General features: G+C 46.7%; 1 protein-coding gene across 2 annotated transcripts; it reads right to left on the reverse strand.

The window, feature by feature from the left end:
• Positions 1-14,121: 14,121 nt before the first annotated feature.
• Positions 14,122-118,538, reverse strand: CHST15 (carbohydrate sulfotransferase 15). Of its 2 annotated transcripts, none has more exons than XM_040361346.1 (8): positions 118,391-118,538; positions 57,388-58,005; positions 54,315-54,654; positions 53,017-53,163; positions 52,785-52,941; positions 26,951-27,107; positions 21,221-21,368; positions 14,122-14,693 (listed from the first exon to the last, which is right to left on the reverse strand). In XM_040361346.1, the coding sequence occupies exons 2-8, from the start codon at positions 57,760-57,762 to the stop codon at positions 14,506-14,508; spliced, it is 1,512 nt and encodes a 503-aa protein (XP_040217280.1). In that variant the 5' UTR covers positions 57,763-58,005; positions 118,391-118,538; the 3' UTR covers positions 14,122-14,505. The 2 variants fall into 2 exon arrangements, with proteins under 2 accessions (XP_040217280.1, XP_040217281.1); XM_040361347.1 differs by lacking the exon at positions 118,391-118,538 and adding an exon at positions 96,521-96,655.
• Positions 118,539-144,179: the final 25,641 nt, after the last annotated feature.

Raw genomic sequence — 144,179 nt, forward strand, 5'->3', positions numbered from 1 at the left:
CATGCAAACGGAGGTGTGCCAGAGTCACAGGGTCTAAGGAGCCACCTGGTCTTCCCCAGAGCCACTGGAGGTGTGGATGTTGCGCTGCAAGGCAGCTGCCAGGTTGCGGCTCTCTAGCACACCCATGCATCTAAAATAGGCGTAATATTATCTAGGTTCAGGTATTATTGTGTCCACTGACACCAATGCTTGGGGGTTAATATTGTCTCTACTGACAACAATGCTGGGGATTTTTGCACCCACAGGGCCGGATTCAGAAAGAAGATATGACGGCGTATCTCCTGATCTTAGGCTGCAATTCCAGGCCGGCCGCTAGGTGGCGCTTCCATGTCTTTTACGCATCGAATATGCAAATGAGCATTTACGCCGATTCAGAAACAAACGACCGCCCGGCGCTTTTTTTTTACGTCGTTTGCATTCGGCTTTTTCCGGCGGAAAGTTACCCCTGCTATAGGAGGGGTAAGTTCGGCGTATCCTATGTTAAGTATGGCCGTCGTTCCCGCGCCGAGTTTTGAATTTTTTACGCCGTTTGCGTAAGTCGTTCGCGAATACGGCCGGACGTAGTTTACGTTAACGTCGAAAAACCAATGACGTCCTTGCGACGTCATTTGGAGCAATGCACGCTGGGAAAATTTGCGGACGGCGCATGCGCTGTTCGATCGGCGCGGGGACGCGCCTGATTTAAATTGTACACGCCCCCTAGCCGCGGAATTTGAATTCCGCCGGGGGATTTACGATACGCCGCCGCAACTTTAGAGGCAAGTGCTTTCTGAATAAAGCACTTGCCTCAAAAAATTGCGGGGGCGTAACGTAAATCAGATAGGTTACGCGGATCTAAAGATCCGCTAACCCAGTGGTCATCAACCCTGTCCTGCAGGGCCCACTAACAGGCCAGGTTTTATGTATTACCTTGGGGAGATGCAGGCTAGAATACTGCAATCACTGAGCAGCAAATGATATCAGCTGTGATGTATTTCAGTTATCTTGCAAACCTGGCCTGTTAGTGGGCCCTGCAGGACAAGGTTGATGACCACTGCGCTAACCTATCTGAATCTAGCCCACTGACACCATTGTTGGTGGATATTATTGCATCCACTGACTTCTTATCCTTTACAAGCAAGGAAGCTTCCATCTTAATTTCTGTTTGATCTGTAGTTCTCATGGCGTGCTATAGGTGATCAGCCATGACACCAGCCATATGATGTTTTTATAGTTTGGTTGAAAGCAACCTGTTCTGCTTTAAAAGTGTCCTATAATATGATAAAAAGTACATTTGAAAATTGATAGTCCTTCAGTCTGTTAGATACCCTGCTGCCAGGTTTTGGTAACTGGCTAGGTGCCCTGCGTGGCCGAGTGCCCTGTTGCTGGGGTCTGGAAGCTGGCTGAGTTCCCCGCAGATCAGATCCTTTAAGAAGTACAACACTTGGATGTTGTAGCTCCACAAGGCAGAAAATATCCCAATGCTGGGATCCCATGGACTATCTGCAGGCTTACCATGGAGTCCTTAACTATATACTGCTTTTCATTTTAACAGTCACCCAGGTCTTTCCAAGACATTGGTTCCCCAGCATAGGTCCCCTAACGCACTTGGAATCGCAGAGGCACACATTACAACTGGATCAGGACAAACATCATATGGAAATCTGCCCTCACCCAGAACACCTCTACTACTGAAGCTGTATGTGTAAGTGTATTCTAACAGTCACTCAGGTCTTACCAAGACATTGGTTCCCCGTAAAAGGTCCCCTAATGCCCTTGGAATCGCAGAGGCACACATTACAACTGGATGAGGACAAACGTCATATGGAAATCTGCCCTCCCCCAGAACACCACTACTACTGAAGCTGTATGTGTAAGTGTATTTTAACAGTCACTCAGGTCTTACCAAGACATTGGTTCCCCAGCAAAGGTCCCCTAATACCCTTGGAATCGCAGAGGCACACATTACAACTGGATCAGGACAAAAATCAGATGGAAATCTGCCCTCCCCCAGAACACCACTACTACTGGAGCTGTATGTGTAAGTGTATTCTAACAGTCACTCAGGTCTTACCAAGACATTGGTTCCCCAGCATAGGTCCCCTAACGCACTTGGAATCGCAGAGGCACACATTACAACTGGATTAGGACAAACGTCATATGGAAATCTGCCCTCACCCAGAACACCTCTACTACTGGAGCTGAAAATAAAAAGCAGAAATCTGGACCACCAGGCTTTGGCTCAACATAAGCAAATGGCTCATGAAATTTGTCTATAGGAATCTTGGACCAAACGGGTAACTCATGCCAGGCATGCAACAAGCATGGAGATGCAGAGGTATTAGACCTCTGGAACTAGTAATATCTTGACCCTAGAAACAGAGACTGGCTGGGCAGCAGGCACAAAACTAGCAGAGGCAGGCTGGGCAGCAGGTGGTATATAAGCGACATCAGGCTTGTCAGCAGAACAATTATCAGTGGCATATGGCTGGGCAACAGGTGAAATACCAATGGATTAAAGCTGGATAGCAGGTAAAGGATTAGTAGAGTCAGAGTGGACAGTAGGTAGAGGATCAGTGGCATCAGACTGGATAGCTGGTGGCGTATCAGCAACATCAGGATTGTCAGCGGGTAAACGAATAGTAGTGTCAGCCTGAACAGTAGGTAGAAGATCAGTGGCATCAGATTTGCTTTTGGCGTATCCATGAAGTCAGGCTGGTCAGCGGGTAAGGATCAGTCCCATATGGCTGGGCAGCAGATCCACAGAGCTAGTACGCCGGCGTATCTACTGATACGCCGGCGTACTTTCAAATTACCCGCGTCGTATCTTTGGTTTGAATCCTCAAACCAAGATACGATGGCATCTGGGTTAGATCCGACAGGTGTACGTCCTCGTACGCCTTCGGATCTAAGATGCAATACTTCGTCGTCCGCTGGGTGGCGTTCACCTCGTTTTCCACGTCGGGTATGCAAATTAGCTATTTCCGACGATCCACGAACGTACGAGCGGCCGGCGCATTTTTTTACGGCTTCTCTAGTCTGCTTTTTCCGGCGTATAGTTAAAGCTGGTATTTCGTCGCGTATAGTTAGACCTGCCATGTTAAGTATGGCCATCGTTCCCGCGTTTATTTTGAATTTTTTTATTTTTTTTGCGTAAGTCGTCCGTGAATCGGGATGGACGTAATTCACATCTAAGTTAAAAAAAATGACGTCGTTGCGACGTCATTTAGCCCAATGCGCGGCGGGAAATTTATAAAAGAATGCGTAGTTCATTCGGCACGGGGACACGCTTCATTTAAATGAAACACGCCCCCTAATCGCCAATTTGAATTCCGCCGCCAGAGATAGACTACGCCGCCATAACTTACGGCGTGAATTCTTCCAGGATTCTAACTAAAGCCAGGTAAGATACGGCGGCGTAGCGTATGTCTGATACGCTGCGCGGGTGCAGATCTCTGTGGATCTGCCCCAATGGATTCAAGCTAGATAGCAGGTAAAGGATTAGTAGAGTACGCAGAATGGCCACATACAGAGGCCCAACATTAAAGTAGCAACTTCAGGCGTTCTAGGAGCATAAATTACACATCTAATCTCACAACCACCTATTACACTTTTGAAGGCCCTGGAGCAACAAACAGGACAATGGAAACGCCCACAAAGTGACCCCATTTTGGAAAGCAAACAACATTGTAAGGAAATTAAATGCGTAATCTATCACATTTTTGAAGGCCCTTCATATATCTAGCACATAGCATGTACATACCAAGAATTACACCCTAAAATACATTCTGCTGAGTAAAGGGGAAACAAAAGATTACCTGTGGTTTTAGTAGTGCAATTGTCCACAGGAGGAGAGTCCTGATCCAGGCAGGGACATGGTCAGTGACAGGGAAAGAAAAGCCCGGAGTAAAAGACAAAGAAGAAATAACGCAGGGCTGGCATGACCAGGTGTTTGGGGACACAATGGGTTAAGTGAGCTGGCTCAGTGAAAGGGGTGGTGCTGCTGGGAAGTTTTTCCCGGGCTGGGAGTGGCTATTTAAGGGATGGGCGGAGCTTAAGGTCACAGCACAAGAGCGAGATCAGGAGAAGGAGGCCGTTTTTCCCACCCACCCTCCCGTTTTGTTTGTGTTTGTTCGTTTGTTTTCTTATTTTTCAGGTCACGGATTCGGGTCGTCATAGCAGTGGTAGCGGCGGTGTCATGTGGTCTTGTATGGTCAAGTGAACAGTGATGACGAAAGGGTGGGGGGTCCAGCGGTGTTATGGACCCTCTTTGTATTCCAGCGGAACGGTGTCCGCTGGAGTACTGGTATTGGTTACACTGCGGGAAAGGGGGTGTCTCCAAGCCTTTAAGGTTGGAGGCCTGTGTATGGTAAATGTCCCGCGGTGTAGAGGTGGTGATCGAAATATTGGGGGTATACCGTCTTTGACCACATGGCTGTAATTATGTTTGCCGTTTTAAAAATGGCTGTTTGTAATAATTGGTTTATATTTGAAGTTATTAAAAATGTATGTGAATTTCGAATAAATATTAGTCTATGTTAATTTGTTAATAAAGTGGCCACGTTTTTTATTCCAACATCAGGTGTCGCCTCGTTTACTAAGGTATGGTCAGGGGGTGGTAACATGGTGGGGCATTATTACGGTATATAGAATGGGTTATCCAGACTACATGGGTCATGGAATTGTCCAGGCAGCAGGCAGGGACGTGGTCAGTGACAGTGAATGGAATTGTCCAGGCAGCAGGCAGGAATATATTCCATAGTCAGTACCCGGAAGGGATACTGTCCATATACAGTCCAGGGTCAGTGTAAGAAGAGACATTGCCAGCAGTGCCAAAATATTGGTCCTGGTAGTAAGCAGGAACATGGTCCAAGTAGCAGGCCAGGAAAAAATGGGGACAGGGGTAGAGGCTTCTCCCACCCAAATCTCTTCGAAGCCTCCAAGTCTCCAGACCCTAATCCGGGAATGTGAAAACTAAAAAATTTGTTTTCATGATCCAGAAAAACAATTCTGGAGCCCCTCACATATGTGAGACCCCTGTGTTATGAATCCCACTACTTCAGTAGCAGAGTAAAAGATCAGTCCAAGAGGCAGGCAAAAAACATGGTCAAACAGTCCAGGGTCAGTTCCAGAGCAGGCAGAGGTAGGTACAGTTTAGCGTTAGGCAGAAGCGTGGTCATATAACAGGCCAAGGTCAGTTCCAGAGAAGGCAGAGTTAAGTACAGTTTAGCGTTAGGCAGAAGCGTGGTCATATAACAGGCCAGGGTCAGTTCCGGAGAAGGATCTTCTGTGACATTTTGAATACTCAGAATTATCTGGAGTTTTGCCGGAAGGAATGTAAAGTCATCCCTGGGAGGGCAGATCAAACAAGTGTGCCCGTTTTAGTCTGAACCTGGGACTTTTTGTGGCAGCCGCCACTGGCGCAGGGATCTGACTCAAAGCCACACCTGGTCCCTGGGAGGACTGGCCAGACATGTCTACGACTGTTGTGGTGGAAGTCTGAGTGGCAGTTACCACTGGTGTGGGAGAGCAACTTGCAGCCGCCACTGGCGCGGGGATCTGAATAGAAGCTGTACCTGGTCCCTGGGAGGACAGAGCAAACAAGTGTGCCCGTTTTAGTCTGAACCTGGGACTTTTGGTGGCAGCCGCCACTGGCGCAGGGATCTGACTTGAAGCCGCAACTGGTCCCTGGGAGGACTGGCCAGACATGTCTACGATTGTTGTGGTGGAAGTCTGAGTGGCAGCCGCCAATGGCGCAGGGATCTGACTTGAAATCACACCCTGGGAGGACTGGCCAGACATGTCTACGACTGTTGTGGTGGAAGTCTGAGTTGCAGCCGGCGTATCACCCCCCATCTGTCGTGGTGCAGCTAGACCTCTCTTCTGGAGGAGGAGTTGTGATCTAGCTCTTGATTGATAACCGTATAGAGTGGTTCTCGATCTCATCTTGATACGCTTACTGCAAGTCACTTTTGAATTGATTGGCACTGGATGTGAAGTCCTTCCGGTCACTGGAGAGGTGTTGGGACCTGCGATGGTATGACAGGGTCCCGCAGAGGGCTGATGGAAAGTCCCTCCGGTTACTGGAGTGGTGTCAGGACCTGTGATGGTATGGCAGGGTCCCTCAGAGGGCAGATGGAAAGTCCCTCCGGTTACTGGAGTGGTGTCGGGACCTGCGATGGTATGGCAGGGTCCCTCGGAGGGCTGATGGAAAGCCCCTCCATCAGGGGTGGTGTCGGGACCTGCGGTGATATGGCAGGGTCCCTCAGAGGGCTGATGGAAAGTCCCTCCGGTCACTGGAGCAGAGTCAGGACCTGCGGTGTTATGGCAGGGTCCCTCAGAGGGCTGATGGAAAGTCCCTCCGGTCACTGGAGCAGAGTCAGGACCTGCGGTGTTATGGCAGGGTCCCTCAGAGGGCTGATAGAAAGTCCCTCCGGTTACTGGAATGGTGTTGGGACCTGCGGTGATATGGCAGGATCCCTCAGAGGGCTGATGGAAAGTCCCTTGGATCACTGGAGCAGTGTCAGGAACTGCGATGGTATGGCAGGGTCCGTCAGAGGGCTGATGGAAAGTCCCTCCGGTCACTGGAGCAGTGTCAGGACCTGCGATGGTATAGCAGAGTCCCTCAGAGGGCTGATGGAAAGTCCCTCCGGTTACTGGAGTGGTGTCAGGACCTGCGATGGTATGGCAGGGTCCCTCGGAGGGCTGATGGAAAATCCCTCCATCAGGGGTGGTGTCGGGACCTGCAGTGGTATAGTATAGGCCTCTCCTCTGGAAGAGGAGTTGTGATCTAGCTCTTGATTGATAAGCATATAGAGTGGTTCTCGATCTCATCTTGATACGCTTACTGCAAGTCACTTTTGAATTGATTGACACTGGATGTGAAGTCCTTCCGGTCACTGGAGAGGTGTTGGGACCTGCGATGGTATGACAGGGTCCCGCAGAGGGCTGATGGAAAGTCCCTCCAGTTACTGGGGTGGTGTCAGGACCTGCGATGGTATGGCAGGGTCCCTCGGAGGGCAGATGGAAAGTCCCTCCGGTTACTGGAGTGGTGTCGGGACCTGCGATGGTATGGCAGGGTCCCTCGGAGGGCAGATGGAAAGTCCCTCCATCAGGGGTGGTGTCGGGACCTGCGGTGATATGGCAGGGTCCCTCAGAGGGCTGATGGAAAGTCCCTCCGTACACTGGAGCAGAGTCAGGACCTGCAGTGTTATGGCAGGGTCCCTCAGAGGGCTTATAGAAAGTCCCTCCGGTTACTGGAATGGTGTTGGGACCTGCGGTGATATGGCAGGGTCCCTCAGAGGGCTGATGGAAAGTCCCTTGGATCACTGGAGCAGTGTCAGGACCTGCGATGGTATGGCAGGGTCCCTCAGAGGGCTGATGGAAAGTCCCTCCGGTCACTGGAGCAGTGTCAGGACCTGCGATGGTATAGCAGAGTCCCTCAGAGGGCTGATGGAAAGTCCCTCTGGTTACTAGAGTGGTGTTGGGACCTGCGATGGTATAGCAGAGTCCCTCAGAGGGCTGATGGAAAGTCCCTCCGGTTACTAGAGTGGTGTTGGGACCTGCGATGGTATAGCAGGGTCCCTCAGAGGGCTGGTGGAAAGTCCCTCCGGTTATGGAAGTGTTGTAGGGACCTGCGATGGTATAGCAGGGTCCCTGGGAGGACTGATAAAAAGTCTCTCCATTTACAACACTGGTATAGGGACCTGCGGTGGCATAGCAGGGTCCCTGGGAGGGCTGATGGAAAGTCCCTCCAGTTATGGGAATGGTGTAAAGACCATCGGAGGAAGGATAGAAAGTCTCTCCGTTTACGATAGTGGTATAGGGACCTGCGGTGGTATAGCAAGGTCCCTGGGGGGGCTGATAAGAAGTCCCTCCAGTTACTGGAAAAGAGTAGGGACCTGCGGTGGTATAGCAGGGTCCCTGGGAGGGCTGATGGGAAGTCCCTCCAGTTACTGAAGTGGTGTAACTATTCATTTTGCAGTAACAACCAATCGTCGTGATTATCACCAAATCGCTAATATTGTTGTAATTGTAGTCAAATCCGTCACGGAAGCTCAAGAATCTGCAGGAAAGAAAAAGAGAAAATGATGATTAATATGGAGGGAGATACGGGGAGGGAAACACAAATTCTTTATAAATCATATTGAAAATCCAACAGACAGACAATCCAACTTTATTCAACATATGTTATGTAATGAAGATGTCATTTTATGTAATGGGTGCTTATGTTATGCGATGATGAGCGCTTGGTAAATAGGTGGATATCAGAATCATTTATAACGCACAGCCACGTCCTTGCTAATACCCATCGCCCCATGTAGTGTAATGACTTCTCTATGTACATATTCTCTATGGCTGCCTCCACTTCATTGGCTCATATTGTCTTTGTACTGCAGGACTCTAAATAATGGCTTTATCATTTAAAAAAAAATTAATCATCAGTTTTTTTTTTTAAATGGCAGTTGAGATTTAAAAATAATGGTCACATGGCAACCAGCAGAGGGCAGCACTGCCTTATATGGACTCTGTCCAACTGACAAGTGATGTCATAAAAAACCTCATGCAGTGTATGTTCAGTAATAACCAACCTATAATGTTATGTAATGGGAGCTTATGTTATATATTAGTGGTAATGGGGAGGGTGTCCACTTTCGCCGCCTGTAGGAACGATCAAGCGATGGAACAGCCGCTATGATCGTTCCTATGGTGTAGGGAATCGCCGGCTGAAAATGGCGATATCTGAATGATGCCTGTAGCTTCAGGCATCATTCAGATATAGCCCCACAAAGTCCCACAAAGCCCAGGACATCATATGAAGTCCTCTGGGCATCAAGTTAGAATATTCCAGCATGAGAATCCTCTTCTTCTTTTTTAATGGCAGTTATTTTTAGCCGACCTTTGAAAATAACTGTCAGATGTTTGAAAACTGACCAGTACATAACATAAGCATCCATTACATAACATTGCTGATTGCTACATGCTGCAGAATTCTGCTTGTTTTTATAAAAATTATATATATTTTATATCCTTAGATTTGTCTAGATTTGATAAATCTTATGTTAATGTGCAGAATTCTGTAATCTCAGATGGTGATGTGAATGTTGAGTGTAAATCTGTCCCCAGAATCCAGGAGAGAAGAAGAAATGAACTTACCGCTACGAGAGTCACCAACAAATGACACCGAGCCTCATGCAGCGCTGCCTTATATTGAGTCTGACCTGCTGTGATGTCACAGCAGGAGACCAACAACTGTTTTTTTTTTTTTTTTTTTCAAAAACTTTATGCAGTGTATGTTCAGTGACAAACAACCTATAATGTTATGTAATGGGAGCTTATGTTATATATTAGAGGTAAAATATAAAAATACAAATATTGAAAATATAAAATACATATTTTTTTTAAATCAGACAGATATGGGAATATGCTTGTTTTTATAAAAATTATATATTTATAGCAAGATTACTTACTGCTATCTCACATATATATGATTCTTATTATAGCCAAATTTCCCGCCCTAACTCCTCCCACAGCTTTTACACTACATGGACAAGTAATATACCGAAACGTGCAGATTGTTCCTGATTGGTGTGCTTTTACTTTGTGGAACGTTTCGCTTAATGGTTCACGAAATATCGTAGTTTTTTAGGCAAAATTGGTCCCATGTCTGTTTCAGTGGGGGGAGATGTCTGTTTCAGTGGGGAAGATTGCGGATATTACAGTGGGGGAAGATTGCGGATATTACAGTGGGGGAGATTGCGGATATTACAGTGGGGGAGATGTCTGTTACAGTGGGGAGAGATGTCAGTTACAGTGGGGGGAGATGTCAGTTACAGTGGGGGGAGATGTCAGTTACAGTGGGGGAGATGTCTGTTACAGTGGGGGAGATGTCTGTTACAGTGGGGGGAGATGTCTGTTACAGTGGGGGGAGATGTCAGTTACAGTGGGGGGAGATGTCAGTTACAGTGGGGGAGATGTCTGTTACAGTGGGGGGAGATGTCTGTTACAGTGGGGGGAGATGTCAGTTACAGTGGGGGAGATGTCTGTTACAGTGGGGGGAGATGTCTGTTACAGTGGGGGAGATGTCTGTTACAGTGGGGGAGATGTCTGTTACAGTGGGGGAGATGTCTGTTACAGTGGGGGAGATGTCTGTTACAGTGGGGGGAGATGTCAGTTACAGTGGGGGAGATGTCTGTTACAGTGGGGGGAGATGTCTGTTACAGTGGGGGAGATGTCTGTTACAGTGGGGGGAGATGTCTGTTACAGTGGGGGAGATGTCTGTTACAGTGGGGGAGATGTCTGTTACAGTGGGGGAGATGACGTGGATATATTACAGTGGAGGAAGATGGTCGGATATTACAGTGGGGGAGATGTCTGTTACAGTGGGGGGAGATGTCTGTTACAGTGGGGGAGATGTCTGTTACAGTGGGGGAGATGTCTGTTACAGTGGGGGAGATGACGTGGATATATTACAGTGGAGGAAGATGGTCGGATATTACAGTGGAGGAGATGTCTGTTACAGTGGAGGAGATGTCTGTTACAGTGGGGGGAGATGTCTGTTACAGTGGGGGAGATGTCTGTTACAGTGGGGGAGATGTCTGTTACAGTGGGGGGAGATGTCTGTTACAGTGGGGGGAGATGTCTGTTACAGTGGGGGAGATGACGTGGATATATTACAGTGGGGGAGATGACGTGGATATATTACAGCCTTCTTTTATGATTAATCGAAATTAATAGATTAATAGATCGGTGTCCTGTCACTAGGAAGACTGGGGAAATGCTTGTTTACATCAGCATTTCCCCGTTCTTCCTCTCCGTGATACGATCGCGGGTATCCCTGCGGACATCGAGTCCGCGGGACCCACGATCGGAGGCACTGAGCTCACAATGCCGCATCTTAAAGGCGACGTATATATACACACACACACATCGATCTGCCCAGCCATGCCATTCTGCCGACATATATCGGCGTGAGCTGGTCGTCAAGCAGTTAACAAAAATAAATATGTTGTGGGAAAATAACATGACATAACCGTAGGCTCCAGGAGATCAGTACCAAACGGATACAACAAATACCAAACGGATACTTTTGAATCACCCTGGGAGCCCCTGAAACGGAAATGAGAAGACTAATATGCCACCGGTGAAGGACGGGCATTACCCAACTGCCCTCAAATGATGCTGCCATGTGACTGGCAAAAGGAACATCTCTGTACATGTTTACCAGCAATAGAGCTGTATAAACCACAGAAGAAATAGATGTACCAAGTCTAATAAAAGTTTTCTAAAAACTAGCCCTTTCCTTGCTACTGTATATTGGATTGACTGCCTGTCAGGATCACTTAGAGCTCCTGTTCTTCATTCCAGCATCCGGGGTTTTGGCTATGGCACTCTCCTTGTCTGTCTGTCCGCCTGCAAGGTGATTAATGTGGTCAGTCTCTGGGTGGAAACCAAGCCTTTTATAAGCCAGCTCAAACCTGATTTGGGTGCTTGTGATAGAGAGTGATACGTATGTTGTTCCTGATCAAGCTCCCTGTCTGCCCTGCTTTGGATTTCCCTGTGCATGACCTTGGACCGGATTATTGGACTATTCCTTGAACTCAGCCTGCCTTTTCCTGGACTGTCCTATAGGGTTGTCCCGATACCACTTTAAGACCAAGTACAAGTACCGATACTTTTTTTCAAGTACTCGCCGATACCGATTACCGATACTTTTTTTAATGTCATGTGACAGCGACACATTGATGCCTGGCACTTATAGATGGCACTGACTGGTGGGCACTAAATGGTGGCACTGGCTGATGGCTGGGACTGATGGCTGGCAGTGGCACTGATGGCTGGGCACTGATAGGTGGCACACACTGATGCCTGGCACTAATGGCTGGCACTGACTGATGAGCACTGATTCAGCATTGGTGAGCAATGCACTGATAGGTGGCACTGATGAGCATTTATAGGTGGCATTCACTGATGGCTGGTACTGACACATGGCCGGCAGTGGCACTGATGGATGGGCACTAACGGATGACACTGACTGATGACCACTGACTGTTGAGCACTGATTGATGGCTGGCACTGACAGATGGGCACTGATTGATGGCTGGGCACAGACAGACAGCACTGACAGCTGGGCACTGACGGATGGCACTGATTGATGGCTGGACACTGACGGATAGCACTTACAGGTGGTTGGTACTGATATCTGGCACATAAATAAATTACATGAGAGGAAAAGGAGAACTAAAATATTTTACTATGCTGTCTACGGCACCCATCTTGGTACACCCTGCACTCGGCCGCATAAAAGCAGCAGCGGGCATCTTGTTACACCCAGCCCAAACGATATGAGCTGGGTGTAACAAGATGTCTGCTGCTGGCTTAATGTGGCCGAGTTCAGGGTGTACCTAAATGGGCGTCGGGGTGTTTAAGCCCTGAAGGCAACACATAGCGTCACTTTAGTTGCCAAATGTGACGGCTCTGGTCAATGATCCCAATGGATGATGCAGCTGCGCGCTGCACCCCTGCCAGCTTACTTGCATGAGGACTCGCTCTATGCTCCGTGCGCTCACTCCGCCCGCTGACTTCCTGTTACACGCTGCCTCTCTCTCTCATCCCATGATCCCAGATATCGGGTGAAGCATCAGAAGCATTTGTGCGAGTACAAGTACTCATGCAAATGCTCGGTATCGGTTTCCCGATACTAGTATCAGGACAACCCTACTGTCTTAGAATCACGTTATCTGTCTGCTAACCGCAAGTATCTATTTGCTTTGCTCAATTTGCATCTGCCCTAGTGTGGTGGCCAGGCACTATAGCATGGGTGCTCAACCTGTGGCTCTCCAGCTGTTGCGGAACTACAAGTCCCATCATGCCTCTGCCTTCGAGAGTCATGCTTGTAACTGTCAGCGGCTTCCAATGCCTCATGGGAATTGTAGTTCTGCAACAGCTGGAGAGCCACAGGTTGAGCACCCATGCACTATAGCATTGTGTATAAGTCCTGGGGGCAACCAAGTAACGGTAGGCCTTCTTGCCTTATGGGAAAAGGGGCTGCTAGACACGCCCTCATAAATCTCATGGAATTACACTTAAATGTTTTATGTAGAATTAAGTTATAAAAATAAATATTAACAACAACTTTATCTGTGCCCAAAAATGCAGCCTGCCCATGTCTACCAATGCAGCAAAATGTCCCCATTTTCCAACCAGAGTCCCCCCACAAGTGTAGCCAGAGTCCCCCCACCCAAGTTGCAGCCAGAGTCCCCCCACCCAAGTTGCAGCCAGAGTCCCCCCACCCACGTTGCAGCCAGAGTCCCCTCACCCACGTTGCAGCCAGAGTCCCCCCACCCACATTGCAGCCAGAGTCCCCTCACCCACATTGCAGCCAGAGTCCCCCCCCCCACATTGCAGCCAGAGTCCCCCCACACACATTGCAGCCAGAGTCCCCCCCCCCCCCACACACACACACACATGGTTCAAACCGCGGCGTTCAAACCGCAGGGAACATTATAGCTTTCAATTCAATAGCTGTGTTCCCCGCAGCGCGCGTCTTATACAGCCCCTCCCCTCTTGTCCAGGAAACTTTGATAGACAGATCACCCATCCAATCCTGGGATGGGTGATCTGTCTATCAAAGTTTCCCGGACAAGAGGGGAGGGGCTGTATAAGGCGCGCTGCGGGGAACACAGCTATTGAATTGAAAACTGTAATGTTCCCCGCGGTTTGAACACCGCGGTGGCGGCGGCTCTGCTCTGCTCTCCTTGCTCGCCCCCCCTGCTCCCAAGCAGCCAGCCAGACACTCGCCAGCCCTCAAAATTTACCTCGCAAAATGCGAGCAGGCGAGTGTAAATTTTGAGGGCTGAGGTGAAGCACACAGTTGCCAGCTATAGTGTCTGACCACCTGCGTTGGAGTAGATGTGACACTGCCATGGGCCATCATCAAACCAGTGAATAAGAGAACATCTTGATTTTTCAAGGTCCTTTCTATACAAGCCCATCCATCTGCATTCAGGCTATGAGTAAATACCAACACACACACACAACACACACACAACACACACACACACACAACACACACACAACACACACACACACACAACACACCTAACTTCAGGCTACTGTGGTCCTTTATAAACAAACACAACGCCCATTTAAATATTAATTTAATCATTTTTGAGGCATGAAAAAATAATTCTCTTTGATTTAGGAATTTCCCGTTTCTCTCACCATGGGGTTAAACAGTTTTTTTGGGGGGGAAATGATTTCCTTCATGTTCAGTTCCTGTGCTGTATTATCTGACATCCAGAGGAATCCTGGTGATACAGACTACCATTATAATCCGTCCACATCTAGTAAACTGGCATTCTTCATTGTAGTTCCACAATTTGGACTCCAGGGGGCTGCCAAGCATCGCTTTTCCCTAAAGCATGCAGTTCCCAAATAAGACCACTAGATGTCAGAGCAACCCCTTAAGTGCAGCTGATCATGCAGAAATGAAAATATAAAGGGATCCCAATGTCCTTCTCCTTGCTACCTCTCCCAGAGGAAAGCGTTGTTTGAAAGCAACTGCGCCAGTTTTTGGTTATAGGGCCGATAGTAGTCCATAAGAAGCTGTCTGGTAATGGGGAGCATGGGTCCCAGGCTACAGTCCTCTGGGCGGCGGCTGTTTGATGCTTGTTTCTGGCTTATAGAAGCCTCCTGTTCATTATTCAAAGGTCCTGCAAACATTAAGAACAATGCTATTAGCCAGAGCAATTGAAACCGATACATGTTCAGATACATTACATTGTCAAAAGTATTGGGACGCCTGCCTTTACACGCACATGAAATTTAATGGCATCCCAGTCCTAGTCTGTAGGGTTCAATATTGAGTTGGCCCCGCCTTTGCAGCTATAACAGCTTAAACTCTCCTGGGAAGGCCGTCCACAAGGTTTAGGAGTCTGTCTATGGGAATGTTGGACCATTCTTCCAGAAGCGCATTTGTGAGGTTCAGGCACCAATGTTTGATGAGAAGGCACTGGTCCAAATTATTTGGTGGAGGTGCCATGATGCTGCTCGTGTGATCAGTTACGACACTAGCCATTTGATGGATTGACAGTTCAGTTGAGAGCACAAGCAACTGTAAAACTTATCATTCATGTAATTCCTTAACCACTTAAGGACCGGACCAATATGCTGCCAAATGACCCAAGGGGTTTTTACAATTCGGCACTGCGTCGCTTTAACAGACAATTGCGCGGTCGTGCGACGTGGCTCCCAAACAAAATTCGTGTCCTTTTCTTCCCCCAAATAGAGCTTTCTTTTGGTGGTATTTGATCGCCTCTGCGATTTTTATTTTTTGCGCTATATAAAAAAATAGAGCGACATTTTTGAAAAAAAAACAATATTTTTTACTTTTTGTTATAAGAAAAATCAAATAAACTAAATTTTAGGCCAAAATGTATTCAGCCACATTACTTTAGTAAAAAAAAAAAATCGCAATAAAAAAAAAAATAGCTACCTAGCGGCAACGGCGACACTAATACAGCGATCAGAAAAATGATCGCTTAGTGACACTGGCAATAGGGAGTGAAAGGGTTAACTAGGGCGGTGATCAAGGGGTTAAAACTTTATTAGGGGGGGGGTACGGGGGCTACCCTGGACCTAACACTAACTGCCTGTCACACTGACACTAAATGCAGTGATCAGTACATATATGATCACTGCATTCAGTGACACTGTGACAGGGGGGTGGGGGAGGGGGTGATCGCAAGGGGTTAATGTGCCTGTGTGTCCTGGTGTCAGTGTAGTGTTGTGCAGACTCACTGTGTGATGTGATCTCTCCTCAGCGGCGGTTGAAAATACCGCCGAGAGGAGAGATCACATCACTTCCCTCTTCCTGTGTTTACACAGGAGGAGGAAGTGATACGCAGGGGGAGCGTGCGGATTGGCTGAGAGCGATCCGGAGGGGGCGGACAAAAACAAACAGCCGCCCCCTCATCCCGGATCACTCGGACAGCTACAGGGACCACCGCAAGTACCGGGGGGGTCCCGATCGGACCCCCGACACACGTCTAGGCAGGGACGTACAGGTACGCCAATGTGCCTGTCCGTGCCATTCTGCCGACGTAAATGTACATGCGGCGGTCCGGAAGTGGTTAAATGCTAATGTTTTTGGGAAACCGCAAGTCTGAACTCCAGGGCCCAGATCCACGCCGCGTAATTTCTACGATCCCCCGTCGTATCTTTGTTTTGTATCCACAAAACAAGATATGACTGAGCATGCGACATTTTTTAAAATTGTCGCTCTTTTTTGTTTATAGCGCAAACAATAAAAACCGCAGAGGTGATCAAATACAACCAAAATAAATCTCTATTTGTGTGAAAAAAAAGGACGTCCATTTTGTTTGGGTACAATGCCGCACGACCGCGCAATTGTCATTTAAAGCGACGCAGTGCCGAATCGCAAAAAACCCTCTGGTCAGGAAGGGGGTAAATTCTTCCGGGGGTAAAGTGGTTAAATTGTATATATATATTTTTTTATATATTTTCTTGGGGCCAGATTCAGATAGGAGATACAACGGCGCATCTCCTGATACGCCGTCGTATCTCTAAGGCCGGCCGGTCGTATCTATGCGACTGATTCATAGAATCAGGTTACGCATAGATATGCCTAAGATCCGACAGGTGTAAGTGACTTACACCGTCGGATCTTAGGCTGCAATTCCAGGCCGGCCGCTAGGTGGCGCTTCCGTATCTTTTACGCGTCGGATATGCAAATGAGCATTTACGCCGATTCAGAAACGAACGACCGCCCGGCGCTTTTTTTTTACGTCGTTTGCGTTCGGCTTTTTCCGGTGGAAAGTAACCCCTGCTATAGCAGGGGTAAGTGCGGCGTGTCCTATGTTAAGAATGGCCGTCGTTCCCACGCCGAGTTTTGAATTGTTTACGTCGTTTGCGTATACGGCCGTACGTAATTTACGTTAATGTCGAAACCAATGACGTCCTTGCTGACCAGATTAGACAGGAAAATAGACAGAGAGACAAATATAAAGTGACATCAGCTAACGTCTGAATTCAGGAGTCATGTCTGTCTGATGGGAGGATTCCTCCATTGCTCTGTTTTCATTAGCTGTTGTCATAGCAACGAAGGAGGAAGTCAATCCCATGAAGAGAACACAGGCTCACCGCATGGCGCTAATAATGGACTCCTCAGTAGATTTACATCTGGACAGATCATCAATACCTTTCAGTCTATATCTAGTACAGGTCATTTGGAATCAAATATCTAAACTGTTTTCAAGCAAAGTCTTCCTATTTCCATGGCAACCAGATCCTTCCTGACAGCGCTCAAGGCTACACCAAGAAAATGACAACGAGGAACAAGAAAATATTCCTTCCTCATTACGTCCTAAAAACAATGCTCTCCGGGGTCATTCACACTATGGGGGGAATTTAATAACCGCTTAACCACTTAACCCCCGGACCATATTGCTGCCCAAAGACCAGAGGACTTTTTGCGATTCGTGACTGCACCGCTTTAACTGACAATTGCGCGGTCGTGCGACGTGGCTCCCAAACAAAATTGGCGTCCTTTTTTTCCCACAAATAGAGCTTTCTTTTGGTGGTATTTGATCACCTCTGCGGTTTTTATTTTTTGCGCTATAAACAAAAATAGAGCTACAATTTTGAAAAGAATGAATATTTTTTACTTTTTGCCATAATAAATATCCCCCAAAAATATATAAAAAAACGATTTTTTTTCCTCAGTTTAGGCCGATACGTTTTCTTCTACATATTTTTCGTAAAAAAAAAATCGCAATAAGCGTTTATTGATTGGTTTGCGCAAAAGTTATAGCGTTTACAAAATAGGGGGTATTTTTATGGCATTTTTATTAATATATTTTTTTTACTAGTAATGACGGCGATCAGCGATTTGTTTTCGGTACTGCGACATTATGGCGGACACTTTGGACAATTTTGACACATTTTTGGGACCATTGGCATTTTTATAGCGATCAGTGCTATAAAAATGCATTGGATTACTATAAAAATGCCACTGGCAGTGAAGGGGTTAACACTAGGGGGCGGGGAAGGGGTTAAGTATATTCCCTGGGTGTGTTCTTACTGTAGGGGGGGTGGCCTCACTAGGGGAAACACTGATCCTCTGTTCATACATTGTATGAACAGAAGATCAGCATTTCCCCTGCTGACAGGACCGAGAGCTGTGTGTTTACACACACAGCTCCCGTTCCCCGCTCTGTAACGAGCAATCGCGGGTGCCCGGCGGCGATCAAGCCCGCCGGGCACATGCACGGGAGTCGGGGGCGAGCGGGGGGCGCACGCCTCCGGCGGCGCGCACGCGCCCCTAGTGGCGGCTCAAAGAGCAGACGTTATACTACGTGCTCTCGCCCAGGAGAGTCGACCTGCCGCCGTAGAATGACGGTGCGCGGTCGGCTAGTGGTTAAAAGGGTTGTAAAGGTACAATTTTTTTTCCTAAATAGCTTCCTTTACCTCAGTGCAGTCCTCCTTCACTTACCTCATCCTTCCATTTTGCTTTTAAATGTCTTTATTTCTTCTGAGAAATCCTCACTTCCTGTTCTTCTGTCTGTAACTCCACACAGAAATGCGAGGCTTTCTCCCTGGTGTGGAGTGTCGTGCTCGCCCCCTCCCTTGGACTACAGGACGCTCTCTACGTTTCAGATAGAGAAACAAGCTGTGTGTTAGTGGGCGTCCTGACTCTCCTGTATTCCAGGGGAGGGGGCGAGCACGACACTCCACACCAGGGAGAAAGCCTCGCATTACTGTGTGGAGTTACAGACAGAAGAACAGGAAGTGAGGATTTCTCAGAAGAAATAAAGACATTTAAAAGCAAAATGGAAGGATGAGGTAAGTGAAGGAGGACTGCACTAAGGTAAAGGAAGCTATTTTGGGAAAAAAAATTATACCTTTACAACCCCTTTAACCACTTAACCCCCGGACCCAGGGCCGTCTTTTTTTTTTTTTTTTTTTTAGGGGCCCGGAGGACCCCAGGGCCCCAGATGGCAACCCCCCCTTTTTTTTATTTATTTTTAAATAAAAAAAAATTATATATTTTTATTAAAGGGACAATTTTTTTTAGAGGTCTGGGGGTCCCCAGGGGCCCATAGTTCCCCAGGGCCCCGGATGACAACCCCCCTTTTTTTATAAAAAAAAAAATCTGTTTAATTATATATATATATATATATATATATATATATATATATAAAAATGTTTATTATTATTATTATTATAGGACCCAGAGGTCCCCGGATGGCAACCCCCCTTTTTTTTATAAAAAACATTTTTTTTATATATTTTATTTCTTTTTTTTCTTTTTATATATATATATATATATATATATATATATATATATATATATATATATATATATATATATATATATATATTATATATATATATATATATATATATTTATTTCTTTTTTATTAAAGGGCTCAGAGGTCCCCATGTGGCAAACACCCTTTATCTTTTTTTATAAATGTTTATTTTTTTATTTTTGTTTATATATATTTTTTATTTATTTTTTATTTAGGGGCCCAGAGGTCCCCAGGGCCCTGGATGGCAACCCCCCCCCCCTTTTTTTTTTATAAATGTTTCTTTATATATATTTTTTATTAAAGGGCCCAGAGGTCCCGGATGGCAACCCCCTTTTTTTTTTTTTTTTATAAAAAAAAAAATATTAAAGGGCCCATAGGTCTCCAGGGCCCCAGATGGCAACCCCCTTTTTAAAATATATTTTTTATATATATTTTTTATTTCTTTTTTTCTTTTTATTAAAGGGCCCAGGGGTCCCCAGGGCCCCGGATGGCTACACCCCTTTTTTATATATATTTTTCTTTATTTCTTTCTTTATTTTTTTTTTTGTGAAGTGCCCCCGCTTCTAAATTTGCGGCAGCCCCCCCCCCCTGCTTCTCAATTTCAGGCGGCAGCACCCCCCATCCAGGTTCTCTGCTCCAGGGGGCCCATGCCTGAAGCTGTGTAAGTGGCCCCATAATTCCTGATGGCGGCCCTGCCGCCCGTTAAGCCCCTGTGCTGCCCACAAATCAGGCTGAAAATCATCAGCGGCACGCAGCCAGTGACAGTACTGCTTCCCTTCCCAGTGTTTTAAAATGTACAGCACCCCTGGCTTCCCTTTAGACGCGCACTTCTCCCTTCCTGCCACTGGGTGCTGCTTGTATATAAAAGTGAATTAGAATGTGATTTTATAACATCCCCAGTTTGCTCTTCCTGAGGCTGACTTCTTCATGTCCTGCTCCTCAAGGTATGTCACTGTTTGCTAATCTATATTGTAAATTGAAGTTTTCTGTAGAGTGTGCCCAAAGTCTTTATAATATTTGATGATTCACTGCAGGTCTGGTCAGTGTTTTAAAAAGTTCCTCTATTTTACACATGACATGGCATGGGGGTCACAGCACCGTCTGTCCATTCTGCTTTAGCACCATGGGACCCCATGCCATGCCATGTGAAAAATAGAGGAACTCTTTAAATCACAGACCAGACCTGCAGTCCAGGCTGAGTAAGGCCTCAGAGCACATGACATTACTGTCTGTATTTAACTGCTTGATGGGCTTATTTTGGGTCTGGCTGGTTCACATGTATGTGTTTTGGCGGCCCACATTTGCGCAGGCACAGCAGCCCATTCATTTGAATGGGCCGCCATGCCTGCGTTTCCTGCAAAGAAAAGCGCATGCCTCATGTAATAGGCTGCGCACACGGCACGCCTATGCCCATCAAGCACTGAAATACAGCACTGTCTGTCCATTCTGCTGTCTGCTGTGACTTATCTGCAGTTCCCGCACTGTCAAACTTGCTGCATTTTTAGATGTTTAGGTCACGCTTTTAAAAACACAGTGCGTTTGTGTGTGCAAGAACTGCAGGTAAGTAGCATGGTGCAAAAGCAGAATAGATTTCAAGGCAACTGTATTTTTAAAATGCTGAATGCACCTTTTTTCTGCAGGAAACAAAGGCATGGCAGCCCATTCAAATCAATGGGCTGCTGTGCCTGCACAAATGAGGACCGCCAAAACATACATGTGAACCAGCCAGGCCCAAAATAAGCTGGAGGGGGGCCCAAAAAAAATGTTTGCCCTGGGCCCAAACCATATTAAAGACGGCCCTGCCCGGACCATATTGCTGCCCAAAGACCAGAGCACTTTTTGCGATTCGTGTATGAGGCTTAAGAATAAGAAAGCAGACCGTTATGTGAGCGGATCTCTGTACCTACCAAGACCAAGGAACTGGTACACAAGCCTCATGCTCTGTGTGGTGTTGGCTGCGTGATCTTCCAATCGGAGAATGAGAAACTGATCGAGGTTAAAGACGGACAGCCAGTCCCACAGATATACGGCATACAGTCCAACATGGAGCCGCACCTGGGAGAAGGGATACAAGATGGTCCATTACAATAAATGCATTAAAGTGGACTGTATTGTGTTGAAGTGAGCAGAACTATTTATTTTATTTTTACTGTCCATAGTTTCTTCCCATCCTGATGATGTGGATCACGGGTACCAAAGCAAACGTACATCTCCCTTAACCACTTAAGACCCGGACCTTTAGGCAGCTAAAGGACCCAGCCAGGTTTTGCGATTCGGCACTGCGTCACTTTAACAGACAATTGCGCGGTCGTATGACGTGGCTCCCAAACAAAATTGACATTCTTTTTTCCCCCACAAATAGAGCTTTCTTTTGGTGGTAATTAATCACCTCTGCGGTTTTTATTTTTTGCGCTATAAACAAAAATAGAGCGACAATTTTGAAAAAAAATCAATATTTACTTTTTGCTATAATAAATATCCCCCAAAAATATATAAAAAAAAACATTTTGTTTCCTCAGTTTAGGCCGATACGTATTCTTCTACCTATTTTTGGTAAAAAAAAATCGCAATAAGCGTTTATCGGTTGGTTTGCGCAAAATTTATAGCGTTTACAAAATAGGGGATAGTTTTATTGCATTTTTATAATTTATAATTTTTTTTTTTTACTACTAATGGCGGCGAGGCCGCTGACGGATGCCGGACAAGGCCGCTGATGGACAAAAAAGTTTTTTTTTCCTTAAACTACTTTTTTTCCTTAAACTACCTTCCTAAGTTTGGGGTGCGCGTTATACGGCGGCGCGCGGTATACCCCGATAAATACGGTATATATGTATATATTTTTTTTCAATAGCGCAAAAAATAAAAACCGCAGAGGTGATCAAATACCACCAAAAGAAATCTCTATTTGTGGGGAAAAAAGGATGTCAATCTTGTTTGTGTACAGCGTCACACACGACCGCGTAATTGTCAGTTAAAATGACGCAGTGATGTATAGAAAAAAGTGGTAAGTGGTTAATAAACAGAGTTGAAAAAAAAAAAAACTGTTCCCATTTGTCCTATGCGGCGCAAAAGCTGGGCATTCCGAATAACAATATGCTATTCGGAGAGGATCTTTTGAAATTGCCATTCGTTTCTGAGATCCTATTAAGACAATAAAGAACAAGCATCAAAATTAAAAGAAACTATCGCCCTTCCCCTGACAGATGGAAGGCTGCCAATTAGTTTAAATTAAAGAGAACAAAAAAAAGATTGATGATAAACGGCATTAAAAATATAACGGATGTCAGGAAACGCCGTCAAGCAATAGATCTGCTGTGACAATCCAGTTGCCATGGAACTACAATTCTTATAGCAACTGGAGGGTTACTGCCCGTGCGATGCCAAGGCCCAGCCTTTCCTTCCTTCCTTGAATATTAAGCTAACTGGCAGTTCTCAGTTGGACAAATGATGTGACATGCTTTAACCACTTGCTTACTGGGCACTTTTACCCCTTTCCTGACCAGGCCAATTTTCAGCTTTCAGCGTTGTCACACTTTGAATGATAATTGTGCGGTTATGCAACGCTGTACCCAAATTAAATTTTTATATATTTTTACATACAAATAGAGCTTTCTTTTGGTGGTATTTATTCACCACTGAGTTTTATTTTATTTTTTTGCTAAACAAACAAACAAAAACAAAAAGACTGAAAATGTTTGGGTGGCACTAATGGGCACTGATGGGTGGCACTAATGGGCACTGATGGGTGGCACTAATGGGCACTAATGTGGCAGAACTGGTGGGCCCTGATAGGTGACATTGATGGGAACCAGGGGCGGACTGACAACTCATGGGGCCCCCGGGCAATAGAAGATTATGGGGCCCCTGGGCTTACAGATGACCACCAAGCCAGGTGGCATTACAGAGGCAGGGCAGCTAAAATCTCAGGATTTTCACATCAAAAGCATGTCGGTTTTGGACATAATAGGGACAGATGTAAAAAAAACACAGATCTTTACATACTGTCCCTGGTTTTAATGAGCTTGGCAACCCTGATGGGGCCCCCTAGTGGCATGGGGCCCTCGGGCAGTGCCCGAGAGCCCAAATGGTCAGTCCGCCCCTGATGGGCACTAATAGGCAGCACTGATAAGTGACACAGATGAGGAGGTACTGATGGGCAGCACTGAGGCCTCGTACACACGATAGGTTAAACAGAGGACAACGGTCTGATGGACCGTTTTCATCGGTCAAAACCGATCGTGTGTGGGCCCCATAGATTATTTAACCATCGGTTAAAAAAAAGCCAACTTGCTTTATATTTAACCGATGGATTCTTAACCGATAGGTCAAAACCGATCGTTCGTAGGCACAACCATCGGTTAAAAATCCACGCATGCTCAGAATCAAGTCGACGCATGCTTGGAAGCATTGAACTTTGTTTTTTTCAGCACGCCGTCGTGTTTCACGTCACCGCGTTCTGATACGATCGTTTTTTTAACCGATGGTGTGTAGGCGCGACGGACCATCAGTCAGCTTCATCGGTTAACCGATGACAACGGTCCATCAGACCGTTCTCATCGGATGGACTGATCGTGTGTACGAGGCTTAATAGATGGCACTGGTGGGCACTGATTAGCAGTACTAATGAGCACTGAAAGATGGTGCTTATGGGCACGGATTAGCAACACTGGTGGTCACTGAGGGGGGATTAATGTCCCTGTAACAGACGCCAGTTAACGGCTTTCTTCTTTGTTTCTCGCGGTGTTAGCGGCGCTCCTAAACAGCCCTTGCCCATTGAAATGAATAGGCAGCGCTGGCGAAGCGCCTGCAAAGCTCTTCGGCAGCCCCGCAAAGCGGGCGCTTTTAACCCTTTATTCGTTGGACAACCCTCTGTCCAGGGTTTTACTTACCTCTTCTTCATAAAAATAAATCAGGTTTGTCTGACAACTTCTGTCTTTCATGAATCCATGCTGTCTGTTGCTTAAAATATTTTTTTCCAGCAAGAACTCATCCTTTTATTACTCTCTCCAGTATCTTCCCAGCTATAGAAGTTAAACTAACAGGTCTATAGTTACTTGGTAAAAAGTTTGATCCCGTTTTAAATATGGGCACCACATCCAGTGGTACCATTCCAGTCATTAATGAGTCCTGAAATATTAGAAACAATGGCAAAGAAAGCTCAATTCTTTTAGGGTCTGTGGATGGATGCCATCAGGTCCAGGTGCTTTATCCACCTTTATTCAGTCTAAATATTTCTGGACCATATCACTTTTAAAACATTGTGGATTATTTGGGGCTGTGTCACTCCCACTCCCATTATGGACAATCACCCACTCTATAATATTTAGAATCATTCACTCTAGATTATTTTGTAAAGGGCCTACATGCTCAGACCTGACCTTTTTACTATTAATATATTTGAGGATTTTTTGGGGGTTTGTCCTATTTTTTGCAATCTGTTGTCCGTGTTGAATTTTTACGTCCTTGATTTCCCTTTTACATATTCTGTTATATTCTTTGTAACATTTAAATGAGGATATCGTTCCTTCATTTTTCATTTTTTTTAAAAGCTCTTTTTTTTCTTATTTATAGCCTTTTTAACTTTGTATAAAGTAGAGTAGCCCATAACAACCTGACCAATTTCAGCTTACTGTAATTAGACCAATGAAAGGCAAATTGCTGTTTGTCTTGTTAAAGCGGTTCTCCACCCTAAAGTGGAGTCCCGCTGAACGGAACCCTCCCCTCCTCCGGTGTCACATTTGACACCTTTCAGGGGGAGGGGGGTGCAGATACCTGTCTAAAGACAGGTATTTGCACCCACTTCCGGCCCGGCATTCACGGGCAAAAGACGGGCATTCCGTCACATCCCGTCGCCCCCCCCCCGTTGTGTGCTGGGAACACTCGGCTCCCAGCACACAGCGGGAGCCAATCGGCGGGCGCGACTCGCGCATGCGCCGTAGGGAACCGGGCAGTGAAGCCGCAGCGATTCACTTCATGGTTCCCTCAGCGTGGATGGCGGGGGGAGCAGCAGAGAGACGAGCGATCGCTCGTCCTCTGCTGCGATCGGCGCTGGACTCCAGGACAGGTAAGTGTCCTAATATTAAAAGTCAGCAGCTGCAGTATTTGTAGCTGCTGGCTTTTAATATTATTTTCCCATGGCACATCCGCTTTAAAGGGTATTGTTGGCAGATACAAAATGCACTAATTTGACTTGGTTATGTATTCATTAAAAATTCTTAAAGCCCAACTCTAGGCACAAACTGCAAAGGTTATGTGCATGTTATGTATAGCATGCCAAAATAAGAAGGGAATCTTACCTTCAGGGACGTACGTATAGGGGTCGCCATTGTGACTAGGCCTGTGCAGCCCCCTGTATTTCTGGATAGGAGGGCGGCAACATGTAGCGGAACCAACCCCTCCATGTAGCCGCTGAATGCCTGCTTCTCCTCCTCTTCTTCCCGCAGGCATTTAGCGGTGCAGGAGGGAAATGGATGGTATTGGCCATTTCTTATGCCACTCTCGCCACCTCCCTATTGCTGGCCGGCCCCTATGTGCTTCCCCCCCCCCCCCCAGGCCCTTCAGGTCTAGTGTAGATTTTAAAGCCGCGTACACACGGTCGTTCCAAACTGATGAGAATGGTCCGACGGGCCATTTCCATCGGTTCACCGCTGAAGTGGCCTGATGGTCTGATGTGCGTACACACCATCGTTCCAAAAACCGATCGGGTCAGAACGCGGTGACGTCAAACACACAACGTGCTGAATAAAACGAAGTTCAATGCTTCCAAGCATGCGTCGACTTGATTCTGAGCATGCGCGGGTTTTGAACCGATGCTTTTCTGTACTAACCATCGGTTTGGACCGATCGGGCAGCAGTCCATCGGTTCGATTTTAAAGCATGTTTTAAAATTTTGGACCGAAGGAAAACAGACCGATGGGCTATACACACCGTCGGTTTGGACCGATGAAACTGAACCTCGGTTCATTCTTATCGGTTTTGTCCGACCGTGTGTACGGGGCCTAAGAGGTACCCCACGCCAATATTTTTTTTTTAAATGGCGTGGGGGCCCCCCCAAAATGCAGCCTGGCAGGTCAGAAAAGTGGGGGGCAAGCCATACCAGGCCATATGCCCTCAAGGGGGGTGCTTTGGGGTAAAGCTTTGCCCATTCAGGGCGCAAAATGCGAATAGCCAATGTTTTGCCTGAACTCATACTTAGGCCGAACCATTCATGCTGTACTTATGGGGGTGTCTGGATCAGAAAAATTAATGGAGAAAAATACACATTTTTGGAAGACAAGTTGGCTTACACATCAATATATCACCAGTGCCACTTGATATAAACCTGTATGAATAATGGAACGCCAGATAAGCGGTTCTCCTTCAGTGGGGTGCTTGCGTTGTGAAAGTCACAATAAAAATGACTTTCAGGTAAGTAAATGTTTCAATAACAAGCCACAATGTGCACTTGTAGAGATTATACTAGAGTTCTATTAAAGCATTCTGCGGCGTGCAGGGAATACACAAGCCGGGGCTAATGACACACAGCTCTCCAAATCCCTGTTGTAACAGCATGTGTCATTTTCCTTAGCTCGGGATTAGAACAGATGTAAGAGGCTCTGGCTGTGCACCGTGATTTCCCAGGAGAGACGTCTACATACCGGCAGGATGTTACTGAAGGTGGTGTTGTAAGCGCAAGCTCGGAGCGAAGACCCTTGCAAGCAGCTGTCAAACATCTGCAGAGACTCATTCACTTTGTCATTGAAGTCCTCGGCAGACTTGTTTGCGATAGCAAAGTACAGATAGTCGGAATACAACCTGTGGAGAGGGATGAAATACAACAGATGATAAGCAAACAAGGAACACAAATATTCTGTAAGGGTTATTTACAGTAGGCCACATACCGTGTTTCCCCGAAAATAAGCCCGGGTCTTATATTAATTTTGGCAACAAAAGACACAGTGGGGCTTATTTTCGGGGTAGGTCTTACCATGTAATGTGTTGTCTTCTCCCCCCCCCTCTCCCTCCCTGCCTGACAGGAATACCCAGTGTGAACCGAATTGAAATATTTGTAAAATCCTATAATCCACTCTATTACAGTATTATATAATGTACAATGTGTGTTTCTGTAATATAATTGGGCCAAATACCTTTGTTATAGCGCCGCTGTGCGCTTCTGTGACCCGCCGGATCTCTTTCCCACAATTATATTACAGAAACACACACATTGTACATTATATACTCCTGTAATACCGTAGAGTGGATTATAGGATTCAACAAGCATTTTAAACTAGGGCTTATTTTCGGGGGTAGGTCCTATTTTCGGGGGAAACACGGTATAACAATCTGTAGCAGAAGGACTGTTGGCCATTGCCAGTTGACGATCATTAAGTTTAATCATCAATATACCGTCATCAAGCTATTTAATAGAAACACCGGTACACCAGCTTATTTGTGCAATTATCTAATTAGCCCATCAAGTGGCAACAGCCTAATGCATACATTATGTAGGTACAGGCAGTGCCGATCCTGACCTCCCTGGGGCCCTAAGCAAAATGACATGTCGCATTAAAGTTGAGAAGAAGCGGGGGGGGGGGGGGGTTGTTCTGCTGTCGTAAATGACATCTTACATTAAAGTGAGAAGCGGGGGGTGCTGACTTCTTACCTCTTCTATCATGCAACCAGCGAGTTTAGAAGCGGGGTGAGCCAAAAATGACTTCTCACCAGGCGGGGCCTCTAGTAATTTGGGGGGCCCTTCACAGCTTTGCAGGGCCCTAAGCGGCTTGCATAGTGAGCCTATAGGGCGGATCGGCCATGGGTACAGGTCAGGAGGTTCAGGTAATCAAAAACACCAGAATGGGGAAAATGTGTTCTGACCATACAATTGGAGATATTGGACCTTGGCACTTAACTATGTCTGCCTTCCCCCCCCCCCCCCCCTCCACCGTTCATAGTGTCAGGACTGGGATCTGAACCCACAACCCCTGCTTGTCTGGCAATAGCTCTCCATCAGTGGTGGCTGGTGGGTTCTTCTTTTGGAGGGGCGGCAAATAAGGAAAACCCCCCTTCCCAGCAGCGTGGCATGGCAGTGATCTAGCACCCCCCCGCCCCCGCGCCCACCGGGCGGTCTGGCACTTACCCACGGGGCTGCGGTGTCCTCCTGTCCTGGAGTGTGGGCAGTGGCTGCGGTCTATTCAGGTGGCCGGACATTGAGCGCCGACCACCTGAATAACGGCAGCTAGTTGGTTGTGCGGAAGTGCCTATCAGAGCCAGCGGCTCTGATAGGCTTTCCGAGTACATACCTCGTCTCCTGGATGTCTTATCCAGGGAACGTACGGGGGGCGTTCCTTGGATAAGACATCCATCCACGGATCCTAGGTGAGTTGAGCTCTGTCATTTCAAAGCCACTGTATCTAATATTTAGGGACTCATTAAAGACAGGAATAGTACCACTGGATTGGCGCAGGGCCAATGTGGTGCCCATATTTAAAAAGGGAACAAAGTCTTTACCAAGTAACTATAGACCTGTTAGTCTAACTTCTATAGTTGGGAAGATACTGGAACGTTTAATAAAAGACCACATGGATGAGTTCTTGCAGGAAAAAAACTATTTAAGCAGCAGACAACATGGATTCATGAAAGACAGAAGTTGTCAGACAAACCTGATTTCCTTTTATGAAGAGGTAAGTAAAACCCTGGAAAGAGGCGTGGCTGTGGACGTGATATATTTGGATTTTGCAAAAGCGTTCGATACAGTTCCGCACACACGGCTCATGTGTAAGGTAAGGTCTACAGGATTGGATATATCAGTTTGTAAATGGATAGAAAACTGGCTGAAAGACAGAATTCAGAGAGTCGTGGTTAATGATTCTTACTCTGAATGGTCCAATGTTATCAGTGGTGTACCCCAAGGTTCAGTGATGGGACCCTTACTTTTCAATATATTTATAAATGATATTGGGTCTGAGATCAAAAGTAACATTTCTGTCTTTGCAGATGACACCAAGCTATGCAGTGGAATAACGTCCTTGCAGGATGTCTCCAATTTACAAGCCGACCTCAATGCTCTGTCCAATTGGGCGACTGAGTGGCAGATGAGGTTTAATGTTGATAAATGTAAAGTTATGCACTTGGGGGCTAAGAATATGCATCATACATACTAGGGGGAGTACAACTGGGGGGATCTGTAGTGGAGAAGGATCTGGGGGTTTTAGTTGATCATAAGCTCAATAATAACATGCAATGCCAAGCTGCGGTTTCCAAAGCAAGCAAAGTCCTTTCTTGTATTAAGAGAGGTATGGACTCCAGAGAGAGAGATATAATTTTGCCCCCCTTGTACAAATCATTAGTAAGACCTCATCTGGAATATGCAGTTCAGTTTTGGGCTCCAGTTCTCAAAAAGGATATCGGAGAACTGGAGAAAGTGCAGAGAAGAGCAACCAAACTGATAAGAGGAATGGAGGAGCTCAGCTATGAGGAAAGATTAGAGGAACTGAATTTATTCACTCTTGAGAAGAGGAGAATAAGGGGGGATATGATCAACATGTACAAATATATAAGAGGTCCATACAGTGAACTTGGTGTTGAGTTATTCACTTTACGGTCAACACTGAGGACAAGGGGGCACTCTTTACGTCTAGAGGAAAAGAGATTTCACCTCCAAATACGGAAAGGTTTTTTCACAGTAAGAGCTGTGAAAATGTGGAACAGACTCCCTCCAGAGGTGGTTCTGGCCAGCTCAGTAGATTGCTTTAAGAAAGGCCTGGATTCTTTCCTAAATGTACAGAATATAACTTGAGTATTAAGATTTGTAGGTAAAGTTGATCCAGGGTAAATCCGATTGCCTCTCGGGGGATCAGGAAGGAATTTTTTCCCCTGCTGTAGCAAATTGGATCATGCTCTGCTGGGGTTTTTTGCCTTCCTCTGGATCAACTGTGGGAATGGAGTTGGGTGTATAGGATTTTACTGTGTTTTTTATTTTTGTTTTTTTATTTTTTGTGGTTGAACTGGATGGACTTGTGTCTTTTTTCAACCTGACTAACTATGTAACTATGTAACTATGTAAGACCGATGGCCGTCTCAGCCAATCAGGTTCGCCGATTCTGGTTATCGGTAACCTGATTGGCTGAAGCGTCACCAAGGCGGGAGAAGACATTGAGGGATGTCGAAGGATTAGGTAAGTGCATTTTACAGGGCACAGCGGCGACAATGGGCACAGAGGCGACAAAGGGCACAGTGGCATCAATGGGCACAGTAGTGACAATGGGCACAGTGGCATCAATGGGCACAGTGGCATCAATGGGCACAGTAGTGACAATGGGCACAGTGGCGACAATTAAAGGGCACAGTGGTGACAACTGGCACAGTGGCGACAATTGAGGGGCATAGTAGTGACAATTGGCAGAGTGGCGACAATTGAGGGGCACAGTGGCTGCGTTTAATGGCATGGCACAGTGGTGACAATTGATGGCACAGTGGCTGTGTTTGATGGCATGGCACAGTGACTGCGTTTGATGGCATGGCACAGCGGCTGCGTTTGATGGCATGGCACAGCGGCTGAGTTTGATGGCATGGCACAGTGACTGCGTTTGATGGCATGGCACAGTGACTGCGTTTGATGGCATAGTGACTGCATTTGATGGCATGGCACAGTGGTGATAATTGATGGCACAGTGGCTGCGTTTGATGGCATGGCACAGTGGTGACAATTGATGGCACAGTGACTGCATTTGATGGCATGGCACAGTGGTGACAATTGATGGCACAGTGGCTGCATTTGATGGGCACAGTGAGGCTGCAATTTTTTTTTACGTTTGCGCGCCCCCCCCCCCCCAAATTGTGAGCACCAGCCGCCACTGGACCCTAACACCACCATCCCTACAGTCACACACAGAGGTGGAAACTTTATGCTTTGGGGCTGTTTCTCTACTAAAGGTACAGACTGACTTTGCCGCATTGAGGGGACAATGGACGGGGCCATGTATTTTGCAATCAAATGCTTGACTCCAAAGTGCTTGTTGACAATTGCACAAGGTCCTTTCCAATGAATCATGCCATGGTTCCCACAGACATAAAGGAAGAAAGAAGGAAGCTCCGATAGTGAAATAATATGTATTACACTTCTTACTTCCCTTATGTTGGTGGGAACCATGGCATGATTCATTGGAGAGGACCTTGTGCAATTGTCAACAAGCACTTTGGAGTCAAGCATTTGATTGCAAAAAGGCGCAATTGCTGGTTTACAGTTACGCAGTTACTGACGTACCAATCTGGTGAGCCAGTTTGGTACGTCTGGTGGAGGCAGTAGTGTATTTAGGTTTTGTGCTGCCCTTGTTCTGATTAAACTTGTGCACCCCCTAATTGAAATATGACCCACCCCTTCCTGTCAAGGCCACACCCCTTTCTGTTTAAGACCCACCCTGAAATTTTCGAGTGGGGACACTAGTTCTTAGGGCCTGGGGGGCATTGGATTCCCTTAATTTGCATAATTTCCTCTCACTTCCTGTTTGGCTATGGGGCAGGAAGTGAAGGGAAATCTCTGCAATAAGACAGGGATGGTAAAAAATAAGCTGTCAGGGGCTCTAACCCTCCCTTACTCTATCCAAAATGAAAAAAAAAGTGTTGCCTATAGTTCTACTTTAAGCACACATTCCTGATAATTTTATGGAGAGGACTAAGAAGATATAACTACGCCAATGGTGCAGCAGAAAACATATAGCAAAGTGAGGAAGGTTTGCGGTCCAGGATGATAGAAGCAGCTTGCGTTACACTAACAGTGTAGCGCAAGCCGGTGGGGACTCTTATCGTGCTGCCCCCCTGCAAAGTGCTGCCCTAGGCCTGGGCCAGTATACAGCGTTGGGTGGAGGATCACATTGGGTGTCATTGTCACATTGAACGGGCACACAAGATATCACCATTACATATCGATTATTGATGAACTGTTTTTCACTTATATGAATTTCTGTATAAATATATTTAATTGGTTTTTCATTTTTTTTGCTCACATCTTTTTTGGAGCACTTCTATTATGTATTTTCAGTGTTAAAGGGGATGTAAAGGTACAATTTATTTTTCCTAAATAGCTTCCTTTACCTTAGTGCAGTCCTCCTTCACTTACCTCATCCTTCCATTTTGCTTTTAAATGTCCTTATTTCTTCTGAGAAATCCTCACTTCCTGTTCTTCTGTCTGTAACTCCACACAGTAATGCAAGGCTTTCTCCCTGGTGTGGAGTGTCGTGCTCACCCCCTCCCTTGGACTACAGGAGAGTCAGGACGCCCGCTAACACACAGCTCCTTTCTCTATCTGCAACGTAGAGAGCCTCCTGACTCTCCTGTAGTCCTAGGGACTGATGGGTACAATATGTAAAGCACTGAATTAACTGTTGGTGCTACCGTGTTTCCCCCAAAAATAAGACCTAGCGCTATTTTCCAGGAGGGCTGCAATATAAGCCCTACCCCCCCAAAATAAGCCCCCAGTTTAAAATGCTTGTAAAATCCTATAATCCACTCTATTACAGTAGTATATAATGTACAATGTGGGGGCGTGGCCTGGAGCAGCATGTGAGCGGACGTCTTTCCTAGCAGCTCCGAGATCCCTCTGAACAATCCTGCGCCATCCTGTGATCCTGCCCTTCTAAACCGGCTATAAACTTTGCTATTCCCTTGGGGAAGCCCCTGGGATATTTCTGAGAGGAATCTGGTGGATGGGAAGGCGAAAGAAACAGCCCGCGGTCAGGATGAATGTCACCACGCGTTCCGGCCATGATGGCCGCCGCAGCGTCGCGCCACTCTCCTCCTTGGCATCCACGCCGGAGCTCTTTGCTGAGGACCCTGAGACATCTCCCCCACCTTCTCCTGGGACCTCCACTACACCAGCGCTGCCTCCCCCTGGGTCGCCCAGCGAGGACGGTCTGGAGGAAGGCCCGGAACCGGAGCCCACGCTATTGGCGGTCCTCAAACTGATGAAGGTAAACCATTCTGATACTATGGGGAAGATGGAGGAGCTTAAGCTGGACATTACTATAATGCGCCAGGACATGCACAAAATGCGGGACCGGGTCACCGAGACGGAACGCCGCATCAGTGATCTGGAGGACACTGTAGGCCCAATCCATCCTACTGTGAAGGCCCAGGGCACAAAAATTCGATCACTGGAAGATAAAATGGACGATTTGGAGAACCGCTTACGCAGGAATAATCTGCGCCTGGTGGGCCTTCCTGAACGGGTCGAGGGATCTGACCCGGTGGCTTTCCTGGAGAGCTGGTTCGTCCAGGAGTTTGGGGGGGACTGCCTATCCCCCTGCTTTGTCCTGGAGCGGGCCCATAGGGTGCCTGGCAGGCCGCTGCCTGCTGGAGGCCCCCCTCGCACTATGATAATGCGCCTCCTTAACTACAGGGACCGGGACTCTATCCTGCGTGCTGCCCGAATTAAGGGGAGCCTGAAGATTAACAACGCCTCTGTGTCCCTCTTCCCTGACTACTCCCCTGCTGTCCGCGCCTCGAGAGCTAAGTACCAGCATGTCAAGCAGAAACTGAGGGAGAAGACCATCCAGTATTCTATGCTGTTTCCTGCGACGCTGAGGGTGGTGCATCAGGGCCAGGTGCATTTTTTCCAAACCCCTGCTAATGCTTTGTCCTGGTTTGAATCCCTGCACCAGCCTGGCCGTGGATCTGACAGGGGATCCGATGCTTGATTCTTCTATTTTTGTTCAATTTTGTTTTTCATTTGTTCCTGCATCCGGGTTCTTTTTCATTTGAAGTGCTCCTGGGGCAGGAGGTTCTAGCTAATTGCTGTGGCAAGAGGACATAGGTCTCTATAGGAAGAATGTGCTGCTATAATTTTGACAATAACTATTTTTTTTCTTCTTCATTTCCATTAGTTTAATGGACGTTGACTGTTCCAATTTTGCCTGCTGGCTTGCTAGCGGTGGGCCATGTACCTAGCAGATACATGTAGTTCAGGGTCAAAGCCAGCCCCTCGTTTTTGGGGTCTGGCAGGGGTTAAAGGTACTGGGCTGTTGCCTAGACTGTGTTTGTTTTGGGGTCTGATTGTTTGGTTGTCTGAGGTGATGAGTGTGGTGTGTCTGTGTGTGAGTCTGGGTGTGTATGATTGTGGCCCTCTCTCTGCCCCCACGTATGCCCAGTCTGAGATGCTGCTAAATGACTTGCCCTGTGTTTCAGTATGTTTAAAGCTTTAACATGTCTGTGGTAAAGTGTATCTCCTGGAATGTCAGGGGGCTAAACTCCAAATTTAAGAGAGCTTTATTATTTAACTTCCTCAAAGCACACAATCCCCATTTATTATGTCTGCAGGAAACGCATCTTTTGGGGTCAAAGGTGATGGCACTAAAGAAATGTTGGGTTATGTATGGTTACCATTCCACCTATTCTAGCTATGCAAGGGGGGTGTCCGTGTTGGTGCGGAAAGGTCTCCCTTTTTCTTGTGAGCGGGTGGTGTTGGACCCTAAGGGTCGGTACGTGTTTCTCCAATGCACGGTGCATGCCACGCCACTGTTGTTGGTGGTGGTATATGCCCCCCCCCCTGTCACGGCGGACATTTTCACGGATTTAAGTGTGCAAATTGCCACTTTCCCTGTGATGGCCGCCCTTATAGTGGGGGACTTCAACTCGGTGCTCGACCCTGCTTTGGACCGATTGAAGCCCATCCAGTACGAATCTAGGTTGTTTAGTCAGTGGTGTACCTCCTTTGGCTATGTAGATCTCTGGAGGATTAGCCATTCTGGGACTCGGGAATATACATGCCAGTCAAGGACGTACCGTACTCTTTCCAGGTTGGACTATGCTTTGGGGACTCCAGATTTGGTTCCCTGTATACAGTCGGTTTCCCACATACCTCAGACACTATCTGATCATTCTGCCCTGGCGGTGGACATGGTGGTAGGACATAGGCCCTCCTTTCGGGTGTGGCGGCTTAGTCCTTTCTGTGTCTCCACTCCTGAATTTCAGGAGCCGGTCCGGCAGGCTATGTCCCACTATTGGGGGGACAATGCTGGCTCGGCCTCATTTGGCCCCACTTGGGATGCCTTTAAGGCGTCAGTGAGGGGCTCGTATATTTCTAATATAGCTCAGCACAGGAGATCCTCCCGGGCTGCCCTTTTGGCCTTGGAATCCTCCCTGGAGAACGCCAGGGCCCGATACTCTGCGCTCCCCACCCCGGACTCTCACGGGGCCCTGGTGGGGGCGCACAGGGCCTTGGACCTTCACAGGGTGGATGCAACGCGGAAACAGCAGTTGTCTCTGTCAGCCAGGTTGCTTGAACATAGTGGAAAGAATGGTAAGATGTTGGCATTTCTGTCACGCACGGAGTATGTGGATCGGACGATACCCCACATCCGGCTGCTGGACGGCTCTGTCACGTCGGACCCCTTAGCCATAAATCATGCTTTTAGAACCTTTTATGAGAGCCTGTACACTGCCCCTCCCCCCCCGGACGAGGTGGAGACAATGGGATTCCTTGAATCCCTTCAGTTTCCAGTCCTGGAAGAATCGCATACTACACTACTAGACAAACCCCTTACGGTAGAAGAGGTCACTGAGGCTGTTTATTCACTTCCTCCCAATAAGGCCCCTGGGTTGGATGGCTTGCCCGCCGAATGGTACAAAAACTATGCGGAAGAGCTGGCACAGAGGTTACACTCCTTGTTTGGGCGGGCTCTGCAGGAGGGTGAGCTTCCCTCTTCCATGAGGGAGGCCCTTATTGTGGTGCTCCCTAAGCCCGACAGGGATAAGTTGTTGTGCGGGTCGTACCGCCCCATATCTCTATTAAACAGTGACGTAAAAGTGCTCGCCAAAATTCTGGCCCTAAGACTACAGAAGGTTATTCTGCACCTCATTCATAGGGACCAGGCGGGGTTCAGGCCCGGAAGGAGTACGTACGACAACATCCGGCGACTATACTTGCACATCCATGGGGCGGAGGCCTTCAAACGGGGTGGCCTGGTGCTGTCTCTGGACGTGTTAAAAGCCTTTGACACAGTCAATTGGTCATTTTTATGGGAGGTTATGCATCGCATGGGCTTCAGCACTCAATTTATAAAATGGGTCCGCTTGCTTTATACCAGCCCTAGGGCCAGGGTTAGCACTAATAAAGATGTTTCTGATGTTTTTCCTTTGCAGAGGGGTACCAGGCAGGGCTGCCCGCTCTCGCCGCTCCTGTTCGCGTTGGCCATTGAGCCCTTGGCTCTAGCGGTGCGGCAGACGGCGGAGGTGGGTGGCATCTGTTTTGGTTCCCTTTCTGAAAAGATTTCTTTATATGCAGATGACGCCCTAATTTACCTGGATGGCACTGAGCGGTCCTTTGTCTCTCTGATGGGAGTGGTGGAGGAGTTCGGGAGGGTCTCTGGGTTGAGGGTGGGCTGGGAAAAGTCGGTGGCATTCCCTATAGGTCCTGCACTTGATTATTCATACCTCTCTAGGTCTAAATTGTCCATTCATCCTACTTTCAAATATTTGGGAATATATATTAATGCAGACCTGTCTTCCTTTGAAGCTCTCAATATTGCCCCTATTGTGACACATATGGAGACCAGGCTTAAAACCTGGGCTTCTCTACCGCTAAATCTCATAGGCCGTGTAAATATTTTTAAGATGATCTACATACCCAAATTTTTATATGTATTCCGGGCATCCCCAATTTTTTTGTTAAAAAAGCTATTTAAGAAACTTAATTCGATTCTGTTTGGCTTTCTTTGGCAGGGGTCGAGTCCACGTATTGCTAGGGCCTCTCTCCAGGCTGCGAAGTTGGATGGGGGTCTGGCATGTCCTAACTTGAGACAGTACTTTATAGCGTCTCAGCTTACGTATGTCTATGATTGGTTTTTGGAGGCCTCCCCGTCCTGTTCCACCGCTCTACTGACCGCTCAGATGGGCTCCAGGGACATGTTGGTTGATGACCTACTCAGGTCAAAGGCCGGCAAATGCTCTCGTAACTCCCCGATAGAGGTTAGCTGGTCGGCTTGGCACGAGGGTAACGGGGTGCTTACTAATTTGGACGGGGTGTCCCCCAGGGCCCCCCTGTGGCAAAATGCTAATTTCCCTGAGCTCCTGGGTCATCCGGACTCGGGGTGGTGGACACGGATGGGTGTCACGCGTGTATCTCACATTTTTGTTCATGGCCAGTTTATTTCTTTTGAGGAACTGAGGGCACGTACTGTTGTACTACAGCAGAGCTGACTGTTCAGATACATGTCTCTCCGCCACGCGGTGCGGACTCAATTTGGGGGTCTGACCCAGGAGCTCACGGAATCACCTCTAGAGGCGCTCATGTCATACTCAGATATCGAGAAACTGGTTACAACGTTTTACACTCGCCTCCAGGCGGCGGGGGTTAAACCCTTTCAGATCGCCAGACGGAAGTGGGAGGTGGACATTCCGGGGCTGTCTGAGGAGGGGTGGGAGGAGGCCTCGGAGGTGTGCTTCCTTGATCTTGTGGGGTTGAGTGATCAGTATGTACAATTCAAATTTATCCATCAGCTTCACTATACTCCTGCCAGATTGACCCGCATGGGTCTGATGTCTAGTGCTTCCTGTCCTAGGTGTGACTCCACTGAGGCTGATTACCTACACATGTTCTGGTCATGCCCTGCTGTTGTACCGTACTGGAGGGACTTGTTCTCTTTTTTTAAGGACAATCTACATGTATCGGTTTCTCTTACTCCGGAGACTGGATTGCTGGGGGTGCTTAATGACTCTGTACCTACAACTCATGCTCGAATTCTGATACGAATTGTATTGTTCTATGCCAGGAAGTTGATATTGTTGCATTGGAAGAGCACTTCTGCACCGGATATTCAAATGCTATACCGTATGGTTAACAAAGTTTTACCCATGTTTAAGTGTATATATAAGGGCAGGGCTTGTCACAAAAAGTTCAGCAAGATCTGGCAACCCTGGCTGGATATAGCGGACTCCTTCTGGAAGGACACCCCGCTATCCCAGTCATAAATGGCTGCGGTTGGGGGGGGGCGTGGAGGGCTCTGGTGGTCGCAGGGGGGTGAGAGAGGGGCAGTGTGTGGTTTGGATGTGGGGGGAGGGGGAGGGGTGGGTAGGGATGTCTGTATGGGGTGAGGTTGTGAGTGGGTGAGTGTGGCTGTGTGTGATTGGTGGGGTACGCATGGTTGGGGTTCTAACCGTTATTTCCACTGTTTGTTGGTTTCCTATGACCGAGGGGCAAATTTGGCCCTATTAGGGTGCCCCGTAGAGTATTGTCCCTCCGTTGAGGGGATGGGGTGTTTAATCTCAGGGAGGGGTAATGGTTTATTGTGTAGGACTGTTTGACCTGTGTGTCATTCTATGGCGATACTGTAGCAACAATTGTGCATTACTATTTGTTGAATGTGCCTGCAGAAAATCAATAAAACATTTTCAAAAAAAAAAAAAATGTACAATGTGTGTGTTTCTGTAATATAATTGCGGGGAGGAGAGCTCCGGCAGGTCAAAGCGCAAAACGGTGCTATAACGAAGGTATTTGGAACAATTATATTACAGAAACACACACATTGTACATTATAGAATACTGTAATACAGTGGCTTATAGGATTTTACAAATATTTTAATGCGTGAACACTGGGGATTTCTGACAGGCAGGGAAGGAGAGGGGGAGAGAAGACACATTACATAGTAAGACCTACCCCGAAAATAAGCCCTACTGTGTCTTTTGTTGCCAAAATTATTATAAGACCCGGCTTATTTTCGGGGAAACATGGGCCCGGATTCACAGAGACTTACGACGACGTATCTCCAGATACGCCGTCGTAAGTCCAAATGTGCGCCGTCGTATCTATACGCTTATTCAAGAAATCAGATACGCCTGAATTTTGCCAAGATACGACCGACGTAAGTCTTCTACACCGTCGTATCTTGAGTGTATATTTACGCTGGCCGCTAGGGGCGCTTCCGTTGATTTACGCGTCGAATATGTAAATGAGCTACATACGCCGATTCACGAACGTACTTGCGCCCGTCGCTGTAATCTACTTTGTTTACGTAAGACGTTTTTCCGGCGTAAAGTTAAACCACCAAAAAGCTGGTCTAAGTCGTTTAGGGTATGGACGTCGGAACTGCCGTCGGATTTTACGTCGTTTGCGTAAGTCGTACGTGAATGGGGCTGGGCGTAAGTTACGTTCACGTCGTACGCATTGAGCCGACGTATCTTAGGGAGTACTTGCGACGTGATTCTGAGCATGCGCGCGCATGCGCCGTTCATTAGGCCCTTCATTTACATGGGGTCACGCTTTATTATAATACTACACGCCCACTGCCTTGCTACTTTGAATTCCGCGGGCTTACGCCGGCCCATTTACGTTACGCCAGCGTAAATATGGGAGCAAGTGCTTTGTGAATACTCAGCTTGCCTCTCAATGTTACGTCGGCGTAGCGCATATGAGATGCGCTACGCCTATCTAAAGATGCGCCGATCTCTCTGAATCCAGGCCATGGTGTATAAATACCTGGAATAATAAATGGATGCACATTATACGTTACATACTATGGGCCAGATTCACAAAGAGATACGACGGTGTATCTACAAATACAATATCGTATCTCTGACTTACACTGGTCCTATCTATGTGCCTGATTCATAGAATCAGTTACGCATAGATAGGGCTTAAATCCAACAGTGTTACAATGTGTTACACTGTTGGATCTTATTTTCGATTTAAAAATGGCGCCGGGGGCGTTCCCCCTGATTTACCTTGAATAATATGTAAATCAGCGAGATACGCAAATTCACCAACGTACGCGCACCCGACGCAGTCTTCTTACGACGTTTCCGTAGCGGCTTTCCCGTCGTATACTTACCCCTGCTTTTATCAGGCGCAACCAATGTTAAGTATAGCCGGCGTTCCCGCGTCGAATTTTAATTTTCTAACGTCGTTTGCGTACGCCGATTCACAAACACGCGCGTCGCTAGTCACGCCCCCTTCGAAACCACTGACGTCCTAGTGACGTCAGTGGGAGCAATGCACGCCGGGAAATTCCCCGGACGGCGCATGCGCATTTAAATCGGCGCGGGAACGCGCCTGATTTAAATAGTACACTCCCCCTAGCCGCGGAATTTGAATTCCGCCGGGGGATTTAGGATCCGCCGCCGCAAGTTTGGAGGTAAGTGGTTTGTGAATTAGCCACTTGCCTCTCAAACTTGCGGGAGCGGATCTTAAATCACGTAGATCGAGCGGATCTATAGATCCGCTGATCTACGTGAATCTGGCCCATTATGAATATTTGGCTAGTGCCATGCATATTTCCTGTGGGGGAGGGGTGATTGGTTTCTTTAATTCCTTATACTGGAAGAAATGGGACCACCAGACCCCTTTGACATACCTCCCAACTTTTCAACTTCAGAATGAGGGACAAATGAGCATACCCCCCAAACGAAGTTGTTGAGCGGGACCGCGGGATTTACCGCGCATCGCGGGACATTCCCGCGAAATCCGGGACGGTTGGGAGGTATGCTTTGAAGTGAACATGTCATAGGATAAATCACAAAGACTGCCAATGCTCACCTCCTTCTACAACTTATTTGTTTGGCTTCTGACCTACTTTTTGAATTTTTTTTCTTTTCTGATTCTTTCTGAATTGTTGGCCTGGAGCAAGAATACCGATCAGGCCAGTCAGAGAACTCTCGTTATCCTCTTGCAGGTCAGGAGGTCAAACTATTCACTCCAGAGTGTGAGCATGACTGCCAGCACTTCCAGGAGGTGAAGTCAGCCATCGCGACCTTCATGTTTCCCCTTTGGCAAACACCCTTGTTTGTGGATATCGGCCTCGAGTCGATTGTCTTTACAGAACCTGCCTGGGTTATACCCATCAATCCATACCACAGCTTTCCCAGACCAATACATGGTCAACTGCTAATTGGCCAAATTCTGAGGCAGCCTGTTGCTCCACAGGTTGAAAATCTTCTACAAATCAATATCCTCAAGTAATAAAGAGACCTTCATTCCTAAACACAGAACCAATTAGAACTCAATGTGTTAAAGCTTAACAATTATCATTTATAAAAAATAAAAAAAAATGATTTTTTAATTATTTTTATTTTCCTTGTAAACCTTTTCCCCCCCCTAAAATAAAAAAACATGATATACCTACCTCTATGCAATGGTTTTGCATAGAGTGGCCACAAGCCTCCTATTCTAGGGTCTCCCACTGGCATGCTCTGCTTCTCAGAGTGCCCCCATATCAAGCCGCTGGCCATGGGGGCACTCATCCCCCTGGCATGCTCTGCTTCTCAGAGTGCCCCCATATCAAGCCGCTGGCCATGGGGGCACTCATCCCACTGGCATGCTCTGCTTCTCAGAGTGCCCCCATATCAAGCCGCTGGCCATGGGGGCACTCATCCCACTGGCATGCTCTGCTTCTCAGAGTGCCCCCATATCAAGCCGCTGGCCATGGGGGCACTCATCCCACTGGCATGCTCTGCTTCTCAGAGTGCCCCCATATCAAGCCGCTGGCCATGGGGGCACTCATCCCACTGGCATGCTCTGCTTCTCAGAGTGCCCCCATAGCAAGCTGCTGGTCATGGGGGCACTCATCCCACTGGCATGCTCTGCTTCTCAGAGTGCCCCCATATCAAGCCGCTGGCCATGGGGGCACTCATCCCACTGGCATGCACTGCTTCTCAGAGTGCCCCCATATCAAGCCGCCGGCCATGGGGGCACTCATCCCACTGGCATGCTCTGCTTCTCAGAGTGCCCCCATAGCAAGCCGCTGGCCATGGGGGCACTCATCCCACTGGCATGCTCTGCTTCTCAGAGTGCCCCCATAGCAAGACCCCCAACACACACACACAAAATATTGGTTTGACAGCAGCAGGAACAGATGACTCCTGCTGCTATCCGCAAATCCTGTGAGACCAGGAAGCGAGAAGAGCTGCTTCAGACGGGACATCGCTGGATTGTGCGAAGACTCGCTTTACGGTTTCCCAATATACTATATTATCAAAAGTATTGGGACGCCTGCCTTTACACACATGGGCCCAGATTCAGGTAGATCGGGGCAATATTTGCGTGGGCAAAGAGCAAAGATTTTTCTCTGCGCCCACGCAAATATTTTGTTTTGCCCGCGATTCACGGAGCATTAGCTCCGTAAATTGCGCGGGCGCAATGCTAATTAGCCCTGCGTAAGGGCGCCTAATGTAAATGATCCCGCCGGGGGCGGGAATCATTTAAATTAGGCGCGCTCCCGCGCCGAGCGAACAGCGCATGCTCCGTCGGGAAACTTTCCCGACGTGCATTGCGGCAAATGACGTCGCAAGGACGTCATTTGCTTCTAAGTGAACGTGAATGGCGTCCAGCGCCATTCACGAATCACTTACGTAACCGACGTGAAATTTAAATTTCACGAGCGGGGAGCGCAGCTATACTTTAGCATTGGCTGCCCCTGCTATTAGCAGGAGCAACCTTGCGCTAAAGTTGCCGTACGGAAACTCCGTACCTTGCGTGCCCAGGGCCCGCGCAACTTTTGTGAATCGGTGGTAGTATGCAATTTGCATACTACACGCCGATCACAATGGCCGCGCCCCCTAGCGGCCAACGCAAGAATGCAGCCTGGGATGTGAAGGCATAAGGAGGCTTATGTCTGTCACATCCTAGGCTGCATTCGGTGTAACGAGGTTCCTGAATCAGGAGCACTCGTTACACCGGAGCAAGTAAGCCCTTGCGCCGCGCAACCTATGGTTGCGCGGGCGCAAGTGCTTCTTGAATCTGGCCCATGAACTTTAATGGCAAATAGGGAGCCATGCTTTTTTGGGCACGCTTTTGCCTTTCTTTTGCTGCTCTCCTCTTTTCTGCTACTATGCATTTATATTGCACAAGAAAGTGGTATCTGCAGCATCTTGTCAAAATATAACCGTATCTGTAGTACAGCTTCCTGTGTGTAGAGGAGTACAAATAGTACATATCTGACTTACAGCAATCCACATTTCTGCATACAGATGATTTGTTTCAACCACAAACTGAGCCAACAGCAGATTGCCCTTTACGGATATAAATTAAACCCATAGAAAAAGAAACATAGAAGCTTCCATTATCTACTTTTTTCAGGCATGTGCAATGCCTGGCTGCCTCAAATCTCAGGATTTCCTGAGTCACTGACCTGAAACTAGCATGCAACCAATAAAGTCAAAACTCCTAATCTGCATAATATAGTATCTGAATATATAAGTACGTGGAGGGTTAGGTTATAAAAAAATCTCCCAAGCTTTGAACATCTCACGGAGCTCTGTCCAAATATGGAAAGAGTATGGCACAACTGCAAACCTACCAGGACATGGCCGTCCACCTAAACTGACCGGGCCGGGCAAGGAGAGCATTCATCAGAGAAGCAGCCAAGAGGTCCATGGTAACTCTGGAGGAGCTGCAGAGATCCACAGCTCAGGGGGGAGAATCTCTCCACAGGACAACTATTAGTCATTTCTCCACAAATCTGCCCTTTATAGAAGAGTGACAAGAAGAAAGACATTGGTGAAAGAAAACCATAAGAAGTCCCTTTTGCAGTTTGTGAGAAGCCATGTTGAGGACACAGCAAACATGTGGAAGAAGGTGCTCTGGTCAGATGAGACCAAAATTGAACTTTTTGGCCTAAAAGCAAATCGCTATGTGTGGGGGAAAACTAACACTGCTCATCACCCTGAACACACCATCCCCACTGTGAAACATGGTGGTGGCAGCATCTTCTTTTCTGTAGCAGGGACAGGGAAGCTGGTCAGAGTTGATGGGAAAATGGATGGAGCCAAATATAGGACAATCTTAGAAGAAAACATGTGAGAGTCTGCAAAAGATGTGAGACTGGGGTGGAGGGTCACCTTCCAGCAAGACAACGACCCTAAACATACAGCCAGAGCTACAATGGAATGGTTTAGATCAAAGTATATTCATGTGTTAGAATGGCCCAGTCACAGTCCAGACCTAAATCCCATTGAGAATCTGTGGCAAGACTTGAAAATTGCTGATCACAGACACTCTCCATCCAGCCTGACAGAACTTGAGATATTTTGCAGAGAAGAAGAATGGGCAGAAATGTCCCTCTCTAGATGTGCAAAGCTGGTAGAGACACCCCCAAAAAGACTTGTCGCTGTAATTGCAGAGAAAGGAGGTTCTACAAAGTATTGACTCCGGGGGGCGCCATACAAATGTACCCCCCCACACTTTTCAGATATTTATTTGTTAAAAAAAAAAATTAAAAACCATTTATCATTTTCCTTCCACTTCACAATTATGTGACACTTTGTGTTTTTCTATCACATAAAATCCCAATAAAAAACAAAAAAACATTTACGTTTTTGGCTGTAACATGAGAATTTGTGGAAAATGTCTAGGGGTATGAATACTTTTTCAAGGCACTGTATATCTAGTGTGTGTGTGTGTGTGTGTGTGTTATTCCCCCATTGTTATTATTTTTGGTATGCTTTTACTATCACAGTAGTTTATATTTATTATCTTTTGAGAGTTTTGTTGGAATGGGGGTACCACCACTGTTGCAAAGATATTATGCATTTGGAGTTATTTATTTTTAGCACTGTTCACATTTTCAATTGAGTTTTATTAACCGCTTGAGGACCGCCACACGCAGATATACGTCCGCAGAATGGAACGGCTGGGCACAAGGGCGTACACGTACGTCCCCTTTAAGAGCCAAGCCGTGGGTCGCACAGCGCGCCATCAGTGTCGCGCAGTCCTCAGCTCCGTGACCGCCCCTGCGGGATAGGTGGACCCGATTGCTGCCGGTGTCCCGCAATCGGGTCACAGATCGCGGGACAAACCTCTCCCCGTTCTTCCTTGTGTGGCTGTCACTGATCGTCTGTTCCCTGTCATAGGGAACGACCATCAGTGACGTCACACGACCAGCCCCGCCCCCCTACAGTAAGAATCACTCCCTTAGGACACACTTAACCCTACAGCGCCCCCTCCTGGATAATCCCTTATTGTAATTTTTACAGTAACCAGTGCATTTTTATAGCATTGTTCGCTGTAAAAATGACAATGGTCCCAAAATAGTGTCTGATGTGTCCACCATAATGTCGCAGTCATGATAAAAATCGCTGATCGCCGCCATTACTAGAAAAAATAATATTTATAAAAATGCAATAAAACTATCCCCTATTTGGTAGACGCTATAAATTTTGCGCAAACCAAACGCTTATTGCGATTTTTTTTTTTTACCAAAAATATGTAGAAGAATACGTATCAGCCTAAACTGAGGGAATTTTTTTTTTTTATATATCTTTTTTTGGGGATATTTATTATAGCAAAAAGTAAAAAATATTGAATTTTATCAAAATTGTCGCTCTTTTTGTTTATAGCGCAAAAATTTTAAACCGCAGAGGTGATCAAATACCACCAAAAGAAAGCTCTATTTGTGGGGAAAAAAGGACGCCAATTTTGTTTGGGAGCCACGTCGCATGACCGCGCGATTATCAGTTAAAGCGACGCAGTGTCTAATCGCAAAAAGGGGCCAGGTCTTTTAGCTGCATAATGGTCCGGGGCTTAAGTGGTTATTAGAAGGGTAGCGCTTCACTATATTTATTATCTCCTAATCTGCATACTTGGTCTGGGTCCTTGACTCAGAAGGTATTACAACCCTATGGATCAAAACGGCCTAACAGAAAGTCCCTTATACATTTTCCGCTTTACGTTAAAAAAGACATAACAAAAGTCAGCATGTACAAATAACATGTTATGTAATCACGTCTGTAAAACACATAACAAAAGCTTTACAGAATAAAATAGATCATTGTGCTTGCCAGACATATTATTGGCAGGAAATGTCCTTGTTTTCAAGCTAAAAATGGAAATGTCATTCCAAACTAGCGGAAATCTCCAGACTAGTCTGATGCAGTCAGCTGGATGCATTCACAAGGGGGGAAATGTTTAAGGGCTTATTCGTATCACATCCATTTGAGCTGAATTTTTCTGCATACCTAAGCAAATAATTGTGCCCTCTTCACATCATATGCGTGCGATGCTGTGCTAGGGGCGGGCATCCATTTGTAGGCGTGGTCTAGCAGGAGTGAAAAAATGTGATGCATGCCGCCATGAAAAATGGGCGTCGGGGAGATGGAGGGGGTAACGAAATTGGGGGGGGGGATAGAGAAAAGGGGTGGTGAACAGAGTTGGGGGCATGGGGAATATGGAGTGGGTGAACAGAGTTGGGGGATAGAGAAGAGGGGGGTGAGCCGAGTTGGGGGGATGGAGAAGAGAGGGGGATTGAAAATAGGGGGGGTGAGCAGAGTTGGGGTGATGGAGAAGAGAGGGGGATTGAAAAGAGGGGGGGGTGAGCAGAGTTGGGGGGATGAATAAACGGGGGGTGGGCAGCCATGACTAAGCACTAATTGGAGTGTGAAACGCGTAGGCTGTTTTCCTTGAGTTCTGCTTGTTTTGTAGTGCATTTTTTATCCTTTTTTACAATAAAGACAACCTTATGTTTTTTTTGGAGTGCGGCTGTCCATCCCGTTTTTCATCATATCAAGGGCAGGGTTGGGGGGATGGAGAAGAGGGTGGTGAGCCGAGTTGGGGGGATGGAGAACAGGGGGGTGAGCAGAGTTGGGGGGATGAATAAACGGGGGGTGGGCAGGGTTGGGGGATGGAGAAGAGGGGGGTGAGCAGACTTGGGGGGGATGGAGAAGAGGGGGGTGAGCAGACTTGGGGGGGATGGAGAAGAGGGGGGTGAGCAGAGTTGGGGGGGGATAAAGAAAAGGGAGGGTGAGCAGGTTTGGGGGGATGGAGAAGAGGGGGGTGAGCAGGGTTGGGGGGATGGAGAAGAGGGGGTTGGAGAAGAGGGGGTGAGCAGAGTTGGGGGGATGAAGAAGAGGGGGTGAGCCAAGTTGGGGGAAGAGGGGGGGATTCGAGTTGGGGGGATGGAAAGAAGAGGGGGTAAATAGGGTTGGTGAAGACGGGGTTATAATCAGAGCTGGGCTGGTCCAAGCAGTCAGAACATGTGTATTGGTGGTTGGAGTAGATGCTGCTGGGAGGTAAGACACTGGGACAGGACGATGGAGGTGGGCAGGCACACAGAAGTTGCAGAGTACATGGCGGTGACACTGAGGAGTCAGGCTCGGCACAGGGCAGTCGCTTTCAATAGGAAGTCTCACCACGGCTGTGGCTTTTCTGGTGGCAGGCATGGGTGTCTCTCCTTGTTCACCACTGCGCCGCCCTTATCTTCAATAACCCAGAGATAAGCCGCGTGCAAGGGGGCGGTCCTGCAGATTCATGAGGCTTCATTAAGGTGGAAACAACACAAAGCTTTACAACTGGGGTTGAGCGAACCCGAACTGCAAAGTTCGGGTTCGGTACGGACTTTGGTTTTTTTTGTACCTGGACCCGAATCCGGACATTTTGCTGAAAGTTCGGGTTCGGGTCCGGTGTTCGGGAATGTTACGGCGGGCGGCAGGGCAGTCAATCCCCGTTTGTTTTACAACTGTGACTAAGAGGCCATCACAGCCATGCCTACTATTGGCATGGCTGTGATTGGCCAGTGCAGCATGTGACCCAGCCTCTATATAAGCTAGAGGCACATAGCACAGCTCGTCACTCTGCTTTAGCTAGGGTAGGGAAAGGCTGCTGCTGATCTGAGGGAGAGATTTAGATAGGACTATCCTGCTTCACAAATCTACACCAGCAACGTTTCTTTCTATGAGATACTCTGCATTAGACAGTTTAGGGCAAGGTTCCTGCTTGTTCTTATAGGGAGAGAATTATATAGGAGATACTCTGCATATTACAGCAGCACTGCATCTTTCCCTGTGAGATACTCTGCATTAGACAGTTTAGGGCAAGGTTCCTGCTTGTTCTTATAGGGAGACAATTATATAGGAGTCATTCCTGGTTCACAAATTCAATTGCAGCAGCACTGCATCTGTTCATGTGAGATACTCTGCATATTGCACCAGCACTGCATTTCTTTCTGTGAGATACTCTGCATATTACAGCAGCAGCACTGCATTTCTTACCCTAACCCCCTAACCCTAACCCCAACCCCCAACCCTAACCCCCTAACCCTAACCCCAACCCCCAACCCTAACCCCCTAACCCTAACCCCCTAACCCTAACCCCAACCCTAACCTTAACCCTAACCCCAACCCTAACCGTCCTCTTAGGTCAAGGTTATTTTTTTTATTTTTATTTTTTATTGGTTTTATTTTTATTTTATTTATTTTTTATGTTATTTTAAGTTATTTCCCGATCCACATTTATTTGCAGAGTCCTTGCCATGCTCTTCCCGACATTTTTCTGCCATTTGCAGCCCTCTAGCCCTTTCCATTCGTTTTTTAGAGACTTTTTAGTAGTCAAAAGTCCGGGTCCCCATTGACTTCAATGGGGTTCAAGTTCGGGTCCCGAACCCGGACTTTTTTCTGAAGTTCGGCCGAACCCGAACATCCAGGTGCCCGCTCAACTCTATTTACAGCCCCTTTAAATGTCATAAAATATTTGTTTTAATATTCTTGACAACCATACTTATGAAAACCCGATCCATGCGTTTTCTAAATTGCTACATATGTCAGGACAGAAAAGAGGAAGGAAATCTGCTGAACGGCTTATGTAGGTTTTGCTTCCAGTAATTGTTTTCTCCATTTATGAATTTCCAGCTTGCCTTCCTTCTGCCATCACACAATCAGTGGGGTCTAGGAATGCAGGCAGATTATACAGGAGACCGTGGGCCCGGATTCAGATACATTGCAGTATCTGTTGGCCCGGCGTAACGTATCACATATACGGTACGCCGCCGTAACTTAGGGTGCAAGTTCCGTATGCAGAAAGAACGTGCGCCCTTAGTTACGGCGGCGTAACGTATGTGTGGCAGTGTAAGCCCGCCTAATTCAAATGGGGATGATGTGTTTGTGTTTTATGTAAATTCACTGTGACCCCACGTATTTGACGTATTTTACGAACGGCGCATGCGGCATTCGTGAAAAAAATCACAGTGCGCATGCTCGAAATTACGCCGCAAATCGTCAATGCTTTAACATTAACATTAGCTACGCCTCATATAGCAGGGGTAACTTTACGCCGGAGAAAGCCTAACGTAAACAACGTAAAAAAAGCGCCGGCCGGACGTACGTTTCTGAATCGGCGTATCTAGCTCATTTGCATATTCCTCGCGTAAATATACGGAAGCGCCACCTAGCGGCCAGCGTTAATATGCAGCCTAAGATACGACAGTGTAAGACACTTACGCTGGTCGGATCTTAGGGAAATCTATGTGTAACTGATTCTCTGAATCAGGCGCATAGTTACGACCGAGCGCACTCAGAGATACGACGGCTTTTTCGGAGATACGCCGTCGTATCTCGCTTCTGAATCCGAACCCCTGGCTTCATCTGTCCAAGCTTTATATCTACAGACACATTTGTTTTGATTGTTTGAGAAAAATATCAAACTTTTTTTTTTTCCACTAAAGCCCCATGCACAGGAGACGCTGGTAAACGCTCAATCAGAGGCAGTTGGACACTTTTTTCATCTGCCCCTGAACGCATTCAATGTTATCCTATGTGTCCATGCACACAGTCTAAATTTTTGGCGTTTTTAGGCAGTTGCGTTTAACCTTGTTTTTCCAGAAGCAAAAAAATGGGTTCAGACGCAAACGTTTTCCACGTTTCAGATGCAAAACGCGGCTCCGGCGTTTTGCGGCGTTTTCGTTTAAGAGGAGGGCTGGAGGAGAGGTGCGAGGGCCACATGAAATGGCCTGGAGGGCCGCATTCGGCCCACGGGCCTTGTGTTTGACACCTGTGACTTAGAGGATGGGATAAGTAGCTCAATCTCTGTATTTGCGGATGGTACTAAACAAAGCAACTTCTCTGCATGATGTGGAAACCTTGCAAGTAGATCTGAACAAATTAATGGGGTGAACATAGGAGAATTGAACAGGATTTTTAAGGTGCGAAGAAATACAAATGATTTCTATCAAAAATATAAATCTTATTATACAAAAATACATTAAGTAAAAAAATCCATCATATAAAAAAAACACCAAAAGAAGCCAAATTGAATGGCGAAACACGTTGAGAGAATTGTCTGCATGCATTCTTGAAATTCTATTTATTATATGATGGAGTTGTAAATAAAAAAAGTTTTTTGGCTGAAATGACTGTTTACAGGGTATAGAGACATAATAGTTAACTGATTCCTTTTACAAAAAAGTTTAAAAATAGATAAAAGTCAATCATATAATGTACCTGTCGTTTCTAGTTTCGTTTTTGCATGTTGTTTCCTGCCTTTCTGCCTTACAGAGCCATAGAGCAGTGATGGTTTGGAAAAAGAAACTAGAAACTAGACACACAGTAATCACACCTCCTTGATTAGTGACCACAGAGAGAAAGCTCCCAGTACTGTGGTCATCAGGAAACAGACAACCAGGAAGTGTGGAGATCAGAGAAGAATTACAGCAATTTAAGAGCAAAAACTAACAATGGGGATATGAAAACAGCACTGCATTAAGGTAAAGGAAGCTATTAAGATAAAAAAATAAAATATATTTACAAACCCTTTAATGTATTTTTGTATAATAAAATTAATGGGCCAGATCCACGTAGGGCGGCGTAACTTTAGGCAGGCGTAGCGTATCGTAATTACGCTACGCCGCCGCTACTTTGAGAGGCAAGTGCTGTATTCACAAAGCACTTGGCTCTAAAGTTATGGTGGCGTAGCGTAAATCACCCGGTGTAAGGGCGCGGAATTCAAATGATGAACAGGCGGGCGTGTTTTATGTAAAATAAGCTTGACCCCACGGAAATTACGCTTTTTTCGTACGGCGCATGCGCGCGCATGCTCAGTATCACGTAGAATTTTCAAATTAAATTACGCCCGCTCAATGCCTAGACGACGTGAACGTAATTTACGCAAAGCCCTATTCGCGAACGTTTTACGCAAACGACGTACACAACGGAAAATTCTACGCTGGCACCTTTCGGGGGAAGGGGGGAAAGGACACCTGTCTTTGACAGGTATCATTTCCTACTTTCGGGAGTCCGGCCACGGGCGTGATGCCGCAGTGACGTCACTGCGAGGCTCCCTCCTCCCCTAATAGCTAATAGGAGAGAGGAGCGGGGCCTCGCGCATGAGCAGTAGGGTTCCTGGACGTGAAGCAATGGCAATAGCCGTAATGGCGGCGGCAGCAGTGTAGCTTTTCAGCTTCACGCCGGGAAACCTACTGCCGACATGGAGAGACAGCAGGACAGGTAAGTGTCCACAGGGCCGATCCTAGGGTCACAGGCGCCTGGGTGCAGAAATATTTCTGGTGCCCCCACATGGGCGTGGTCATTTTACTAACTCCTCCCCTTTAAAAAAAATTCTATGGCAATGACTCAACCACAGAGATGCTCCCCCACAAAGTCTTCATTACCCTGGGATCCTTACATGATCTCTTAACAATAAACAAAATACAGGAAGAGAAGCCGAATACTTTATTGGGACCTGGAGGGGGGCTCTCTGATGGACACAGAGAGGGCTTCTGTTAGAGAGTTTGTTAGAAAGACCCCCAGACATACTACAGACATGATACAGGAGATGGTCAGAGACTGCAGACATGATACAGGAGATGGTCAGAGACTGCAGACATGATACAGGAGATGGTCAGAGACTGCAGACATGGTACAGAAGATGGTCAGAGACTGCAGACATAGTACAGGAGATGGTCAGAGACTGCAGACATGATACAGGTGATGGTCAGAGACTGCAGACATAATACAGGAGATGGTCAGAGACTGCAGACATAATACAGGAGATGGTCAGAGACTGCAGACATGATACAGGAGATGGTCAGAAACAGCAGACATAGTACAGGAGATGGTCAGAGACACATCAGTTCTGGACAGACACACACCTATGCTCAGAACACTAGTTCTGGAAGGACACAAACAAGGAGAGGAGGAGATGGTCAGAGACGGCAGACATGATACAGGAGATGGTCAGAGACTGCAGACATGATACAGGAGATGGTCAGAGACTGCAGACATGATACAGGAGATGGTCAGAGACTGCAGACATAGTACAGGAGATGGTCAGAGACTGCAGACATAGTACAGGAGACGGTCAGAGGCTGCAGACATAATACAGGAGATGGTCAGAGACTGCAGACATAGTACAGGAGATGGTCAGAGACTGCAGACATAATACAGGAGATGGTCAGAGACACATCAGTTCTGGACAGACACACACCCATGCTCAGACCACTAGTTCTGGAAGGACACAAACAAGGAGAGGAGGAGGGAGGGGAGAACTCTGCCACTTCGGCGCCCCCACCTCTGCAGGCGCCTGGGTGTAGGATCGGCCCTGAGTGTCCATTTATTAAAAGCCAGCAGCTGCAGTATGTGTAGCTGCTGGCTTTAAAAAAAAAAAAATTCCCGGACCTCCTCTTTAAGACAATACCAGCATATAATTATGAAGGGGGGAGGGGTGTAGTTATCCTGACTGGCATTGTCTTTTAATTTCTCAGAATTTCACGTCCAAAATATTTTATTGACTTCATTAGCCTTTGACTGACCTCTCCACAGGATCCCGGAGCATGACGAGGAACTTGGCCCGTGGCTGGAAGGCATGAATGAAGTCTTGGATGAGAACAGGCGGTTCTGTGTTGGTGACATTATCGTAGAAATAAGACCAGGCACTATTGTCCCACATGGTGGACGCACTGGCTTCTCCTGAAACAAAGGCCGCATTCTGTTATATCACACAAACATAAAGACCCCCCTATTGTATCCTGCGCCGCTTCATACCTATAAGAATGGGATCCCTCCTCCCCGCATCCCCTCCTGGGTCTTCACTGTGATCATCTTGGATTTTCTGTGCTGCCCAATCAAACAAGTCCAGGTAATCCTCCAATGGGAAGGGTTTGTGGAATGGCTCCTTTAGTCTGACAATTCCTTCAGGAGAGAAATGGAAAAGAAACCAATCTTAAAGCAGACCTTCACTCAAACAGCTTTCCAATCCCAACCCCCCCTCCTCTTTTAACCACTTAAGACCCGGACCAAAGTGCAGCTAAAGGACCCGGCCAGTTTTTGCTGTTCAGCACTGCGTCGCTTTAACAGACAATTGCGCGGTCGTGCAACGTGGCTCCCAAACAAAATTAGCGTCCTTTTTTTTCCCCAGATAGAGCTTTCTTTTGGTGGTATTTGATCACCTCTGCGGTTTTTAGTTGTTGCTCTATAAACAAAAATAGAGCGACAATTTTGAAAAAAATTAACATTTTTTACTTTTTACCATAATAAATATCCCCCAAAAATATATAAAAAAACTATTTTCTTTCCTCAGTTTAGGCCGATACGTATTCTTCTACATATTTTTCGTAAAAAAAAAAAAATCGCAATAAGCATTTATTGATTGGTTTGCGCAAAAGTTATAGCGTTTACAAAATAGGGGGTATTTTTATGGCATTTTTATTAATATTTTTTTTTACTAGTAATGGCGGCGATCAGCGGTTTTTTTTTTTTCGCTACTGGTACTGCGACATATGGCGGACACTTCGGACACTTTTGACACATTTTTGGGACCATTGGCATTTTTATAGTAATCAGTGCTATAAAAATGCATTGGATTACTAAAAAAATGCCACTGGCAGGGAAGGGGTTAACACTAGGGGGGGAGGGGTTAAGTATGGTCCCTGGGTGTGTTTTAACTGTAGGACTCACTAGGGGAAATGACTGATCGCTGTTCATACATTGTACGAACAGACGGTCAGGCATTTCTCTCCTGACAGGACCGGGAGCTCTGTGTTTACACACACAGCTCCCGGTTCTCGCTCTGTAACGAGCGATCGCGGGTGCCCGGCGGTGATCGCGACCGCCGGGCACGCGCGCGGGAGTCAGGAGCGAGCGGGGGCGCGCACGCTCACCCCTAGTGCCCGATTCGCCTGCCGACGTTGAGCTACAGGCTCTCGCGCAGGAGAGCCGACCTGCCGCCGTAGAACTGCGGCGGCTGGTCGGCAACCAGTTAATATACAAGAATCACTTTTAGAGTAGTCAATATACTGTATGACGGCGCTATATAAGTACCATAATAATAATAATCATTTTACCGAAACGTTTCCTTGTCCACCAGTGAGGCTCCTTGATGACAGAGAATTGGACATTGGGGTGCAGACGTAAGCGGTCATAGAGGTCGGTAGTGCCACATTTGGGATGCCCAATGATGTAAAAGAGGGGTAAACAACGCAAGCGGTAATAATGCCCATCAACCAGCTGAAGTCGCTCCTGGAACCCTTGCCGCATCTCCTCAAAAATGGTGTGTAAACGCTTGGCATATAAGGAATAGCCATTTTTCCCATAGGGATCAGTGCTGTAATTCCCATCATATCTCTGGTACCAGCAAGGGCTGCGACTAAGACCTAGGAACTCCTGTGGAATGACGGAAAACAGCTGGAAGAAAAAAAAAATGACAGAAACCGATTCAATAAATTATCGCCTGAAACAGGAAAAAATAAATGTTTTAAATTGAAAAAAATGCAGAAACCACAGATAAAAAAATATATATATATATTTGTAATTTATATATCTAAAAAGCAAAATAAAGACAAATTGAAGATTTGGAAAAACTGCACGATTGTTTTAATTCTGGAAAAAGTGGGGAAAGGTTATATATATCCTACGTGAAGTCTTTAAAGTGCCCCTGCTTCATTGCTACTGCACTGCAACCCCCCGCAACATGCTGTGGTTTCTCCCGCCAGCTAATACGCCTGTAGTGACATAAAAGCCAATGGCAGAATATTGCGTGCAGCAGGGGAACGGGTATTTCCAGGGATGGACTGGCCATTGGGACTACAGGGAGTTTCCCGGCGGGTCGATGGCTCAGTGGGCCGGCTTCAGTGACAGCTGCCTGGGAGTTTCTCACTTCTGTCTAATCTTGTCCCATGAGGTGTGGGGGGGGGGAAGGGGGGCACCAAACTGATTCTTTGCCCCGGGAGAAATAATGTCTAGCTTCCCCACTGGTACTGCCTATAAGAGTACCAGTACCAACCGTTCTACTCTAATAAAGTAAAACAGCTAGTGGCTAGTGAAGGGGGAGAGGGGGCTTGGGTGACCGGGGGGCCGCTGTGGGAGAGACCTGTCAAAGTGGGCCAGTCTGGATGAAGTCCAGGGCCAAATTTTTGGGTAGAAGTATCTGGGTAGAAGTGAAGAGGGAAAGTATATTAAAGGGTTGTAAAGGTCTGTGTCTTTTCACCTTAATGCATCCTATGCATTAAGGTGAAAAAACACCCTGCTGTCATGGGCCCCCCAGCCCCCCCCCCCCAGTTTTACTTACCCGAGCCCGTTCACCTGCTGTTCAAGTCTCCTGGTGTCCTCTTATCCACTGAGGCGCAATCCCGTGCTGCTCCCCCCATGGCTTCTCGGCTCTTCATTGGATAGATTGATAGCAGCGCCGCAGCCATTGGCTCCCGCTGCTGTCAAATCCAATGCCCGGCCACCGGGGGGGGGGTGGAGCGAGTCATACAGTCTGTGGACAAGAGTCTATGGACGCCGAGTGTATGACACAGGAGCGTGCCCGCAAGGTAACCCCCCCTCGGGAGGGAACTTCCCAGAGGGGGTTATCTAATGCGGGGAGGAGCCGCGAGAGGCGCAGTGGAACCGCCGAAGAGGACGATCGGGGCCACTCTGTGCAAAACGAACTGCACAGTGGAGGTAAGTATGACATGTTTGTTTGTTATTTGTAAAAAATAAAAAGGGAACTTTTACAACCACTTTAAGTCTCTGCCCCGTGACACTAGAACAAGAAATATGGGTGACAGAGGTCAGGGTCAGAAAGACATGGGTGAAAAAAACCAAAAAAAAAAACTGACAGACTTCCTGACCTTAAAGCGGTGGTTCACCCTTAAAAACAAGTGTCTACCATTAAATCCAGCATACTAGCGTGAGCTACAGTATGCCTTTATTTTATTTTTTTTGCGCCGTACTCACAGTTTAATCCCGTAGTTACGTTTCAGACTCCCCACGGGGAATGGGCGTTCCTATGCAAGGGGAACATGATTGACGGCCGGCTATGGCGCGTCACGCTTCCCGAAAATAGCCGGAGTAGGACTCGGCTCTTCACGGCGCTATACGGCGCCTGCGCACAGACTAGGAGCTGACTGCGCAGGCGCCGTGAAGAGCCAAGTCCTATTTCGGCTATTTTCGGGAAGCGTGACGCGCCATAGCCGGCCGTCAATCATGTTCCCCTCTGCCTAGGAACGCCTACTCCTCGCGGGGAGTCTGAAACTTAACTACGGGATTAAACTGTGAGTACGGCGCAAAAAAAACAAAATAAAGGCATACTGTAGCTCGCGCTAGTATGCTGGATGACATAGTAGAAAAAAAAAATTTAGGGAGAACCTCCGCTTTAAAAACATAAAAAAAAAAAGAAAAAAGTTAGAAATAAAAAAAAAAACACTGGGCTTTTGCTTCTTTTTCATCCCCACATTGAAGAGATAGCTCCTAACTATTCATCAGAAATAAGAGGAAATCTCTCCAATGCAGACAAAGACAACCATAAAACTCCAACATAGGTTCTAACCCTTCTGCACTCTATCCAAAGCAATCAAAAATATATACAGTGGAACCTCGGATTGCGAGTAACGCGGTTAACAAGCGTTTCGCAGTATGAGCGCTGTATTTAAAAAAAAAAAAAAATCGTAACTCGGTTTGAGAGTGTTGTCTTGCAAAACGAGCAGGATTCAGGCCAAAGATGTGTGCAGTACCGCATCTGGCCTGAAGTGGAAGCGCCAGAGCCGAGCGGCCCCAAACGCAGCCGATCGGCGCCGTTTGGAAATGCACGGAAAGGCCAGAAGACAGCACGTCTGACCTCGGCAAACATTGGGAAAGAGACTTTCCGAGGTTTGCCGAGGTGTCCTCGGGCCTTTCCAGACGTTTGCGAGGCACTCCGACCCCCACCTCTGGCCGCATGTGGTATTGCATGCCATTGAAGTCAATGCAGAACAAATTATTTTAATTTCCTTTGACTTCAATGGGGAAACTCGCTTTGATATGCGAGTACGTCGGATTACGAGCATTCTTCTGGAACGGATTATACTCGTAATCCGAGGTTCCACTGTATATAAATTATAAGAAAAAAAAAAAGAAGCCGCAAAACAATATAATGTAGTTTTAGGAGATTCATACATGTGGTTCATATTGCTCCAACTCTGCCACATCTGGGATCTTACGTCCTGCTAGCCGAATCTCTCTTCCCTTTGTAATGGAGGCATCCAAGCGAGGAGTAATGAACGTTACATTTACTGAACAGGGCTGGGCGGACTGGACATTGTTTTTGGGTCTCTCTGTGCTAGATTGGTTGTAAGTCAAGGAGAGAGGTGAAGACAAGGCCTGGAACAGTTCTGATGTTCCTCCAGACAGTACATAAGATGCCACCACCAACGCAGTGATCGATAACGCCACCAGCAGGCTGCACAGTGTTCTTTTACCAAAGCCCTTTTTCAGACTCCCTCCGGCACCTTGCGTTGCTGGCATTCCTAAGACGGAAGCTGATCTCCACATCCAGCTTTCTTTAGGATGGTGTCAATGCCGAATCCAGCAAGTCTCTGCCACGTCCACACTGGTGACGCAACATGCAGGCATAGGACACATGGATACATGGACCACAATGGATTTGTCGGTAGTTACAGTAAAGTAGATGTGATGTAGTGGGTTGCAGGTGCATTCAGACTCGTCATCACCTCTGTTCGGACCAAACGTATCAGGCACGCTGTAACCTTTCATTTTTGTCTTTCTTCATTCTTCCTGGATGGAGAAAAATTTGATTCATCAGAACTTGGACAGAGAAGGAAAATGCAGCAATCAAAATGCATTTAACCACTTAAGCCCCGGACCTTTAGGCAGCTAAATGCCCAGGCCAGGTTTTGCGATTCGGCACTGCGTCGCTTTAACAGACAATTGCGCGGTCGTGCGACGTGGCTCCCAAACAAAATTGGCGTCCTTTTTTCCCCACAAATAGAGCTTTCTTTTGGTGGTATTTGATCACCTCTGCGGTTTTTATTTTTTGCGCTATAAACAAAAATAGAGCGACAATTTTGAAAAAAATTCAATATTTTTTACTTTTTGCTATAATAAATATCCCCCAAAAACATATATAAAAAATATTTTTCCTCAGTTTAGGCCGATACGTATTCTTCTACCTATTTTTGGTAAAAAGAAATCGCATATGGGCTCTTATCGATTGGTTTGCGCAAAATTTATAGGGTTTACAAAATAGGGGATAGTTTTATTGCATTTTTATTAATTTTTTTTTTTTACTACTAATGGCGGCGATCAGCGATTTTTTTCGTGACTGCGACATTATGGCGGACACTTCGGACAATTTTGACACATTTTTGGGACCATTGTCATTTTCACAGCAAAAAATGCATTTAAATTGCATTGTTTATTGTGAAAATGACAGTTGCAGTTTGGGAGTTAACCACAGGGGGCGCTGTAGGATTTAGTGTTCACCTAGTGTGTGTTTACAACTGTAGGGGGGTGTGGCTGTAGGACTGACGTCATCGATCGAGTCTCCCTATATAAGGGATCACTCGATCGATGCAGCCGCCACAGTGAAGCACGGGGAAGCTGTGTTTACACACGGCTCTCCCCGTTCTTCAGCTCCGGGGAGCGATCGCGACGGAGCGGCTATAAACGAATAGCCGCGCCGTCGTCCCGGATCGCTCCCCGAGGGAATCCGACTGCCGCATGTAGCGGGGGGGTCCCGATTGGACCCCCGACCCGTGGAAAGGCAGGGACGTACATGTACGCCCATATGCCTGTACGTGCCATTCTGTGGACGTACATATACATGCGGCGGTCGGGAAGTGGTTAAACCCACAAAACAAAAAGGTTATACAGTCAAACCTTGTTATGCGAGCATAATTCATTCCGGGAACATGCTTGTAATCCAAAGCACTTGTATATCAAAGCGAATTTCCCCATAAGAAATAATGGAAACTCAGATGATTCGTTCCACAACCATTTATTCAGAAGTCCTTCAGTCTATAGTCCATATAAAAAGATTATAGCAATGTGATTGGTTGTGTAACCATAACATTTCCATCCACAAATGGAAGCCTCCACAAGGGGATTAGAAGCAAAATCCATCAGGAGCTCCAGAGTATAAAAGAGAAGAGAGGAGCCTCTAAATGTAGCAATATGGTTATATTTAATGAAGGTACAACATTTAGCAACTCACATGGTTGATGATTAAAAGAGGCCCATCTAAGTATGCAGGGACCCGGGGTAAAGCTGCCCACATAGACCATCCTCCGCACCCCTGACTCTCAACGATGTCAGTCTGCAATCGTGACTGGGAAGACTACCCTGCAGTAGAACGATCTGAAAGACGTACATGGACATCCTCCGGTTTAACCGTTTAACGACCGCCGCATGTATATGTACGTCCACAGAATGGCACGTACAGGCAGATGGGCGTACATGTACGTCCCCGCCTTTCCGCGGGTCGGGGGTCCGATCGGGACCCCCCCCCCCCCCCAGTACATGCGGCGGTCGGAAATCGTTGGGGAGCAATCCGGGATGAGGGCGCGGCTATTCGTTTATAGCCGACCCCTCGCGATCACTCCCCGGAGCTGAAGAACGGGGAGAGCCGTATGTAAACACGGCTTCCCCGTGCTTCACTGTGGCGGCTGCATCGATCGTGTGTTCCCTTTTATAGGGAGACACGATCGATGACGTCAGACCTACAGCCCCACCCCCCTACAGTTGTAAACACACACTAGGTGAAACATAACTCCTTCAGCGCCCCCTGTGGTTAACTCCCAAACTGCAACTGTCATTTTCACAATAAACAATGCAATTGAAAGGCATTTTTTGCTGTGAAAATGACAATGGTCCCAAAAATGTGTCCAAATTGTCCGAAGTGTCCGCCATAATGTCGCAGTCACGAAAAAAATCGCTGACCGCCGCCATTAGTAGTAAAAAAAAAAGAATAAAAATGCAATAAAACTATCCCCTATTTTGTAAACGCTATCAATTTTGCGCAAACTAATCGATAAACGCTTATTGCGATTTTTTTTACTAAAAATAGGTAGAAGAATACGTATCGGCCTAAACTGAGGATTTTTTTTATATATATATATGTTTTTGGGGGATATTTATTATAGCAAAAAGTAAAAAATAATTGGATTTTTTTTCAAAATTGTCGCTCTATTTTTGTTTATAGCGCAAAAAATAAAAACCGCAGAGGTGATCAAATACCACCAAAAGAAAGCTCTATTTGTGGGAAAAAAAGGACGTAAATTTTGATTGGGAGCCACGTCGCACGACCGCGCAATTGTCTGTTAAAGCGACGCAGTGCCGAATCGCAAAACCTGGCCTGGGCATTTAGCTGCCTAAAGGTCCGGGGCTTACAGTAAGTGGTTAAGTGGTTATACAGGCATCATCCTGGTAGCGATCTTTTCAGCTGGCGATTCTGAACAACGCAGAAGTAATCTTAGTGGCTAATTAGCCACTCGATCACTTCTGCGGGTGGTGAAAAAGGGATCCCACCCCCCTCCCGCCGCCTCTCCTGGGATCTCCGGTTCCATCACAGAGGCCCGGGAGCGATGCGGCAGGCAGTGATGGCTGCCCGATAGAGAGATAGAGATATATAGAGTGATAGAGTGATAGAGATAGAGAGAGAGATATAGAGAGATAGAGATATATAGAGTGATAGAGAGATAGAGATATATAGAGTGATATAGATAGAGATAGAGAGAGTGATAGAGATAGAGAGAGAGAGAGAGAGAGAGAGAGAGAGAGAGAGAGAGAGAGAGAGAGAGAGAGAGAGAGAGAGAGAAAGAGAGATAGAGATAGAGATAGAGATAGAGAGAGAGAGAGAGAGAGAGAGAGAAAGAGAGATAGAGATAGAGAGAGTGATAGAGATAGAGATAGAGAGAGTGATAGAGAGATAGAGAGATTGATAGAGATAGAGAGATAGAGATATATAGAGTGATAGAAAGAGAGAGAGATATATAGAGTGATAGAAAGAGAGAGAGATATATAGAGTGATAGAAAGAGAGAGAGATATATAGAGTGATAGAGAGAGAGAGAGATATATAGAGTGATAGATAGATAGATAGATAGATAGATAGATAGATAGATAGATAGATAGAGAGATAGAGAGAGAGAGATAGAGACTGCTGTCATTCCCCTCTCTCTGTAACCCTGGAAACTGGGAACGACGAGTAGTTTGCCACTTCCAGTTTTGCCCCTTTGTTTACCTGGCCAGCAACGGCCAGGTAAGTAGCCGATCAGATCGATCTGTGTCTGATCGACTACATGAGAGGCCAGAGGAGAGATTTGGGGTCTAATTACTATTGACGGCTCAGTTTACGGCTCCGTTTACCGAAGCCGTCGGTAGTGGCGGAGACGATCACGGCCTCTCCCCTGACCGGTCTGGAGCTGAGTGAGGGAGAGATGGCCCCCACTTGGCTCCATAACATTAGATGGCGGAATCAATGTCAAACGTCACTTCCACCCAATGGTCTTAAAGGGGAGATTTTTTTGGTTTGCAAAAAAAAAATCTAAAAATTACATTTACATTTTTTCTTTTTATTGCATTTTTGGTCTTTTTGACCCCAGATCTCACATTTAGGAGGTCCTGTCATGCTTTTTTTTCTATTACAGGGAATGTTTAGGTTCATGGAATAAAAGTGACCCAAATTATAATATAAATTTGGGTTACTTTTATTTTACAATAATATAACTGTATAAAGACAGTGTAAACAAACAAAAAAAGTAATATTAAAGAAGAGAAAATAAATAAATAATGTAAAGCGCCCGTCCCGCCGAGCTTGCGCGCAGAAAACGGTGTTTAAACCACACATGTGAGGTATCGCTGCAGTCATTAGAGCGAGAGCAATAATTCTAGTAAAAAACCTCCTCTAACTGGTAACCTGTAGAAATTTGTAAACGTCGCCTATGGAGATTTAAGGCTTAAAGTTTGTCGCCATTCCACGAGCGGGCGCAATTTTGAAGCGTGACCTGTTGGGTATCAATTTACTCGGCGTAACATTAACTTTCACAATATAAAAAGAAATTGGGCTAACTTTACTGATGTCTTTTCCCATAAAATAGCGCTTGTAATGCCTCGTACACGCGTACGGGAACTTTTCCCGTCGGAAAGGCGAGAACCTGCTCGGTTCAGCCTTTCCCCTACACACGGACGGTTTGCCCGACAGGAAAACTGCGAAGGAGCTTTGGCACAGTAAGGCCCCTTTCACACTGGGGCGGGAGCCGCGGTGGCGGTATAGCGCCGCAAAAAATAGCGGCGCTATACCGTCGTAATTGCCGCGGGATTTGGCCGCTAGCGGTGCGGTATTAACCCCCGCTAGCGGCCGATAAAGGGTTAATACCATCCGCAATGCGCCTCTGCAGAGGCACATTGCGGGCGGTATTACCGCGGTTTCCCATTGTTTTAAATAGGAAGGAGCGGTATACACGCCGCTCCCCTCACCGCTCCAAAGATGCTGCTTGCAGAAGATTTTTTTCTCTCCTGCCAGCGCATCGCCTCAGTGTGAAAGGCTCCTTATGCCGTCATATCTTAGGCTGCATTCTTATGCAGGCCGCTAGGTGGCGTTCCCGTTGTGGTCAGCGTAGAGTATGCAAATTGCATACTAACGCCGATTCACAACCCTACGCGAGCCCTGCGTACGCAGTTTACGTCGTTTGCGTACGTCGGTTTTTGCGTAAGGCAGGGGCAGCCAATGCTACGTATACCTGTCGTTCCTGCGTCGCGTTTTTGAAAAATTGCGTAGTTTGCGTAAGTGAATCGTGAATGGCGCTGGACGCCATTCACGTTCACTTTGAAGCAAATGACGTCCTTGCAACGTCATTTACCGCAATGCACGTCGGGAAAGTTTCCCGACGGAGCATGCGCACTACGTTAGGCGCGGGAACGCGCCTAATTTAAATGATCCACGCCCCCTACGGGATCATTTAAATTGCACGCTCTTACGCCGGGCATTTTTCAGGTGCGCCCATGCAATTTACGGAGCACCCTCGTCCTTTATTTGAATTAGGCGCGCTTACGCCGGCCCCATTTATGCTAAGTTAGGAGGCAAGTGCTTTGTGAATACAGCACTTGCCTCTATAACTTACGGCGGCGCAGCGTAAATACGATACTCTGCGCCGCCGTAATAATGCACGCAGCCCATTGTGTTTTTTTATTTACTCTGTTAGTCGCCCCAAGAGTTTTTTTCTTTTTTTCCAAAACAATAAAAGGTATTTTCAGCACTCAGTACAGGACATTCGGATTAAGAATACGGGAAGCAAACGGCTCAGTAGCGAGGCCAACTGGGAGAAGTGTTCCTATTGATCGCAGAAAAGTCTGACATTTTAAGGCATCGGCTGGAATCTTGAAATGCATTGTCTGCCTGGCTTGTCTGGGATTAAAGCAAAAAGAAAAGCTCAACCGGAAAAATAGAGAACAATAGCTGTGAAGGCAATCTGATTGTGAAACACATCACTGAGGCTCGTATTTATCAAAATGTCGGAAATTATTACTTTCTGCATTGCTCCAAAATAACCAGCATGGGGATGAAAGTTTAATAAATGTGCATTTTCCAGAGCGGGTAAAAATCTGATTGATGGCTTCAGAAAATACTGATGAATATTTAGTACACATTGGGGTAGATTCACATACCTTTTGCGGTGGCGTATCTCCAGATACGCCGCCGTAATTTGAATTCCGCGCCCGCCTAGCGTTACGCTGATTCACAAAGGCAGTTACGCTGAAAAAATAGGCTTCCTCCACCGACGTAACTTGATTGCGGCGGCGTAGAATTGTGTGCAATATAACTTTGGCCGATAGGGGCGCTTCCGTTGTTGTCGGTGTAGAATATGCTAATTTCCTAGATACGCCGATTCACAAACGTACGTGCGCCCGACGTTCGTTTTTTACGTCGTTTGCGTTAAGGCTTTTTCGGCGTAAGGCTGCTCCTGCTATTAGGAGGCGCAGCCAATGTTAAGTATGTACGCCGTTCCCGCTTCGAAATTTGAATTATTTACGTCGTTTGCGTAAGTCGTTTGCGAATAGGGCTGGACGTAATTTACGTTCACGTCGAAACCAATACGTCGTTACGCCGTACTTGGGAGCAATGCACACTGGGATATGTACACGGACGGCGCACGAATCACGTCAATCACGTCAGGTCATCACATATTACCATAAAACACGCCCCCCCCCTTCCCCATTTGAATTACGCGCGCTTACACTGGCCCCATTTACGCTACGCCGCCGCCACTTACGGAGCAATCGCTTTGTGAATACTGCACTTGCTCCTGTAAGTTGCGGAGGCGTAGCGTAAATACACTACGCCGCGTCGCCGTAACTTATAGCGTAGCTACCTGAATCTACCCCACTGATTTTTTTCTATATGTGAAAAGCATTTGGCAGCTTGGAGACCCCCTGCCAGGGGTTCAATCCTTTCAATGAGGGAATTAAGAGTGTCTCAGTCCATTGGAGGCATTTGCTGTCACACATACATTTTTCAAATTGTTGGAAACTATTAGAACAAAGATGGCCTAATCCTTTATTATTCTCTGAAGAGGAGAGAAAAATCTAAGTATTGCATGTGTGTAGGCAAGTGCATAGCCTTCCCATCCATAGGTAGCCTAGTGTCATTATTGTATGGGAAGGGAAGTCTCATAAGAGAATTATTGGTCCCTTACGCACCTTTCACACTGGGGTGGTGGATGCGTCGGCGGTAAAGAGTTGTTGGAAATTCCAAACGTCAAGAACGCAGTGAAGTACAACACTACGACGAGCCGAGAAAAATGAAGTTCAATGATTCCGAGCATGCGTAGGATTTTTGTGCATTGGAATTGCATACAGACGATCGGAATTTCCGACAAGAACTTTTCCCGTTGGAAAATTTGAGAACCAGCTCTCAAATTTCGACAGGAAATGTCCGATGGGGCCTACACACGGTCGGAATTTCTGACCAAAAGCTCTCATTGAACTTTTCTTGTCGGAAATGCTGCGTACACACGATCAGAACAGGTTTTTTTCTACGATTGCCCTATATTTGGCTCCATCCATCTTCCCATCAACTCTGACCAGTTTCCCTGTCGAAGTAAAGCATCCCCACAACATGATGCTGCCACCACCATGTTTCACGGTGGGGATGGTGTGTTCAGGGTAATATGCAGTTTTAGTTTTCCGCCACACATACTGGGCCGGATTCACAACGGATTTACGACGGCGTATCTCCGGATACGCTGTCGTAACTCTGAGTTGCGGGATCGTATCTATGCGCCTGATTCATAGAATCAGTTACGCATAGATTTCCCTAAGATCCGACCGGCGTAAGTGTCTTACACCATCGTATCTTAGGCTGCATATTTACGCTGGCCGCTAGGTGGCGCTTCCGTATATTTCCGCGAGGAATATGCAAATTAGGTAGTTACGCCGATTCAGAAACGTACGTCCGCCCGGCGCAATTTTTTTACGTCGTTTACGTTAGGCTTTTTCCGGCGTAAAGTTACCCCTGCTATATGAGGCGCAGCCAATGTTAAGTATGGCCGTCGGGCCAGCGTAGAATTTTCCGTTGATTACGTCGTTTGCATAAGTCGTTCGCGAATAGGGCTGTGCGTTATTTACGTTCACGTCGAAAGCATTGGCTTTTTGCGGGTTAATTTGGAGCATGCGCACTGGGATACTTTCACGGACGGCGCATGCGCCGTTCGTAAAAAGCGTCATTTACGTGGGGTCACAATAAATTAACATACAACACGCCCACATCTTCCACATTTGAATTAGGCGGGCTTACACCGGCCTATTTACGCTACGCCGCCGCAACTGTGCTTTGTAAATACTGCACTTGCCTGTCAAAGTTGCGGAAGGCGTAGCGTAAATAGGATACGTTACGCCCGCTCACAAATACGCGCTCCCTACCTGAATCTACCCCTATATCTGTTCTGGCACTTTGATTTTAGCCATGTTAAGGCCCGTACACACGATCGGATATTCCGATAACAAATTATGTGATGGACGTGTTTTGCCGGATAATCCGACCATCTGTAAGCTCCATCGGACAATAGTTGTGGGAATTTCCAACAACAAATGTTGGATAGCCATGCTCTCAAATTGTCCGACAACAAATGTGTTCCATGGGATTATATGATCGTGTGTACAAAAATCCGTCGGACTAAAATCCAAAGTACAAACACGCATGCTCCGAACCAACGCTAACATCAGACAACATCAGCAGAAGTTGCCCAAAGGGTGGCGCTAAAGAGCTGAAAAACAACGTATGTTGGCTGAAAAAGTTCTGCTGTCTGCATGCAGAACAACAGGGTTCGACAAACCCCGGGCGCCAGGGCGCTTTTGCGACTAGAATTTCCGGTAATTGAGGCCGCGACTTTACGGCCTTCTGCAGGCCTATGCTTTCTTTCTGTATTCTGACGCCATCTTGTGCTGGCCAGTGGTATGACAAGACAACCAGCAATTCTAATGGTGCTTCCCCTGTCTGTTTTCACTGCCATCCCCTTCCCTCTAATAAGAACCCCCAAACATTATATATATATCTTTTATTCTAACACCCTAGGGAATAAAATGGCGATCGTTGCAATACTTTCTGTCACACCGTATTTGCGCAGCGGTCTTACAAGCACACTTTTTTGGGAAGACACCCGTAAAGTTAGCCCAATTTTTTTTTAGATTGTGAAAGATAATGTTACGCCAAGTACATTTATACCCAACATGTCACGCTTCAAAATTGCGTCGGTTTGTGGGATGGCGACAAACTTTTACTCTTTAAAATCTCCATAGATGACGTTTAAAATTTTCTACAGGTTGCATGTTCTGAGTTACAGAGGGCTAAAATTATTGCTCTCGCTCTATCAATCGCAGCGATACCTCACATGTGTGGTTTAAAAACTGCTTTCATACTCACGTATGCATTCGCTTCTGCCCGTGAGCTCGGCGGGACGGGGCGCGTTCCTGGCTCCTAACTTTTTAGCTGGCTCCTAGTAGACTTCAAGCAAATTTGTCAAGCCCTGCAGGACAAGTTCTGAAAGAAGTCCGATCGAGTGCATGAGGCTTTACTCTTGCAACGCACACGAGTGCACACAACGCAAACGAGCGCACACAACGCACACAAGCGCACAAAACGCAAACGAGCGCAAAGACCTTTCCTTGCGGAATCCTTCAGTCTAACATTACAGCACTGAAGAGCAGAATGAAAGCTGTCCCAGCTGGGCACATTTCAAGGCTGCGGCACAATGGTGGGAGTCAGATATACTCGCGTGTTATTCAGCCCCCTACAGCTGCGATCCGATGAATATTTCAGAGTCTTGGCAGCGTGGCATGAAATCATAGAGAAAAGCTCTTTTAACAAATCCGTTCACAGGCTATTTGTCAACCAGAAAAAAAATCAATGTGACAGTGCCTGACCTCTTCTCACGGCTCAAAACATCAAGTGCTATGCTACCCAACAGAATGAAATACCAACCCCTACAATATTCCATTTCCCTGCAGCGGGCACACAAAGCCAACGTGTAATGTAGATACGAGATTTACAGACCCGCCACAAATGAGGGCAAGAATAAAGGCATAATCTTATTTAATTTGAATCCTTTCATCATTTAATCGGCCCCGCTGCTATTTAATGGGCACTATTCAATTTAATTAACAGCCTCCCAGCAAGGACTTAACAGCAGCGAGTGATTGAGATATTGCGCAATACAATTAACCAACGCCAATGACACCAGGGAGAGCGACAGATGTAAAGAGAGCCGATGCCAAGTATACATTAGTGTGGCATACAATGAAGGACCCCCTTTTCCAGTTGCAATGCATGCCATTAAGCTTTATCATTCGTGCAGTGTTCACTTCGTCGACAAAAACATTTTAGTCACCAAAATGAATACTATGTTAGTCGACAAAAAATCTAAAACAACTGAGATGACTAAAATACGACTAAAAACTAAAATGCCATTTTTGTCAAAAGACTAAAATGTGGGACTAAAACCAAAATGACTTTTTAGTCAAAAGACTTATGCCGCGTATGCAGGGCCGCCATGAGGCTGCATTCACACCTCGGCGTACAAAATCGCTGCGTTTTGTCCCGCAAATTGCGGCGACAAGTAGCGGCGTTTTGTGCCGCGATTGTGAATGCAGCCTTCACCCCCTCTATAGAGATGGTTCACATCTCCTATGCCGAACGCCGAAAGCCGCCTGAAAAAAAGGTCCGGGACTTTTTTTCAGGCGGCAGGCGTACGGCGTGGAGCTGTGAACCATCTCCATAGAGGTGCATGTTAAATCATCCCTCTGGCGTCTCGGGGCTGCAGCGGCGTCGCACTACAGGCGTATATACGCCTAGGTGTGAACGGGGGCTCAGGGGGGTACAGGCAGTACACCTGTAAGGGGCCTGGATGGCAACCCCCCTTTAAAAAAAAAAGGGGGGGGTCCGGAGGTCCCCAGGGCCCCAGATGGCAACCCCCCTTGTTTTTATTTATTTTTAAATAAAAAAAATATATTTTTTTTTAATATATTTTTATTTTATTTTTTATTAACCACTTCAGACCCGCGCTATTGACAAAAGACGTCAACAGCGCGGCTCTTAAGTGCCGGGTGGATGTCTTTGGACGTCCTTTTAAAAGCATTACCCGCGCACGCCACTGGGTGGCGCGCAGCGGGTAAACACTGTCCCGGCGCATCGCTGAAGAACCGATGCGTGTACATGGCGGCCGCGATGTCCGCCGGCTACACGCGATCGTCGGTGACACAGCAGGTGACAGCAGGGACGTGGAGCTCTGTGTGTAAACACAGAGCTCCACGTGCTGTCAGAGGAGAGGAGACCGATCTGTGTTCCTTGTACATAGGGACACAGCATCGGTCACCTCCCCCAGTCACCCCCTTCCCCCCCACACAGTTAGAACATACCCAGGGAATACATTTAACCCCTTCCTCACCCCCTAGTGTTAACCCCTTCCCTGCCAGTCACATTTATACTGTAATTAGTGCATTTTTATAGCACTGATCGCTGTATAAATGTGAATGGTCCCAAATTTGTGTCAAAAGTGTCCGATATGGCCGCCGCAATATCGCAGTCCCAATAAAAATCGCAGATCGCCGCCATTACTAGTAAAAAAAAAATCATAAAAAAAATCATAATTCTGTCCCCTATTTTGTAGGCGCTATAACTTTTGCGCACACCAGTCGCTTATTGCAATTATTTGCCACTATACCGCCAGCGCACCTCCCGCGCCCAGTGAGAAAGGGGCCTAAAGCCTCGTACACGTGCTCGTTTTTCCTCGGCAAGAAAATTGCTGCCAGAGCTTTCTTGCCGAGTACACCGTGCGTGTGTACGAGGCTTTCAGGTTTCTTGTCTGGAAATCTGCCCAGAATCTCAACGAGAAGAATAGAGAACATGCTCTCTATTTTTCTCGTTGTGAGATTCTCGGCAGTTTTCTGGCCGAGAAACCCGAGAGTGTGTATACTGTGGAAACCCGCGCAATGCGCAAAATGACTTTGACGCATGCGCGGTAGCTTCCTAGGCATAGGTAGGGTGTAGCAAGATGGCGGCGACAGCATCGAATGTGACGAGCGCACGCTCGCCCTACGCGATGACGTCACCGTGTTCTTTCCTTTCAAGAGAACCGTGGGTTCTTTTGAAACAAGAGTCTGTACACTCGGGCGGCAAGATATTCTTGCCAAGAATCTCGTCAGGGAAAACAACGTTTTTTTTTCCTGACGAGATTCTTGTCCGTGTGTACAGGGCTTAAGGCCTCTTTCACACGGGCGGATAGAATGGTGCTTTTAGCTGCGGATTTTCTCATTTTCTACCGCAGCTGAAAGCACGCAATGCTTTCCTATGGCCCAATTCACACACTGCGTTTAGCTGCGTTTTCGTTACATGCGGTTTGGTGCAGATAGAAAAAATTGATTTCACTGGGCTAGATTCAGATAGGTTACGTGGATCTAAAGATCCGCTAACCTATCTGATTTACGATCCGCCGCAAGTTTTTGAGGCAAGTGCTTAATTCAGAAAGCACTTGCCTCTAAACTTGTGGCGGCGTATCGTATATCCCCCGGCGAAATTCAAATTCCGCGGCTAGGGGGCGTGTACAATTTAAATCAGGCGCGTCCCCGCGCCGATCAAACAGCCCATGCGCCGTCCGCGAATTTTCCCAGCGTGCATTGCTCCAAATTACGTCGCAAGGACGTCATTGGTTTCGACATTAACGTAAATTACATCCGGCCGTATTCGCGAACGACTTACGCAAACAACGTAAAAAATTCAAAACTCGGCGCGGGAACGACGGCCATACTTAACATAGGATACGCCGCACATACCCCTCCTATAGCAGGGGTAACTTTCCGCCGAAAAAAGCCGAACGCAAACGGCGTAAAAAAAAAGCCCCGGGCGGTCGTTCGTTTCTGAATCTGCGTAAATGCTCATTTGCATATCCGACGCCTAAAAGGTACGGAAGCGCCACCTAGCGGCCGGCCTGGAATTGCAGCCTAAGATCCGACGGTGTAAGTCACTTACACCTGTCGGATCTTAGGGATATCTATGCGGAACCTGATTCTATGAATCAGGCGCATAGATACGACGGCCGGACTCAGAGATACGACGGCGTATCAGGAGATACGCCGTCGTATCTTCTTTCTGAATCCGGCCCACTGCGTCCAAGAACGGCTTTGCGCAGCTATCCGCGAATAACTGCAGGTAATCGTGGTGATTTTTGTCAGCTGCGGATAGCAGCATGAAGGTGGGGGGAAAAAAAATAACAGGAAGCACGTCATAATCGCTAGGTATACCTGGGGATGACACAGGAAGTTGATTAGAGGGATAGAGGAAGGAGGGAAGAGGAGAGGGCAGCATGGCGATAGCGGCAAGAGATCTCTCACATGAGGCCATAATAGCCCCTGTCCATGACCGACCAGAGCTATGGGACTCAGAATGTCCAGGATACGCAGACAGGGTAATGGTTTGCATGCAGAGGACCGAAATGCATCATGGGTAGATCAAGGGACAAAAGCTGTGGGAGTGACTATACTTTCCTAAGGCCCCTTTCACATTGAGGCGTTTTTCATGCGGTACAGCGCTAAAAATAGCGTTGCTATACCGCATGAAAAATCATGCCCTGTAGTGTTCAATGTGAAAGCCCGAAGGCTTTCACACTGAAGCGGTGCGCTAGCAGGAGCGCTCCAAAAGTCCTGCTAGCCACATCTTTACTGCAACTTTACTCCTATACCGCGCCTTCCCATTGAAATCAGTGGGAAACCGCGGTAATACCGCGGTATTAACCCTTTTTCGGCCGCTAGCGGGGGTTAAAACCTCACCGCTATCGCCCGAATATCGCGGTAAATACGACGGTATAGCGGCGCTACAAATAGCGAGGCTATACCGTCACCGCGGCTCCACGCCTCAATGTGAAAGAGGTCTAACCGCCGTTAAACGCAACCGCACGTAAACGCAAAAAAATCGCGGTGTGCAAATGCAGCTGATCGCTGAGCCTGGAGTCTTGATTTTCACATAAAATATTCACGCTTTTATCTGCGGCAAAACAGCCGCCCGCGTGAAAGGCGCCTAAGACTAAAACTAAAATTGAAATTTGCTGCCAAAATGAACGCTGGTCCCAACAAGTAAAGAAAAAAGAACAGACCAAAGAAGAACAAGCCGTTCCAATATTGAGTATCGGGGTCACGAGAAGAAGCGAGTCCATGTTAGCAGATCATCACCTCCCACCCTAGGCAGTCCCAGTGACTCCTCTGTGTCCCCGACGCATACTCCTGAGTGGACTTCAAGAGGTTCCAACCGCAAAGTGAGAGTAAAACAAACCCACCCTATGGGGAAAGTCAAGCAAAATGGCTAAATGTGTAATTACTCTAACAGCACGGCTCTTGTCCTCCCTGGGCCCTGCGGGGGGGAGGGGGGAGCAGTTTCCAGCAACAGATTTCAGAGAAGCATTTAATAGAACTGTCAGGGGGGATTCAAGGTCTCTGATGGTATCTAAGAATAACTAACATAGCTGAATTATGTATATCCCAACTAAAAACTCATTTGCTTTTTATGTTAACCGTCATGATCAATTAACATTAAAGAATTCAACAACAAGGCAAACTTTGATATTAAATTATTGCACTACGCATGCACGGTCCACACAGGGCTTTCCATTATTATTTACCCCTCCTTTCCCCATTACGCCCCTGGAATTTTCCACAGTTTTTTAGTTCTACGCCCTAGATTTAAAATAGATTGAAACAGGATATTTTTACGCTAAAGCAGAGGGAAAATAAATCTGCATAATTTTTCACTTTTTTTTACAAATAATCTGAAAAGCCAAAGCTCAAGGAAGATATATAAAAAAAAAAAATAGTTATGGATCTGTTAAAGGAGCTGTAAATAAAAAAAAAATCTGCTGAAATGACTGTTTACAGGGTATAGAGACATAGGGCCAGATTCACAAAGAGATACGACGGTGTATTATCTACAGATACACCATCGTATCTCTGACTTACACTGGTCCTATCTATGCGCCTGATTCATAGAATCAGATACGCATAGATAGGGCTAGATCCGACAGTGTTACAATGTGTTACACTGTCGGATCTTTTTTTCAATTTAAAAATGGCACCGGGGGCGTTCCCGCTGATTTACGATAAATAATATGTAAATCAGCGAGATACGCAAATTCACGAACGTACGCGGACCCGTCGCAGTGTTCTTACGTCGTTTCCGTAGCGGTTTTCCGTCGTATACTTACCCCTTCTTTTATCAGGCGCAGCCAATGTTAAGTATAGCCGGCGTTCCCGCGTCGAATTTGAATTTTCCTACGTCGTTTGCGTACGCCGATTCACGAACGCGCGCGTCGCAAGTCCCGCTCACGTCGCAACCACTGACGTCCTAGTGACGTCAGTGGGAGCAATGCACGGCGGGAAATTCCACGGACGACGCATGCGCATTTAAATCGGCGCGGGAACGTGCCTGATTTTAATATGACACTCCCCTAGCCGCGGAATTTGAATTCCGCCGGGGGATTTAGCATCCGCCGTCGCAAGTTTGGAGGTAAGTGGTTTGTGAATTAGCCACTTGCCTCCTAAACTTGCGGGAGCGGATCTTAATTCACGTAGATCGAGCGGATCTATAGATCCGCTGAGCTACGTGAATCTGGCCCATAATAGTTAAAGCGGATGTTCCACCCCAAAAAAATATTAAAAGCCAGCAGCTACAAATACTGCAGCTGCTGACTTTTAATATTAGGACACTTACCTGTCCTGGAGTCCAGTGCCGTCCGCAGCAGAGCACGAGCGATCGCTCGTCACCCTGCTGCTCCCCCCTCCATCCACGCTGAGGGAACCAGGAAGTGAAGCGCTGCGGCTTCACTGCCCGGTTCCCTACGGCGCATGCGCGAGTCGCGCCGCGCCCGCCGATTGGCTCCCGCTGTGTGCTGGGAGCCGAGTGTTCCCAGCACACAACGGGGGGGGGGCGACGGGATGTGACGCAATGCCCGTCTTTTGCCCGTGAATGCCGGGCCGGAAGTGGGTGCAAATACCTGTCTTTAGACAGGTATCTGAACCCCCCTCCCCCCTGAAAAGTGTCAAATGTGACACCGGAGGGGGGGAGGGTTCCGATCAGCGGGACTTCACTTTAGGGTGGAGAACCGCTTTAACTGATTCCTTTTAACCGCTTAAGGACCACCGCCTGTAGATATACGTCCACAGAATGGCACGGCTGGGCAGATGGACGTACCGGCACGTCCTGTACATCTACCCAGCCGCGGGCGCGCGCCCGCGACCCGGTCCGAAGCTCCGGTCCCCGGAGCTGAAGAACGGGGAGAGCCGCGTGTAAACACGGCTTCCCCGTGCTTCACTGTGGCGGCTGCATCGATCGTGTCTTCCCCTTTATAGTGAGACACAAACGATGACGTCACACCTACAGCCACACCCCCCTACAGTTGTAAACACACACTAGGTGAAACATAACCCCTTCAGCGCCCCCTGTGGTTAACTCCCAAACTGCAACTGTCATTTCCATAATAAACAATGCAATTTAAATGCATTTTTTGCTGTGAAAATGACAATGGTGCCAAAAATGTGTCAAAATTGTCCGATGTGTCCGCCATAATGTCGCAGTCACGAAAAAAATCGCCGCCATTAGTAGTAAAAAAAAAAAAATTAATAAAAATGCAATAAAAATATCCCCTATTTTGTAAACGCTATAAATTTTGCGCAGACCAATCGATAAACGCTTATTGCGATTTTTTTTTACCAAAAATAGATAGAAGAATACGTATCGGCCTAAACTGAGGAAAAAATATTTTTTTATATATTTTTGGGGGATATTTATTATAGCAAAAAGTAAAAAATATTGCATTTTTTTCGAAATTGTCGCTCTATTTTTGTTTATAGCGCAAAAAATAAAAACCGCAGAGGTGGTCAAATACCACCAAAAGAAAGCTCTATTTGTGGGGGGAAAAAGGACGCTAATTTTGTTTGGAAGCAACGTCGCACGACCGCGCAATTGTCTGTTAAAGCGACGCAGTGCGAATCGCAAAACCTGGCTTGGGCATTTAGCTGCCTAAAGGTCCGGGGCTTAACCGGTTAAAAATAGATAAAAATCAATCATATAATGTACCTGCAGTTTCTAGTTTCATTTTTGCATGTTTCCTGCTTCTGCTGTACAGAGCCACAGAGCCAATACAGGGCAGTGATGGTTTGGAAAACGAAACTGATTGGTGCTGAGGGGTTTTAGACACACAGTAATCACACCTCCTTGATTAGTGACCACAGAGAGAAAGCTCCCAGTACTGTGGTTACCAGGAAACAGACAACCAGGAAGTGTGGAGATCAGAGAAGAATTACAGCAACTTGAGAGCAAAAACGAACAATGAGGACATGAAAACAGCACTGCATTAAGGTAAAGGAAGCTATTAAGATAAAAAAATAAATTCCTTTACAAACCCTTTAATACCCGGACCATTATGCAGGTTAAGGACCTTGCCCCTTTTTGCGATTTGGCACTGCGTCGCTTCAACTGACAATTGCGCGGTCGTGCGACGTGGCTCCCAAACAAAATTGGCGTCCTTTTTCCCCCACAAATAGAGCTTTCTTTTGGTGGTATTTGATCACCTCTGCGGTTTTTATTTTTTGCGCTATAAACAAAAATAGAGCGACAATTTTGAAAAAAAAATCAATATTTTTTACTTTTTGCTATATTAAATATCCCCCCAAAAAAGATATAAAAACATTTTTTTTCCTCAGTTTAGGCCGATACGTATTCTTCTACCTATTTTTGTTAAAAAAAAAAACGCAATAAGCTTTTATCTTCTTGTGTAGGCTTTAGCGACGGGGAAAAAAAATGCACATACTCAGAAGCAAGTTATGAGATGGAAAATTTGCATAATTAGCTCAAAGGGTGGCACCATTGGAATGGAACTTCCTCTTTATAGTGCCGTCGTACGTGTTGTACGTCACCGCGCTTTGCTCGAGCATTTTTTTATCACGATCGTGTGTATGCAAGGCAGGCTTGAGAGGAATCACGTTGAGAAAAACTTTGTTTTTTTCCATGACATGATAAACTGTCGTGTGTACGCGGCATAACAGGTTTACTTCTAAGATTGTCCTGTATTTGGCTCCATCCATCTTCCCATCAACTCTGACCAGCTTCCCTGTCTATGCTGAAGAAAAGTATCCCCACAACATGATGCTGCCACCACCATGTTTCACAGTGGGGATGGTGTGCAGTGTTAGTTTTCCACCACACATAGCATTTTTGCTTTTAGGCCAAAAAGTAAATTTTGGTCTCATCTGACCAGAGCCCCTTCTTCCACATGTTTGCTGTGTCCCCCACATGGCTTCTCACAAACTGCAAATGTGACTTCTTATGGCTTTCTTTCACCAATGGCTTCTTGCCACTCTTCCATAAAGGGCAGATTTGTGGAGAGACAACTAATAGTTGTCCTGTGGACAGATTCTCCCCCCTGAGCTGTAGATCTCTGCAGCTCCTCCAGAGTTACCATGGACCTCTTGGCTGCTTCTCTGATGAATGCTCTCCTTGCCCGGCCCGGTCAGTTTAGGTGGACGGCCATGTCTTGGTAGGTTTGCAGTTGTGCCATACTCTTTCCATTTTGGAATGATGGATTGAACAGAGCTCCGTGAGATCTTCAAAGCTTGGAATATTTTTATAAGCCTACACCCTGCTTTATACTTCTCCACAACTTTATCCCTGACCTGTCTGGTGTGTTCCTTGGACTTCATTGTGCCGTTTTTTTCACCTGGGTTCTCTAAACCTTTGAGGGCTTCACAGAACAGCTGCATTTATACGGAGATTAAATTACACACAGGCAGGGGAGGGCTGGCAGCCTTAGGCCTGGGGGGCAAGTCCAGTCAAGTGGCCCATAGAGCGTGGAAAAGTGATGGAGCAAGGAAAACAGAGACCCCCCTTACATCAGAGTCCGCACAGAGACCCCCCTTACATCAGAGTCCGCATAGAGGCCCCCCTTACATCAGAGTCTGCACAGAGGACCCCCTTACATCAGAGTCCGCACAGAGGCCCCCCTTACCCCAGAGTCTGCACAGAGGCCCCCCTTACCCCAGAGTCTGCACAGAGGCCCCCCTTACATCAAAGTCCGCACAGAGGCACCCCTTACATCAGAGTCCGCACAGAGGCCCCCCTTACATCAGAGTCCGCACAGAGGCCCCCCTTACATCAGAGTCCGCACAGAGGCCCCTCTTACATCAGAGTCCACACAGCGCCTCCCCTTACATCAGAGTCCGCACAGAGGCCCCCCTTACATCAGAGTCCGCACAGTGCCTCCCCTTACATCAGAGTCCGCACAGAGGCCCCTCTTACATCAGAGTCCGCACAGCGCTTCCACTTACATCAGAGTCCGCACAGCGCCTCCCCTTACATCAGAGTCCGCACAGCGCCTCCCCTTACATCAGAGTCCGCACAGAGGCCCCCCTTACATCAGAGTCCGCACAGCGCCTCCCCTTACATCAGAGTCCGCACAGCGCCTCCCCTTACATCAGAGTTCGCACAGCGCCCCCCTTACATCAGAGTCCGCACAGCGCCTCCCCTTACATCAGAGTCCGCACAGCGCCTCCCCTTACATCAGAGTCCGCACAAAAAATTCTGAAAACCATTTATCCTTTTTTCTTCCACCTCACAATTATGTGCCACTTTGTGTTGGTCCATCACATGCGCTCCTCCTCTGTGATATACTGTAATTACCAGCTGCTTATATAGTATGATATAGTGGTATGAAAGGCTCTTGCAGCCAGTTATATCATTTCCTGTTATGGCATGACACAGTATAATGTTCTGTTTGCTGATATAATTAGTTATTTAAGTGGAACGTGGAATGTTGCTGCGGAAGGACACAAAGGCTCAATTCAGATATAGCCATTTCATTTACTATATCTAATAATACATTTCTCTTCTAAAAGTTTAGTTCAGAAACATATTATGTGCTAAATCATTATTTCACATGAAAAAGTCATTTAAGGCTTGATCACACCAGATGCGTTTTTATTTTGCATCAAAATTGCAACGTTTAACCACTTAAGCCCCGGAGCATTTGGCTGGCCAAAGACCGGGCCACTTTTTGCGATCTCGGCACTGCGTCGCTTTAACGGACCATTGCGCGGTCGTGCGACGTGGCTCCCAAACAAAATTGGCGTCCTTTTTTCCCCCACAAATAGAGCTTTCTTTTTGATCACCTCTGCGGTTTTTATTTTTTGCGCTATAATCAAAAATAGAGCGACAATTTTGAAAAAAAAATGCAATATTTTTTACTTTTTGCTATAATAAATATGCCCAAAAAAAATATATAAAAAAACGATTTTTTCCTCAGTTTAGGCCGATACATATTCTTCTACGTATTTTTGGTAAAAAAAAATAAAATAAATCACAATAAGCGTTTATTGATTGGTTTGCGCAAAAGTTATAGCGTTTACAAAATAGGGGATAGTTTTATGGCATTTTTATTATTTTGTTTTTACTAGTAATGGCGGCGATCAGTGATTTTTATCGTGACTGCAACTTTATGGCGGACACTTCGGACACTTTTGACACATTTTTGGGACCATTGTAATTTCACTTTAAAAGTGCTAATATTTACTTACTCTGCTTGATCCAGCTCTGTCCCTGACATCCTCCTTGGTCCAGTGCCAGCAGTCCTCTTCAGGGCAAAATGACACTCTGGGCTAGATTCACATAGATCAGCAGATCTTTAGATCCGAGTGACTTATGTGATTTAAGATCCGCCGCCGCAAGTTTAAGAGGCAAGTGGGTAATTCACAAAATACTTACCTCCAAACTTGCGGCGGCGGATCGTAAATCCCCCGGCGGAATTCAAATTCCGCGGCTAGGGGGAGTGTAGCATTTAAATCAGGCGCGTCCCCTCGCCGATTTAAATGCGCATGCGCCGTCTGCGAATTTTCCCGGCGTGCATTGCTCCCAATGACGTCGCTAGGATGTCATTGGTTTCGGCGTGAGCGTAACTTGCGTCCAGCGCGTTTGAGAATCGGCGTACGCAAACGATGTAAAAAAAAAAATTGACGCGGGAACGACTGCTATACTTAACATTGGCTGCGCCTCATAGAAGCAGGGGTAAGTATACTCTGGGAAAACCGCTACGTAAACGTCGTAACAACACTGCGTCGGGCCCGCGTACGTTCGTGAATTGGCGTGTCTCGCTGATTTACATATTTCACAGTGTAAATCAGCGAGAACGCCCCCCGCGGCCATTTTTAAATTGCAGTTAAGATCCGACGGTGTAACACAGTTACACCTGTCGGATCTTAGGCATATCTATGCGTAACTGATTCTATGAATCAGTCGCATAGATACGACCGGCCTAAGTCAGAGATACACCGTCGTATCTCTATGTGAATCTGGCCCTATGTCATTCGGCCGATTTCCTGTGAGCCCAGTTTGTAGTTTTCATACCCCTAAGGGGTGAATCATCACACAGGTTGGGCTCACAGCACTCCAGGACTGTCATTGCGTGAGCATCACTCCGTAGTAGGATGCCTGCCAACTTACAAAGAAATAAACGGTCTATCATTTTTATTATAGGTGTATTTTAGAGAATTTTAAAGCGGTTGTATACCCGCTGAAACTTTTTTTTTTTCGTACACCTGTAAGGCAAAAGGCATAATGAGCTACTTACCTTGGAACGAGGCGTCGGTATCTCACCCGGTCCACGCCGAGGTAGCTGACATTTTGCCCCGGCGTGTATTCCGGGTATCGCGGCTCCAGCGCTGTGAGTGGCTGGAGCCGTGATGTCGTCACTTCTCGCGCATGCGCGCGGGAGACTTCTTTCTGGCAAGGTCCACCGTCTGCCGGTCTTTAAGCTGAGAATCCCCAATGCGCATGCACCGCTGAAGTCAGCGGCTCATTGCAAGGGGAATATCTCTTAACCGTACAGGTTTAGGTGGCGCTTTTTCAGCCCTAGCAGTTTTTTCCCCCCCCGCTAGCAGCTGAAGAAGGGGTCAATACCGCCCGTGTAGCTCCGCTGCTGAAGCGCTTTGCATTCATTTCAATGGGCAGGGGCAGCGAATGATCGGTGTATACATCGCTCCGCCCCAAAGATGTTGCTTGCAGGACTTTTTCTAACATCCTGCAAGCGTACCACCCCAGTGTGAAAGCACTCGGGTTTTCACACTGGAGTGACAGGAGAGACACTTTACAGGCGATATTTTTAGCACTAAAACGTCTGTAAAGCGCCTCAGTGTGAAAGTGGCATTACAAATGTTCACTGAAAGCCCCTCTATTATAGTAAGGCATAACACACTGTATAAGTGTTTTCTAAAAACGAGTAAATACAGTTTTAGCGCAATCTTCAGGACGGTCGTGTGACTCGCGGCCGGTCTCCAGGGCTACTGCAAGAGGGGCCGAGCGGCCATGTGATCTCCCCAGCTGATGCCAGAGGGAGATCTCAGCCCCTTCTGCAGAAGCCATCCATCCGAGGTGTACAGCGGCCACGAGTCATGTGAACGGCCTAAAGATCGCCCTAAGAAGAAGTCAATCGGGAGAGATCCGGGAGCTTAATCCTGTGTTGAGAGGATTTTGGACCGAACATACCTCCATCTGTGGGAAGGTCTGTGGCAGAGACTTTACCAATTTCCGTGCGCCATTTCTGCTGCTAGGCTAGTGAGAGAGGCCTATCCGGGTGCGCAATACCCGCTCTGGCTAGAGTGGCGACGAAAGCTGCGTTGCTGGAAGCAGGAGTGTTTCCGAACAGAAGTTGTGCACCTGAACCTACTACCTGTTACCCTTCCACCTCTTCAACTACCGTATTTATCGCGGTATAACGCGCTCCCACGTATACCGCGCACCCCTAAAGTGGCCCCCAATCCTGTTTTTTTGTACTTACAGTTTTGGTTCGGGTGTCCTCTTCGGCGGGTCCGGCGTCCTTCTGCGGCGGGTCCGGTGTCCTCTTCGGCGGGTCCGGTGTCCTCTTTGGCGGGTCCGGCGTCCTTCTGCGGCGTCCTCGCGTCCTTCCCGCCAAGAGTTTGAATACTGCGCCGGCATATACCGAGCGCAGTACACTCGTGAATCTTCGGGCAGACTCGGCAACTGTCGCGCTGACGTCCTGTACGTACAGGACGTCAGTGCGAGAGGCGCCGAGACTGCCCGAAGATTCACGAGTGTACTGCGCTCGGTATATGCCGGCGCAGTATTCAAACTCGTGGCGGGAAAGCAGGTATCGGCGTATATCGCGCACCCACGATTTTGCCCTGATTTTCAGGGCAAAATAGTGCGCGGTATACGCCGATAAATACGGTACTTATTTTATTCTTTTACCAAGTTCAGCAAACAAATCAATAAAAAAAGAAGTCTAAAGTGTGGACATTGAACTTTTTCTCAGCTCTCATTTGATACCCTGGACGGCGAGGAAATAGAGGTAACGTGCCGCTCAAAACAATCCAGCAGCTCCTTCGGGGGTAGCGCTACACTTATTTTACTCACTGAACTGCAACTCAATTGATAACATTTCTATCATGTGTTTTTTCTGGATTCTTGGTTGATATTCTGTCTCGATCATTCAAAATACACCTATGATACAAATGATAGACCCTTCATTTCTTCGAAAGTGGGCAAACTTCCAAAATCTGCAGGGGGATCAAATAATTATTTTCCCAACTGTATGTACAGGGTCTTTAATAAAAAAAACTAGACATGTGCACAACAAAAATTTCCGTTTCGTCTCGTTCCGTAGATTCGTAATTTCGTAAGACGCAAGTTTTCCTATTTGGACCTGTTCGTATTTCGTAAGACGCAAGTTTTCCTATTTGGACCTGTTCGTATTTCGTAAGACGCAAGTTTTCCTATTTGGACCTGTTCGTATTTCGTAAGACGCAAGTTTTCCTATTTGGACCTGTTCGTATTTCGTAAGACGCAAGTTTTCCTATTTGGACCTGTTCGTATTTCGTAAGACGCAAGTTTTCCTATTTGGACCTGTTCGTATTTCGTAAGACGCAAGTTTTCCTATTTGGACCTGTTCGTATTTCGTAAGACGCAAGTTTTCCTATTTGGACCTGTTCGTATTTCGTAAGACGCAAGTTTTCCTATTTGGACCTGTTCGTATTTCGTAAGACGCAAGTTTTCCTATTTGGACCTGTTCGTATTTCGTAAGACGCAAGTTTTCCTATTTGGACCTGTTCGTATTTCGTAAGACGCAAGTTTTCCTATTTGGACCCGTTCGTATTTTCGTAACAGTTTTATTTTCGTTTATACTGAATGATTCGTAATTCTGTCTAATTTATTTTCGTTGATTCGAAATTCGTAATTTTGTTAGATAAAAATTTTAGTTTAATGTATTCGTAATTTTGTACTTTCGTAAATACCGTATTTATTGGGGTATAGCGCGCTCCCGCGTATAGCGCGCACCCCAAAAGTTGCCCCGAAATTCCTGTGAAAAAAAGATTTTTGTACTTACAGTTTGGTGTCTTGCACGGCGTCCATCGGCGGCCTCGTCGGGTCCGGCGTCCGTCTGCGGCTTCGGGTGTCCTCTTCGTCGGGTCCGGCGTCCTTCGGCGGCGTCCTCCTCACTCGTTTCCCGCGCCGAGTTTGAATACTGCGCCGGCATATACTGAGCGCAGTACACTCGCGTATAGTCGGCAATGCTCGCGCTGACGTCCTGGACGTACAGGACGTGAGCGCGAGTGTAGCCGAGACTGCCCGACTATACACAAGTGTACTGCGCTCGGTATATGTTGGCGCAGTATTCAAACTCGGCGCGGGAAAGCGGGTATCGGCATATATCGCGCACCCACGATTTTGCCCTGATTTTCAGGGCAAAATAGTGCGCGGTATACACCGATAAATACGGTACATTGCAACACGCGGCTGATCCATATTAAGATTTACTTTCTCTTAAGCCCCGTACACACGGTCTGACTTATTGCCAACAAACGTCAAAATGACGTTCGTATTTTCGCTTTTTCGTTATTTTGCTTATTCGTAATTCCGTAATTTTCGTATTTTGGTTCTTTCAGCTTTTCGGATGTTCGAATTGATACAAATGTACGAATACTAACAGATTTGTATGAAAATCCATTCATTACGAACGGGAACGCACAAAATACCAGGGTCAGTGGTGGTGGGGAATTTCAGGATTCCACTTTAATAGCTAGATTCAGAGAGAGTTACGGCGGCGTATCAGTAGATACGTCGTCGTAACTCTGAATCTACGCCGTCATAAATTTAAGCGTATTCTGGAAACCAGATATGCTTACATTAGGCTAAGATACGAGCGGCGTAAGTCTCCTACGCCGTCGTATCTTAGGGTGCATATTTACGCTGGCCGCTAGGTGGGGGTTCCGTTGATTTCGGCATAGAATATGCAAATGAGCTAGATACGCCGATTCAAAAACGTACGTGCGCCCGGGTGCATTTTTTTACGTCGTTTACGTAAAGTTAGTCGAACAAAAAGCTGGCCTAGCCAATGTTAAGTATGGACGTCGTTCCCGCGTCAAATTTTGAAAATTTTACGTCGTTTGCGTAAGTAAGTCCTCCGTGAATGGGGCTGGACGTAATTTACGTTCACGTCAAAACCAATACGTCCTTGCGGCGTACTTTGGAGCAATGCACACTGGGATATGTCCACGGACGGCGCATGCGCCGTTCGTTAAAAACGTCAATCACGTCGGGTCACGAATCATTTACATAAAACACGCCCCCCTGATCCTCATTTGAATTAGGCGCGCTTAGGCTGGCCCATTTACGCTTACATTAGGCTAAGATACGAGCGGCGTAAGTCTCCTACGCCGTCGTATCTTAGGGTGCATATTTACGCTGGCCGCTAGGTGGCGCTTCCGTTGATTTCGCATAGAATATGCAAATGCGCTAGATATGCCGATTCAAAAACGTGTGTGCGCCCGGCGCATTTTTTTACGTAGTTTACGTAAGGCTTTTTCCGGCGTAAAGTTAGTCGAACAAAAAGCTGGCCTAGCCAATGTTAAGTATGGACGTCGTTCCCGCGTCGAATTTTGAAAATGTTAAGTCGTTCGTGAATGGGGCTGGACGTAATTTACGTTCACGTTGAAACCAATACGTCCTTGCGGCGTACTTTGCGCAATGCACACTGGGATATGTACACGGACGGCGCATGCGCCGTTCGTTAAAAACGTCAATCACGTCAGGTCACGAATCATTTACATAAAACATGCCCCCCTGATCCTCATTTGAATTAGGCGCGCTTAGGCCGGCCCATTTACGCTACGCCGCCGTAACTTAGGAGGCAAGTGCTTTGTGAATACAGCACTTGCCTCTCTGACTTACGGCGGTGTAGCGTAAATACGATACGCTACGCCGGGTCAAAATTAAGCCGCCCTACCTGAATCCAGCTATAAGTTTACTATTTAGGTACAAAGCCTGATTTAACCACTTGAGCACCGGGCCATCGTCAATTGACGGCTTCACGGTGACTCTGAATATTCAACAGGACGTCTTTTGACGTCCTGTATTCCTCCGGCCACTGGGGGGCGCGCGCGCGCGGCGCATCCCCGAGATGCCGATGCGCGTGCCTGGCGGTCGCGATGTCCGCCAGGTACCCGCGATCGGTAATGACAGAGCAGTGACGTGGAGCTCTGTGTGTAAACACAGAACTCCACGTCCTGTCAGGGGAGAGAGGAGACCGATCTGTGTCCTTGTACATAGGGACACAGATCGGTCACCTCCCCCAGTCACCCCCCTTCCCCCACAGTTAGAACACAATTTAGGTATACATATTAACCCCTCCCTCACCCCCTAGTGTTAACCCCTTGAATGCCAGTCACATTTATACAGTAATTAGTGCATATTTATCGCATTAATCGCTGTATAAATGTGAATGGCGCCAAAAACGTGTCAAAAGTGTCCGATGTGTTCGCCGCAATGTCACGGTGACAGTAAAAAAATCGCAAATCGCCGCCAATACTAGTAAAAAAATGAATAAAAAAAAATGCCTATTTTGTAAACGCTATAACGTTTGCGCAAACCAATCAATATATGATCATTGCGATTTTTTTTACCAAAAATATGTAGAAGAATACGTATCGGCCTAAACTGAGGAAAAAAAAGTTTTTTTTAAAAAAAATTTGATATTTATTAAATAAAAAAGTAAAAAATAGTGTTTTTTTTTTAAATTGTCACTCTTCTTTTATTTATAGCGCAAAAAATAAAAAACGCAGAGGCGATCAAATACCACCAAAAGAAAGCTCTATTTGTGGGAACAAAATGATAAAAAAAATTGTTTGGGTACAGTGTAGCACGACCGCGCAATTGTCATTCAAAGTGCGACAGCGCTGAAAGCTGAAAATTGGCTTGGGCAGGAAGGTGCGTAAGTGCCCGGTATGGAAGTGGTTAAGTAGGATATTTGTCAAATTTAACACAAGTGCAATATTCCGCTGCTGTCATTAGCATTTTACAGAATGCGTTTATTTGTCAATTGGATTTGCCTTTTAATTAGGCAAATTAGAAAGGGATGATTTGGATTTCCACGTATAAGATCTCTAGAATATGTTTTTTTTTCTCCTTTAAAATAAATAGAGATGTAAAGAACCTTCCTGTGCATTCTGGGAGCCTCAGCGCAAACACGATTGACTGTCTGCCTGAAATGAGCCGTGTGTTCGGAAGGAATGGGAGAAGTCTGCTGAATACATCACAGAGGTGGAATGCCAGACTACAGACTCTTCAACATGTACATACATTCTTTCCACGGGGCTCCAGGATGAAAAGATTCCATGTTTTCAGGGAAAAAAGCTCATATCTGACTTCAAATCAATTTTAAATATTTGCTCACATTCCAGACACCAAGATTATACCTTTTTAGCTTCTTTAACCACTTAAGCCCCGGACCAATATGCTGCTAAATGCCCAAAGGCGTTTTTACAATTCGGCACTGCGTCGCTTTAACAGACAATTGCGCGGTCGTGCGACGTGGCTCCCAAACAAAATTAGCGTCCTTTTCTTCCCATAAATAGAGCTTTCTTTTGATGGTATTTGATCACCTCTGCGGTTTTTATTTTTTGCGCTATAAACAAAAATAGAGCGACAATTTTAAAAAAAATTCAATATTTTTTACTTTTTGCTATAATAAATATCCCCCAAAAATATATAAAAAAATACTTTTTTTTCCTCAGTTTAGGCCGTTACGTATTCTTCTACCTATTTTTGGTAAAAAAAAATCGCAATAAGCGTTTATCGATTGGTTTGCGCAAAATTTATAACGTTTACAATATAGGGGATAGTTTTATTATTTTTGTTTTTTACTACTAATGGCGGCGATCAGCGATTTTTTTCGTGACTGCGACATTATGGCGGACACTTCGGACAATTTTGACACATTTTTGGGACCATTGTCATTTTCACAGCAAAAAATGCATTTAAATTGCATTGTTTATTGTGAAAATGATAGTTGCAGTTTGGGAGTTAACCACAGGGGGCGCTGTAGGAGTTAGGGTTCACCTAGTGTGTGTTTACAACTGTAGGGGGGTGTGGCTGTAGGTCTGACGTCATCGATCGAGTCTCCCTCATAAAAGGGATCACTCGATCGATGCAGCCGCCACAGTGAAGCACGGGGAAGCCGTGTTTACATACGGCTCTCCCCGTTCTTCAGCTCCGGGGAGCAATCGCGAGGAGGCGGCTAGAAACGAATAGCCGCGCCCTCGTCCCGGATCGCTCCCCGCGGGTTACCGACCGCCGCATGTACCGGGGCGGTCCCGATCGGACCCCCGACCCGCGGAAAGGCGGGGACGTACATATACGCCCATATGCCTGCACGTGCCATTCTGTGGACGTCTATATACATGCGGCGGGCGTTAACCGGTTAACCACTTGTCCACCGGGCCTATTTTGGCACTTCTCTCCTTCATGTAAAAATCACAATTTTTTTGCTAGAAAATTACGCAGAACCCCCAAACATTATATTTTTTTTTTTTTAGCAGACACCCTAGGGAATAAAATGGCGGTCATTTCAACTTTTTTTCTCGCACGGTATTTGCGCAGTCATTTTTCAAACGCCTTTTTTTGGGAAAAAGTACGGTTTCATGAATTAAAAAATAACAAAACAGTAAAGTTAGCCCAATTTGTTTCTATAATATGAAAGATGATGTCACGCCGAGTAAATAGATACCTAACATGTCACGCTTTAAAATTACGCACACTCATGGAATGGCGCCAAACTCCATAGGCGACGCTTTAAAATGTTTACAGGTTAACAGTTTAGAGTTACAGAGGAGGTCTAGTGCTGGAATTGTTGGGGTAGTATAGAGTAGTATAGTGGAAGGTTGGTGTAGTGGGGTGGTATAGGACAGGTTAAGGTGGTATAGGGCATGTTGGGGTGATATAGGGTAGTTTGGGGTGGTATAGGGCAAGTTAGGGTTTGCAAAGGGCAGGTTGGGGTGGTATAGGGCAAGTTAGGGTGGTACAGGGCAGGTTGGGGTGGTATAGTGCTAGTTAAGGTGGCATAGGGCAAGTTGGGATGGCATGGGAAAGGTTGGGGTGGTACAGGACAAGTTAGGGTGGCATTGGGCAGGTTGGGGTGGTATAGGGCAAGTTATGGTGGCATAGGGCAGATTGGGGTGGTACAGGGCAAGTTAGGGTGGCACAGGGCAAGTTGGGGTGGCATGAGAAAGTTTGGGGTGGTACAGGGCAGGCTGGGGTGGTACAGGGCAGGCTGTGGTGGCACAGGGCAGGCTGGGTGGTACAGGGCAGGCTGGGGTGGTACAGGGCTGTTTGGGGGGTACAGGGCAGGCTGGGGTGGTATAGGGCTGTTTGGGGGGATACAGGGAAAGTTAAGGTGGCACAGGGCAAGTTGGGATGGCATGGGAAAGTTTGGGGTGGTACAGGGCAGGCTGGGGTGGTACAGGGCAGGCTGTGGTGGCACAGGGCAGGCTGGGTGGTACAGGGCAGGCTGGGGTGGTACAGGGCAGGCTGGGTGGTACAGGGCTGTTTGGGGGGGTCCAGGGCAGGCTGGGTGGTATAGGGCTGTTTGGGGTGGTACAGGGCAGGCTGGGGTGGTACAGGGCAGGCTGGGATTGCACATGGGCAGGCTGGGCATGTCAGCTAAAAAAAAAAAACGGGATGGTGTCACCCCTCTAGCGGGTGTCATCCGGTGCGGAACGCACCCCCCGCACCCCCCTAGCAACGCCTATGAATGCTCAGGTCCCCCATTCAGAATACCAAACTGATCCAGATCAGCACAGGGTAGTCAGGCTATACTTTCTATTCACTGTCACCATCGAAAGCCCCGTCTATCAGTCCCACTCACCATGGAAAAGTATGAGTGATTAATCTCTTCCATAGACTTGAATGAAATAAGGAGATTACGAGGCTGTTGAGTGATTTTCCCCATTTTAGGTTTATCCCCACAAAATTAAATCTTCCAGAGAATAATCTCTCAACAAGTGACTCTCAGGATAGTATGAACTAGTAAATGATTTCTTTAGGCCATTTTTAGGAGATGATGTTGAGACACTGAAAATTACATGCCACTAGGAAAAACTAGGCAGCCACCTAGGGCACCGGGCCACTGGTTTCCCTACTCTCCGTCTTCTGCCGGTCTCCACGCTATGTAGGTTTTTTCGGTGCGGTGGTGACTGTATGCAGGGGATGTCTCTGCCTGCAGCATGTAAATAACTCTGGGCTAGATTCAGATAGAATGGTCTATCTATCCGCCCGGCGTAACGTATCTACGCTGCCGTAATTCAGGGCGCAAGTTCTGTATTCAGAAACAACTTGCGCCCTAAGGTACGGCGGCGTAACGTATCTGTGTCGGCGTAAGCCCGCCTAATTCAAATGTGGATGATGTGGGCGTGTTTTATGTATATTAACTGTGACCCCGCGTATTTGAAGTTTTTTACGAACGGCGCATGCGCCATGAACGTAAATTACGTCCAGCCCTATTCGCGAACGACTTACGCAAACAACGTAAATTTTTTACTATTTACGTCCACAGAATGGCACGTACAGGCAGAAGAAAGTATATATACGTCCTTGCCTTCTAGCGGGTGGGGGGTCCGATCGGGACCCCCTCCGCTGCGTGCGGCAGGCGGATTCCCTCGGGGAGCAATCCGGGACGACGGCGCGGCTATTCGTTTATAGCCGTTCCATCGCGATCGCTCCCCGGAGCTGAAGAACGGGGAGAGCCGTATGTAAACACGGCTTCCCCGTGCTTCACTGTGGCGGCGCATCGATCGAGTGATCCTTTTTATGAGGGAGACTCGATCGATGACGTCAGTCCTACAGCCACACCCCCCTACAGTTGTAAACACACACTAGGTGAACCCTAACTCCTACAGCGCCCCCTGTGGTTAACTCCCAAACTGCAACTGTCATTTTCACAATAAAGAATGCAATTTAAATGCATTTTTTGCTGTGAAAATGACAATGGTCCCAAAAATGTGTCAAAATTGTCCGAAGTGTCCGCCATAATGTCGCAGTCACGAAAAAAATCGCTGATCGCCGCCAATAGTAGTAAAAAAAAAAAAATTGATAAAAATGCAATAAAACTATCCCCAATTTTGTAAACGCTATAAATTTTGCGCAAACCAATCGATAAACGCTTATTGTGATTTTTTTTACCAAAAATAGGTAGAAGAATACGTAACGGCCTAAACTGAGGAAAAAAAATGTTTATATATGTTTTTGGGGGATATTTATTATAGCAAAAAGTAAAAAATATTGCATTTTTTTTCAAAATTGTCGCTCTAATTTTGTTTATAGCGCAAAAAATAAAAAAATGCAGAGGTGATCAAATACCACCAAAATAAAGCTCTATTTGTGGGGAAAAAAGCACGCCAATTTTGTTTGGGAGCCACGTCGCACGACCGCGCAATTGTCTGTTAAAGCGACGCAGTGCCGAATCGCAAAACCTGGCCTGGGCATTTAGCTGCCTAAAGGTCCGGGGCTTAAGTGGTTAACTGATACAGACATACACATGCTTATGTCTGCATTTGCAGAGATGAATATGGGCATCTTGTACAGACTACACTTCGGTTATATCTCCCCCTAGCCAATGATTGACTTGGATGAGCCACTCACTAGGCAGTGGCAGCTGCAGAATTCCGTTTATTCTGGTTCAGGTCATTCCGAGCCACCACCAGTGACTAGTGAAAGACTCATTGGAGTCATTCAGAATCACAGGGGAAATGTAAATATCAATAATGTGTAGGCAGCGTTGCAGGCGCAGAATGACCTCAGCCTTAAGTCATTCATTGCTGAAGGCTGAGGTCATTCTGCGGCGGCAGGGGCGCCGCCGCCTACACATTGTTTATGTATACATCTTCCCCTGGCCCTGAATTTACTAGGCAGCGAAGCAATAGCCCATGTCAATGTATACAATATGCATGTAAATGTTTGCACCAACTTTAAATGTACCCCTGTGCATGCGAATCATCTGTTACATACCGTATTGCAGGACCATACAAATGTGTCATGTTATTTTATGAAAAAAAATGACATTTTTAAAAACGTCATTTAAAATCATCGTGTGTGGGCTTCACATCACTTCTGAAAAACGAAAAAAAAACATACTGCATTTTTTAACCACTTGCCGCCCGCCAATGACATATTGACGGCGGCAAAGTGGTTGTAGAATCCTGACTGGACGTCATATGATGTCCTCAGGATTCAGAGCCGCTGCGCGCCCCCGGGGGCGCGCATCGCGGCGATCCTTGTTGCAGGATGTCAGTCTGACACCCCGCAACACCGATCTCGGTAAAGAGTCTCTCACTGAGACTCTTTACCACTTGATCAGCCGTGTCCAATCACGGCTGATCACGATGTAAACAGGAAGAGCCGTTGATGGCTCTTCCTCACTCGCGTCTGACAGACACGAGTAGAGGAGAGCCGATCGGCGGCTCTCCTGACAGGGGGGGTTCTCGCTCATTGTTTATCAGTGCAGCCCCCCCTCGGATCGCCACACTGGACCACCAGGGAAGCCCACCCTGGACCACCAGGGAAGGGAAAACGAAAAAAAAAGCATTAAAAAAAAAAAGATGCCAATCAGTGCCCACAAATGGGCACTGACTGGCAACATAGGTAAATCAGTGCCGCCCCACAGTGTCCATCAGTGCCACCCCACAGTGTCCATCAGTGCCACCCCACAGTGTCCATCAGTGCCACCCCACAGTGTCCATCAGTGCCACCCCACAGTGCCCATCCATGCCCAGTGCCCACCTATTAGTGCCCATCTGTGCCACCCATAAGTATCCATCAGTGCCACCCATAAGTGCCACCCATGAGTGCCCATCTGTGCCGCCTATGAGTGCCCAGTGCCGCCCATGAGTGCCCATCAGTGCCGCCCATGTGTGCCCATCAGTGCCGACTATGTGTGCCCATCAGTGCCGCATACCAGCGCCGCTAATCAGTGCTACCTTATCTGTGCCCGTCAGTACTACCTCATTGATGTCCATCAGTGCCATCCCATCAGTGCCGCCATATCAGTGCCCGTAATTGAAAGAGAAAACGTACTTATTTACAAAAAAATTAACATAAAAAAATAAAAACGTAATTTTTTTCAAAACTTTCAGTCCTTTTTTAGTTGTTGCGCAAAAAAAAAATTTGCAGAGGTGATCAAATACCACCAAAAGAAAGCTCTATTTGTGGGGAAAAAAGAACGCTAATTTTGTTTGGGTACAGTGTAGCATGACCGCGCAATTGCCATTCAAAGTGCGACATGGCTGAAAGCTGAAAATTGGCCTGGGCGGGAAGGTGCGTAAGTGCCCCGTATGGAAGTGGTTAATGTCGTTTTTTGGGTTGTAAAAAATGGTCGTGTGTGGGCTAAAACGACGTAAAAAACCCGAGCATGCTCAGAAGCAAGTTATGAGACGGAGCGCTTGTTCTGGTAAAACTACCGTTCATAATGGAGTAAGCACATTCATCACGCTGTAACAGACAGAAAAGCGCGAATCGTCTTTTACTAACACGGAATCAGCTAAAGCAGGCCAAAGGCGAATAGAACTTCCCCTTTAGAGTGCCGTCAAACGTCACCGCGCTTTGTTCAACATTTTTTTTAAATGATGGTGTGTGGGCAACGTCGTTTTTTATGATGAAGTTGGAAAAACTTCGTTTTTTTTTCATGATGAAAAACGACCGTGTGTGCGCGGCATTCCTGGATGACTTGGTGCAAGTTGATGTAGTAGATAGTTTGGGTAAATACATAAGGGATGTCAGGGACCAGGTACTGTGATATCCCGAGCACAGGGTTAATACTGTTTATTGGTGGTGGTTGTTAAGTTTACAGGATAATCATTTTAAAATAATATCCTCATTTTTAATTTGTTCAGATTTCTTAAAGAACGGGATACGTAGTTAGTGTGTTTGAAAAAAGTCCATCTAGTTCAACCAATAAAAAGGAAAATAAATAAATAAATAGAATCCTATATACCCAACCCTATATCCACAGTTGATCCAGAGGAAGGCAAAAAAAACCAGCAGAGCATGAGATCCAATTTGCTACAGCAGGGGAAAAAATTCCTTCCTGATCCCCCGAGAGGCAATCGGATTTACCCTGGATCAACTCTACCTATAAATGTCACTACCCAGTTACAGTATTACGTACAGAACCCTTTTTTGAAGCAATCTACTGGGCTGGCCAGAACCACCTCTGGAGGGAGTCTATTCCAGATTTTCACAGCTGCTGTGAAGAAACCTTTCTGTATTTGAAGATGAAATCTCTTTTCCTCTAGATGTAAAGAGTGCCCCCTTGTCCTCTGTGATGACCGTAAAGTGAATAACTCAACACCAAGTTCACTATATGGACCCCCTTATATATTTGTACATGTTGATCATATCCCCCCCCCCTTATTCTCCTCTTCTCCAGAGAGAATAAATTCAGTTTCTCTAATCTTTCCTCATAGCTGAGCTCCTCCATGAACTGGGGCCCAAAACCGAACTGCATATTCCAGATGATGTCTTACTAATTTTTTGTACAGGGGGGGGGGGATTATATCTCTCTCTCTGGTGTCCATACCTCTCTTAACTCCCTTAGCGGTAAACCCGAGCGTGACTCGGGGTGGATTTTTTATGCTAAGAACGGTATCCCCGAGTCACGCTCGGGGTGGATGTGCAGAGTGTGCAGCGGCGCGGCTTACCTTACGCAGCATCCACAGGCAAGTTACTCACCTTGTCCCTGGATCCTGCGATGCCTCCCCGCTGTGTGAGCGAGCGGTGTCCTCCTCGCTCGATTCACAGTCTCTCCGTTCCCTGCGACGTTACGACGCACAGGGGCGGAAAACGGCGCCAAATTCAAAAAAGTAAACAAACACAATACATACAGTATACTGTAATCTTATAGATTACAGTACTGTATGTAAAAAATACACACCCCCCTTGTCCCTAGTGGTCTGTCCAGTGCCCTACATGTTATTTTATATAATAAAAACTGTTCTTTCTGCCTGAAAACTGTAGATTGTCCAAAAGTGTCCCTTTATGTCAAAAATGGTTTTAGAGCAGCTAGAAAACAGCGATAATAAATTATAATCACTTGCAGAATTGTGCGATAGCGATTTGTGGGGAAATACGTCATAAAAAAATAAAAGTAATGACAGCGACAATTCTGCAACTGAGCAAATTTCAGTGATTTTGAGTTGATTACATTATTGAATAATTTTTATTATAATTATATTATTATTTGTTATAATTATTTATAATTATTTATTATATTATAATTTATAATTTTGTTTTAAAAAAAAAAATCATACCCGGGATGCCTACAAGACTCTTGTTTGGTCAGATTTAAGTGAGTTATTCCTAAGAATTACAGACCTACAGTATAAAACGCCAAATTTCCTTGATCATTCAACCCCACAGAACTTCCGCCCGATCTCAGTCATAGACAATGACCTAAAAATTTTTGGTAAAATATTAGCAGATAGATTGGCCTCAGTCATCTCACCCCTTATTCACCCAGATCAATCAGGTTTTATCCCAGACAGGCAAATTACAGATAATATAAGATTAGCAACAAACATTATTCAAGATTCCAACCTTCATGCAAGATCCACACTTCTACTTAGTTTAGATATTCATAAAGCTTTCAATAGCGTCAGTTGGTCCTACCTAAACACACTACTCCCCAGATACGGTATAGGTGATGAATTTCTCCACGGATTCAAAGCACTATATCACGACCCACACACCCGGATCAGGCTCCCCGGCCACAACTCAGAATTTTTCCCACTAAGTAAGGGCACAAGACAGGGCTGCCCCTTATCCCCTCTTCTATTTGCCCTCGCTATTGAGCCCCTTGCTTGTGCCATCCGCAGCAATACCGACATCAAAGGGTACACCAAAGGCTCGAAAGAATTTAAGTTAAGCCTCTATGCTGATGACGTTCTCTTATTCCTCACTGATCCGCTAATTTCGCTACCAATCCTAATCAAGACATTAGATACATTTCATGACCTCTCAGGACTAAGTATAAATCTATCTAAATGTTCTGCCCTCCCAATCAATTGCTCCCCTGATCTGACCGTCTTATTAAAAGAGAAATTTTCCTTCCAATGGAGTTTAGACTCCTTCCGATATTTGGGCATCCATATCACCCCATCCTACAGGACTCTATACCACAAAAACTACCCTAGATTACTCCAAAGCATCAGAGATTTACTTAAATCATGGTCAGCGTTCCATATTTCTTTTATGGGCAGGATTGTTGCTACCAAGATGGTTATACTACCAAAACTATTATTCTTTTTTAGAGCACTCCCTATCCTGGTACCTAAAAGCACCCTAGACTCTGTACAGAGAGATATAAATAAGTTCATATGGCAAAATAAAAAACCCAGATTTGGTTACGCTCTGATGTTTAGACCTCAGTCAAAGGGTGGGTTGAGTATCCCCAACTTATGGCTATACTATCTCTCAGCCAGATATACACAACTCGCACAATGGTATGCCCCTTCCAATCATATCCCGTGGCTAGAATTTGAGGAACAATCTGTCCTACCGTTCCACCTCCAAGGCCTTCTATGGTCCAAATCTATTAAAACTCAAAGAATGGGCCACCTTAACAGAGTGGTACATCAGGACCTACTATTGTGGCACAGACATAAACATAAATTTAACATCTCTTCAGAGATCTCCCCCCTAGCTTCCTTCCTGGGGGACCCCCTATTTACCCCCCCTGACATACACACTAACCAATATGCTGTTTGGCAACTCCTCAATCTGTCTAACCTAAAAGCATTCACCAAAAACAATACCTTTCGCACATTCTTAGATTTACAAGCAGAATATAAACTTAAAGATACCGAACTCTCAGACTACAATAATATCAAACTATTCTATCAAAAAAACTTTTCTCTTATCCTCCAAACCCCCTTCACAACATTTGAAAAGATTTGTCTTACTTCTCCTCGAGATAGGGGCTTGATATCCAGAATTTATAGAGACCTAAATGAACACAACCTACCAGACAAAACACGCCAAATGTTGCAATGGGAATCAGATCTTGATGAATCCTTCTCTACTGATCAATGGGATAGCATGACAAACAACCTAAGAAAATGCACCAAAACATCCTCTATTAGGGAATCTGCTATAAAACTTCAATATAGATGGTACCTCACCCCTGACAGAATTAATACATTCTATCCTGATACCTCTCCCTTATGTTTTAGAGGTTGCTCAGTACAGGGTTCCCTCATACACACCTTCTGGGATTGTACACACCTCAAAAATACATGGCAACAGGTCAGTATCAAAATAGAACAAATAATAGGTAAAAGAATAGATCTGACACCTAAAATGTGTCTCCTTTTTTATCCTATCCCTGACATTCCTATAGCCCACACCAGGCTAATACACACCTTGCTCACTTCAATACACTGGGCTATAGCTCTCAACTGGCGTTCCTCTACTATACCATGGTCCCAAATTATGGATCGTATGTTGTCCATCAAACTAGCAGAACGCATCCACCACACCTTATATGATACTATGGACATCTACGATCAGAAATGGAAACCGTGGGACCTATCTCTGCTGATTCATTAAAGTAAGATGTGAGCCTGTTATTCCCCCCCCTTCCTCCTTTTTTTTTTTTTTTACCTCCTTCTATCGGCCATAAAATTATTTCATAAGATTCTTACTTCACGGTATACTGCTTCCGGGTGACCTTTTATACATACAATGTCCTACTTTTCCACCTCCCGAATAACTGCTATGCTTATGTTTCATAGTTACTTACTGCTGATGAGTATATGTGTGTATATGTATAGGTATATATATTTACATTTTTATTTATGTACTTCTTGCCAATGTACGTTAAATCTGTATTGAGACTTATTTTTCAATAAACCGTTTGTAAACAGAAAAATAATTGTACCGCTTTTGGTACGTAATTCCAGACAGAATCATACCGCCAGGGAGGTTAATACAAGAAAGGACTTTGCTCGGTTTGGAAACCGCAGCTTGGCGTTGCATGTTATTATTGAGCTTATGATCAACTAAAACCCCCAGATCCTTCTCCACTACAGATCCCCCCCAGTTGTACTCCCCCTAGTATTTATGACGCATATTCTTAGCCCCCCAAGTGCATAACTTTACATTTATCAGCATTAAACCTCTTCTGCCACATAGATGCCCAATTAGACAGAGCATTGAGATTGGGGTACAGTGATCTGAGGTGTGAAGCTGCATGAATTGGGGCTGATCTGAGACATGAGAATGCAGGATGTTAATTTCTCACTACTACTCAAGTAGTTTACAGCATTTACTTTATTTTAAAAAAGAGTGAAGTTGACATTTTATAGTTATAAATCGGCACGTTCAATTTCTTTGAAAACATTTTTTCAGCACACTATGCTCAAAAGGTTGCTTACCCCTGGTCAAGCACCAGCCCTGATTAGAAACAATGGCTTTGATACATTAGGAAGAAAAATAAAGAAAAGACTGTTGACAGATGTAAAAGGCAATCCCAAGTATCTCCAGCAGCTTTCAATGTCCTCTACTCTGCCCGAATGCCAGGGGAATCCTGATCAGGCAAAGCTCCAACACTTACTAGCAGTTTTAAAGCCTGCCGACTCATTTCTGCCTTTCATCACGAGTGCAGAAGGACACCTTCAATATATCCCCAGTCATGCATTTTGCTAAATATATCCTACTCGTGCTCCCATTCTATTCTTAGTCCAGCATGGACCTATACAGTGGGTGACCGCGATATTGTGTCAATCTCGCTCCCTTTCTCGGCGAGATTAACCACCTACGAGCCCCATCGCGGGAGCCAGCGCCGAGCTGGCCGCGATGGAGACAAAGCCGTCATAGAAGCGACGGGAGATCCGACTTGGATTCCCGCCAATTCTAGGTGCGGCATTTGGTATGCATTCCTGAGAGGGAGAATCCACGCCAATTTTTAAATAAAAAACCGACATGTGTCCCCCCCAGGAGCATACCAGGCCCTTAGGTCTGGTATGGGTTGTAAGGAGACCCCCCCTACGCCGCAAAACCGACGTAGGGGGTCCCCCTACAATCCATACGAGACCCGTATCCAAAGCACGCTACCCGGCCGGCCAGGAAAGGAGTGGGGACGAGCGAGCGCCCCCCCCTCCTGAGCTGTACCAGGCTGCATGCCCTCAACATGGGGGGGTTGGGTGCTCTGGGGCAGGGGGGCACACTGCGCCCCCCACCCCAGAGCACCCTGTCCCCATGTTGATAAGGGCAGGTCCTCTTCCTGACAACCCTGGCCATTGGTTGTCGGGGTCTGCGGGCGGGGGTCTTATCGGATACTCATTCACTTAGGGTGGGGGGCCGGTATCTGGGGGCCCCCTTATTAAAGGGGGCTCCCAGATTCCGATAAGCCTCCCGCCCGCAGACCCCGACAACCAACGGCCAGGGTTGTCGGGAAGGGGCCCTGTCCTCATCAACATGGGGACAGGGTGCTCAAACACATTCTCGGTGACAGGTACTGTAGCTTAGGACACCAAGTGACAATGTATCCTTTTTATGTCTCTATTTGTGACTTGGTATCGATACTGAATACGGGACCATGACAATTTTCTTGTACTCCTGTTCTTTTATACTCTGATTTGCAATGGATGTAGGATGCCATGCATGTTGTCGTCACTCTCTTGTAATTTTCTTAAAACAAAAAGGAAAGTGCATACATAAGGATACCATCAGAAAAGCTCAGTATTCCGGAGGTGCAAGAGACTGAAAGCTTCTACAGGCATGTGTAGGTATCTCAGGGTGCCAAATCTGGAAACTGTACCTTAAAAATCAAATCAGATAAGGCAAGTTTCTTAACCTTTTTTTAACCAAGGCACCCTTTCAAATTATGGACAATCTCAAAGCACCCTCCAAAATTATAAACAGTCTTGAGGCACCCTTTAACCACTACCCGACGGCCGTACGACTATATACGGCCGCAGGGTGGTTCTACTTCTCTGGGGCGCTGTGTTTTTACGTCCGCCCCTTTCCTCGTTCCCCGCGCGCGCTCCCGAGCGCGCAGCGGGGAACTTCTGTGCTGGCCGTGTCCCTTGGACACAGCCAATCACAGATCGGCTTGAACGGCCAATTGGAGTGGCCGTTCGGTAGGCGATCTGTGCGACCAATGAGAGATGATCTCATATGTAAACATATGAGATCATTTCTCATTGCCGGCTCTCACACTGACAGCGTGCTGTCAGGGAGAGAGGAGACCGATCTGTGTCTCTTGTACATAGGGACACAGATCGGTCACCCCCCGAGTCACCCCCCTTCCCCCACACAGTTAGAACACTATATAGGGTACACATTTAACCCCTTCCTCACCCCCTAGTGTTAACCCCTTCACTGTCAGTCACATTTATACAGTAATTAGTGCATATTTATAGCACTGATTGCAGTATAAATGTGAATGGTGCCAAAAATGTGTCAAAAGTGTCCGATGTGTCCGCCATAATGTCGCAGTCGCAATAAAAATCACAGATCGCCGCCATAACTAGTAAAAAAATAAATAATAAAAAATAATAATTCTGTCCCTTATTTTGTAGGCGCTATAACTTTTGCGCAAACCAGTCGCTTATTGCGATTTTTTTTTTTTTTACTAAAAATATGTAGAATACGTATCGTCCTAGACTGAGGAAATTTTTTTTTTTTTTTTTTTTTAAATTGAGCTATTTATTATAGCAACAAGTAAAAAATATATTATTTTTTTCAAAATTATCGCTCTATTTTTGTTTATAGCACAAAAAATAAAAACTGCAGAGGTGATCAAATACCACCAAAAGAAAGCTCCATTTGTGGGAAAACAAGGACACCAATTTTGTTTGGGAGCCACGTCGCACGACCGCGCAATTGTCAGTTAAATCGACACAGTGCCGAAAAGTCCTCTGGGCAGGAAGGGGGTTTAAGTGCCCAGTAAGGAAGTGGTTAAAATTATGGACCGTCTTGAGGCACCCTCCAAAATTATAGACAGTCTCTTGAGGCACACTTTCAAATTGTGGACAATCTCAAGGCACCCTCCAAAATTTATTTATGAACAGTCTTGAGGCACCCACCAAAACTATAGACAGTATTGAGGCACACTTTAAAATAATGGACAGTCTTGAGGCTCCCTCCTAAAATTATAAACAGTCTTGAGGCACCCACCAAAACTATAAACAGTCTTGAGGCACCCACCAAAATTATAAACAGTCTTAAGACACCCACCAAAATCATAAACAGTCTTGAGGCACCCACCAAAATCATAAACAGTCTTGAGGCACCCACCAAAATCATAAACAGTCTTGAGGCACCCACCAAAATCATAAACAGTCTTGAGGCACCCACCAAAATTATAAACAGTCTTGAGGCACCCACCAAAATTATAAACAGTCTTAAAGGCACCCACCAAAATTATAAACAGTCTTGAGGCACCCACCAAAATTATAAACAGTCTTGAGGCACCCACCAAAATCATAAACAGTCTTGAGGCACCCACCAAAATTATAAACAGTCTTGAGGCACCCACCAAAATTATAAACAGTCTTGAGGCACCCACCAAAATTATAAACAGTCTTGAGGCACCCACCAAAATTATAAACAGTCTTGAGGCACCCCTTTCTAAAATGTAAAAACTATTCTAATAATTTTAGATCACACAAATACATCCAAAGATGTAGGACACCCAACATTAGAGGTGATTTATTTCTTCAAAGCAAATACACTTTTGCAAACTGGTACTGTACTCCCTCAGCTAATGAGACCCCTAAGCTGATGGAGAGAGGCAGGGAGGGTCAAACAAAAATGATATGCAGGCAACTTTCTGGCAATAAATGTCCTACGTCGGCTAATCCGATTGTGTGTACACAAGTCCAAAGTACAAACACGCATGCTCAGAACCAATGCTAAAGATCAGAAAACAATAGCAGAAGTTGCCCAAAGGGTGGCGGTAAAGAGCAGAAAAACCATGTAGTACGTCTATTACGCCACTACGTTTGTGTTTGTTGGCTGAAAAAGTCCTGCCGTGTGTATGCATACCAAGTTCACGGGAAAGTTCATTGGAAGTCTGATCGTGTGTATGAGGCTTAAGAAAGGCTTTATTCACCCGCTGACCTTTTGGCAATTTTTAGGTATTTGCCAAGGAGCCCCTGAAGAAACCTCAAGGCACCCTGGGTGAAAAAGTCACCCATTCCAACTTTTCACTATAGGTGACTATAGGTCCTACCAATACCTACCAGGTGGATCAGTCACCTACATGGGTCAGCCACTAATCATGCCCCCCCCCCTCCACATGGATATACATGAATGCTCAGTGAGGGCTTTACAATGGGCATGTAAACAAAGACCACAAATGCTTGACACAAATCCCATTACATACACTAATTTTGGGTGGAACACGTGTAGACAACACGCAAGAAGAGTTCAACTAGGCATCAAGAGGCAGGAGACCCATCTAAAGAAAATTAGGCTGCATTCACACCTGAGTGTTGGTCGTTCGGTCCTTTTTTCAGGCGTTTTCTTTCCGGCGTTTTGTCGCGCGCGTATTCATGTTTATTTGCGCGTTTGCATACAGCGTCGTCCGACGTTTTTGTACTTCAACGTTTTTTATTTTAGCCAATAGGAAAAATTATCAACTTTTCATCACTTGTTGCTATGTTGGTAGATTTTTTAAATCTTCTGCCTGGGTGAAAAGTTCTATTGATTAAAGCGACGAAACGCCCGTAGCAAACGCTCGTTGTCGCTCGTTGTCGCGCAAGTCGCTTGAATCGAGCGTTTCCATTACTTTGTATGGGAAATGGAAACGCTCAAATACGCCCAAACCGCCCGATACGCCCGACAAAAAAGGGTCCAGAACTTTATGGATACTGCCAAAAAAATCTTCCTTTTTTTTTGTGGCCTAAGAGCCCATTCACACCTAGGCAGACAAATTTGTGGCGTTTTGTCGCCGCAAATCGCGGTACAAATAGCGGCGTTTTGTACCGCGATTTGCAGCGACAAAACGCCGGTATTGTCCGCCTAGATGTGCCCCAAGATTACACCCTCTATGGAGATGGTTCCCATCTCCTAGCCCAACGCCGAAAGCCGCCTGAAAAAAAGGTCCGGGACCTTCTTTCAGGTGGCAGGCGTCAGGCGTCCGGCGTTCGGCGTGGAGATGTGAACCATCTCCATAGAGGGAAATGTGTTTTCATCCCTCTGGCGGCAGCGGCGTCACACTACAGGCGACAAAACGCCTAGGTGTGAATGGGGGCTAAGGCTGCATTCGCACCTGAGCGTTTTGTTGCCTGAAGCGCGACGCTCAAATACGCTAGAGGGGAAAAAATACATTATACCCTATGGAGATGGTTCACATCTGCACGCCGATACGCCTGACGCCGAACGCCTGAAGCTCAAACAAGTTCCGGACCCTTTTTTGTCTCGTGTATCGGGCGGTTTGGGCATATTTGAGCGTTTCCATTTCCCATAGAAAGTAATGGAAACGCTCGATTCAAGCGACTTGCGCAACAACGAGCGTTTGCTACGGGCGTTTCGTCGCTTTAATCAATAGAACTTTTCACCCAGGCAGAAGATTTAACCTCTTGACCACTGGGCACTTTAACCCCCTTCCTAACCAGACCAATTTTCAGCTTTCGGTGCTCTCACAATTTGAATGACAATTACTCAGTCATACAACATTGTGCCCATCTGAAATTTTTGTCCTTTTTTCCCCACAAATAGAGCTTTCTTTTGGTGGTATTTGATCGCCTCTGGGTTTTTTATTTTTTGCGCTAAAAAAGAAAAAACACTGACAATTCTGTAAAAAAAAATCTTGTTTCTGTCATATTATCGGGTATTGCGGAGTATTGGGGGTATTGCCGAGTATTGGCGGTATTGCAGAGTATGGGGGGGTTATTTCAGAGTATGGGGGGGTTATTGCAGAGTATGGGGGGGCTATTGCAGAGTATGGGGGGGTTATTGCAGAGTATGGGGGCGTTATTGCAGCGTACGGGGGGGTTATTGCAGCGTATGGGGGGGTTATTGCAGAGTATGGGGGGGTTATTGCAGAGTATGGGGGGTATGGGGGTATTGCAGAGTATGGGGGTGTTATTGCAGAGTATTGCACAGGGAGGGATGGATGGCTGGATCTGTGACTGCATTTGTCACAGATCCAGCCCACAGCAGCTGCTGCTGCCTCCGCTCTCCCCCCTCTCCTCTCACACTGTACCGATCGGTACAGAGAGGAGAGGGAGGAACCGGCGTCATGACATGACCCCGGTTTGTTTACAAGTGATCGCTCCGTCATTTGACAGAGCGATCACGTGGTAAACCGCCGCTATCAGCGGCGATTTACCACGATCTGTGATGCGCCGGGTCTTCTAGACCCGGTGCTCACAGATGATTCCGGGGGGCACGCGAGTGAAGGATTCTGGGAGGACGTCCCAGGGACGTCCTCCCAGAATAACTCCACCGCGCTGTAGACATCTTTTGTCTATGGCGCGGTGGGGAAGAGGTTAAAAAATCTACCAACAAGTGATGAAAAGATGATCATTTTTCCTATTGGCTAAAATAAAAAACGTTGAAGCACAAAAACATCGGACGACGCTGTATGCAAACGCGCAAATAAGCATGAATACACGCGACAAAACACCCAAAAAAAACGCCCGAAAAAACGACCGACGCTTAGGTGTGAATGCAGCCATAAACTTTTTGAACTTGTTGAGCGTCTCCATAAATATTAATATTATAAGATGAGACTCTGTTTGGCATTTCTCCAATACGGCTGCTCTGGTCAGCTGTGAAAGTACCGTATTTAGGGCAAAATCGTGGGTGCACGGTATATGCCGATACCCGCTTTCCCGCACCGAGTTTTGAATACTGCGCCGACATATACCGAGCGCAGTACACTCGGGTATAGTCGGGCAGTCTCGGCTCCTTCCGCGCTCACGTCCTGGAGGTACAGGACGTCAGCGCGGGTAGCCGAGCATTCCCGACAATACACAAGTGTACTGCGCTCTGTATATGTCGGCGCAGTATTCAAACTCGGCGCGGGAAACGAGCGGGGAGGACGCGAGGACGCCGCAGAAGGACGCCGGACCCGCCGAAGAGGACACCGGACCCGCCGCAGAAGGACACCCGAAGCCGCAGAAGGACACCCAAAGCCGCAGAAGGACGCCGGAGCCGCCGAAGAGGACACCACGAAGCCGCAGACGAACGCCGGACCCGACGAGGCCGCCGATGGACGCCGCGCAAGACACCAAAACTGTAAGTACAAAAAAAACTTTTTTTCCACAGGATTCGGGTCAACTTTAGGGGAGCGCGTTATACCGCGATAAATACGGTATATATAATCTTCTAAACAGACCCCATAAGATTTATAGGGCACCAAAGACTTGTAGTAATCCTATTACAATCATCGACTGTCTCAGTGTATTTGGTAGCGGCAGACCGCGCAGAGGTGAGCTCAGGAGAGGGGATATACCTCTGCATGGATTGGCATGGATCAAGCGCCGGGTGGTGGAAAAAATCTGCGCTCATCCTGCAATAAGATAAACGCAGGATATAGAGAGCCTATTGAGTGCATGTGAACTCAGGAATGGGATGCAGAAATAAATAAACATTGCCAACAAGGTCTAGAGGAAAGAGTTCCGTGTCACCGGGGTAACAAGAGCAAGTCTGTGAGCAAATTGTATGTTTGCATAGGAAACCGTTACGAAGGGGAAAAAAAAACTCAGGAGCAACGTGCACAAATAACGGCAAGGTTCGCCGAGACCTGCGACTTCTTGCAAGTACATGCCATTGTTTTACATATTCTACAAAAGAAAAAACAGAAATCTAGAAATCTGTTTAAAAAAGGTAAAATAGTGATAAATAGCAGAAGCAAAAAAAAAAAAGTTAACCACTAAAGCCAAAGACCATATTGCTGGTCAAAGACCAGAGCACTTTTTGCGATTCGGCACTGCGTCGATTTAAATGACAATTGCGCGGTCGTGCGACGTGGCTCCCAAACAAAATTGGCGTCCTTTTTTCCCCCACAAATAGAGCTTTCTTTTGGTGGTATTTGATCACCTCTGCGGTTTTTAGTTTTTGTGCTATAAACAAAATAGGGCGACATATTTGAAAAAAATGAATATTTTTTACTTTTTGCTATAATAAATATCCCCCAAAAACATATAAAAAAACATTTTTTTTCCTCAGTTTAGGCCGATACGTATTCTTCTACCTATTTTTGGTAAAAAAAAATCGCAATAAGTGTTTATTGATTGGTTTGCGCAAAATTTATAGCGTTTACAAAATAGGGGATAGTTTTATTGCATTTTTATTATTTTTTTTTTTTACTACTAATGGCGGCGATCAGCGATTTTTTTTTTCGTGACTGCGACATTATGGCGGGCACTTCGGACAATTTTGAGACATTTTTGGGACCATTGTCATTTTCACAGCAAAAAATGCATTTAAATTGCATTGTTTATTGTGAAAATGACAGTTGCAGTTTGGGAGTTAACCACAGGGGGCGCTGTAGGAGTAAGGGTGCACCTAGTGTGTGTTTACAACTGTAGGGGGTGTGGCTGTAGGTCTGACGTCATCAATCGAGTCTCCCTATAAAAGGGATCACTCGATCGATGCGCCGCCACAGTGAAGCACGGGGAAGCCGTGTTTACATACGGCTCTCCCCGTTCTTCAGCTCCGGGTAGCGATCGCGAGGGGGCGGCTAGAAACGAATAGCCGCGCCCTCATCCCGGATCGCTCCCTGAGGCTTACCGACCGCTGCATGTACCGGGGGGGTCCCGATCGGACCCCCGACCCGCGGAAAGGCAGCGACGTGCGGGCACGTCGTTCTGCCTGTCCGTGCCATTTTGCCGACGTATATGTACATGCGGCGGTCGTTTAACCACTTCGATGAATGAATGAAATGAATGAAAAAACTTATATAGCGCGGCACATGCAAACTGAATCGCCTCTGGGCCACTTTCGCCCCTTCCTGCCCAGGACAATTTTCAGCTTTCAGCGCCGTCACACTTTGAGCCCCCATTCACACCATAGGCGTTTTGTCGCCTGTAGTGTGACGCCGCTGCCGCCAGAGGGATGAAAACACATTGCCCTCTATGGAGATGGTTCACATCTCCACGCCGAACGCCGGACGCCTGTCGCCTGCCGCCTGAAAAAAGGTCCCGGACCTTTTTTTCAGGCGGCTTTTGGCGTTCGGGAACCATCTCCATAGAGGGGCACATCTAGGCGGACAATCGCGGCGTTTTGTCGCCGCAAATCGCGGTACAAAACGCCGCTATTTGCCGCCGCAATTCGCGGGACAAAACGCTGCGATTTTGTCCGCCTAGATGTGAATGGAGCCTAAATGCTACACTGCACCCAAACTACATATTCATCATTTTTTTCCCACAAATAGAGCTTTCTTTTGGTGGTATTTGATCACCTCTGCGGTTTTTATTTTTTGCTAAACAAATTAAAAAAGACCAGCATTTTTGGAAAAACAAAAATTATTTTTTTGTTTCTGTCATAAAATTGTGTTTTCCCCTTCACTGACGGGAACTGATGAGGCGGCACTGATATGTAGAATTGATGGGCACTGATATGCAGCTCTGATGGGCACTGAGAGGTGGAGCGGAGCAGTGGGGACATCTTGCAAAGGGATAAAAAGGAGCCTGTGATTGGCCGCTCCAGATTACAGAACCGTTTCACCAGTCTATTCTCCAATGTATGCCTGTCCTAGGCAATACCATATAACAACAATCCACCCTCTCCGGGCACTGTAAGGGTTAACCCGCGCTGTGCCGTCTTATTGGTATTCTCTTGCAGTGCCATCTGGAGAAGATGGATATTACACTCCCGTGTCGCCGTTTCCTCGTATCAGAGGCAGAACAGATCGAATTGTATTAGCAGCCCTTGTGTGCCGATCTCCATTATTTCTCTATTACTCCGGCACAAGACCCGCGCTGTATATTGATAAATCAGAGGACCAGCTGCGTGTCAGAAGAGTGATAATAAATGGAGACGTTTATCCCTCTCACCTAGGAGCCCCCTTAATAATTGGACTTAAAGCGGACCCCCCCCCCCCCCTCCCAAAAACAAATTGGGGTAGATTCAGGTACCTTTTGCGGCGGCGTATATCCAGATACGCCGCCGTACTCTGAATTCCGCGCCCGCGTAGCGTTACGCCGATTCACAAAGGCAGTTACGCTGAAAGAATAGGCTTCCTCCACCGGCGTAACTTGATTGCGGCGGCGTAGAATTGTGTGCAATATAACTTTGGCCGCTAGGGGCGATTCCGTTGTTGTCGGCGTAGAATATGGTAATTTCCTAGATACGCCGATTCACAAACATACGTGCGCGCGCGCGTTCGTTTTTTACGTCGTTTGCGTTAAGGCTTTTTCGGCGTAAGGCTGCTCCTGCTATTTAGGAGGCGCAGCCAATGTTAAGTATGGACGTCGTTCCCGCTTCGAAATTTGAATTATTTACGTCGTTTGCGTAAGTCGTACGCGAATAGGGCTGGACGTAATTTACGTTCACGTCGAAACCAATACGTCGTTACGCCGTACTTGGAAGCAATGCACACTGGGATATGTACACGGACGGCGCATGCGCCGTTCGTAAATCACGTCAATCACGTCAGGTCATCACATATTACCATAAAACACGCCCCCCTTCCCCATTTGAATTACGCGCGCTTACGCCGGCCCCATTTACGATACGCCGCCGCGACTTACGGAGCAAGTGTTTTGTGAATACTGCACTTGCTCCTGTAAGTTGCGGAGGCATAGTGTAAATATACTACGCTGCGCCGCCGTAAATTATAGCGTAGCTACCTGAATCTAGCCCATTGTGTGCATCTGGCCCCAGCCCCCCTCCCTCACCCACAATTGGAGATACCTTCCATGCCTTGATTGCGCTCAATCCACGCATGCACAGATTTGGTGAAGGACTATGCTTGGCCCTCAGTACCCAGCAGAGACCTTCAGCATCGTTATGCCGCGTACACGCGATCGCAAATTCCGACAACAAATGTTCGATGTGAGCTTTTGGTCGGAAAATTCCGACCGTGTGTAGGCTCCATCGGACATTTCCTGTCGGAATTTCTGACAGCAAAAATTTGAGCGCTGGTTTCTTAAAGCGGAGGTTCAACCAAATAACATCTATATAAGACCAAATTCTTTATACCGTATTTATCGGGGTATACGGCGCACCGGCGTATAACGCGCACCCCAAACCTAGAAAGGTAGTTTAAGAAAAAAAAAAAATTTGCCCTGCATCCATCGGCAGCCTTGTCTGGCGTCCGTCTGCGGCCTTGAGCGGGGTCCGTCCAGCCTTGTGGGTGTCCGTCTGCGGCTTCCTTGCGTGGGGTCCGTCCAGCCTTGTGGGTGTCCGTCTGCGGCCTTGCGCGGGGTCCGTCCAGCCTTGTGGGTGTCCGTCTGCGGCTTCCTTGCGTGGGGTTCGTCCAGCCTTGTGGGTGTCCGTCTGCGGCTTCCTTGCGTGGGGTTCGTCCAGCCTTGTGGGTGTCCGTCTGCGGCTTCCTTGCGTGGGGTCCGTCCAGCCTTGTGGGTGTCCGTCTGCGGCCTTGCGCGGGGTCCGTCCAGCCTTGTGGGTGTCCGTCTGCGGCTTCCTTGCGTGGGGTTCGTCCAGCCTTGTGGGTGTCCGTCTGTGGCTTCCTTGCGTGGGGTTCGTCCAGCCTTGTGGGTGTCCGTCTGCGGCTTCCTTGCGCGGGGTCCGTCCAGCCTTGTGGGTGTCCGTCTGCGGCTTCCTTGCGTGGGGTTCGTCCAGCCTTGTGGGTGTCCGTCTGCGGCTTTGGAGGTGTCCGTCTGCCCGGGGTTGAAGCGGTGTTTGTTTTTGCATTTGGCGCCGAGAGGAGCCGGATTTCCTGTGTGTGTTCGGCTCCTCTCGGCTTGTCTCGGCTCCTCTTGCGTGGCTGCGGGCGAAGCCGAGCCTAGCCGAGTGTGCAGTACGCTCGGCTCGGCTCTAGGCTGCGGCGCTCGGCTTGTCTCGGCTACTCTCGCGTGGCTGTGGGCGGAGCCGAGCGTGGCCAAGCCTAGCCGAGTGCGCAGTACACTCGGCTCGGTCTATTTCGGCGGCGCCCGGGAACAGCAGTATCGGCGTGTGTGTAAACACAGATATCCACGTCCTGTCAGGGAAAGGAGACCAATGGTGTGTTCCTTGTACATAGGGACACACTATCGGTCACCTCCCCCAGTCAGTCCCCTCCCCCCACAGTAAGAATCACTCCCAGGGAACACATTAACCCCTTGATCGCCTCCTAGAGTTAACCCCTTCCCTGCCAGTCATATTTTTACAGTAATCAATGAATTTTTATAGCAGGGATCGCTGTATAAATGTGAATGGTCCCAAAAATGTGTCACAAGTGTCCGATGTGTCCGCCGCAATATCGCAGTCACGATAAAAATTACTAGTAAAAAAATAATAATAATAAAAATGCTATAAATCTATCCCCTATTTTGTAGCTGCTATAACTTTTGCGCACACCAATCAATATACGCTTATTGCGATTTTTTTTCCCGATCGTGTGTAGGCAATAGAGCGGCACGATTAATCGTCAAGAATCGTTATCGCGATCTTTTTCCCGTTGCGATTCTTGACACAGGGTTTCCCGATCTTTGACATGAAAAGAATTTTCTCTCTGCTCTCAGCCAAAAGTCAGTCTGGGCAATCCGCCAAGTTTTAAAAACATTCTTTATTGGTGGAAAGTTAAGTCTAAACATTGTATCACTTCAAAGGAATAAACTTCTGTATGTAAATTAGGGAACGTTTAACCACTTAAACACCAAGGGCCAGATCCACATAGAAATAGATGGGCGCAGCGTATCAGAGATATGCTACGCCGCCGTACCTTACCTGGCGTTCTTTCGAATCCTCAAAGATTTTGCGCCGTAAGTTACGGCGGCGTAGTGTATTTCTGGCGGCGGAATTCATATCGGCGATTAGGGGGCGTGTTTCATTTAAATGAAGCGCGTCCCCGCGCCAAATAAACTGCGCATGCTCCGTTTCTAAATTTCCCGCCGTGCATTGCGCTAAATGACGTCGCAACGACGTCATTTTTTTTAACTTAGACGTGAATTACGTCCATCCCGATTCACGGACGACTTACGCAAAAAAAAAAAATTCAAATTTCGACGCGGGAACGACGGCCATACTTAACATGGCAAGTCTAACTACACGCTACAAAATAGCAGCTTTAACTATACGCCGGAAAAATCCGACTACAGACGACGTAAGAGAATGCGACGGCCGCGCGTATGTTTGTGGATCGTCAGAAATAGCTAATTTGCATACCCGACGCGGAAAACGACGTGAACGCCACCCAGCGGACGCCGAAGTATTGCATCTGCGATCCGAAGGAGTACGAGGACGTATACCTGTCGGATCTAACCCAGATGCCGTCGTATCTTGGTTTGAGGATTCAAACCAAAGTTACGACGCGGGTAATTTGAAAGTACTGTGGGCCAGATTCACGTAGATCAGCGGATCTATAGATCCGCTCGATCTACCTGATTTAAGATCCGCTCCTGCAAGTTTGCGAGGCAAGTGGGTTATTCACAAACCACTTACCTCCAAACTTGCGGCGGCGGATCGTAAAACCCCCGGCGTAATTCAAATTCCGCGGCTAGGGGGAGTGTACTATTTAAATCAGGCGAGTTCCCGCTCCGATTTAAATGCGCATGCGCCGTCCGCGAAATTTCCCGGCGTGCACTGCCCCCACTGACGTCGCTAGGACGTCAGTGGTTTCGACGCTTACGTAAAAGACGTCCATCCGTATTCCAGAACGACTTACGCAAACGACGTTAAAAAATTCAAATTCGACGCGGGAACGCCGGCTATACTTAACATTGGCTGCGCCTGATAAAAGAAGGGGTAAGTATACGCCGGGAAAGCCGCTACGGAAACTACGTAAGAACACTGCGTCGGGTCCGCGTACGTTCGTGAATTTGCGTATCTCGCTGATTTACATATTATTCAACGTAAATCAGCGGGAACGCCCCCGGCGCCATTTTCAAATTGAAAATAAGATCCGACAGTGTAACACAGTGTAACACTGTCGGATCTAGCCCTATCTATGCGTAACTGATTCTATGAATCAGACGCATAGATAGGACCAGTGTAAGTCAGAGATACGATGGTGTGTCTGTAGATACACCGTCGTATCTCTTTGTGAATCTGGCCCTCTGTCTGTGGATCTGGCCCCAAACATTTTTCTGACCGCTCTTTTCAAGTTAAAATCATTATTTTTTTTTGCTAGAAAATTACTTAGAACCCCCAAACATTATATATTTTTTTAGTAGAGACCCTAGAGAATAAAATGGCGGTTGTTGCAATATTTTATGTTGCACTGTATTTGCGCAGCAGTCTTTTTAAATGCAATTTTTTTGGAAAAAATTACTTTAATGAATTTAAAAAAAAAATAGCCAGTAAAGTTAGCCCATTTTTTTTTTTTTTTTTTGTGTAAATGTAAAAGATTTTACGCCGTGAGAATCGCGATCTTTATTCTAAGCAAAAAAATCGTGATTCTCATTTTGGCCAGAATCGTGCAGCTCTAGTAGGCAAGGCCGGCTTGAGAGGAATTGTGTCGAAAAAAAATCTTTCTTTTCCATGACATGAATAACGGTCGCATGAGGCGGCGTACACACGGTCGAACATGTCCGCTGAAACTGGTCCGCGGACATATCCGACCGTGTGTACGGCCTAGCGGACAGGTTTCCAGCGGACAAAAGTTTCTTAGCATGCTAAGAAACTTGTCCGCTGGAAACATGTCCGTCGGACATGTCCGATGGTTAGTACACCTAACCGGACATGTCCGCTGGTTATGACGTGTAACCAGCGTCCCGAAATCCCGCGCATGCGTCGAATTGATTCGACGCATGCGTGGAAGCATTGCACTTCCGTGTTTGAGAACGTCGGTGTCTTCTACGTCACCGCGTTCTCTGTCCGCGGGGATTTTGGTCTGATGGTGTGTACACACATCAGACCAAAAGCTCCCAGCAGACATGTCCGATGAAAACGGTCCGCGGACCAGTTTCAGCAGACATGTTCGGTCGAGTGTACGAGGCCTTAGGCATAAAACTTCCCTTCCGATCAATTTACATTCCATTGGGACAAACTGGGACAATCAGCCAGGGTGGAATATACTCAATCGTGTTGCATAGATCGGCAGCACTGAGATGCTTAGTTCATGAATTGAATAGTATTTTGACCAATCAGATTACTGCGTGGTAAAACCAGAGATGCCGTTGATAAATAATGATTGCATCTTCTGACTAGTGATTAAAATCCACATTTCCCGTGTGTGCCATATCGATCGAATGGGTTCATGACTTGAAATCCATTATTCTCCGTGGGAGAGATCGATCAAAAAAGAAATTGATCATTTATTAAAGTGTATATGACCACCATAAATGAATAGCATTAAACAAGAATTTGTAATATTATTGATTGTTTCTGATCAATCAAATCACTACGTACGGCGGCGGCTTAACTTTGTGCGGGCGTAACGTATGTTATTTACGTTACGCCGCCGCAATTTAGAGAGGCAAGTGCAGTATTCACAAAGCACTTGCTCCGTAAGTTGCGGCGGCGTAGCGTAAATCGGCCGGCGTAAGCCCGCTTATTTCAAATGTGGAAGAGGTGGGTGTGTTTTATGGAAATTATTCGTGACCTCACGTAAATGACTCTTCGAACGAACGGCGCATGCGCCGTCCGTGGACGTATCCCAGTGCGCATGCTCCAAATCACGTCGCAAATAGTCAATGCTTTCGACGTGAACGTAACCTACGCCCAGCCCTATTCTGAATCGACTTACACAAACGACTTAAAACGTAAAAAATACGACGCTGTGTCGATGTCCATACTTAACATTGGCTGCGCCATCTTTTTGGTGGTTTATCTTTACGCCTGAAAACGCCTTACGTAAACGGCGTATCTTTACTGCGACGGGCGTGCGTACGTTCGTGAATAGGCGTAGCTTGCTGATTTACATATTCTAGGTGTAAATCAGCGTTCACGCCCCTAGCGGCCAGCGTAAATTTGCAGCTAAGATACGACGGTTTAGGAGACTTACGCCGGTCGTATCTTAGCAACATTTAAGCGTATCTCAGTTTGAGCATACGCTTAAATGTACGACGGCGCGGATTCGGAGTTACGATGGCGTATCTACTGATACGCCATCGTAACTGTACATGAATCCAGCTATTAATGTGTGTGTGTCAAACAACTGATTGTAATACAGATCAATCATCTTTATAAGATTGTTTATGAACGATCGCAGGTATTGCATTATTCGATATTAGTAATTGATAATAAAGTGCGTGTAACTAAATCAATCGCACATTGATACATTTATGGCCACCTTAATAGGGATTGTACAATCCGATTGCAATGGGTGTGGTGAGCTTAACCACTTAAGACCCGGACCAAAATGCAGGTTAAGGACCTGGCCGGTTTTTGCGATTCGGCACTGTGTCGATTTAACTGAAAATTGTGCGGTCGTGCGACGTGGCTCCCAAACAAAATTGGCGTCCTTTTTTTCCCACAAACAGAGCTTTCCTTTGGTGGTATTTGATCACCTCTGCGGTTTTGATTTTTTGCGCTATAAACAAAAATAGAGCGACAATTTTAAAAAAAAATGCAATATTTTTTCCTTTTTGCTATAATAATTATCCCCCAAAAATATATATAAAAAAAATGTTATAAGCGTTTATCGATTAATTTTGCGCAAAATTTATAGTGTTTACAAAATAGGGGATAGTTATCCGCGACCGCGACATTATGGCGGACACATCGGACAATTTTGACACATTTTTGGGACAATTGTCATTTTCACAGCAAAAAATGCTAAAAAAAATGCACTGATTACTGTGAAAATGACAATTGCAGTTTGGGAGTTAACCACTAGGGGGTGCTGAAGGGGTTAAGTGTGACCTCATACTTGTTTCTAACTGTAGGGGGGCGGGGCTGGACGTGTGACATCATCGATCGTGTTTCCCTATATCAGGGAACACACGATCAATGACAGCGCCACAGTGAAGAACGGGGAAGCTGTGTTTACACACAGCTCTCCTCGTTCTTCAGCTCCGGGGACCGATCGCGGGACTCCAGCAGGGATCGGGTCCGCGGGTGCCACAGTCACGGAGCTTCGGACCGGGTCGCGGGTGCGCGCCCGCGACCCACGGCTGGGCACTTAAAGAGGACGTACAGGTACGTGATTGTGCCCAGCCATGCCATTCTGCCGACGTAAATGTGCAGGAGGCGGTCCTTAAGTGGTTAAAGCAAAACTTCAGTCATTTCTTCATCTATTAAATCTTCTGCCCTTGTTGTTGTCGTTTTAACTTTACTTCTGCCAGTAAATCCCTTATACAGCCCACTTCCTGTTTCTTGTCATAAGGCTAGGCCTATGGGGAGAGACAGAGAGAGAGACAAAGACAGACAGAGACAGACAGAGAGACAGAGACAGACACAGACAGACACAGACAGAGAGACAGACAGACAGACACAGACAGACAGACAGAGACAGACAGACACAGACAGAGACAGACAGACAGAGACAGACAGAGACAGACAGAGACAGACAGACAGAGACAGACAGACAGAGACAGAAAGACACAGACAGAGACAGACAGACAGACAGAGACAGACAGAGACAGACAGAGACAGACAGACAGAGACAGACAGACAGAGACAGAAAGACAGAGACAGACAGACAGAGACAGACAGAGACAGACAGAGACAGACAGAGACAGACAGAGACAGACAGAGACAGACAGAGACAGACAGAGACAGACAGACAGATCATAAGAGGGACAATGAGCACTGCAGAGCTGGAGGTGTGCCTCTGTGTGTCTGTGTAAATCCAGGAAGTGAACAGACAGCGGCTTCAGCTGCCCACAGTTAAAATGGCTTCAGCCAGACTCAGTGGAGGGAGATTTCTGCAGCATATTTGGCAAGTACAGAATCACAGTATATATAAAATAATATGCAAAGTGGCTAGAGGGAAGCTTCAGAATGGCAAAGATGTTTTCATTACAAATTATGTGAGCAGACTGCAGATCCCTAGTAAGTGTGTGTTTGCATGTGAAATAGGGACCTTTTCCCCCGTACACACGATCTGATTTTTCGACAGCAAAAGTGAGCTTTTGAATGGAAATTACGACTGTGTGTAGGCTCCATCTGACTTTTTCTGTCGGAATTTCCGCCAACAAAAGATCGAGAGCTGGTTCTCAATTTTTCAGACAGAAAAAAATTCCGATTGGAAATTTCCGATCGTCTGTGGCCATTCCGACGCATGCTCGGAAGCATTGAACTTCATTTCGGCTCGTCGTAGCGTTGTACGTCACCGCGTTCTCGACGGTGGAAAGTTGTGGGACCGTGCGTATGCAAGCCAAGCTTGAGCGGAATTTTGTCAGAAAAACCATCCGAGGGCTTTTAGCATGTGGGCAGATCTAGGAACTATGACATCACAGAGTGATGGACAACCAGATAGTATCAAGCAAAAAGACCCTTGATGCCCTTTATTGGACTACAAGTCCCAGCATTCTTAATGCAGAGGTGAAATCTCCCTTCGGCATGGGAAGTCTCTCACCCCAGAGGAGTTCTACTAGAGCTCATAGCAGAGAACAGACACAACAGACGGCAATTTTACCAAAATGTTCAAATCATTTCCAGGGACACTTTCCAGGCAATTCACAATTCCCTATAAATCCAGATACATCACACGTCACACGTCACACATCACACATCACACGTCACACATCACATGTCACACGTCACACGTCACACATCACACGTCACACGTCACACATCACACGTCACACGTCACACGTCACACGTCACACATCACACGTCACACATGTTACATCTGAACTTGCAGAGGGCGTCACATTTTACATTTGGTAACAGGCAGAAAAAACTGATTCTCACGTGCAGGAAATGTACGGAGACGACGCTCTCATCAATCACAACCATAATAAACCCACAACATACATTTCCAGGAACAACTTCTCCGATACTGAGACTTCAACACAGTGCAGTGAGAGGCAGCAACCAATGTACCATGCGTGTCATCCAAAGGAGAGATCCCAGTGTATCATCATGTAACTATTGTATGATCCCAGTGTATCATCATGTAACTATTGTATGATCCCAGTGTATCATCATGTAACTATTGTATGATCCCAGTGTATCATCATGTAACTATTGTATGATCTCAGTGTATCATCATGTAACTATTGTATGATCCCAATGTATCATCATGTAACTATTGTATGATCCCAATGTATCATCATGTAACTATTGTATGATCTCAGTGTATCATCATGTAACTATTGTATGATCTCAGTGTATCATCATGTAACTATTGTATGATCCGAATGTATCATCATGTAACTATTGTATGATCCCAGTGTATCATCATGTAACTATTGTATGATCTCAGCGTATCATCATGTAACTATTGTATGATCTCAATGTATCATCGTGTAACTATTGTATGATCCCAATGTATCATCATGTAACTATTGTATGATCTCAGTGTATCATCATGTAACTATTGTATGATCAGTGTATCATCATGTAACTATTGTATGATCTCAGTGTATCATCATGTAACTATTGTATGATCTCAATGTATCATCATGTAACTATTGTATGATCTCAATGTATCATCGTGTAACTATTGTATGATCTCAGTGTATCATCATGTAACTATTGTATGATCCCAGTGTATCATCATGTAACTATTGTATGATCTCAGTGTATCATCATGTAACTATTGTATGATCCCAATGTATCATCATGTAACTATTGTATGATCTCAGTGTATCATCATGTAACTATTGTATGATCTCAGTGTATCATCATGTAACTATTGTATGATCAGTGTGTATCATCATGTAACTATTGTATGACCCCAGTGTATCATCATGTAACTATTGTATGATCTCAGTGTATCATCATGTAACTATTGTATGATCTCAGTGTATCATCATGTAACTATTGTATGATCAGTGTGTATCATCATGTAACTATTGTATGACCCCAGTGTATCATCATGTAACTATTGTATGACCCCTGTGTATCATCATGTAACTATTGTATGATCTCAGTGTATCATCATGTAACTATTGTATGATCTCAGTGTATCATCATGTAACTATTGTATGACCTCAGTGTATCATCATGTAACTATTGTATGATCTCAGTGTATCATCATGTAACTATTGTATGATCTCAGTGTATCATCATGTAACTATTGTATGACCCCAGTGTATCATCATGTAACTATTGTATGATCTCAGTGTATCATCATGTAACTATTGTATGCTCCCAATGTATCATCATGTAACTATTGTATGACCCCAGTGTATCATCATGTAACTATTGTATGATCTCAGTGTATCATCATGTAACTATTGTATGATCTCAGTGTATCATCATGTAACTATTGTATGACCCCAGTGTATCATCATGTAACTATTGTATGATCTCAGTGTATCATCATGTAACTATTGTATGATCTCAGTGTATCATCATGTAACTATTGTATGACCCCAGTGTATCATCATGTAACTATTGTATGATCTCAGTGTATCATCATGTAACTATTGTATGATCTCAGTGTATCATCATGTAACTATTGTATGATCTCAGTGTATCATCATGTAACTATTGTATGACCCCAGTGTATCATCATGTAACTATTGTATGATCTCAGTGTATCATCATGTAACTATTGTATGATCCCAGTGTATCATCATGTAACTATTGTATGATCAGTGTATCATCATGTAACTATTGTATGATCCCAATGTATCATCATGTAACTATTGTATGATCCCAGTGTATCATCATGTAACTATTGTATGATCAGTGTATCATCATGTAACTATTGTATGATCAGTGTATCATCATGTAACTCTTGTATGATCACAATGTATCATCATGTAACTATTGTATGATCAGTGTATCATCATGTAACTATTGTATGATCTCAGTGTATCATCATGTAACTATTGTATGATCCCAGTGTATCATCATGTAACTATTGTATGATCCCAGTGTATCATCATGTAACTATTGTATGATCTCAATGTATCATCATGTAACTATTGTATGATCTCAATGTATCATCATGTAACTATTGTATGATCCCAATGTATCATCATGTAACTATTGTATGATCTCAGTGTATCATCATGTAACTAGTGTATGATCGCAATGTATCATCATGTAACTATTGTATGATCTCAATGTATCATCATGTAACTATTGTATGATCCCAATGTATCATCATGTAACTATTGTATGATCTCAGTGTATCATCATGTAACTAGTGTATGATCTCAGTGTATCATCATGTAACTATTGTATGATCCCAGTGTATCATCATGTAACTATTGTATGATCTCAATGTATCATCATGTAACTATTGTATGATCTCAATGTATCATCATGTAACTATTGTATGATCCCAATGTATCATCATGTAACTATTGTATGATCCCAGTGTATCATCATGTAACTATTGTATGATCAGTGTATCATCATGTAACTATTGTATGATCAGTGTATCATCATGTAACTCTTGTATGATCACAATGTATCATCATGTAACTATTGTATGATCAGTGTATCATCATGTAACTATTGTATGATCAGTGTATCATCATGTAACTATTGTATGATCTCAGTGTATCATCATGTAACTATTGTATGATCCCAGTGTATCATCATGTAACTATTGTATGATCCCAGTGTATCATCATGTAACTGTTGTATGATCCCAGTGTATCATCATGTAACTATTGTATGATCTCAATGTATCATCATGTAACTATTGTATGATCTCAATGTATCATCATGTAACTATTGTATGATCTCAGTGTATCATCGTGTAACTAGTGTATGATCGCAGTGTATCATCGTGTAACTATTGTATGATCCCAATGTATCATCATGTAACTATTGTATGATCTCAGTGTATCATCATGTAACTATTGTATGATCTCAGTGTATCATCATGTAACTAGTGTATGATCTCAGTGTATCATCATGTAACTATTGTATGACCCCAGTGTATCATCATGTAACTATTGTATGATCTCAGTGTATCATCATGTAACTATTGTATGATCTCAGTGTATAAACATGTAACTATTTATATTACAATAACATAAAACCCATCAGCAATCTAGAACCCCCTCTGGCAATCTTGCCCCCTGCATGTGGGTGATCACCATGCCCATTGGCACTGCAATAAAGAATAGAAGTTGTGAATGATGAGTGTCATGCAGAGACACACAAGTTACCTGTACATGGACTCCATGCCTTCCCCAGTCTATGTCCCTGGGCAGCCTGGGACTGGCATATGACTGTGGAGTGCCCAGCCTGGCAGCATCTCTAGGAGGATCCTCTTCTATCTGCCTGTCTACAGGAGAGATGCCTGGGCTGCAAGCAAAAGAGACTCGCAGGCCACGCCCCTCTACGTCAGCCAAACCCGCCCCTCCGAACTACAATTACCGTATAGTACGGAGTAGAAGCGCCTCAATGAGGACCAGTGATGCTACTCTAGGAATTCAGAAGCAGTTTAGTCCTGAAATGGAAAACAATGTGCAGAAAAAAGTAAATATTTTTCCATCAACATCCTCAGTGTTGCTAAAAAGAAATAAATCAATAAACATTGGAGGGAAACAATAATAATAAATGTAAAAGCTGAATTCCCTTATAAGCAATTTACAAGAGACATGTATGGGCCAGGATCTCGTAGCCGCGCGTAACTTTGTGCGGGCGTAACGTATCCGATTTACGTTACGCCTCCGCAACTTAGACGGGCAAGTGCAGTATTCTCAAAGCACTTGCTCCGTAAGTTGCGGCGGCGTAGCGTAAATCGGCCGGCGTAAGCCCGCCTAATTCAAACGTGGGACAGGGGGGCGTGTTTTATGTTCATTTTATGTGACCCGACGTGATTGACGTTTTTCACGAACGGCGCATGCGCCGTCCGCCGAAATCTCCCAGTGTGCATTGCTCCTAATACGCCGCAAGGAGGTATTGGTTTTGACGTGGACGTAAATTACGTCCAGCCCCATTCACGGACGAGTTACGCAAAATTTTCAGATTTCGTCGCGGGAACGACGGCCATACTTAACATTGGTACGCCGCACTTACGCCACCATATAGCAGGGGTAACTATACGCCGGGAAAAGCCTAACGTAAACGGCGTAAATGTACTGCGTCGGCCGGGCGTACGTTCGTGAATTCGCGTATCTAGCTGATTTACATATTTCGACGTGTAAATCAGCATACACGCCCCTAGCGGTCAGCGTTAAAATGCAGTTACGATCCGACGGCGTAAGAGACTTGCGCCACCATATAGCAGGGGTAACTATACGCCGGGAAAAGCCTAACGTAAATGGCGTAAATGTACTGCGTCGGCCGGGCATACGTTCGTGAATTTGCGTATCTAGCTGATTTACATATTTAGACGCGTAAATCAGCATACACGCCCCTAGCGGCCAGCGTAAAAATGCAGTTACGATCCAACGGCGTAAGAGACTTACGCCTGTCGGATCTAAGGGAAATCTATGCGTAACTGATTCTAAGAATCAGGCGCATAGATACGACGGCGTATCAGGAGATACTCCGTCGTATCTCTTTTGAGAATCTGGCCCACATATTCTTATGCTGACACACGATCGGAATTTCCGACAAGAAAATCACGTTTTTTTTTTTCCGACGGAATGTTGGTTCAAACTTGTGTTGCATACACGCGGTCACACAAATGTTGTTGTAAATTCCGAAACGTCAAGAACGGGGTCACGTACGACGAGCCGAGATCAATGAAGTTCAACGATTCCGAGCATGCGTAAGATTTTTACATACTGTCCCTGGTTTTACTGAGGCTGGCAACCCTGATGGGGCCCCCTAGTGGCATGGGGCCCTCGGGCAGTGCCCGAGAGACCCAATGGTCAGTCCGCCCCTGATAGAGAGTGATCATCTGTTCCTAGTGATTAGGAACAGCGATCTCTCTCCTCCTCCTCCAGGTCAGTATACTGCTCCCACAGTTAGAAACACCCCCAAGGGAACACATTTAACCCCTTCCCTGCCAGTGACATTTACACAGTAATCTGTGGGGTAGATTCAGAGAGAATTTACGCCGGCGTATCCATAGATACGCCGCGTAAATTCAAATCTGCGTCGGTGTATCTTCTTTCTGTATTCAGAAAGCTAGATACGCCGACATTAGCCTAAGATACGACTGGCATAAGTCTCTTACGCCGTCGTATCTTAAGGTGCATTCTCACGCTGGCCGCTAGGTGGCGCTCCCGTCGTTTTCAGCGTAGAGTATGCAAATTAACTAGTAACGCCGATTCACAAACGTACGTGTGCCCGGCGGTAGTTTTTTTACGTCGTTTGCGTAAGTCATTTTCGTCGTAACGTTGCTCCTGCTATTAGGTGGCGCAGTCAATGTTAAGTATGGACGTCGTTCCCGCTTCGAAATTTGAATTGTTTGCGTCGTTTTCATAAGTCGTTCGCGAATAGGGCTGGACGTAATTTCCGTTCACGTCGAAACCAATACGTTGTTGCGCCGTACTTGGAAGCAATGCACACTGGGATATGTACACGGACGGCGCATGCGCCATTCGTAAATCACGTCAGGTCATCACATATTGGCATAAAACACGCCCCCCTTCCCCATTTGAATTACGCGCGCTTACGCCGGCCCCATTTACGCTATGCCGCCGCAACTTACGGAGCAAGTGCTTTGTGAATACTGCACTTGCTCCTGTAAGTTACGGCGGCGTAGCGTAAATACGATACGCTGCGCTGCCGTAACAAGAAGCGCAGGTACGTGAATCTACACCTGTGCATTTTTATAACACTGATCGCTGTATAAATGTCATTGGTCCCAAAAAAAGTGTCCGATCTGTCCGCTGCAATGTCACAGACGTCAATTTTGTTTGGGGTTCAGCGCTGCACGACCGCGCAATTGTCAGTTAAAGCGACGCAGTGTCGTATCGCAAAAAAATAGCTCAGTCATTGAGGGGATGAATCCTTCCAGACCTTAAGTGGTTAAACATGCACTCTGGTTGTAGAGACAACGCGCTCTTTCGTTCAGCCACTTTTCCATCCATGTTGCTCGGGGAGGACTGCATCGTTGCTTGTGCATTCTTTCTGTGTGCGTCCCTCTACGTGTCTTGTGTGAGAAGGAGACACGAGCTCCCTACGCAGCCAGAACCTGCTGACCAGCAGCTGGAAGGCTCTGCCAGAAAATCCCGTTATGCAAAATCAGCACAACGGCATCACTAGGTACATGAAAGGCATTAGTATTACAGATTCGACTTTTTATTGTTTCCTCGGGAAACTTTATTGCTTGTTCTTGTCGGAACCTTTCTTGGAACTTTGTTACTTTATTTTTGCCTTGTTTGAGGTTGGGTGTTTGTAGCCATGTTCGCGCATTTGCAACAAAAATAAAAATAACTGGGCCAGATTCTCGTAGAATCGCGTATCTTTGCGGCGGCGTAATGTATCCGATTTACGTTGCGCCTGACGGGCAAGTGCTGTATTCTCAAAGCACTTGCTCCGTAAGTTGCGGTGGCGTAGCGTAAATCGGCCGGCGTAAGCCCGCCTAATTCAAATTTGGAACAGGGGGGCGTGTTTTATGTAAATGTTCTGTGACCCGACGTGATTGACGTTTTTCACGAATGGCGCATGCGCCGTCCGTGGAATTTCCCAGTGTGCATTGCTCCAAAGTACGCCGCAAGGACGTCATTGGTTTCGACGTGAACGTAAATTACGTAAATGACGTCCAGCCCTATTCACGAACGACTTACGCAAACAACGTAAAATTTTAAAATTTCGACGCGGGAACGACGTCCATACTTAACATTGCGTACGCCTCATAATAGCAGGAGCAACCTTACGCCGAAAAAGCCTAACGTAAACGATGTAAAAAAATAGCGCCGGGCGTACGTAAATTTGTGAATCGGCGTATCTAGGTCATTTGCATATTCTACGCTGAAAACGACGGAAGCGCCACCTAGCGCCCAGCGTAAATATGCACCCTAACATACGACGGTGTAGGAGACTTACGCCAGTCGGATCTTAGGCTAATGTCGGCGTATCTTGCTTTCTGAATACAGAAAGAAAATACGCCGGCGCAGCTTTGAATTTACGCGGCGTATCTATAGATACACCAGCGTAATTCAATGCTGAATCTAGCTCTGAGTGTTGTCTGTGAAACTTTTTTTTGTTATTAGTACTGCCCAGGGGCGGACTGACAACTCATGGGGCCCCCCGCGCAATAGGAGATTATGGGGCCCCCCCGCGCAATAGGAGATTATGGTGCCCCCAGGCAATAGAAGATTATGGGGCCCCCTGGGCAATAGGAGATTATGGGGCCCCCCGGGAAATAAGAGATTATGGGGCCTCCGGGTAATTGGAGATTATGGGGCCCCCTGGGCAATAGGAGATTATGGGGCCCCTCCGCGCAATAGGAGATTATGGTGCCCCCAGGCAATAGGAGATTATGGTGCCCCCTGGGCAATAGGAGATTATGGGGCCCCCTGGGCAATAGGAGATTATGGGGCCCCTCCGGGCAATAGGAGATTATGGGGCCCCCCACGCAATAGGAGATTATGGTGCCCCCAGGCAATAGGAGATTATGGTGCCCCCAGGCAATAGGAGATTATGGTGCCCCCTGGGCAATAGGAGATTATGGGGCCCCCTGGGCAATAGGAGATTATGGGGCCCCTCCGGGCAATAGGAGATTATGGGGCCCCCGGGTAATAGGAGATTATGGGGCCCCCCTGGGCAATAGGAGATTATGGTGCCCCCTGGGCAATATTAGATTATGGGGCCCCCTGGGCAATATTAGATTATGGGGCCCCCTGGGCAATATGAGATTATGGTGCCCCCTGGGCAATATTAGATTATGGGGCCCCCTGGGCAATATGAGATTATGGGGCCCCCCGTGCAATAAGAGATTATGGGGCCCCCTGGCAATAGGAGATTATGGGGCCCCTCCGGGCAATATGAGATTATGGGGCCCCCCGGGCAATAGATTATGGGGCCCCCCGGGCAATAGGAGATTATGGGGCCCCCCGGGCAATAGGAGATTATGGGGCCCCCAGGCAAGAGGATATAATGGGGCCCCCAGGAAATAGATTATGGAGCAACACAGTATACATACACACAGTATACATACACACACTGAAAAGGTACTGGAGAGGCGAGGCAGCTATAATATTTTTTTAGACCAAAAGGATGTCGGTAAGGGACATGTCCCTGGTTTTACTGAGATTGGCAACCCTGATGGGGCCCCCTAGTGGCATGGGGCCCTCGGGCAGTGCCCGAGTGCCCAAATGGTCAGTCCGCCCCTGGTACTGCCTTACACGTAGAAGACTGGGGTACATGTCCTGAAAATGAGATTGTTAGTGGAAATAAAAAAAGGATCATGGACATTTGCTTTTGAATGCAAGGAAGATAGGGCCAGATCCTCAAAAGGGATACGCCGGCGTAATTGCTGTAACGCCGTCGTATCCCTGTTCCTAACCATGGAACTGATCCACAGAATCAGTTTTCCATAGTTAGGCAGAAGATCCGGCATGTGTAAGGGACTTAACTGCCGGATCTTAGGATGCAGTACCACATCCGCCGCTGGGGGCATTTTGTGTCGAAATGCCGCCTCGGGTATGCAAATTAGCACTTACGGAGATCCACGAAGCTTTTCAGCTTCGTTTTTTCTCCGCAAGTTTTAGTTTGCAAACGCAAAATTAGGGCTGCTTTTACAAAGGGTAAACTGTTTACACCATGTAAAAGCAGACCCTTCTGTCCAGCGACGCAATTTATTTTTTGTTTTGAATTTATTTTTTCGTGCCGTATTTTTTTTTTTCCCGACGCAACTTTATTGACCCGTCGCAATCCACAAAGCTCGGCGTAACGTAATTTCGCGCTATGCACGTCGAGAAAATGACGTCACGAGCATGCGCAGTACAGCCGGCGCGGGAACGCGCCTAATTTAAATGGGAATCGCCCCCATGAAAAGAGGAACGCCTTGCGCCGGCGGAATTTAAGTTACACCGCCCAAAATTTCTAGGTAAGTGCTTTGTGGATCGGGCACTTAGGTAGAAATTTGAAGGCAGTGTAACTTAAATGGGAAAAATTAAGTTACGCCGGATCTTTGTGGATTACCCCCATAATGTTAGCTGACATTGGTGTAAGTTCCTTGGGGGGCTGGGGGAGGGGGTCACATTATTTAGAAGTGGGGTTTTCTCTTGCATTTCTCTATTTGAATCTACCTGTCATCATATCTTTCAGGAATGAGAAGAATATAAACGTGTTGCTTCATTTCATGGACGCTTCTGTTTCCTTGGCTCCAGTATTGGGCGGTGCGCTCTGATTAGTCAGGATTTTCTCTTCAGTTGCCATTTGGAAAGTTTACATGTGAAGTACAGATACAGAGCGTTTGACCTCATTTCATGCTCCATATAACTGATTTTAATCTGCGGTGTGGAGTATTTAGTGTGGTGTCATTTTTATTCATGTTCCATGCTGACATGCACCATTTCTACATCGCAAAATGATAACAATCATGCTGAAATGCTCGGATCTTCACTATTCTTTCCAGTGTCTTGTGCAGCACCCCCCTGACCTCTGAAAGCATGGTGGTGGTACCCGCAGAGACAGGGTGGCATGCAGGGGCGTTGCTAGGTGGCAAAAAGACCAGGGGCCCCCGGGGGGGGGGGGGGCCCGGGGTGGTCGTGGCACGTTTTTTTGGCTGGGGGTGGGGTTGTGTGGCGGTGGGTAAGCTCACTTGCTGCCTGGCTTACCAGTGCCTATCAATGACCACTAAACTCACCTACCTGACACACTGACCTACCTGACCTCACCTACCTGACATACACTGACCTACACACACTCACCTCACCTACCTGACACACTGACCTACCTGACCTCACCTACCTGACATACACTGACCTCACCAACCTGACATACACTGACCTCACCTACCTGACATACACTGACCTCACCTTCCTGACATACATGGACCTACCTGACATACACTGACCTCACCTACCTGACATACACTGACCTCACCTTCCTGACATACACTGACCTCACCTACCTGACATACACTGACCTCACCTTCCTGACATACACTGACCTCACCTTCCTGACATACATGGACCTACCTGACATACACTGACCTCACCTACCTGACATACACTGACCTCACCTTCCTGACATACACTGACCTCACCTTCCTGACATACATGGACCTACCTGACATACCCTGACTTTACCTACCTGACATACATGGACCTACCTGACATACCCTGACTTCACCTACCTGACATACATGGACCTACCTGACATACACTGACCTCACCTACCCGACATACATGGACCTACCTGACCTCACCTACCTGACATACATGGACCTACCTGACATACACTGACCTCACCTACCTGACATACATGGACCTACCTGACATACACTGACTTCACCTACCTGACATACATGGATCTACCTGACATACACTGACCTCACCTACCTGACATACATGGACCTACCTGACATACACTGACTTCACCTAGCTGACATACACTGACCTCACCTACCTGACATACATGGACCTACCTGACATACACTGACCTCACCTACCTGACATACATGGACCTACCTGACCTCACCTACCTGACATACACTGACCTCACCTACCTGACATACACTGACCTCACCTACCTGACATACATGGACCTACCTGACATACACTGACTTCACCTACCTGACATACATAGACCTACTTGACCTCACCTACCTGACATATATGGACCTACCTGACATACACTGACCTCACCTTCCTGACATACATGGACCTACCTGACATACACTGACCTACCTGACATACACTGACTTCACCTACCTGACATACATGGACCTAGCTGACATACACAATGACTTCACCTACCTGACATACATGTAACATGGACCTACCTGACATACACAATGACTTCACCTACCTGACATACATGTAACATGGACCTACCTGACATACACAATGACTTCACCTACCTGACATACACCCATCATGTGTCACGGCAGCCAGCCAGCCAGAAAGGAGGGGAGGAGAGGAGAGCCGCCCGCCCGAGCCGGGATCTTTACAGTGCATGGTGTGGAAGAGGCTTGTAATTGCCGCCTTCTGGAGCCTGCGGTCCCGGCATTGGACCTGTGGGACGTTCATCATAGGAGCTGCAGGCTCCAGAAGGCGGGACTTGCAGCATCACTCGGCGCCGTTCCTAATAATAGCGGTCCCTGTTTGGTGGCGGCGCTCTGGGCTGTCAATTGGATGCAGCCTTCCTGACACTCTGGGCTCCAGTCCCCCTAGCCACACCCTCCCGACGCCCCTGGTGGGATGACATTTCCTTCAGAGGTAGATCTCTTAGGCAATAGTGGGATGTGAACAGATGGGTTAGCAGTCAATTTCAAAAGTTAATTTGTTCACCCCAAAACTCCAGGGCAGAGGCGCAACTAGAACCTTCGAGGCTCTGGTGCAAGAAACCATGCGGGCCCCTTTCCACTCATCTTGGGGCTCTTTGCTCCTCTTGTGGGACCCTTTATTAGGGTCCTGCGGAGGGCCACCTTTCTGCCGTCTTGGGGGCTTCCCACGGTGGCGGGCATGCACGATCTCCGTGAACGGCGCACGCGCATGTCTGTGTACTGTTGGAAGCCTGCTAGCGGGGATGTGCCCCAGCCCTGTTACGGGTCTAAGAGGCATGCGTCCATGACACAGTTAGCCAAATCAAGGGTCTAGACCAGGGATATGCAATTAGCGGACCTCCAGCTGCTGCAAAACTACAAGTCCCATCATGCCTCTGCCTCTGGGTGTCATGGTTGTGGCTGTCAGAGTCTTGCTATGCATGATGGGACTTGTAATTCTGCAACAGCTGGAGGTCTGCTAATTGCATATCCCTGGTCTAGACCCTATTGGACTGTACGTTGGTCTTCTGCCTGATTGCAGCTGATTGACCCTGTCTTAGTGGTCATGCATATGGAACTAACCTAAGGGTGATAGACTCAAATCTAAGGAAGTATATACTCCTTTCTGTTAAAAAAAAAGGAAGTATATACTGACCTGCGAATCGGTTGCCCAAAATCTGTATCGCCCCCCCCCCCCCACATTCTCTTCCCATATTTTTCTGTATAAACTGAACAACAGAACCTGATATATGGGTTACGGGTCTAAGAGTGATGCTGCTTTGGCGCGCAGTAGCCTTTAAACTTTAAAAGGGGGTTCCATTGTCCAGATCTTTGCTGTTTGATCTTCAGCTTATCCTGTGACCTGATCCTGAACCTGCACCTGTTGTTACCCTGACCCGGCTCCCTGACCTTGCCGCTATCTCCAGTCCTGACTTTTGGATTCCTTGACCTTGTTCTGCTCATCTGTCTGCTTGATCCTCTGTTGCTGATCCTTCTTCTGCCTGCTGCTTGCATCTGTGCGCACCTGTTGCACCTTCTTGCACCTTCATCCTCTGACCTGCATCCTCGGTTTCCAGGCTGGTTTCTGTCTTCACCTGCTGCGCACAACAAAAAAAAATCTATCCTCCCCCCACCCCCTAGGTTGCACTACATTAACTCCCTTCTCCACAGCTGATTACTTACTAGGGTGACCACGTGTCCCGGATTGCCCGGGACAGTCCCGCATTCTGCGGGTCTGTCCCGGCATATTCACTCTGGGACAATACAGTGTCCCGGAATGAAACTGACACAGGTCCCAGCATGAACCCCTCAGAGCTTAAAATGTGACACCACCCCAACTAGTGACCAACTACAGGTCCCAGCATGAACCCCTCAGAGCTGAAGATGTGACCCCCCCTGCCCCCCAAATAGTGAAGAACTACAGGTCCCAGCATAGATCTGTGAAATCTAAGGGATCACACACTAAATCTCATAGGTTCATGCTGGGAGTTTCAAATTTGGGGGGGGGGGTCACACCCTTAGATCTCAGGGGTTCATGCTGGGACAGGTAGTCCTTTACTTTTGGGTGTGTGACCCCCCCCAGAAAAAAAATCACGCCAACCAAAAGGCGCCCACATTCATTATTTTATATCTTGATAACTAAAGGGGACCCGTCATGGCTCTATACATGTATAAAGGAGTATAAAGAGGACCTGTCATTACTCTTTACATGTAAAGGAATATCAAGAGGATCTGTCATGGCTCTATAAATGTATATAGGAGTATAAAGAGTACTTGACATGGCTCTATACATGTATAAAGGAGTATAACGAGGGCCTGTCATGGCTCTATAGATGTATATAGAGGACCTGCCGAGACTCATTACATGTAAAGGAATATAAAGAGGACCTGCCATGGCTCTATAAATGTATATAGGAGTATAAAGAGGGCCTGTCGTGGCTCTATACATGTATATAGGAGTATAAAGAGGACCTGTCAGGGCTCTATAAATGTATATAGGAGTATAAAGAGGACCTGTCATGGCTCTATAAATGTATATAGGAGTATAAAGAGGACCTGTCATGGCCCTATAAATGTATATAGGAGTATAAAGAGGACCTGTCATGGCTCTATAAATGTATATAGGAGTATAAAGAGGACCTGCCATGGCTCTATAAATGTATATAGGAGTATAAAGAGGACCTGTCATGGCTCTATACATGTATAAAGGTGTATAACGAGGGCCTGTCATGGCTCTATACATGTATAAAGAGGACCTGTCATGGCTCTATACATGCATATAGGCATATAAAAGGACCTGCCATGGCTCTATACATGTATCCAGGAGTATAAAGGGACCTGTGAATTGCCGGCGGCCACAATGTCTTTTGCGCAAACTAATCAATGTACGCTAATTGTGTTTTTTTTTTTTGGTACCAAAAATATGTAGAAGAATACATATTGGCCTAAACTGAAGAAAATCGTTTATTTTTCTAAATTTTGGGGATATTTATTATAGCAAAAAGTAAAAAAATATATATATTTATAGCACAAAAAATATGCTGCCCCCCCTAAAAGTGCTGCCTGGTACCCATGGTACAACCCGGTCCCATCATAGGGCCGGCCCTGGGTCCCAGGATGAACCAGTAATATCTATGGGGGTCACAAAAAAAAATGAACTTGTTTTAGGAAGGGGGGGGGGGGTTTCCCTGATTGGCAGTTTGGAAATGTGGTCACCCTATTACTTACCTCAATTGAGGAGGTAAATATTCTTACATTATAACTAATGGGCACTGCGATAATTTTTTTTTGCACTTGAAGTTCAAAGAGTTAAAAACGGAAAAAGTTTGTTCTGCCGGGACAGTGTAAAGAAATCCTCTTTCTGAAGATAACGTTCCCAAATGTAAATGGTTCATAAAAGCTTCGAAGGCCAAACCGGTAGCAGATAACAGGCTACTAATCTCCTTACAAAATCCTCCAACAGGAAGTGCTGTAATACACTCTCCTGCCGGCTCTGATATTATACCGCGCGGCGCGCTCCATTACATAATGTCATCCTAGGGAAATCTAAAAGCTTTTTCCTCCTGCTGGCATTAGGTAAAGCCTCTCTAAAAATCACTTTTCCTTTAGTCATGGATGATCATTATCTTTCATTGTAGATAATGCTTTTTATAGCAATTTTATCTAAATCTGGAATTGTGAGACCAACCAAAAGAGGTATCTAAGTCATGGGTAGACGTAAACAACTGGTGGCAGCTCAGGAGCAACTGGAGTGCTAAGAGACCAGAGATCTGCTCCTATGATGCTTCTCCCTTGCTGGATTCAGGGCCGGTGCCAGACTATTTTGGGGTCCGTGCGGTTCCATTTGAGGTATTGCACACACCTAGGGCAGTGGCGGCTGGTGCTCAAAATTTTTGGGGGGGGCGCAAACGGGAAAAAAAAATTGCAGCCTCACTGTGCCCATCAAATGCAGCCACTGTGCCATGCCATCAAACGTAGCCACTGTGCCATGCCATCAAACACAGCCACTATGCCATGCCATCAAACGCAACCACTGTGCCATGCCATCAAATGCAGTCACTGTGCCATGCCATCAAACGCAACCACTGTGCCATGCCATCAAACGCAACCACTGTGCCATGCCATCAAATGAAGTCACTGTGCCATGCCATCAAACGCAGCCACTGTGCCATCAATTGTCACCACTATGCCATGCGATCAAACGCAGCCACTGTGCCATGCCATCAAACACAGCCACTTTGGCATCAATTGTCACCACTTTGCCATCAATTGCCACCACTATGCCATGCCATCAATTGTCACCACTTTGCCATCAATTGTCACCACTGTGCCCATCAATTGTCACCACTGTGCCCATCAATTGTTACCACTGTGCCCATCAATTGTAGCCACTGTGCACCGCAATTGTAGCCACTGTGCCCCGCAATTGTCGCCACTGTGCCCCGCAATTGTAGCCACTGTGCACCGCAATTGTCGCCACTGTGCCCATCAATTGTAGCCACTGTGCCCCGCAATTGTCGCCACTGTGCCCCGCAATTGTCACCACTGTGCACCGCAATTGTCGCCACTGTGCCCATCAATTGTAGCCACTGTGCCCCGCAATTATAGCCACTGTGCCCCGCAATTGTAGCCACTGTGCCCCCCAATTTTAGCCACTGTGCCCAGTAAAATGCTGCCACTGTGACCTGTAAAATGCCCCCCCTGGCACTTACCTTTCTGGGGTCGTGCTTCTACCGTCCCTCTTCCAGTCCCTCGTCCCGCCCTCGATGATGCTTCAGCCAATCAGGTTACCGATTACCAGAATCAGATTACCTGATTGGCTGAGACGCCTTTCAGTCTTATCCAAGGAACGCACCGCCGGTACGTCCCAAGGATAAGCTTTCAGGAAGCCGAATGCCGCTGGCTTCCGATAGGCACTTCCACACAGCCAACCAGCTGCCGTTATTCAGCTGGCTGGCGCTCAACATCCGGCCAGCTGAATAGTGGGCGGCAGCGGCGAAAATATATAGATTCATACAATGCATGAATCTATGTATTTCAGTGGCTGTGCGAGAGCCAGAGGGGGCAGCGCTCCGGCGCCCTCTATGGACGAACCGCTCCTGACCTAGGGTGACCACAAATCCAATCACAAGCAAGGGGCGGGGATTGTGCTCCCCCAGGCATTCCCGGACAGGACAAGTACTGTCAGTGAGTAAAGCGGTGATGTGGCGGCCTTTTTTAGGGGCATCAGATTGGCCCAGGGGGGTGGTTGTGTCAGTTTCATTTCCGGGACACTGTATTGTCCTGGAATGAAGGTGCCCGGGACAGACCTGCAAAATGCGGGACCGTCCCGGGCAATCCGGGACAAGTGGTCACCCTACACACACCTGGCAGCTGATCCCTTTTCTCTACATAAAGAGTTCTCCACTTGTTTTGATGTTCAAATACAATATCCCATTTCCTACGCCTACCTGTTCCTCTATGGCAGGGGTCCTCAAACTACGGCCCGCGGGCCAGATCCGGCACGCCTGTGTGGTTTGCCAGTCCGTGGACTGCCCCTTTAATATCGCAGCAATCCCCCTCCCCTCTGCTACCTTTTTATCACACAAGATGAGAAACACGACAGGTCCGGACAAAAGGCGAGGCGGTTTCAGCAATCAGACACTTGTCTTTGACTAGCAAAGTCCCGCCCTTTGTCCGGACCTGCCATGCTTCGCATCTTGTGTGACTGAGGTAGCAGAGAGGCGGAGTAATGGGATGTTATAGAAGGGGCGGCAGTGTAATAGCGATGAGGGGGTCTGTGATAGGGCTGGAGATCTGTGATGGGGGGGTCTGTGATGGGCAGGGCCGGATTTGCTCTCCCTGCCGCCCCAAGGCCAGGTTCCGCAATGCACCCCCTCCCCGCCAACCGAACCCCCCCCCTCAAATCAACGGAGAATGGGCGTCACGGTTAGTTCAAATATTTTTTATTTATTTTTTACTTTATCACTTTTTTTTGTAGCTTGTTGCTTACTTTTATTAATGTTTGTATAATTTTCTTATTATTTTCCTTATTATTTTATTTTTTCTTATTCTTTACATTTTTATTTTATTAATTTAATTATTATTTCTTATTATTTGTTTACTTTTTATCAATTTTTTTCACTTGACATGTTCTCTTTATTGACCCTGTCACCTCCAAAACAGGAGTCCTAGCACTGTGCTAGAACTCCTGTCACAGCTGAGATGGGAAGAGCACAGCTCTCCCCTCTCTCTGTGTACAATCGGCAGCAGGGACAGGAGACAGACTCGGTGGCCGGGGGAGGGGGGAGTCCAGAAGACAGAGCCAGCAAAGAGAGATGTGTGGGGTGGGGGAGGACGGACGAGAGCACAAATTTTACAAGTGATTTTGGCGACATCGCCGCAATCACTTGTTAACGAGCGATCGGCTTCCCCCATAACTTACCGCCCTTAACGGTATGTTACTGTACGTCGGGGGACTCCATGCCACTGCCGCCCCTTGGCGCCCTGCCGCCCCAAGGCCTGGCCTCAGTGGCCTTGTGGGAAATCCGGGCCTGGTGATGGGGGGGTCTGTTATGGGGGGGACCTGATATGGGGGCTTTTTGATGGGGGGAATCTGTGATTGAGAGAAGTCTGTGATGGGGGATCTGTGATGGGGGGGGGGGGGTCTGTTATTCTGGGCTTTGTGATGGAGAGGAGTTTGTGTTGGGGGCTTTATGATGGGGAGGATCTGTTATGGGGGCTTTTTGATGGAGAGGAGTTTGTGGTGGGGGGTCTGTTATTCTGGGCTTTGTGATGGAGAGGAGTTTGTGTTGGGGGGCTTTATGATGGGGAGGATCTGTTATGGGGGCTTTTTGATAGAGAGGAGTTTGTTGTGGGGGGGGGGGGCTGTTATTGGGGGCTTTGTGATATAGAGGAGTTTGTGTTGGGGGGCTTTGTGATGGGGGTTCAGTTATTGGGGGCTTTGTGATGGAGAGAAGTTTGTGGTGGGAGGGCTTTGTGATGGGGGTTCAGTTATTGGGGGCTTTGTGATGGGGGTTCAGTTATTGGGGGCTTTGTGATGGGGGTTCAGTTATTGGGGGCTTTGTGATGGAGAGAAGTTTGTGGTGGGAGGGCTTTGTGATGGGGGTTCAGTTATTGGGGGCTTTGTGATGGGGGTTCAGTTATTGGGGGCTTTGTGATGGGGGTTCAGTTATTGGGGGCTTTGTGATGGAGAGAAGTTTGTGTTGGGGGGCTTTATGATGGGGAGGATCTGTTATGGGGGCTTTGTGATAGAGGAGTTTGTGTTGGGAGGCTTTGTGATGGGGGTTCCGTTATTGGGGGCTTTGTGATGGGGGTTCAGTTATTGGGGGCTTTGTGATGGGGGTTCAGTTATTGGGGGCTTTGTGATAGAGAGAAGTTTGTGGTGGGAGGGCTTTGTGATTGGGGGCCTAATATGGGGGGAATCTTTGATGGGGGGGATCTGTGATGGAGAGGAATCTGTGATGGGGGGGTGTTCCGTGATGAGGGGGGTCTGTGTTGGGGAGGGGTTCTGTGATGAGGGGAGTCTGTGAAATACTAATAAGTTTATGTTGATTAAAAGTGTTCTTTATTTTAAATATTGTATTGATCTTTCTTGTTTTTTTGCACTTCAAATAAGATGTGTGCATAGGTTCGTATATTTTTTAAACTATAGTCCGGCCCCCCAACAGCCTGAGCGACCGTGGACTGGCCCCCTGTTTAAAAAGTTTGAGGATCCCTGCTCTATGGTATTATGTTTGTTAACCCAGTACAGGGATTTTAAAGCATCCATCCTCAAACTCATGTACGTATTGGTGAAACGAATGGCATTGTAAGTAGTGTTCATGTCCCTTTATGTATTTGCAGGCTTTGGAAAGTAACTAAGAAAGCAAGAAAGTGAGCATGACAGCCAGACAACCAGCATTTTCCGAAGAAGAAGTTGCCAGGCGAAGCCTCCACATTTCTTTCATGACAGGTTTACTATGACGTAACTTTTGAGTTATAAATGTTTCTGGTCGCCATGAAGTCCTGTCCACATTTGTTTATGATTATCTAAGGAATGTGCGCACACAACGCCAGGACCCTCGTATATAAGAGTGACTGAAGATGAAATAGCTTCTAAATGATCTCGTTAGCTGCTGACATATGGAAGTAATATACCAGGGGTCATCATACATTCTAAACAAAAGGGCAGGTCACTGCCCTCAACACTTCTTTGAGGAGCTAGACTCAGGGCTGTCTTAATGAGAGGGCACACCTGGTGACAATTGGCACAGTGGCAACAATTGAGGGACATAGTGGTGACAATTAGCACCGTGGCGACAATTGAGGGGCACAGTGGCTGCGTTTGATGGCATGGCACAGTGGTGACAATTGATGGCACAGTGGCTGTGTTTGATGGCATGGCACAGTGACTGCGTTTGGCAATGCGAAGTGACTGCGTTTGATGGCATGGCACAGTGACTGCGTTTGGCAATGCGAAGTGACTGCGTTTGATGGCATGGCACAGTGACTGCGTTTGATGGCATGGCACAGTGACTGTGTTTGATGGCATGGCACAGCGGCTGCGTTTGATGGCACAGTGACTGCGTTTGATAGCATGGCACAGTGACTGCGTTTGATGGCATGGCACAGTGACTGCGTTTGATGGCATGGTACAGTGACTGCGTTTGATGGCATGGCACAGTGACTGTGTTTGATGGCATGGCACAGCAGCTGGGTTTGATGGCATGGCACAGTGACTGTGTTTGATGGCATGACACAGTGGTGATAATTGATGGCACAGTGACTGCATTTGATGGCATGGCACAGTGGTGTGAATTGATGGCATAGTGACTGCATTTTATGGCATGGCACAGTGACTGCGTTTGATGGCATGGCACAGTGGTGACAATTAATGGCACAGTGGCTGTGTTTGATGGCATGGCACAGTGACTGCGTTTGATGGCATGGCACAGTGACTGCATTTGGCAATGCGAAGTGACTGCGTTTGATGGCATGGCACAGCGACTGCGTTTGATGGCATGGCACAGTGACTGCGTTTGATGGCATGGCACAGTGACTGCGTTTTAAGGCATGGCACAGTGACTGCGTTTGATGGCATGGCACAGTGACTGCGTTTGATGGCATGGCACAGTGACTGCGTTTGATAGCATGGCACAGTGACTGCGTTTGATGGCATGGCACAGTGGTGATAATTGATGGCATAGTGACTGCATTTGATGGCATGGCACAGTGGTGCGAATTGATGGCATAGTGGCTGCATTTGATGGCATGGCACAGTGGTGACAATTGATGGCACAGTGGCTGCATTTGATGGCATGGCACAGTGGTGACAATTGATGGCACAGTGACTGCATTTGATGGCATGGCACAGTGGTGTGAATTGATGGCATAGTGACTGCATTTGATGGCATGGCACAGTGACTGCGTTTGATGGCATGGCACAGTGACTGCGTTTGATGGCATGGCACAGTGGTGATAGTTGATGGCACAGTGGCTGCGTTTGATGGCATGGCACAGCGGCTGCGTTTGATGGCATGGCACAGTGACTGCGTTTGATGGCATGGCACAGTGGCTGCGTTTGATGGCATGGCACAGTGACTGCGTTTGATGGCATGGCACAGTGGTGTGAATTGATGGCATAGTGGCTGCATTTGATGGCATGGCACAGTGGTGATAATTGATGGCACAGTGGCTGCGTTTGATGGCATGGCACAGTGACTGCATTTGATGGCATGGCACAGTGGTGCGAATTGATGGCATAGTGACTGCATTTGATGGCATGGCACAGTGGTGATAATTGATGGCACAGTGGCTGCGTTTGATGGCATGGCACAGTGGTGACAATTAATGGCACAGTGGCTGTGTTTTATGGCATGGCACAGTGGTGACAATTGATGCCACAGTGGCTGCATTTGATGGGCACAGTGAGGCTGCAATTTTTTTTTTATTTTTTTTTTACGTTTGCGCCCCCAAAAAAATGTTGAGCACCAGCCGCCACTGACTGTATGTAGTTTCTGTTCAGGAAATTATATTCTTTCCAAAATCGAATCATTGTAATTTCGAACGACATTTGTCAAGTAATCAAATGTACAAAAAGGAGAATCTACTATTGTATAGCCAGCGTAAGAGAGGCTAGAACACAATTCCCCGGTGGACAGGAACAGTGAGTAATGTTGGAAGAGAGATTTAACTGTTGGAATATCCAAGATATATAAAAGTCTAGGGACTGACTGTATATATACCGTATACATACAGACTGTATGTTATTGTTGCCAGCTGCCGCTGGTCTATTCAGATGGCCGGACATTGAGCGCCGGCCACCTGAATAACGGCAGCTGGTTGGCTGTGCGGAAGTGCCTATCAGAGCCAGCGGCTCTCATAGGCTTTCCGAGTACAGCCCTCGTCCTCCCGGATGTCTTATCCAGGGAACGTACAGGGTGCGTTCCTTGGATAAGACTGACGGCCGTCTCAGCCAATCAGGTTCGCCGACTCTGGTTATCGGTAACCTGATTGGCTGAATCGTCACCAAGGCGGGAGAAGACATCGAGGGGCATGGAAGGAATAAGGTAAGTGCATTTTACAGGGCACAGCGGCGACAATGGGCACAGAGGCGACAAAGGGCACAGTGGCATCAATAGGCACAGTGGCGACAAAGGGCACAGTGGCATCAATGGGCACAGTAGTGACAATGGGCACAGTGGCCACAATTAAAGGGCACAGTGACATGCACAGTGGCAACAATGGGCACAGTGGCATCAATGGGCACAGTGGCATCAATGGGCACAGTAGTGACAATGGGCACAGTGGCGACAATTAAAGGACACGGTGGTGACAATTGGTACAGTGGCAACAATTGAGGGACATAGTGGTGACAATTGGCACCGTGGCGACAATTGAGGGGCACAGTGGCTGCGTTTGATGACATGGCACAGTGGTGACAATTGATGGCACAGTGGTTGTGTTTGATGGCATGGCACAGTGACTGTGTTTGATGGCAATGCACAGTGACTGCGTTTGATGGCATGGCACAGCGACTGCGTTTGATGGCATGGCACAGCGACTGCGTTTGATGGCATGGCACAGCGACTGCGTTTGATGGCATGGCACAGCGACTGCATTTGATGGCATGGCACAGAGACTGCGTTTGATGGCATGGCACAGTGACTGTGTTTGATGGCATGGCACAGCGGCTGCGTTTGATGGCACAGTGACTGCGTTTGATGGCATGGCATAGTGGTGCGAATTGATGGCATAGTGACTGCATTTGATGGCATGGCACAGTGGTGCGAATTGATGGCACAGTGGCTGCGTTTGATGGCATGGCACAGTGGTGACAATTGATGGCACAGTGGCTGCGTTTGGCATGGCACAGTGGTGACAATTGATGGCACAGTGGCTGCATTTGATGGCATGGCACAGTGGTGACAATTGATGCCACAGTGGCTGCATTTGATGGGCACAGTGAGGCTGCAATTTTTTTTTTTTTTTTACGTTTGCGCCCCCAAAAAAATTTTGAGCACCAGCCGCCACTGACTGTATGTAGTTTCTGTTCAGGGAATTATATTCATTCCAAAATCGAATTATTGTAATTTCGAACGACATTTGTCAAGTAATCAAATGTACAAAAAGGAGAATCTACTATTGTATAGCCAGCGTAAGAGGGGCTAGAACACAATTCCCAGGTGGACAGGAACAGTGAGTAATGTTGGAAGAGAGATTTAACTGCTGGAATATCCTAGATATATACAAGTCTAGGGACTGACTCAGCCTACCAGGTGTAACTAAAATATCACTTTAAGGTAGAGCGGCCCTTTAGACATTGGGGACAATAGATAATCTACCCAAACATAAGGAAACAAGATAGACAATTAACAGAAACAGGGTGTCATCCACTATTAACTAAACACAGGCTTACCGTATATGGAAGCTGCTTAGGAATGAAGCAATTATTGTCATGTCGCTGATTACATTTACAATCATTCTGTCAGTGTGATTTATGCTGCAGTCAACAACTAGCATGGGCTACTCAAGTATTCAGGACACATCACATCTTCTTTCATAGCGTTCTTGTCGGTGCCGACATCAGCACCTCTCCTTCCTTGATTATTCTGCTTTCCTGCGAAGGGAATAGAGCAAGATTTTCAATCCACATACTGTATATATATTAATATCGGCTCAGTTTTATTCAAACTTAACAGATGAAATGTTTTGTCATTTCATAATTAAAGCAACTTGTACTCGGGAGACATATACAGTGCCTTAAAAAAGTATTCATACCCCTTGAATATTTCCAGATTTTGGCATGTTACAACCAAAAACGTAAATGTATTTTATTTGGATTTTATGTGATAGACAGAGGCGGACTGACCATTCGAGGAGGCCCGTCGCTACAGGACAGGCAAAACAAACAATTGCTTGGGGCCCCCGAGCTGGCCTGGGGCCCCCAACTTCCCCTTCCCAGGCTGTAGCGTGGCCGAGCGCCTATTCCTTCCTCTTGGAGTCCTGTCAGTCCAGCCGGGTACCGCGCGTGGTACAGGAGATTCAGTTTCCTGTTCCTGGCCGGACTGACAGGTCACACTGAGTGCTCACTTCCTTTCAGTCTGGCCGGGAACACATGAAACTGAGGGCCAGATTCTCGTAGATCGGCGTATCTTTGTTCCGGCGTAGCGTATCCTATTTACGCTACGCCTCCGCAACTTAGACGGGCAAGTGCTGTATTCTCAAAGCACTTTGGCGTAGCGTAAATAGGCCGGCGTAAGCCCGCCTAATTCCAATTTTGAACAGGGGGGCGTGTTTTATGTAAATGTTCTGTGACCCGACGTGATTGACGTTTTTCACGAACGGCGCATGCGCTGTCCGTGGAATATCCCAGTGTGCATTGCTCCAAAGTACGTTGCGAGGACGTATTGGTTTCCACGTGAACGTAAATGACGTCCAGCCCCATTCACGGACGACTTATGCAAACGACGTAAAATATAAAAAATTTGACGCGGGAACGACGTCCATACTTAACATTGGTACGCCGCATGTACGCCACCATATAGCAGGGGAACCTTTACGCCGGGAAAAGCCTAACGTAAACGGCGTATCTGTACTGCGTCGGCCGGGCGTACGTTCGTGAATTTGCCCCTAGCGGCACACGCCCCTAGCGGCCAGCGTAAATATGCAGTTAAGATCCAATGGCGTAAGAGACTTACGCCGGTCGGATCTAATAGAAATCTATGCGTAACTGATTCTAAGAATCAGGTGCATAGATACATAAATCTGGGCCTGAATCTCCTGTACCACGTGGTACCAGGCCCGGATACTATCTGATAGGGGACTGGGGACACATAATGATAGAACACCGGACTAACAGGAGGAAGAGGAGCTCGGCCACGCTACAGCGGCAGCCTACAGGGAAGAAGGGGAGGTGAGAATAGAAAAACATAAGGACTAGGGAGGGGGGGAGGAGTAAAAAATTTGTGTATCGCTAACGTAGGCTTTGCGTGCGGGGGGGATGCTTGCGGGGCCCCTATTTTGCTTGGGGCCCCCAAATTGCTTCAAACGGCCCTGCATTCGGCACTGATGGACCGTTTTCATCAGACGAACCGATCGTGTGTGTGGGCCCCATCAGTTTTCCACATCTTTATGGACCTTGCTTTGTGCACTGGTGCGGAGTCATGTTGGAACAGGAAGGGGTCATCCCCAAACTGTTCCCACAAAGTTGGGAGCATGATATTTTCCAAAATATATTAGTATGCCTACGCCTTAAAAGTTTCCTTTACTGGAACTAAGGGACCAAGCCCAACCCCTGAAAACCAACCCCACACCATAATCCCCCCTCCACCAAATGATTTGGACCAGTGCACAAAGCAAGATCCATAAAGACATGGGGGTAGATTCAGGTAGCTTTGTGCTTTTCTTACGGAGGCGCAGCGTACCGTTTTGCCGCTGCGCCTCCGTAAATTACCTGCGCTACGCTTGATTCACGGAGCAGTAGCTCCGTAATTTGCGTGAGCTCTCCAGAAAACTGCCCGGCATAAGCGCGCGTAATTTAAATGATCCCATAGGGGGGCGTGGATCATTTAAATTAGGCGCGTTCCCGCGCCGAGCGTAGTGCGCATGCTCCGTCGGGAAACTTTCCCGACGTGCATGGCGGTAAATGACGTCGCAAGGGCGTCATTTGCTTCAAAGTGAACGTAAATGGCGTCCAGCGCCATTCACGATTCACTTATGCAAACGACGTTAAATTTTAAATTCGCGACGCGGGAACGACGGGTATACGTAGCATTGGCTGCCCCTGCTAATAGCAGGGGCAGCCTTAGGAGGAACCCGACGAACGTAAACGACGTAAACTGCGTACGCAGGGCTCTCGTAGGGTTGTGAATCGGCGTTAGTATGCAATTTGCATACTATACGCTGACCACTACGGGAACGCCACCTAGCGGCCAGCGTAAGAATGCAGCCTACGATACGATGGCATAAGAGCCTTATGCCAGTCATATCTTAGGCTGCAGTCGGCGTATCGAGCCCTCTGAATCAGGAGCACTCAATACGCCGACGCAACTAAGCAATTGCGCTGCGCAACTAGGGTTACGCAGACGCAATTGCTTTCTGACTCTACCCCATGGATGAGGGAGTTTGAGGTGGAGGAACCTAAATGGACTGGACAGAATCCTGACCTCAACCCGACAGAACACCTTTGGGATGAATTAGAGCGGAGACTGGGAGCTGCAAAGGGGGGACCAACTCAATATTAAACCCTACGGACTAAGACTGGGATGCCATTAAAGTTCATGTGTGTTGAAAGGCAGGCGTCCCAATACTTTTGGTAATATAGTGTATCTAGTAGTGACATTTAACTGGACTTTTTCTGACGTTTCTGTAACATTCATTAAGGTAGCACCTTGGAAAGGCAAATGTTATTGTCCGAGAAGAAGATGGGAGTTGTGGAAAATGTAGAAATACCTTGTTCTAGTTACATAATTCCATCCTTGGTGTCAGGAAAGCTTCATGGGTGTTAATCCTTTGAGTTACATAGCTGAAGGTGTGAATTGTCGCCAAAACGCCAGCGTAGCCCTAAGTACAGGGGGTGGAGACCTTCAGCACCATCTGTCTTCCACATACAATGCTGTTCTAACATATCGTCCCCGGGTGTTTAATAGCAATTCACACCTTCAAACATGTAAATCAAAGGAGTAACACCTATGAATTTTTCCTGACACCAAGGATGGGATTATGTAATTAGAACATGAGGATTCCACAATTCTCACACCTCCCTTCCTGTTTATGGACAATCAACATCTTCCTGGACACATTCCATGGTGATTGGATCAAGTTGTTGGTGCCACCATTCTGGGGTATCTTCACAAAACTCCTAGTTTACTCCCCGGCAGCGGCGGTCCGTCCATAGAGGGCGCTGGAGCGCCGCCCCCTCTGGCTCCGCACTGCCACTGAAAATAACATACATTCATGCATTGCATGAATGTATGTTATTGTTGCCAGCTGCCGCTGGTCTATTCAGGTGGCCGGACATTGAGCGCCGACCACCTGAATAACGGCAGCTGGTTGGCTGTGCGGAAGTGCCTATCAGAGCCAGTACAGCCCTCGTCTCCCGGATGTCTTATCCAGGGAACGTACGAGGTGCGTTCCTTGGATAAGACTGACGGCCGTCTCAGCCAATCAGGTTTGCCGATTCTGGTTATCGGTAACCTGATTGGCTGAAGCGTCACCAAGGCGGGAGAAGAAGACATCGAGGGACGTCAAAGGATTAAGGTAAGTGCAATTTACAGGGCACAGCGGCGACAATGGGCACAGAGGCGACAAAGGGCACAGTGGCATCAATGGGCACAGTAGTGACAATGGGCACAGTGGCAACAATTAAAGGGCACAGTGACATGCACAGTGGCAACAATGAGCACAGTAGTGACAATGGGCACAGTGGCATCAATGGGCACAGTGGCATCAATGGGCACAGTAGTGACAATGGGCACAGTGGCGACAAATGAGGGGCATAGTGGTGACAATTGGCATAGTGGTGACAATTGAGGGGCACAGTGGCTGCATTTGATGGCATGGCACAGTGGTTACAATTAATGGCACAGTGGCTGTGTTTGATGGCATGGCACAGTGGTGACAATTGATGGCACAGTGGCTGTGTTTGATGGCATGGCACAGTGACTGCGTTTGATGGCATGGCACAGTGACTGTGTTTGGCATGGCACAGCGACTGCTTTTGATGGCATGGCACAGTGACTGCATTTTAAGGCATGGCACAGTGACTGCGTTTGATGGCATGGCACAGTGACTGCGTTTGATGGCATGGCACAGTGACTGCGTTTGATGGCATGGCACAACGGCTGCGTTTGATGGCATGGCACAGTGACTGCGTTTGATGGCATGGCACAGTGACTGCGTGTGATGACATGGCACAGCGACTGCGTTTGATGGCATGGCACAGTGACTGCGTTTGATGGCATGGCACAGTGGTGCAAATTGATGGCATAGTGACTGCATTTGATGGCATGGCACAGTGGTGATAATTGATGGCACAGTGGCTGCGTTTGATAGCATGGCACAGTGGTGATAATTGATGGCACAGTGGCTGCGTTTGATGGCATGGCACAGTGACTGCATTTGATGACATGGCACAGTGGTGATAATTGATGGCACAGTGGCTGTGTTTGATGGAATGGCACAGTGGTGACAATTGATGGCACAGTGGCTGCGTTTGATGGCATGGCACAGTGACTGCATTTGATGACATGGCACAGTGGTGATAATTGATGGCACAGTGGCTGTGTTTGATGGAATGGCACAGTGGTGACAATTGATGCCACAGTGGCTGCATTTGATGGGCAAAGTGAGGCTGCAATTTATTTATTTATTTATTTTTTTACGTTTGCGCCCCCAAACATTTTGAGCACCAGCCGCCACTGCTCCCCGGTCATCTCTCGCTTCGACTACTGCAACTCCCTCCTCACGGGATTACCTTTACATGGGCTATGACCCCTGCAGTCCATCATGAATGCTGCTGCCTCTCTCATCTACCTGCTACCTCTCTCTGTCAATCCCTCCACTGGCTTTCACTCACCCAACAAATTAAATAAAAATTCTAATAACAACCAACTCGGCCCCCAGCTACATCACTAACCTAGTCTCTAAACACCAACCTACTCGTTCCCTTCGTTCCTCCCAAGACCTCCTGCTCTCTAGTTCCCTCTTCACCTCCTCCCGTACTCCATCCTCTGGAACTCCATACCCCAATCTGTCCGACTATGTCCTACTCTGCTTGCTTTTAGACGATCCCTGAAAAACCTTCTCTTCAGAGAAGCCTATCCGGCCCCCTACCTAACAACTGTACTTTAATGCCGCGTACACCCGGTCGGAAATTCCGCCAGCAAAAGTGCAATGTGAGCTTTTGGTCGGAAATTCCTGCCGTGTGTATGCTCCATCGGACTTTTAATGTCGGAATTTCCGCCAGCAAAAGATTGAGAGCATGTTCTCAATTTTTCAGACGGGAAAAATTCCAATCGTCTGTTGCAATTCCGATGCATGCTCGGAAGCATTGAACTTCATTTTCTCGGCTCGTCGTAGTTTTGGACGTCACCGCGTTCTTGACGGTCGAAAGTCCAGAGAACTTTTGTGTTTTTTCTTAAATATTTTTTTATTTATTTTATTTATATATATATATAATAGATTATTATTATTAAAGGGCTCAGAGGTCCTCAGGGCCCCCGGATGGCTACCCCCTTTATTTCTTCATTTTTTTGTAAAGGGCCCCCCCCACTTCTCAATTCGTGCCAGCCCCCCCCTTCTCAATTTTAGGCGGCAGCACCCCCCCCCCCCCCCCCCCCGGTTCTCTGCCTCAGTGGGCCTGATGGCGGCCCTGATAACAAGTAATAATAATTTTCTTGACACATATTAGAGCTGAAGAATTTTCTTGGATGAGCTAAGAAACATAGGTACCTAACGAAGAATGGGTGGGTTTATATCACTGAAAGGCATGGTGATACTATGGGTACCATCCCGATATTCGAATTGAAACAATTCTCAGCCTGAAAAAAGGAAGGAGAGATACATACAAGAAATGGGGCTTTCAACGTACAAATAAAAAGCAATTTTAATTACAAATTTAAAAGACCATCATGTTA

This window comes from Rana temporaria, chromosome 8 (assembly GCF_905171775.1).
Source record: "Rana temporaria chromosome 8, aRanTem1.1, whole genome shotgun sequence".
In the NCBI taxonomy this organism is placed as follows: Eukaryota; Metazoa; Chordata; class Amphibia; order Anura; family Ranidae; genus Rana; species Rana temporaria.

Coding starts and splice junctions, on each gene's coding strand:
- CHST15 (XM_040361346.1), bottom strand. CDS start 57,762: ATGTGGAGATCAGCTTCCGTCTTAGGAATGCCAGCAACGCAAGGTGCC. Junction 54,655..57,387: donor TGGAGCAATATGAACCACAT/GTATGAATCTCC, acceptor TTTTTCTTCCAG/CTGTTTTCCGTCATTCCACA. Junction 14,694..21,220: donor GTACCAGTTCCTTGGTCTTG/GTAGGTACAGAG, acceptor TAATGTTTGCAG/GACCTTTGAATAATGAACAG.